General features: G+C 41.0%; 8 protein-coding genes across 9 annotated transcripts; 3 read left to right on the top strand and 5 right to left on the bottom strand.

Annotated features, from left to right (window-relative positions):
• The first annotated feature begins 10,991 nt into the window (after nucleotides 1-10,991).
• LOC117260194 (neprilysin-like) lies at nucleotides 10,992-49,567 on the top strand. 2 transcript variants are annotated; one of them, XM_033632115.2, is made up of 23 exons: nucleotides 10,992-11,354; nucleotides 14,570-14,746; nucleotides 16,173-16,208; nucleotides 18,150-18,311; nucleotides 30,897-30,977; nucleotides 31,415-31,510; nucleotides 31,602-31,720; nucleotides 31,906-31,974; nucleotides 32,552-32,686; nucleotides 34,414-34,515; nucleotides 34,617-34,753; nucleotides 34,913-35,006; nucleotides 36,715-36,843; nucleotides 41,843-41,941; nucleotides 42,050-42,127; nucleotides 42,348-42,451; nucleotides 42,819-42,877; nucleotides 43,000-43,119; nucleotides 43,522-43,655; nucleotides 44,074-44,139; nucleotides 46,033-46,128; nucleotides 46,305-46,381; nucleotides 46,562-49,567. In XM_033632115.2, exons 1-23 carry the CDS (start codon nucleotides 11,312-11,314, stop codon nucleotides 46,659-46,661), a joined length of 2,313 nt encoding a protein of 770 aa, XP_033488006.1. In that variant the 5' UTR covers nucleotides 10,992-11,311; the 3' UTR covers nucleotides 46,662-49,567. The 2 variants fall into 2 exon arrangements, with proteins under 2 accessions (XP_033488006.1, XP_033488007.1); XM_033632116.2 differs by lacking the exon at nucleotides 10,992-11,354 and adding an exon at nucleotides 13,732-13,893.
• Nucleotides 49,568-63,152: 13,585 nt separating this feature from the next.
• Nucleotides 63,153-70,148, top strand: LOC117259199 (extracellular calcium-sensing receptor-like). The gene is made up of 11 exons (XM_033630450.2): nucleotides 63,153-63,289; nucleotides 63,430-63,721; nucleotides 64,272-64,514; nucleotides 64,648-64,743; nucleotides 64,866-65,166; nucleotides 65,332-65,504; nucleotides 65,588-65,818; nucleotides 65,902-66,025; nucleotides 66,901-67,094; nucleotides 67,299-67,577; nucleotides 69,720-70,148. Exons 1-11 carry the CDS (start codon nucleotides 63,156-63,158, stop codon nucleotides 70,146-70,148), a joined length of 2,496 nt encoding a protein of 831 aa, XP_033486341.2. The 5' UTR covers nucleotides 63,153-63,155.
• Nucleotides 70,149-73,674: 3,526 nt separating this feature from the next.
• Nucleotides 73,675-77,715, bottom strand: LOC117259400 (extracellular calcium-sensing receptor-like). The gene is made up of 10 exons (XM_078167508.1): nucleotides 77,376-77,715; nucleotides 76,892-77,195; nucleotides 76,546-76,632; nucleotides 76,312-76,419; nucleotides 76,015-76,194; nucleotides 75,395-75,868; nucleotides 75,054-75,284; nucleotides 74,817-74,940; nucleotides 74,241-74,713; nucleotides 73,675-74,151 (listed from the first exon to the last, which is right to left on the bottom strand). Exons 1-10 carry the CDS (start codon nucleotides 77,645-77,647, stop codon nucleotides 73,711-73,713), a joined length of 2,694 nt encoding a protein of 897 aa, XP_078023634.1. The 5' UTR covers nucleotides 77,648-77,715; the 3' UTR covers nucleotides 73,675-73,710.
• Nucleotides 77,716-92,708: 14,993 nt separating this feature from the next.
• Nucleotides 92,709-97,006, bottom strand: LOC117259198 (extracellular calcium-sensing receptor-like). The gene is made up of 6 exons (XM_078167046.1): nucleotides 96,813-97,006; nucleotides 96,339-96,636; nucleotides 95,381-96,172; nucleotides 94,980-95,207; nucleotides 94,756-94,879; nucleotides 92,709-93,622 (listed from the first exon to the last, which is right to left on the bottom strand). The coding sequence occupies exons 2-6, from the start codon at nucleotides 96,600-96,602 to the stop codon at nucleotides 92,709-92,711; spliced, it is 2,322 nt and encodes a 773-aa protein (XP_078023172.1). The 5' UTR covers nucleotides 96,603-96,636; nucleotides 96,813-97,006.
• A 1,535-nt stretch (nucleotides 97,007-98,541) lies between these two features.
• LOC117260049 (extracellular calcium-sensing receptor) lies at nucleotides 98,542-101,852 on the bottom strand. Its single transcript, XM_033631918.2, has 6 exons — nucleotides 101,647-101,852; nucleotides 101,233-101,518; nucleotides 100,256-101,080; nucleotides 99,931-100,161; nucleotides 99,653-99,776; nucleotides 98,542-99,520 (listed from the first exon to the last, which is right to left on the bottom strand). The coding sequence occupies exons 1-6, from the start codon at nucleotides 101,850-101,852 to the stop codon at nucleotides 98,607-98,609; spliced, it is 2,586 nt and encodes an 861-aa protein (XP_033487809.2). The 3' UTR covers nucleotides 98,542-98,606.
• A 1,108-nt stretch (nucleotides 101,853-102,960) lies between these two features.
• Nucleotides 102,961-107,768, bottom strand: LOC117260085 (extracellular calcium-sensing receptor). Its single transcript, XM_033631964.1, has 6 exons — nucleotides 107,548-107,768; nucleotides 107,171-107,459; nucleotides 106,078-106,884; nucleotides 105,762-105,989; nucleotides 105,305-105,428; nucleotides 102,961-103,871 (listed from the first exon to the last, which is right to left on the bottom strand). Exons 1-6 carry the CDS (start codon nucleotides 107,766-107,768, stop codon nucleotides 102,961-102,963), a joined length of 2,580 nt encoding a protein of 859 aa, XP_033487855.1.
• A 4,131-nt stretch (nucleotides 107,769-111,899) lies between these two features.
• LOC117259197 (extracellular calcium-sensing receptor-like) lies at nucleotides 111,900-116,795 on the bottom strand. Its single transcript, XM_033630449.2, has 7 exons — nucleotides 116,726-116,795; nucleotides 115,334-115,496; nucleotides 114,961-115,249; nucleotides 114,126-114,875; nucleotides 113,206-113,433; nucleotides 112,950-113,073; nucleotides 111,900-112,807 (listed from the first exon to the last, which is right to left on the bottom strand). Exons 1-7 carry the CDS (start codon nucleotides 116,793-116,795, stop codon nucleotides 111,900-111,902), a joined length of 2,532 nt encoding a protein of 843 aa, XP_033486340.2.
• A 7,132-nt stretch (nucleotides 116,796-123,927) lies between these two features.
• On the top strand, nucleotides 123,928-127,477 carry LOC117260040 (extracellular calcium-sensing receptor-like). The gene is made up of 6 exons (XM_033631908.2): nucleotides 123,928-124,121; nucleotides 124,289-124,586; nucleotides 124,757-125,548; nucleotides 125,722-125,949; nucleotides 126,122-126,245; nucleotides 126,564-127,477. The coding sequence occupies exons 1-6, from the start codon at nucleotides 124,090-124,092 to the stop codon at nucleotides 127,475-127,477; spliced, it is 2,388 nt and encodes a 795-aa protein (XP_033487799.2). The 5' UTR covers nucleotides 123,928-124,089.
• Nucleotides 127,478-129,826: the final 2,349 nt, after the last annotated feature.

Here is a 129,826-nt window from a genome sequence, read left to right as displayed (position 1 = left end):
CTGACCATGTGCATGATGTGTGTATGTTCCTACATTAATGAGCAGACTTGAGATTTTCATTAAGGCCCCATTAGTACCTCTTTTTTTCCCTCTGGGCCCCATCTCACTACTGCGCTCTCATTCATTCTGATGCAATAACCATAAAGAGGCAGACAGAGTGGCAGCAGACATGGCTCACTGTCACAGGAATTCAGTAAACTGCGATATATATTTGGCATTACTTTTAAAATAAACTGACTCTTTTGATCTCAAACATCAAATGTTTTTCAGTCTTTTTAGAGGAAGACATCGGTTTGAAATGATGAAAAGTGGCGAGATGTAAATTATAAAGTGTGATTGCTCATGGAAAAAACATTTATGCAGTCGGCATTTTAAATCAAGAGCTAAATGTCTGAATTATATAAAACAAACAGATACAGGTTTGTGCCCCAGTCTAACATGTTTTTTTTTCTTTTTTTTAACTGACATCTGTGTACTAGCTTGGCTATCATCCACACACTGCTGACAAGCATGGCTGGGCAAACTTTTAAAAACCTTTCAAGCAGGCCTGCTATCAAACCAGAGCGCTCTTCAAAACACTGTGAGTGTTGCAACTCCCCAGCAAGTCAACTGGCTGCAGATTTTATCTTGGGGAACTATGTTTTCAATCTTGGTCTTTCCGATCCAGTGCGCATTTCAGACAGATGAGCAGTTTGAAAAAAAAAAAAAAAAAAAAAAACCTTTCGTTTGAACATCACTAAAAATAACAAGCGTGTTTCACCACAGGGGTTTACAGCTCAGAGTGGCTGTTGCTGTGCTTTCATTACAGGACATTAGAGGGCAGTGGCTTTACATAAAGCACCAAAGCTGCTTCCAGATCAACCAGAACCCTTTAAAACACATTGGAGAGATAGACAGCACACAGTAGTTAGTGTTAACTCTCTGTGCAGCCTGCTGTGTGTTTCACCTTCATGCCGCTTTGACCTTATTTGCTGCATAATTTTCACTTCTCAACATATGCTCACTTGCTGCGGAAGCTTTCAGGAACATGGAAAAGACAAATAGTCCTCTGGTGCACTGGGAGTGAAAGAGAAAAGGCAAGATGGACAAATTGTCTGTGCCTGTGCTGACTGTTCAAAGTCAAGTTGAGTAAAACATTTCCTGTCAGAGAATTTAGGACAGAGAGGAAGACAAGAGAGGGGGAGGAAACGGAGTGTGTAAACCCAAATAGAGGTGTAGGAATGTCAGCAGTGGACGACAGATCGTGTTTGGGTGTTAAGACAAATATTGCTTGAAACAGTACAACGTCCGCTCATAGAAAACACCGTGCAAAGGTGACCGCATTAGCCAATGGTGTTGTTTACAAAGTACAGTAGGTAGTCACGCAGTCCACACTCAGATACCACAGTATTAAATGAAGGAATAATAGTGACTCTGTGTGGGACAAAAAAAAAAAAAAACTGACTTGGGAATCTGTCTAGACACGCCTCACATTTTGATTAGTGGCTCCTTTCAGTCAAACACATTCTAAGTATCAGGATTAGGATGAATCCCACTGTTGCGCCTGCATTGTTATGCGCCCACACAATGCCGTGCCCAGGTTCTTGCTGAAACATGTGGCGGGATGACAGAACAAATATAAAAGCTACAAAAGAACATGAGCTGTGATGAAATCAATTCATTGCTACCACGAACAAAGCATATTTTTAATGCAGGGAAGTAGGAAGTTTCAAAAACAGTACTCTCATTGTTGTAACTGAACAGATTTTTCATATACTTTGATACTTTTAGCTTATCCTAAAATCAGTGATACGTGAAAAGGCAAGCATAATACTGTAGCCAACAGTTAGTGTGCTGTTATGTCCAAATCTTTTGCATGTCCTCTTGATTTTATACCCTTTCCTTTTAAGTTAATTTATAAAGCAGTTTCTTACAAGGCAATGGCACCCCAGGAGGGGACCATGGCCACCCTGATAAAATTGCTGGCCCCACCACTGGCCCCCGTGGCAAAAATAACAGCAGGCCAACACATTGTCTCTAAGAGAGTATGCTCATTTTTTAAGCACATCTAGTTAAGATAGTGGTATCTTGTGAAAGTAGACAACCTAAGGCAATCATTGGTAGCAAACATGTTCACATAACTTGTTGCTGAGAATCTCATCTCAGTGAGAACTGATTCTGTGTGTACCCACAAATCTCTCTTGAACTTGAAAAGAATTGTGCCTGGTAAATGTATTGTCCCATCAATGTACCTTCAAATAAAAGCTGTATATTTGTCTTTTTAAGAAACAGGACAACCAGCCTATTTGAAGAACAATACATCTCATATCCTGTCGAGATACATAACAGATCAAAGAGGGTTTTTGTAAATGTGAAATGTAACCAGTACTAATATTAGTCTATGCCAGGGGTATGGAACCGGGGGCTCTGGAGCCACATGGGCCCTTAAGACCCTCTCCACTGGCTCCCTGTGGCTTTGGCATAAAATTATAAGGAAATGAATAACGGTTATTTTTTAACATTCAGATTTTACATCGCCTATACATTGACTTAAAAAATGTCTTAATGTTTCATCAACGAAAATGTTCACCTTTTCCTCTAAATATTGCTGACCTTCAATAGTGGTGGCTAACCTGGAGTCTCCCTTGTAAGGATAGCTATAAACCTATTTGTTATGTTAATGGACTAATTTAGACTTAATAGCATGTTACCTTTATTCCAATCTGGAAATCCATCGTTAAAATAAATAAATAAATAAATAAAAATTTTGTTTTTTCTTCCTTTACCTCTGGAGGCCAAGCCCGGTAGTTTTTCGCCTAACGGAAGTGCAGGGGCCTCGGGGATTGATCACCCCCTTCACTTCCGGCGGTGCCCCCAGTGTTACACTCCTACCTGCAACTTGAACCAAATGGTGGTAAAAACGTTGCCGCTAATACCCTTTTTTTCCTGTTGTGAGGAGTGGAAGGTGTGCTGGTGGATGCACAACGCTTGTAAGTTGTGCTGTTGTCCATGTTTTTCACGTTGATGAGACAGCGTTTTGGGTGGAGCGGTCGCCATGGACGTGGAGCTTGCTGTTTCTGTAGGTACACATTTCCTGGGGACACCTGCATGTCTCAGCCCCGCCCCCTCCATTGTGATTGGCTAAAGCGCAGCATCGTTTAACCTCAAAGCCCTGCCCTCCCCCCCCCCAGTTGTCTTTCACACAGGGCTGCCGTCAGATTCTACAACGTTAATTGCAGAATCTGTCTTGAGAGATTACCTTTATTCTAATATGTTATTTCCTTTTTTTGGCCAGTGTTGGCTCTTTTAATAGTAAAGGTTGTCAACTAGTCTACTGTATACACTATAACAGCATCCAATCCTACAAATTTAGCTACGGCTTTCTGTTTTGATGTGCCATCCCAAGATTGTCAGTGACCCTATCTGACCACCACTATTAAAATTTCCTAGAGGTGCCACTGGCAGAAGGTAAACACAGTGAACACTGTTGACAGCATTGCTGAACTGGAAAGACGTTGGTGGAAATTCATAGTGAAATGGCAACAGTCAGAATGTCTTATTGATGGCTTATAACTAAACTATAGAGCATTATCCAGTGATTTATTAACCATCAATTAATTAATTTCTCTCAATCTGTCAATGCTTTACAGTGGATGCATTATCAAAAAGTGGTATTGCTACTCTTTGACACAAGCAGTCTTTAATGAGTCAATGAATTCAGTACTACTTGATTAGATTAGTGTTCTCCACTGTTTGTAGAGCATTTCCACAGACACTGAGATGAGGGTTAAGTCACTAACAGACACACACCAACCTGTGTCATGTCACTGTGTACCAAGACAAACTGTACAGTGATGGGACAGACAGTGTAGTGGTTTATCAGTCTTTGAGAGCCTGGCACAAAAATGCCAGGGGGTGAGAGAACACACTCAGGAGAAGGCATGCTAAGTGGCTTTGACAGATGAGAGCTATCAGAGAGCATTCCTAGTTCTGATCATTTCAGACTGGCGTACACATACAAAAAGACAAACACAAAAACACACAAGAGGATACACACACTGATAAACAAACAATCAAACAAGCACTGATTTGTGAAATAATGCATGCGTAGTTGTTTAAAGGGCTCTGCTGGTGACAACTAAGAGCCAGAGAGCTATTCAGCAAGTATGGCAGGGCCGGATAAATGCAACTTGAAATGACAAATTATTCATTGCATAGCAGTCTTGTCCCTGGCACCGTATGTAACCCTAAGCACATACTGTACCAGATTCTCAAAACTGGTAGAACTCAGTCCAGGACAAATTATCACTCTGAGTCTGAGATCAGAGATCAAAGAATCAACTTGACCGGCTTGACCTCCAGCTGTCAGCATGTGAGGGTCTTTGGAGGGGCAGTGGTATGTGTGTTAAGAGTGTGTGAAAGTGAGAAATGGAGCAAACAAGGACACACACTATTATTGATGTGAAGCACCTGCCCACCCGATTTCATCCAACTACAGAGCGGCAATGTCAGAGCTGCATGTTCGGACCTGAAATTCCAAATGAAGGACATTTTGAAATTTGAAACAAAATGGCTTTAAAGTTGCATTAATTAGGTTTTTGGCCACTTACCGTCAGCAGAACAACATGGGATTGTTATTATGTTGTTACAACTTATGTGTAGCCGGTCCATGTTGCGATGCCATTTAGAAGCTACTTTGAATTTTTAGTTTAGCCACTGCCCTACCCACTAACATAGAGGGGGCGGGATTTATGACCTAAACTGAAGCCAGGCACCAAGGGGAGATCGAGTATTTGGCTTCACTGTTGGGGAGTTGTCATTTTGTCTATATTTTTACACAGTCTATGGCACAGAGCAATGTTAGCATTCATTTGGAGTCATTTCTCTGGTCACCTGAAGTGCAACTGTTTTCATCTTCATCAGCATCTGAAAAAAATCTGGCTTTTTAGCTGCTAAATGCTTTACTATGTTTACCTGTTAGTTGCTAAGCTTGTCTATCTACTGTTTGGTGCTGGGCAGGTAGCACACACAGGATTTATCAGAGCTTTCTAGCAGGATTTTCTTATAAACAATGAATAGACTCATACAAAAATAATCCCTTGACCCAGTAGAGGTGTGTGGTGGTGTATTTATCTGCAGAGACTCTGCCCTCTGCCTGTATTTTCTTATTTTTCATTTCATTTTCTGTGTCTGGGACGTTTATGGAAGTGTACTCGCACAGTGTGCAGTTGAGGTCTGGATGAGGCAATGAGGTGCCAGACCATAAGCAGCAGACATTCTGTTTAATATTCTTTTAAAACAGCTGCACAGTGAGGCTTGGGATCAGGTTGATGAGAGTGCCGAGAGTGAACCACAAGACTAACGGCCATAGCACTAAAACAGTAAACTGTAAGATGCTAAAACTCTCTGTAGAGTTGAGTGGATGATAATTCTCTGTGGTGACTCCTTTGACATTTTGTCCATTCATTGTTGAAAAAAAATGGGTGGAATAAAATGTCCATATTCTGGATTAAACAGCAAAGTATGCATAATCTGGGTGCATACACATTACATGTGTAAGTAAATAAATCTATTGTTCTCAGCATCAGAGTGAATACAACATGTGCTGGCATGCATAAGATAAAAGGACTGTTAGGACAAACAAAGACATATTTCAAGAGAAGTGTGTGTGACACGGCACAATGATAATGATAAGGGCATTGCACTACCACTCATTTATGTGTTTAGTAAGTCTCAAAATATTTCCACCAGAATTTTTCTCAAAGTAGTATCATGCTTATTTTAAAGATATGAGTTTATTTGATCTACACAGGAGGCTCTTGAAACAGACCATCTAAGCCACTTGTCATTCCTTTCCACTTCGGCAGATTCCTAAAGATACCTACTCACTGTGGCAAAGCAAGTGCGGGCAAGTGAAGAGGATGGCGACTGATGAAAGGAAATGTCTCTTCAATTGTGCCTTTGTTCGTGACAGGTACTAAACTGATAATCATAAAAGCAATGATGCAGGTGAACACACGGGAAGATGCAGAGAAAAGAAAAAGAGATATTTGTCCCACTTATGCATTTCAAACAAAACTGGAAAAACCTTGAGAGCATCATCACAAATAAAATCTCTGCATAAATAATGCATACTAGGAAAGAATGTTTTCATGTACTTACCACATTGTGGAGACCACAAGCAGCACAGTCACAATACAGGGACTCATCTCCCATGTGGGGACAAAAAGCTTGTCCCCATGAGATTAACCATAAAATATAATGGTTAAACTTGTTTTTTCGTCAGGGTAATGGCTCTGAATAGACACGTGGTGGTTACTGGTCATGTAATTCCCCAGAGAATGAGGTAAATACAGTGTCCACTCATGTAATATAACCACCTTTGTGTGTGCTCATGTCTGAACAGAGACCTTGTGATCATCCAGCCTTGCTTCAATTCTGCAAATGCTTCCCATGTGTACCCTCAGCTAATGTTTTATCACACATTGTATTTCATACTCAGTCACATAAGTCACAGAAGTGAATGCAAAGGACAGCACTACCAGCATCATGCAGTTGTGAAGAACAACAAAATAACATTTTTATCATAGTGGAATTATTTTCTCGGACACACTCAAAACATTATTTTCCTCCGTCCAATTCCTCAAAGATAACAAAAGCAAAAAACCCCCAAAAACTCCCGAGCTGTCTGTGCCACTCTGGAAATATTGGGTAAGTTGGCACTTGTAACCATTTTCCTCTTCTTATCTCGCTGTCCGTCTTCCGTGTTCCTCTTCTTGCTGCCTCATGACCAGCACAAGCCTATGTCTGAAAGCCCCTCTATCTGAGTGACAGCAGTGGGCTTATTAATGTGTGTGTAGTCTATGTGAGTCCTTGCCTGGGTGGGTGTGTTTTCTGTGGTTCTGTACTTTGGAGTCAGATTGTGCGTGTATGTGTGTGTGTGTGTGTGTGTGTTTATGTGCACTGACAGCAGACTTTGAGCGGAACTGGACAGCCCGTCTGTTGCTGATAGGAGAGTTACTCCCCTGACAGTTCCTTGAGGAGGGGGTGCTGATAGAACAAGCCATTTGAGTGACCTTGATCCAACCAAAGAACCTGATGAAAAATAACTTCTTGGACTTGTGACAAACTTTCTGGTCTGTGAGATTCACAAGCATATGTAGACCAAATGCAGAACTGCTTATTAGTCATGCTGTATGCCTCCTTGAAAGACTGGTTCTCTGGCACACATGATTCACGTTTTGAAAGGTTCATATTAATTGATAGCAAAACCACAAGGACGTCACCCAAAACTCTGATGTTGCATCATGTCTAACAAACCACGCAGATGTTGGTTCTTCCTATTAACAATTAAAATAACACTGATGGCATCAGAGAGGCATGGTCTGCATGTAAATGATACTGACGCAATGTGCATGTTGCTACTTGATATGTGTGTGTCAGTGTGTTTGGCACTGGTTGGTTTCATTGAGAAAAACTACAAGACCTAAAGAGTATTAGAGAGCGCATGTGAGTCCTTGTATCTGTGTTTGGACACGTGTGCCTATTATTTTTTTTTCAACAAAAGACTGTTTAATACCTGTGTCACCCTGGGCACAGTGCAATTAAAATCCAATACTCTCCAGGAGTCCATAACATGCTGGGTTTACTGACAGCGAACTGAGCTCAAATAGCCAACAGAGAAGGGGCGAGGGGTGTTATTTGAAGAGCATAGCAACAAAATGATGGAAAATATGATCACAGGGGTTGCGTTGCCTGCAAATGTGAACATCTTTTAGATCCACTGACAGGCAGCTGCTGTGAAAACTGCTGTCAGTTCAGCTTCGCGGATATTCAAAAGATATACACACAGATGGAAATTCCTCGGAGGGGAATCATGCTGTTCTTTATCAGAAGCAATAAAACATGGATGGGATGATGAGGTGACACTTAAATAGACTTACATAAGCATTTATCTTTTAAGTTTAGGGTAGGTAATTGATAATGTTGCTGTAATGATGCCTATGAAGAGATGACGTCTGGGGGCCACGTGAAACGGTTTGGGTGTAATTAAAGATTAGAAAAATTACAGTTTCCCAATCATGTTAGTATTTTCCAATCATTAACTGTCATTAAAAATGTATTAAGATACGAGCACTCCACCTCACTTGAAACAAAACTGTATGTATAAATTAAAACACTTGAGTTGTGCGGTGAAACGAAACAAGAGCTCAACAACAGGCATTTTTAGGAAGCAAGACCCAACTAACTCAGCAACATGAGATAATGTCCGATGATGCTGTGTCTCTCTTATTTATAGGAAACACAGTTATGTCATTAAGATACATTTCACAACTTCAGCTGTTACAAATGGCACATCAGCAAGAACACTGACTGCATGACTGTGATCAGCCATATGATGACTGGTGACTCATCTGGTGAATTTCCTCGCTTCCACTGAAAGCAGCTCATTTATTCTCTGCAGTGATGTGGTCTTTGCCGCCTTCTCACTTTAATGCTAACGTTAACTTTTGGACCCAACATCCCCATGTGTTTGCAGAGTTAATTGCTCTTACTGAAGTGACCCTTTGATGAACTTTGGTATTTAACACTGGAGCAGGAGACCATATGTAACTCAGCTGCAACTAAACACAGTGAATGGGACAAAGTAAAAGTTTTTTTAAGGTGCTGGACAGCGAGCCATGTCACCATACAGTAAAAAAATGTATAGGTTCAGGAACCACTCATGGTGTAGAGTTCAAAGATCACAGAGTAAGAAAGTAATAGAATCAAATATAATATATGGTGCTGGTGAGAAGTTTAATCTCTCAGCACAGAAGCACAATGGCAATTGTCTTGGTTCAACCTTTGTTGTAAATGACAGCATTCAGTAAATGTTCATAATTTAGACACTGCTTCGATAAATGTGCTGAAGCTAGCTGCTTTTGTGATTGACATGTTGCTGTGAGAGGACGTTTGTGATCTGCAGTAGAGGAACCAAAAAGCATTGAGATTTGCCTGTCAGAAAACTGCATGTGTAAGTGTCTGTAGGTTAAAACTAAGCTAAATTTGAAGCTTTTTGTTTCTGTTCAACAGATTTCAGGGTGAACCAGGTCCTGCCAATGTGTCGAAATGTTATTTGACACCCACTCTGCACCATTACTACAAGCATTCTGTGAAATTCAACTCACATATTGGGGAAAGGGTTGTATTTAACACCACCAATTGCAGCCTTTATTAATATTTTGTATAACCTTGTTTAGCCTCTCCAATCATGGTTACATTGGGATGAGTAGAGCTGCCCCCAGAATGATGAATATTCTGATCATCATGTGGAGGCCCCTCAGTCAACTGAGATGATTCAAGTCAAGCAGGTTTTTTTTTTTTTTTCTTTTTCCGTCAGTCAGCACACATTGTACTTCTGGGGACGCTGCGGCTCCACATGTAGCTGCAGCCTGAGCGCTCCTCTCTTTCACGCTTCTCTGTGGTACAGGCAGCTGCACACCCAGACCCAGAGTGAGCTTGTGTGGAACAGAGGCAGCTGCCTGGAGAAGAGAGGCTCCGAGATAACTTCTGTTTTTGCTTAGAAGTGGTGATTTACTTATTTTTTTTAAATTCACAGTTCAAAGCAATGTCACACGATACAGTCTCTGGCTTTCGTTTGATATTCAGCGTCAGCAAAAAAATACTGTTTCACATTTCTGATCAGCCTTTAGCATATTAGCCCACCTTAGCTCACAGGGCTAACTTGACTTATTTACCATGTTACACGAGTGTTGCTGTCAACCTGAATGTCCAACACATTCTCACTCCGACCTCGTCACATATTGATGTTTGGTCATGGGATTTCCATGTCCACATATGACATGTGAGGTAACATGGGGTGCGCCGGTTGTTGACAGTCTGGGACGCCATGTCAAGTTGTGCCTGTTACATGAACTGTCTTCTTTCAGAATAAACTTCTGTTTTCACAAGAAATTTAACGTTAACATACAGTCTCTTTCAAAATAAACTATGTTGCTACAACACCCCGAATTGATTCTTGTTTTTTCTTCAACAACAAACACACATGGTTGGGTTTAGGAAAAAAAGAACAGGGTTTGCCTCTAGAATCTTACGGGAGGCAAACACCGCTCTCTTGGGAGAAAGTTGGTGATTGTTGGATCCATCTGCCACCCCTTCCACTTTCTCTGTCGGGCTTTTGCCACCTTAACCTTTGTCCTTGTCCCGCTGCGTTTCCCCTTGATGCTGCCAAATGTCGTTGAACTATAACGGCAACCGGCCATTGCTTTCTGATGCCGCAAGTCACTGCCCAAGCACCGGATTTCGACGACTCCCTAGACCCTGTTCAAATTCTCAAACTCTATATGGAAAAAAATAATGTTTTGTCAAATATTCTTATTGAGCAGCCAAATCTGATTTACTGACATAATTCTCACAGCCTGGAAATGACAGCATGCAGCACAGTTGGACCTGACAGTCAAATAAATGCTTCAGTCCAGGGTTTAAATTGTTTGGTTTTGTGTGACAGGAGTGGTTCCCAAAGTGGGGTCTAGGGAGACTCGGGCAATCCCTCCCCTGAAACTAAGATCTTGCATTGTGTGGACATGGACATGACTGAGTACCTGATTATACTTCAAAATGCTGTTTCAGATACTATTTATTATTCTATATGTAAATGACTGGAGCCAGTAATTAAAGCAGTTGGTCACTATTAATTCAGCACAGTGATTCTCAGTGATTACAGCAGGGATTTTGCTGTATGGACCCTCTCACCATGAAGTGCTTTGGATCAAAAGATATTGGCAGTCCTGCGTGTAAGTACATGAGAATATACAAGTCATCACTTCATCACACTCTTCACCTGAACCTGCGCCCGGGAGCTATTTAGGGTGCCACTGGCAGCACGTGCCGCTGACAGGGTCACTTCTGAACGCCGCCCTGACGGAGGAGGAAACAGACAGGGAACTTCAGAGGGCTGCCTCACTGCCTCACTATATGTCATAGGCTGTATATGGGATCCCCCCCCCTGTGGATCACACACTTGACCAATTGCGCCGCGAGTCTGATGGGTCATTTGAATTCAGCGATCCTCTGTGGGTAGATGTGGTACAGTACAGTGGGTAGTTGGACTGAAGGATCTGTGCGTGAGTGTGCGCGCGTGTGTGTGTTTGCGTGAATGTGCACTCCTAGAATAGAAAGCCAAAGGAAGAAGAAGAAGAAGGAGAAGAGAGGCGGGATCGGTGTGTGCCTTGTTGAAATCCAGGGTGAAGCCAATAGATAGCCTGTAACAGATCGATCAGCACTTTGCGCTCCCTTTGTGGATTTGATGGATGTTTGATCAGTGGATGTGATGCCCATATATATCATCGACCGAAAATTTCCCGACACATCTGGTAAGTCGTTCACGCACCCCGAGCGCTTCTTATAACGCGGTGCCATTTGTGTGCGTCTCCATCTCTGTGTGTGTGAGTGTGTGTGTGTGTGTGTGTGTGTGTGTGTGCGTGCGCCGTTGAGTGCATTATTTTTTAATTTATTTATTTTTTTGCGTGTGCCGGCTGGGTGACACGGGGCAGCGTGCACCAGTTGATCATGCCACCCCCCTTGGAATTCCCGACGTGCAACAGGAGATGAGGATCTGGCACGCATTTAACTGCGTCTTGCTCACCGTGTGTGCTGCAGCTGAATATTTTTATCACAGGAGTTTTAACACCTAGTTGCATTTGCTCGTTGCAGAAAACACTTTGATCCACTGTCATAGCATTAAAGCTGGGTATCCTAACCTCACTTTGTGCTTGTAGTTCACTGTATACGAGTTGCAAGGGCGCTGGTGATGTTTTAAGTTTGGTGTTATATCCCTTTAAAAGTTATTTCCCCTATTTCATTCATTCAGCTACCAGATATAAACATCAGGAAAGCAATTTAAGAGGTGGACTTCATTTCAGCTACATCATAGCACCTTTGGGCATCAAGTCACCTCCTCCAAAAATGATTTTAAAGTGATTTTACTCTTCAGTGTGCAGCTACAGGCCCAGTGCTGAGAATCCTATCCCAGAGAAGGTGTTATTTTAAGTTAAAGTAGGCCACATTCCTGCACTTATTCAAACTCAATTAGGTACATGACATGTTCATGACTCTCATGGATGGAGGTTGTAAAAAAAAGTGACTTTGTGCAAGTAGTCTTGTGTATACCTGTGTGTGTGTGTGCAGACGCATGGGTGTTTTCAGGCGTCTCAGTGAATGATGGGTTTAATTTTGAGTGAGTTTGTGAGGTCTCGCAAGACATGGGGACTGTTTATGTTTCAGATATATCATGACGGACAAAAAGAGAGAGAGAGAGAGAGAGAGAGAGAGAGAGAGATTTAACACATACCATCCAAAACACACTCAAGAAAAAAAGAATGATGAAAAGTAAAACCAGTAACTGTGTCCTAAAACAGGAGCAGCCACACCAGCAGCAGAAATGACAGCCTACAAATAACTCACACGCATATTAGACCTTCCTCCCTCACAAAGAAAACATCCTTAAAGGCATTGGCGTCATGCATGTATCGTGCCAACAGTTAATCCACCCACAAGCAATGTTGGGAGGGAAGGAGAATTACCTGGATTTTATACATGCACAATACCTACTTCCTCTGGAGTCATGTAGAGAAACACAACAGTAAGCATTGTGTGTGAAGTAAGTGCATGAGACAGACATACAGTAAGTGCTCCTTAAGATCCATATCTAACACGCTTCAGCACAATGAGGGGAAATCACTTAAACATGATTTAGGGCCTCTCAGGGTCCAGAGTCCCTCCTTGTTTTTTCACTCTCGTGCTGCACATCGCACATTCCTTCACCCCATCTTTATGTCCCTTTTCCTTTTTAATACATTTCACTGGCGATTTTTTTTCTTGGCATGCACGGTGTCAGGATTAGAGCAAATGAATATAATAGATAGCCTCTTCAAACCTGACGTGCACACATGGTGTTATTGGAGCTGTGGGACTGCTGTCACGATGATGTGTTTGCTTGCACAAAGGGGAAAAAAAAAAAGTTGATGCAAAGTTTCTGCCCCCTCCTGCAGCCAGCCAGAGGGAGGTTGACAGGAAGCTCTTATTAACACATCAACTCATGTCATTTAACTGTCTCGTCCCCTGTTTTTAGGCCTTCAGTCACTCATTTTCGGCCCATGTTTTCAGTTGCCGTTGTGCCCATCGTAGAATCACATCCTTCAAACACAAACACTGCAAAAGGAAAGATATCCATTACATGCAGGGCCACAACTGTCCTGTAATAAATCTCATGACCCACGGTGAAGTCATGCATGCTGCAGTGCCGGTGTGGGAGTTGTGGTTAGTGTGTACAGTAATGGCCAATTACCAGCCTGGATAATGACAGTAACCGGGGGACTTTACTTTACGTTGGACTATTGTTTACTCATGAAGAAGAATGATGGGGGCTTTGACATTCACTAAGACTGCGGCTATGTGTGAGAGTGATGCATGTGGATGTTTCTGTGGCTGCACACTCATTCAAAGAGACTTTGTCCTTTGGTCGGGCGGCGCTCTCATCTCAGCTAGCACGCAGAGAGACCCACCCATCTGCACAGACGCCTCATGACACCAGCTTGTAAAAGTGTGTGTGAGAGCATGGCTGGGGAGGTGTGTGTGTATGTGTGTGCGTGCTCGTGTTTCATGATTTCATGAGTGTGTGTGTGCGTGCCTTTCGGTGAGGGATTAAGGATTAATTGCCTTCAGAGATAGACTTAACTGCTTGTTACATGAACTTTGTAAAGTTCTCACTTGGCCCCAGAGAAGAAAACAACACAGTGTAGTGAGGAGCAGAGGAAAGGTCCCTCTTGTTTTCTGTTCTTCTGAAGTGTGTGTTTCTTGATTTTTTCTTCTGTTTTTTTTTTTTTTTGGTCTGGAGTGTACTGCCACTAGAGGGTAAGAACTTCCATTGTTCTCACCTTTTGCTTGAGGACTGGTTAAAAAAAATATTGTTTGTCTTTTTTTCTCATTTGCTTTCTTATCACTGCCAGGTGTCTTTCACTCCTTGTGTTTTCTTTCTTCAGCGTGTGTCCAAAAAGAGATTTCACAAAATTGTTCGCTTTATTAATGTCAAAATGTATATATTGTGACTGAAATTGTATGTTGCCAAAGTGACAAAATAATCAAGTACAAGCATTTGAGAGGCTGCAATCAGCAAGTGTTTAGCCTGATGACTTCAAAGATGAACCGATTACAAGGATTGGAATTTTAACTGATGCTGACATGATGAAATGCATGTGGTCATGACAAATTTGTTAGACCCTTTGAACAGATTTATTCCAATCAATGTATAAGGTAATACTTCAATTAATCCATGAAGTAATTAGTAAAATATCAGGAAATTTCGATAACATCTAACCATTACTACTGTTGTCTGACCTTTAGTCCAAAATAATATAAAACCAGAGAAAAGTAGCACATTCTCATATTTAAAAAGCTGCACCCAGTAAACGTTTGCCATGTTTGCCTGCTAAGTGACAATTAATTGATAATCTGAGGTGTTGCTGATTAATTTCCTGTCTTTGTCCTAATAGTTACTGATCTACCTTTGTGGTTCTCTGTCTTTCCTCAGGTGAGTTGATACAGCCGGCAGCTGAAGGAGGAGAGCTGAGAATGACAGAGACCAACCCCCCCAAGTCGGCTAAGAAGCCCCGTTGGACCTCCCTGGAGGTCGGCCTCATTACTATTGTCTCCTTGCTTTTCATCGTCATCGTCGCCCTCATCATCCTCTTTGCCACACAGAAGACTGGTGAGTGCTGAAGAACCCAGACAGCAAACAGAATGAGAGTGAGAAATGTATAAAAACCTGAGTGACTCACAGAAAAATTGAAAATTTGGTAAACCTTAATAAAAAATCAGAGTGATAAAAAAGTGCATTATGTAATTAAAAAGTTTTTTCGGGGAGCCATTCTTCTCAGAGGACATTTGGTGTTTTCATTCTGGTAACCGTGATATTAATGGAGCTTTTAGGAACTTTTAAAGCTTGCCTCCATTAAACTGTGCTCATGCACTGACCGTCACTTCCAGCTGAGTTCTTCGTTAATGGCAAGCATGAAGGAGCACGCTAAAGAGCAGCATTTTGCTCAGGTGAACAGAAGACACTTGAGCTGTGTGGTTTTAAAGCATAGTGCAAAAGTACAACCACTGAGCCAGAAAGAAGAATGCAATGTGCAAAGGTCCTTTTTTTTTTGAGTTTCCTTTGCATTCTCAGGGATTTTTACACAACACTCTGTACCTCCAAACATTGTGCTATTTCACACTTCAGACTGTGAATTATGAAGAATTGTGTATCTTATATCTAGCTCTAAATGTCATCAGTTCACAGCATGAGAAATAGATCATTTAAAATGGACACAGTGAAATCGAACAGACACCGCCACCCCCCCCCCCCGTCCTCACCATGGGAACCCAATCAAAACTGCTTCACTCAGATCAGTGTCACAATATGAGTGTGACATGGGTTTTTTAATCATTAATATCCTGACTTTGTTTGCTTTTTGTACTTGGATATCACATTTATTAAACTGATACTGACACAAAGTCCTTGTTACATAACATGCTGATTTATTAATCACAAGGAAGTCCAAGGATGATGGATCACTGCGATGTGGTACAAGCTATCTAAAAGTATGACATTAACATGGGTAATAAACAGCTTAACACATGAACTGATTAATTATTGACAAATGGAGCTTTAAAGTCCAGCAGGTCAAGAACACAAAAAAACCTAATGAAAAAATCTAATCTACTGCTGGTACATTTAAAAAAAACGGTTGTGTGTGTGTTTCGGGCTATTATTATCTTCTGCAATCTGCAGTGAGAATGTTTAATTACTTTGTCGATGTTTGTATCTATGTGGGCACTCAAGTGTGTGCACATCCTGCGCATTCACACATTACACGTGAAGCAGTGTATTTATGGTCAAATGACAGCTCACTGGTGTGTGTGCGCCAGTATATGTCAGACTGAATTTGATTAACAGTTTAGCACCAAAATTATTCCTGACAGAGTGAAAGCAACACTTCTAAATAGTTTAGGGTTATTGAGACAGCTATGGAAATAGATAAAGGAAAATAGGCGAAGGGGAAGGAGAGACTGAGCATTTGACATAATGACTGATGACTGAAAAAAAAAAAATCAGACTAAATAATGTTTTGTTTTGCATTTTCTTATAGATGAAATCTGCACCACAGCTGACTGCACGCAGTCAGGTAAGCATTGTTTGTTTGTTTGTGTGCTCTTTTATTATCTCATTCTGAACACTTTGATTTTTCTCAGAGGAGGACACAATGTGAAAAGTGAGACTGCTGCAGAAGCCCGGGGATTTCAGATATACTTAGAGAAAATGGCCACTTCAACTGTGAATATGTTGCCTCTAAGTCAAAACAATGATCAAACAAACAGAAACTGTCCTGATCAGCAGAAACATGCTGCAAAGAGTTATTGTTCTCAGATCACCCCTAAACAGCTGTACAAGAGAGGGTGAGAAACTGGTAATGGGTATGAGCATGTATTTACAGCTTAAACATATCCATCAGGATATATAGGCTATGCACAACATATTTCTGAGATGGACGTGTTTCAGCATATCCAGGTTTTGTTGTTCAGCTTTTGACTGTAAATGCTCATTGACTACATGCCTGCAGGAATGCTGCTAAGACATTTTGTACCACACAATCCCATTTACATATAGTCTCTTACTAACTCCTACTAACAGACATTCCAGCATAGACAGATGCCCTAACATTTTTTTTATTCATCTTTTATGCAAGTACACCCCCCAAAGCCCCTTAAATATAACATTATACATTATGATTTATCTTCTTACTTTTGTAAAAAATTGTTCATAAGAGAACAGTTTATTTTTCTTGAAAAACACTGCCATAGTAAATGAAAGATTTATAGCTCTTCCTCTACTTTCCAGTAACAGACTACCATTCATTTCCAATGCATTTTTGGGGAACCAATGTCCCAATTCAGTCAGATTTGACAGACAGCCTTGTCACAAGAGATCTCTCAGCTGCCTCATGTAATTTAATTGCAGCTCAAAAAAGTTCACACGTTTCCAGGACTGGTGCCGAACTTCACCTAATTAGTGCCATTACTGCTATTACTGTTTTATTTTAGCAGTGGAGGCATATTAAGTTTTTTTTCCTGCACTGGTCTATGTGTATTTTAATGAAGTTAATTATCTTTTTAAATGTGTTTTTCAGTACAGTATGCTATACCCTGCTGCCAGGCAAGCATGAAATGTTTTTGCAAGCATTTAAGGCTCAAGGTGGTCCATTATCTCAACTGGCCTTGCTAATAGTTAGATAAGAAGATCAATTCCACTCTTATATCAAAGGTTACCATATTGTAACCCTAGTTCTATTAGCATAGGTGGAGCCCTGGATTCTCTGGGTAATACTCTCCTCCAGTCATAAGCATACATTTGCCCACTGAAGGAATAAACGTGGCTTGCCAATCAGGACATTCCTGAATTGGTTGAAGACAACGCCCCTAGGTAGAGGGCTCAACCTGTGCTGAAAGAACTAAGATTTTCAGGTTTTAAGGTATTGTAACATTTGCTCTATCTCACACAGGCTCCACCCTCTACTGGACTCTTTGGGTACAACGGGTGGAGCCCAATGACTGAACTCCCTTTCACGACATAACACCCACCCAGCCACACTGATCCTACTTGCTAAAGCCTGCCTACATCTTTATAAATAGCTGGCCGTAGCCAACCCAGGTGGTGAGCAACTTTGGCCTTACCTTGCAGGGGTCAAAAGATAATTAAAAGGCACTCTGCAAACCGCATTTCCCAAGTCATCAAGGAGCACAGAAACATTTTAGTATATCATGCCCAGAGGGGAGTCAGGTGCAACACCATTTACACACATTCAACCCTTCTCACCAGTCCTGTGTCATTCCAGCAAACAAAGACCGTGAAAAAAGCCCAACATGTCCAAGAGATAGAACAGTATGAGCGGACAGGGTGCAGACCACAGTGCTGCTGTATGTATGTCCTCGACCCTCAACCCACTGAACAAGGCCGCCAACACTGTCAAACTCTATGTAGAGTGTCAGGGATAGGTACTACAAGACAGTTTCAAATAGATGTTTCAAATTAACAAATGTGGGAGATTGTTTCCTCTCTGTCCATGCAGCATCTCGCCTAATTGAAAACATGGATGCCAGCGTTGACCCTTGTGACAACTTCTACCAGTATGCCTGTGGAGGCTGGCTAAAAAAGAACATCATCCCTGAGACCAGCTCCAGATACAGCACCTTTGACATCTTACGAGACGAACTGGAGGTCATTCTCAAAGGTCAGACACCTACACACACATCCACACAAACAAAGATCTACAGTCTGAGAAACAGAAACAGATGGGGCTGGGGGACTCATTTGTCAAATATGTGGAGACCTGTAATACCTGTTTTTATTAGAGTAATAATGCTGAATTTATCCATGATTAAAAGTTGTATTGCGACCGAGAATAGTAAGTCTTTTTCAGTACACTTGCTTTGTAAGAGGACAGAGAACAGCTTGATTCAGTTGCTTGAGAATACAAGCTAAAGAGGACTGTCCTTCAGGGACTGCAGCTCTATAGATATCACAGATGCCATGGGAGTTTGGCTTCTGTAATACCATGTGAGCAGAGTTTGTCAACAGAGGTGGCATTATCAGTGTGTGTATGTGTGTTTGGACATTGGTTTCAGGCTGTTTTCTAAGGATGTCAACACACAGTAGTGACAAAAAATATTAATTGCAAGTTTGTATGTGCGTGCTTGTCTCAGGTGTTTTCCCAGCTTTTAGCAGGCATTGCAATCTTGTATCCTTGTAGCATGGTTGATACAGAAAGGGTCAAGTTACACTGCGGATGTGTGAGCGCTTGTGGATTTGTGTGCGTGTGTGTGGGTCCATACTTCACCTCATGTTGTCTGTAAGAAGGCCAGTCGAGTCCTGAGCAGTGGGTGCTAAATCTTCAAGGGGCACAAACTTTCCGTGGACAACCGAAACTCTTCATCTACCATAAATTTACAATTTATATGCCGGTTCCTCCCACTATAATAACGACAGAGCAGATTGGCTGCAGGAGAAACAGAGTGATTCAGAAGGGGGAGAAAGATTGATCCTCAGTGGAAAAGGAAAACCAGGGTTTAAAGTGCAGCCTGTCTTGTGGACTCAGATAATTTGCACCAGCCTCTGGCACTTTATCTGTCCAATCTTGATGGAAAAACACAGTCTCTTGTCTTGGGACGCCTTTTTTTCTTTTTCTATCTGCCCTTGTGATGACATGCAGGTTATTTTTCATAAAAATAAACCTGAATATGGGTGGTAATAGTTTTTTATTCAAACCAATTTAAAATAAGTTCCCTATGATTCAGAGGTTGTCTGCACACAGCTCTCAACATGAAGGTGGCTAAGCCGACAGCTAGCAGCTAACGGTGCCAACAGTGCTAACAGGAGTAACAGTGCTGACAGAGTGATTGGTTTTACCTGAAGGGACCTGGAGAGTGGGCACTACGCCTCCATGACAACGCTATCCCGATATCAGCGGTAACTACTGTATGAGCACAGTGCAAACGGCAGTGATAAGCTCACACTCAATAGGACTTAAGCCCTGTTTCTACCGAGCAGTACGGTACAGTTCAGTTCAGTTCGGTACACCTTTTTTTCCATTTCCACAGTGAAAAGTTGTGTATTGTACCACTGGCACTGTTCTATACCGTTCCCATTTTTGGTCCCCACTCTGTTGGGGTACCTAGCACACAGATCTGGTACTAAAAGGTGGAGCTGTGAACACTGCAGTCTGTTGATTGGTCAATAGTGGACGGTCACTCTGCTCAGGGCTGAGTTGGGGCTGTTTTGAGGCTCATGTTACCACTGTTCATACTGTGGAGAGTTTTATTAGTAGACTCTAACTATAAAAATAAAGGTGGTAACTTTTAAGGTGGAACGCTAACTTGTAATGTTACTCAGTGCATGAGCTGGTGACGTGAATCAATCAACACATCTTAAGTGTCACTGTGACAACTTTGAGTTTTTATATGATTGGATCTTCAAGCGTTTACATATATTAATATCAACCAGGGTAATGTGAACTGCATATATTCTAATCCTCACTCTGAGTTGCGGAGCATCGTTTCTGTGGCTCCAACAACACTAAACCCCTGAGCTTGCAAGAGAAGGACTAAATGCACAGACCTGCTATTTTTAAATACCCCATGGAGAGAGACTCTCACTGCAGCCTGTTCTGTTTTGTTGAGAACAATTTGGGGTGCGACCCCGTTTTGTGGACGATAAATGAGGTGCAGACTTCCATCTGTGTCACCACTAATGAGGAAATACAATGAGTGCTACACGGAGCAGTGAGTGACAACAACCCTGCCCACATTTAAGGGTACTGTTTGCTGTGGAAACGCTAGGGTCTAGGTACCATGTCTGAAGGGTTACTTTTGGTTCCAAAGGTACCACACTGAAAGTGTTTGGTGAAAATGGGGCTTTACATACACTAATATGCACAGGCAGCTGAAAAGTCTATCACAACGAAGAACAGAGATGCTCAGATCACAACTGACAGAGTTAGCTAAATTTCATTCTCTGCTCAGAACACTATGACTCCGCTACATCTTTACATAGCATATAGTTGTTTGCCATTATAATAATGCTGTGAATATTGTATTGAGCTCCTTTAAATATGCATGACGTTTAGACTTTCACAATAATTGCTCGTAACGCATTGTTTGAAAGGACATTGAACCTATGAGAGGTCTTTAGCTGACAAAATGGTAACTTTTTTTCTTAAACCTTAGACATGACATTTGCTTCATGTACTGTCAGCTCTGGCTGTCCTCACTTTCCTTTTATTTTTTTGATTAAACACCCTTTTTCAGATCAATATAACTTTCATTAGGGCTCAGAGATTGCTTGTAATGTAGTCAGCATTCATTACTTTCTTTGCTCATAGTGGTAAAAGTGCATCTACATTCACACTGTGCAGTGTAATTATAAAACTGTGTTATTGAAATTCAAGCTCTTCTTCCTTCATAATGATTTTCTTGAACATTAGGCTCTGTTTGATTCAGAGATTTATACTTAAATTTCTGACAAACAAGACATGTTGATATGAAAAAAATGGATGCAGGCAACTGTAGGAATTGTCAGAAAAATGATGCATGTTAACTTCTTGTTGCATTCTACATTGCAAAGAACTTATGGCCCATCTGTTCTGTTCTGCTTTCTTCCTCTCTCTTCTCCATGGCTTAACCCATAAAAATCACACACAGGGGGGAAAAAGGAAAATAAACATTGCTAAACAAGGGCTCATGGACATTTTGTTACTGCTTACGTATATAGCGTGTCTGTGTGTAAGTGTGTGCCGTCACTTTACAATTTGCTGTATTTTTACTGCGGCTGAGCAGATTTATCAGAGATCTCACGGTGATATTTGCTGCCTGTCTGCAAGCAGAGATAGAAGAAAAATACACTTCTGCAACTGACGAAGAAATACTGGGCTAAAGTGCAAAGGTTGATGTTTTAGAATCGCTGGCTTAAGTGCTCTAAATGCTGCATTTATTGCATGAAGGAATGGAGCAGCCAAAGAAGTGGTCTTAATCATTCAACAGCTTTAATCCCCACCAACCGTCTGTTATGCTCATTCCTTCAGGGTGTCAGGCTTACCAGTCAGAGTTGGAATGCCTCCGACTGTACTGTATACACACATCTTCAGGTTTACTTTGTGTGTGCACGTCTGTGTGTTTTAGAGAGAGAAATAAAAGAATGCTATGTATTTAAGATGATAGTTGATAGTCCAAACCAAGGTATGTGTGCATTCTGCTTTGTCAAACATTTGCAGTAGGAGCTAAGACCTACCAGCACACAGAATTTATTTCCTAATGACTTACGGCTCAGCGGTGTAAGGCCTCAGCAGAGGTGTGACCTCCACTGTGGAGTTGACATCAAACATGTGACCTCTGATGTTGGGACTGGCTGCTGCCACCTGCTTGGATACCGCCGCCCGCTGATGGACAGATCCTTTTTTCCTGTCAACAGCTGCAGGGGCCTGGAAACACCTGGACACTGCAGCGCTCTAGGCTGCATGACAGCAATAAAACAGGCGATGTCCATGTGTATGTGTGTGAGAAGCTGTTTAGGTTTGTGGTTGCTTGTAAATACCTTGGATTGTTCTCTGCTGCTGTAAAAGGCCATAAATGATTCATAATGAGGATCTGTACTCTGATTGTGACCGCAGCTTTATGTGTACAGACATGTACGCGTCTGTGTTAGTTTCTTCCTCCACCTCCCCCTGCTCAGGTGCAGCATACTGTGCAATAATTTGCTCAATTGACCGTGAGCATTTTAATTACTAACTAGTTTGTGTCAGTAAGAGGAAAGGGGAGAGGTACAACACAACACAGAAAATGATGAAAGAAAGGCTTTTCATGCAAACTAAACAAAAAAGTGAGTGCTGAAGGGCAACAGGAGAGTGATACAGGAAACGATAGGTGAGATACACATGAACTGGGGGCTTTGAGCTGAACTGAGGAAGAGCTCTGTAGCCAGAGGACGATGGTATAATGAGAGGAGCTTTGAGGATAGGTCAGGAAATGTGAACCAGCATGTGGTACTCATCTCCAAGCTAAGCTCTAGCTCGAGCTGCGCACATCCATCTGTGCTTGAGCACGCGCGTGTGAGCACGCTGCTGCTCTCTGTATTACACAAGGTACTTCTTGCATGATTCCAGGTTTAAATCTTATTGTACTGAGACAATTCTTCGCAGAGACATAGGTCCATATTGAGTATTCAGCCTGTCTAAAGTCCTATAGATAAAGTGGGGGAATAGAAACACTAAGTTTCTTTTTTAGGATGTTTTTTTATTCATTTATATTTTTAAGAGGGACTTGGTTATTGACATAAATCACTAAGTCCCTTTGACAAGAAATGCAAAGTTAATAACAGTGACTTCATGCAGAGGCTGTGGTTTAGGGGCCCCCTGAGCCCTTGGGCCCCTACGCCTGGGCCCGGTAGGCCCGTTCAGTCTGTGAGATAGCTGTGACGTGTTGAGATGTGAGGTGTTTGACAGACATGCTGCTAACAGTCAGAGACTGCATGTCTGTATTTTTCTTGCGATAACAATAACTGAAACAGAACTTGTGTCAAACAATACCGACTGCAATGAGACTTTTGAGATAAACGATTTGTTCACATGACCTCCGTGATATCAAAAGTCCACTCAGAACCATTGCACAACACCATAAATACTGTGTTTCCCGTAAACATATCAAATAAAGATAGCAGACCAGAGGTTTGTGGCCAAGGAAAATAATATGAATATTAATGCAGTAATTCTCGGCCAACAAAAATATATTGAATAAAAGATCCTGAATCGAATATGTTTTTGCCAACTAGGATGCTTGTGAATAACAGGAAAGAGTTTAGACCTCCACCAAGGTAAGAATCTGCCCTGTTAGCTGTTTCGCAGCCAACGCTGTGCTGGGTACATGACAGAACTTTAAGACTTGCCAAGGGGCATTACTTTGACTGACAGCATGGTACTGAGTCAATGACAGAATTTTTTTTTATTTTTTATTTTTTTTATATACTTTATTAATCCCCGAGGGGAAATTCAATTTTTCACTCTGTTGTCAATTACACACAGGTCCGAACACACACATGCACAAACTGGACCTATACATGCACTAAGTGGAGAGATGTCAGAGTGGGCTGCCCATGACAGGCGCTCTGAGCGGTTGGGGGGTTCGGTGCCTTGCTCAGGGGCACCTCGGCAGTGCCCAGGAGGTGAACTGGCACCTCTCCAGCTACCAGTCCACGCTCCATATTTTTTGGTCCGGACGGGGACTTGAACAGGCGACCCTCCGGTTCCTAACCCAAGTCCCTATGGACTGAGCTACTGCCGCCCCATTGGTATATGTTGTAAAAGGCCTGGCTTGACGGCAGGGTGAGTGGAAAAGTTAGGAGTTCACCAAAGTCAGTGGTTTCATACTTGCTGTACATTTGTACATTAAAAGACAGTTTTTAGCTGGATAACTGATTTCAGCGACCACTGCAATGAATTTAGCTGATACCAAAGGTATAGGATGTGGGATGAGTCACTGGTTGTGGAAGTATTTTCCTCAACAGCATTTGTCTCTAAGAAATTTGACAAATCATGTTTTTTTTCCTGGCAGTTTGGTATGGCAGATGGCTCTAAGATACCCATGGGCCATCAATGCTATGAAGCAGAAACCAGTCAGAGGTGCGGATAAGTACTGTGGCAAACTCAGATGGCCTGTCGTTGCCATTGGGAACAATCCTCCATGACACAGTGGCCAAGTTCATCAAAAGTTAACCAGATTCTTACAGTGTTAAAGGTACGGTTGCGTTTATGCACAAAGTAAAGTGTAGATTTTGGTTGCCTTTAGCGGGACCAGCATTAAAGTTCAGAATGCAATGATTGGATGTTTTGTATCAAAATTTACCTTGATAGGTGCAGATTACTTCTCTCCTTTCATTTTTACGTAGACAGATCTTGGCTGACACCAAGACATTGTAATAGTTCCTTTAATTTCACAACTCCAATACATAATGTATGTTCATACAATGGTCCATATGACATCATACAAATTAGCATCCCATACATGATGTTATGTATTTAACATAAAGTCACATACTTAATGTAAAAGGTTTCGGCAAGTAAAGTTACTATGGTTAGGTTTAGGGAGAAACACATGGTGACACTGTACCTTAAAATGACTCAAAGTTCACTCAAAGTTCACACCGGTCGAACACTGGTCCCCTGAGGAAAGTCCTGTGTTTTGTGACCCGTCCATCACCCCAGCCTGCATCCTTCTTTCGTCGCATCAGCACATTGATCACGTGATCGCAGCCTCTCTAACTACTTGGTTTAAACTTGAATTACTAGCTCATGAAGAATGCATGAGGACAGCCTGCAAAACAGCACCAAGACACACAATGACCCCAAAATACAGCAAAAGTCAACACCTGTGTTGCAAACGAAAAATGTGACAAAACTCAATATTAGAATCCATAAGTACCTTTATTTACAGCTTCATTAAGATCGTTAAGGGAGTTCCTAATGGGCTGATGTACTGGTTTGAAGGGAATTTTAAACACGTTCTAAATTTTCCGTCAAATGTGTTTCCTTACAATGGGATTATTGCCACAGAGTAATGACTGTCGAGAAAAAGAAAGTCTTTTGTGTCTCTGCTCCTCACCCAGAACAGTAAACACTTCTATTGTTGCTGATTGAGACTCTTCACTCTGATAAAGTGTCAGCTCAGTTCAGTTTCAACTTCATTTACAGCTTCTGCGTGTAATATACCCTAAACATATCCTTCATAATGATGAATTGGAAGCAGAGCTCTAACTGAAAACACTGCAAGTGAAATGCCATGTGGAACAAGAGGCATTCGAGGATAAAATGGCTATGCAGAGAGAAGAAACTCAAAATTCGGATTCTGTATCATGCTGAGTGGTTTGGCTCAAATTGACGTGATGTCTCAAACAAACATCAGGTGGCACAAAATCCATTCTCAAATAAATCCAAACACGCACACACATGGGGAGTCTGTGTGTGTGTGTGTGTGTGTGCATGTGTGTGTGTGTGTGTGTGTGTGTGTGTGTGTGAGTGTGATATAGAGAGGGTAAGCCTTTGCTGTGGTTAAACATTAGCACCAGGCAGTCAGTAATCCAATCACACACACATGATCTGTGCCCTTTTGCAGGAAGCGCCCTGTGAAGGGTTCCTATCTCAGGACTTCATTAAGATTAAATGAGCACATAAATAGTGCACACATGCTAATGAGAAAATGGGAGGATTAGAAAAATGAAAGGGTAGAAAGAGGCTCAAGTGAAAGGCAGTCGCGCAAGGGGTAAAACAAGTAGAAATGAGGCAAAGAAATGACTCAAAGCACTGAGCAAATGAAAATAATTGCATAAGATTATGATTTAATGTTGAATTAAATTAAGAATATTAAGTCGCTGCTTAGTTAAATGAGAGTGGATTTTCCATAAATTATGCACTCAAAGAAGAGGCGTATTGAAGACACTGATCTGATGTGACATTAAATTAAATTGGAGATTAACGAAAGGATAAACCTTGTTTTAAATACGCTTTACGTGCTGTGTTAATTGTGATTGGCCCTGTCGGTAAGTCCCAAAAATTACGAAGCACAGAAAAAAAAAATCTAACTTTCTTCATCTTCATCTTTTGATCCCAACTCACAGTGACATGAATGATGGACTCTGGGGAGAGTTTCCTGTCAGTTGGCTGTGTAACTCAAGATCCATCCTCCTTCCTGTATTGATCTTGGCGTTGCATTGAGACATGCAGTATGTTGGTGTGTATCTGTTTATCCCGATGCAACGTTTATAAGAGATAACTTTATGATTGACAATACTGAAGCTGTGATTTGATTTGTGTGATGGTTTGTCAAAGTCAAAAGGTTGTCCTGCTTAGATGATACCCTTTTAGAGGGGCTCCTTTTTATTTGGTAATGATATTTAAAGTTAAGCATTCTCTGAAATACTCTTTTCACTTTCCTGCCAAGGGTAATACGAGGAGATTGATGATACAGAAACATTTGCCCATAAGCACCTCTAAAGCTCTGTAATTAATATGTTTCATCTAAACAATTAGATCTGGTCTCCATCTTATGGGGGTTATGTGCTGGACTATTTCTTGGCTGGGAACAGTAATTTCTTGGAGTTTCTGGTTGCCAAGAAATAGTCCAGCACATAACCCTTCAAAGTGGCAAATTGCCATTTTTTAACATGTGGGTTAAATTAGATACAGTGTTAATAAATGAGCTTTAGAGGTGCTGGGAAGTGGAATTTGTTATCGTTAGACAGAGCCAGGTTTGCTGCTTCCTGTCTTCGTGCTAAGCTAAGCTAAGCTAAGCTAACCAGCTGCATACATATTGTATGTACAGACATGAGAGTGGTATCAATCTTCAACATGCTCTCTCACTCCCAGCTCATCAAGTTTGGTCAGTGGCTGTACACTTAAAACGATGACACTCTAGGTACCTGTCTAGCATCAGTTTTGGATCTTAGGGACGGTGCTTCAATTTCAGCCTGAAACATTCATAGTGTCTTCTAAAATAAACTTCTCAGTTCACAGGAAACGTAGGTCTCTTCAGGTTTAGGCAACAAAACTAGGCTACCTGGCTAGGTTTAGAAAACAGATCATAGTTTGAGTTAAAATAAGTACATTTGTTACGTAACTTTCCTTTGTAAGGTAGTTAATGAGTATATCTGTTGATGTATGTGATGTATGTAATGTTTGTCATGTGACACACGTGACAAGTGACATATGTGATGTACTCAACTTACTTAAAAAAAAAAAAAAACTTGTTAAAGTCTTGTTCATTTGACCCATCCAACCCCCCTCCCTGCCACCCTACGTGGGCTTTCTCACTCTTCATGCCAGTGGTTCTCAGCTGGTGGGTCGCGGGTCCATTCTGAATGGACCACAAGTGACTTGTGAATGTATCAAGTTTATAAAAAAACACACTTTACTTTGGAGTGAAGTGAATGTCAGGCACAGCTTTCATTTTAAAGTGCCATTTCCTGCTGTAAAGTGACTGACTAACGGACAGCTACTTAACAGAGACAGTCAACTAGCTCAATGGCATGGCCAAACGCAAGTATGAGGCAGAACAGATTACACTGTGTGGACCTTGAACCAATGGCTAAGGAAAAATCTGGACCTCATGGGTGGGAACTACTGCTTTATACTACATGTTTTTGCTGTGAATGAGTTTACACTGGGGTTGAAAGTGTGTCCCCTGTGCGTCAGAATCAGGCTCCAACAGCTGTTGACCAAGCTGCTGTATTTGTTCTGGGAATGAGAAGCGGCTGCAATCTCCTTATCTTAGATAGAAAGCCAATGAGCCTGTTGCCTGATTCTCATTGGATTACTTTCATTTTGAAATTTAGTTTCAGTGATGTGAACTGGGGCATGATTTATTTAAGCACACTATATTGCTATATATGTATATGTATATAAATTCTTTAAAGAATAATGGTACTTGAGCAGCTGATGCAGTCATCATGACTGATATATGCATGATACTGAAGTACACGTGTGCACAGCTTGACTTGGCTAGCTAACTTTGTGGATTTCAACAAGTGGCAGGTCTATAAATGCACTAAAGAAGTACTATGCTAAACTAGATATATCACATTTTCGAACTTGCATGTACCGGAAGTTCATCACATGTGCTTAGACTTAAAAGAGATTAGCATCATCCATTATCTATTATGCAGTCCTTATAACCCAGATAGACCCACCATAAAACCCATGTACACAACATAATAAGCCACATGCTTCTGGAAAATCAGTTGTAACATAATCTGCATTTTCAGATAGAGAAAATTGTTGAACTCAGAAGCAGAAAAAATGACAGAACAATTGCCCAGAGCCAAGAAGAAACTGTCTTAGTGTGTACACATTGTTTTATTTGTCAGTTCAGCGTAGCCAAGTAGTGCTGTGCCACTTAACCATGACCGGGTGTTTCGGATGTCAAGGGATTTCATCAAAATCTCACCAAATCTCTCTGTATCCCCTGATGAGTAGCTGTTAGGTTTCTTTGTTTCCATGTTCAAAGGGCACAACATTTCTTACACTATCACAACAAACACTTGCATTCACCATGGTGGTTTTTAGTAAACACCAAAATTGCCACATGGGTGTTAGGTTGAGCCTTGATGATTCTTCACTCTCATGTTAGATGCTGCTGAGAAGCGACAGCGCATCCTGAAGGAATGGTTAAACTTTAAAGCAACAATGTGCAACTTTGTGCCTTGAGGCAACACAGGAAAAGTGTATTGTTGGTCCCATTCTCCTCCCCCTCAGTTGAGCAAGTTTACACACCAACACTTATCACTCATTTTGATTAGCTGTCTACCTAGAAATGCTATCTAGCCTGAGGCTGAGCTAACTGGCGTCCATATGCCCACAACAGGTGTTGAAGAGGCAATGAACGCAGGCAATAAAACAAGCAATGGTGTTCACTCTTGTTTTCAAATGGCCTTTTACTGCCACACCTTCAGCTTTGCTGCTCCTTGATTTCTTTCCACCTTTTTTTTTGCTATGACTTCGCTGCTCTGAGGTCACTAGCCCTGCCTTGATTATCACCGCCATGCTGAAAATTCAATTTATAGCAACCAGAGATTAAAATATGCATTGCATTAATTTGTGGTCTGTATGACAGCGTTGACCTCTACAACAAATGACCCAAATAATCTTAATCACTTAAATGAAAAGATTAATTGCACTGCAACTAATAAATAGTTCATGTTTAATTATTCATTCAATCCTTCAAAGCAAAGTTTTACCATGCACAACAGGGGAACATTTTATAATTATGTACTGGTGTACTAGCTATTGTTATGCATTCCTGGATCCTAGTCTATTGATTAATCAATGCAACGTTCCAATGCATCCAATGAGTAAACTTTTGATCTTTTCAAAGTTGTTAGACTTGATATGATTTTTCAGAATTACCAGAAGAGTGAAAACTGATTTAGGTCTGTTCGGTAGGGGAAAGTTTTTTTGTTCTCACTAGAATATTCCTTTTAAATAATGCCCAGTGTTGACAATATAAACAAACTTTGTTTTTCAGGTAACTACTGTGCATACTGTGTAAAAATAGAAAACTGAGCATAGAGTTTTGATTGATGGATGGAAGTCAGCTGATTCCTTTCCATGCAATCAACTGACGAATCTCATTCAGGGCACCCTATTTAAACTGCTCTGGCCTGCTTACTGTTGCTGCTTCCTCTGCAAGCCGCTTTGCAACCTGCCTCCACCCCATCTCCTCCTTTTTATGCTGTGTCTGACTTATCAATGCCATCTCTGTTTGTCATTGATACTCACTCTGTTCTGTTCCTGGGGGGTTCCTGGGGGTGCTGCTACTCTCCCTGCCGTAGGCTTTCCATGAAGACGCATGGAAGGGCAGGGAGGTTTGCTCTCTCTGCTTCAGACTGTCCTCATTTGCACGTAGAAGGGCAGAGAGGTGTGCTCTCTCTGCCTTAAGGCATTCTATGTAAACGTGTGGAAAGGTGGAGAGGTGTGTTGTCTCACACTTGCATGTAAGTGCGTGGAAGAGGCTTTCTGCGTAGGTCTGAGGAAAGGCAGAGAGGCCCCAGAACAGAGCATATAATACTATAATATAATAATATAACACAGAACAAATAATACTGCCAACGGAAATAAAGTTTCTTTGACTGAAATGCTTGTTTTACATCAGTTCCATTACATTTCTTTGTGTATGATATACTGGTAGAAATGGTATGTAATATTAATAAGCCACTTATATCTACATATGAAACAGATCCTCTTCCATGGAGTCCAGCCTAGAATGGATGAACCAAACACTGGCTCCAGATAGGGCAATTTGCATTTTTGAGTCAGCCTCTGTAGTTCTCCTACACACTTGACACACGAGAGAAGTTTCAGCTGGTTGCAATGTGCAACCTCACTGCTGGATGACACTAAATCCTACACACTAGACCTTTAAATTCATTCATAACATGTCCCCCCATGGAATAATGTTATATTATCTGCTTTTTCAGTGGTTGTTCCATTTTGCTACAGTTTGAAGTAATGACTGACTAATGACTATTTTTGTTGGCACTGTCTGACACAGGGACAGAAAAAAATGCCTTAATTAAAATGATTAAATACATCTGGGTGACAGCTGTATTCTATTTTGAATCCACAAAGATTAAAAAAAAAATCTATATAGTACCGGAGGTTATTTACATCCCTCTCTTGTCTTTCCTTCTCTCTGTTCACATGAATGCTCATTTCTCCTTAATCTTTTTGTCTTTGTCTTTATGTCTTTCCTTCATGCTCGCTCTGTCTCTGCTCTATTTGTAGGTGTCCTTGAAAAAACAGTGGAGGGGGAAGCCACTGCGCTCACCAAGGCTAAGACCCTTTACAAATCCTGTACCAATGAGAGTGAGTCAGCAGGCATCAGAGACTATTAATTTTTGTGTCTTCTATTTTCCTAAAATGAGTTTTTTTCTTGCAGTCATCAAAGGTTGTGTCTTTCATTCAGTTTATTGTATTGTCAAGCTACCATTAAAAAATGTATTAACAATTGTTATCAATAATTATTTTTAAAAATAAGAATTACTGTCTTTCAGCTTTACATCATTTTGTGATGCAAATTAAAGGTTTCTTCAAAAGCATTTTGGCTTAGAAGTAACATCAATGAACTCCTCATAATGCTCTCAAATTTGCATAGATTAATTATGCTTGATAAGAAGTACAATATATGAATAACAACAAGCTTTATTTTCTTTTTCTTTTCTGAATTTTGATTGACATATACTTAATTGCATTTTATTGTCAGAAACAGAGGTTTGCTTGTTTGTATCTACGCTTGATTTAAGGTTTAATTGAGCTCAGGGGAGGGACTCCTTTGCTGGACATGCTTCCTGATGTGTTTGACTGGCCCATAGCTGTGGACGACTGGGACATCAACTATGGTACAGTATTCTTTTCTATCATCATGCACAGCAGAAGTCATGTACAGGCAATTTCTTCTTCCTCAGTTTTCCTTCCTTCTCTGTTATTTAGGTAAAACGTGGAGGTTGGAGCATGTCATCGCCAAGCTGAATGAGAAATATGGAACTCAACTCTTGGTTAACTTTTTTGTCGGCACTGATGACAGGGACTCCAATTCACACATCATTCATGTAGGTGTGCGACTGTAGCCAGAAAGCCCTGGTCTTTCTCTCTCTGTTTCACAGACCCATGTTTATATAGACACTCACACATTGTATCCATCCAGCTGGAAAATAACCACCCACCAATGTCATCAAATTTGTTTTCTTTGGCTAATACGAATAAATAAGTGTTTTCCTGTCCTGCTCTTTGCCAGTTTGACCAGCAGACAAACCTCGGCCTCTTGTCCAGAGATTACTACGCCTGCACTGGACCCTACGCAGAGGTAGGTCTGAAGTGTAAAGATAATACACATGCACGCACACTCATAATATAATTAAGGCTTTAAAGTGATGCACAATGAAAAGAGCTCCATGTGTTCATTTGGGCGAGTGCCATTGAGTCTGGGTTCTATGTCCCCAGGAGTTTGTTCTGGGAAACATGATGCCTGACAAATGATGAGGGCATCAGCTGAAATATCAGCACCTGAATTGACTGTGTTTATTTTTTGCTTACGTGCATTAACAAGCGTGTGCGTATGTGATAAATAAGACTGTGCTCCGAGGCAGTAAGTGATGATTAGAATCAAAGAGGCAAAACAGAACAGATTTGGTTGTGTCTCAATCCAGACCAGATGTGTGTGATTAGAGCAAACATCCTCTGCTCTGGTTTTACTTTACAGTTTACATGGACTTTTGATTGATATGCAGAAAGCAGCACTTAACTGCACTTAGCTTGAGGCACGCCAAATGTAAGTGTAGGTGTGTACTGTATGTGTGTGTCTCTATGTGTGTCTGTATCTGTCTGTGATTGTCAAAGTGACTTCAAGATACGAATATCATAAATAAGTGTGTGTCTGACAGGCATGTCGGGCCTACGAGCAGTTCATGATTGACCTGGCTAAGCTGATCCGCACTGACCGGGGACTGACCATCAATGAAACCCGCATCAGAGAGGATGTGACACGTGTTATGGACCTGGAGAGGGACATCGCCAATGTAAGCATGCATTCACAATTATTACCACAGAAGCCAACCTGTCCTCACTCCCAACTTGTCAAATATCAATGCTTGGTCTTTGGCCCTTGGTGTCAGTTACAAACCAACATAATGGACATACCTACCATGCTGTGACCCATTGGTTTTTGGGCTGCCATTTGAAAGCCTTGAGTTCAGCATTCCAGCCATCTTGTATTTTTGAGCCATATCTGGACGAGAGGGTAGAGCTATGGATGAGTGAGCAGTGGATCTGACTCACAGACTGTGCAAACGCCTTGCAGACAGCCTGTCACTCAAAGCGGTGCCACCCTTAGATATGCGTAACTTCAAGCCTTAACAAAATGTAAACGGAAGAGTTACATAGAAATTCACACCCTGTACAGTTTTCATGAATGTTGAAATAAGCTATAAACACCAAAACTCTTTTGTTTTTTTTGTTTGTTTTTTTTTGCACCAGGTTGTAAACATGTTTATTTTTACTGTTAAGTCGGGCATCAAGTGGGGGTCTATTGGGATTGACTCACTTCTGGAACCAACCCTCAGGTGGTCATTAGAGGAATTGCAGTATCTGATACTTGCGCGTTGGCTTCATTTTTCAGCTCAAGAAGTTGCCACTTGTTACCGACGCACCCTTTAGTATCTAAGTGCTACGCATCGGCCCGTGCCATTATCTGACGCTCTGAGCAACTGTCTAAGTCCGAGCAGAGCAGGTGGATTGGTCAAACAAATGTAGGACTTTCACCCTGAATGCTGCTGTTCAGGTCCTCTGTGAAACAAAAAATCAAGAGAGAGTTATTTCAACAATGTAGCGTAGGACATATGTCATGTGACATACATGACATTACATTACGTCAGTAATATGAAACCATGATCACTTTTCTAAACCTAACCATGTACATTTGTTGCCTAAACCTTATGAAGTAAACCTATGTTGGAAGTTTACTCCGAAACAAGACTGTACTTAAGGAGTGTAAACTGTACATGTCATGTGAATACAGAAGTTGTTTTTTTTTTCTTTTTGAAAAGACACAATGCATTTAATGAGCTGGGACTCATAAGCCACCCCTAAATGTTCAAAAGTAATAGAGAGGTGCCTACAGAGTCATAGTTTGATGTGTGGGGCCACTGACCAAGCTTGGGTATTTGAAGATTTGGGATTTAGACGCTGTTGCAGACACTAAATAGTTCATCAGATCTGAGAATTTCCTCTAGAGCTATACAAGAGTGCGTTTTTTTTGTCCGGCAGCAATACATACCTTGTCTTCGATCTCAGCTTCACACAACAGGAGGATTTTGTGAGCAAACAAATTCTGACAGGATGACCTTCCTCGTTTCCATTTGTAGCCCACACCTCTCGCCTCTGCGTGTGTTTGTGGCTCCAGTCTGAAGCAGCTGCTGCGTTGAACAAGCCGTTAACCAGCCTGATCCTTACACAACAACTTTTCTCAGATATCAACAGGTTTCCACAGTCCACGTTTGTCATTTTGTGCTGGTTCTGTGCTTTCCTCACTGCCACGCTTCACTTCCCCTCCACTCGGCTGCTGGCTTTTACAAGGCAGTCACACCATTCAAGCTCTGACATTTACAGACCTAAAGCCTCCTGGGAGTCCAAAGATGTTTGTTGCTGCTGGACCGGCACTGAAATTGTACGCATGTGTCAGGAAGCAGGAGGGTTATGTTGTGACAGCATTCTTGATTTTCTACCTCTCTGTCTTACTCACTCCAAGGCTACTGATACTCCAGAGGATCGTAACAACCCAGTGTTGCTTTACAACAAGATGGAACTGGGTGATCTGAACGCCAACTTCACCCTTGAGGTTGAATCACAGGTAAAAATAGACTCTTTCTCTGTCAGAATTTGCTGTTTCTTTTTCACCCCTTGCTCTTTCTAATGTTTTTCTCCTCTTTGTCTGTGCTTTCACATTTAAAGGTATTTGACTGGAGTTACTTCACAGCTAAGATAATGGATACAGTCAACATCAGTGTTCCTGACACAGAAAAGGTCATTAACTACTCCCCCAACTATTACAGAAGACTCAACCTCATCTTGGCCAAATACAACAAGAGGTGTGTGTGTGTTTGTATGAGTCTGTAGTGGTGCTGAGTGTTTGTGTATGATAGCCTGTTTGTGGGGGCGGGAGTGAACTGCAATGAAAACAGCTGCTAACCCATCGTAGCTTTGTGTATGTAAGACCGTTTCTTTCAACGCCCCTTGTCTCCTCACAGGGATCTACAGAACTATATGGTGTGGCGTTTTGCTATGAACATGGTGGTGGGCCTGAGCAGAAATTACAGGGACACCAGGAAAGCCTTCCGCAAGGTACACTGTTAAGACCTTGACACTAAACCTATCAAACACAACTAACACTGAACTGTAGAGTTGGATGTCAATATTGAAATTTGAGTGTTAAAAAGAAAATGGACTGAGCAAAATGCTAACGTTAGCACTGCAACATACAGTATGTATAGTGACAATGCTTACATACTGACAATTAGCAGGTTTGTTTACTGTGGTCACCATCTCACCGTAATGTGACATATTAGCATTTGCTAACTAGCACTAAACACAAAGTATGCCTGAGGCTAATGAGACCATCATTGCATTTGCAGGTACTATATTTTGTCATGAATCACAGAGCCAGTTGGCACTGGATGTCAATATGACATTAGAAAAATGTTGGACTCTTATGTTAGACAGATGTTAAATTTTGGTTGAAAGTTAGGTTAGGTTTTGGTCTCCATGTCTTATGACACAATGTTATTACGTCAAGATGCAGTTTGCGGGTGACGTTTGGAAGACGTTGAATTTGGGTCACCTAACATCACAGCCTAAATGTAACCAAACATCAGCATCTAAGGATGATGGTGGCCAGCTGGGTAGTGATCAAGTCAAACTTTGTTTAGAATATAAAAGTTACACACACCAAAAACTATAATGAGTTGCTGATCACGGCTGACCCTCGCGCCCTCCGGCCAGGCCCGGCCCCACCTCACCCTTCCCCTCCCTCCGGGGCTCCGGGGAACCGAGTTCTGTCTTCCTTTTTTTGGCTTTAGCCATGTAGGCAGTTGTAACCAATGCTGGAATAGTTATTTTACCTGGTGCACTGTTCGCCATTGCCGCTTGCTCTCCCCTTCTGCCGGCTGCACGGGAAAGCGCATATGCAGTAGAACAGCCAATAGGAACGCAGTGGTCTGAGCTGACCTTTGATTGGTTGATGCACATCAGCACGATACTGATTCTTTAGAGGCTGAACACAGAGCCATGGTGAGGTGCAGAAACCTATTGTTTGTCTCAGACCACTTGATTTACATTATGCTTAGAGGTTATTATAAAATTTTTACTCAGTTATACCAAAACAATGTTGCCTACTGGAGCTTTAAGAAGGCCCAAAGGCTGAAACATCATCTATCTTTGTTTTTTACAATCAAGTCAAACTTTGACCTGCCGGTGCCACCTGAAAAGTCAACTTCACCAAATAACCAAAGTGACTACAATTAATTAGAGGTGGACATGAATGTCTTCACTGTAGCACTGGATGAAAAGTCAAGGTATTGCCAAAGTGCAAGGATTCCTCTACTGTGGACCATGAAAGTCTATGCAAAACTCTATGGTAATCCATCCATAAATCAAGATATTTCAGTCTGGATCAAATGTGTACTGTAAAGCCATGCTGCAAGAAAACTTCCATGTTAGACTGTTTCTAAATAATCCTATACTGCCATTTCTTGCAACTTGCAGTATCAGCTGACATTTACACCGATACTGAGGTATCAGTTGGGCAATAAATAAACACTAGATGTCTACACTCAGCTCCATTCATATTCTTCTTCAGCATTTATAAGTCTTAATCCTAGCCCTCTTCGTAATCTAAGCATTTCCCTTCTGCCCTATTGCTTATCTTCCTAAGTGTAACAGTGATGCATAATGGAGGCACAAATAAGGAATCACCATGAGTCTCTTTAACTAACATGCTGACGGGTTTATCCTGAATCTCTAATTGATCGGTGCCTCATTACTTTCCCTACAGGCTCTGTCTGGCACTACATCAGAGGCAGCGGTGTGGCGACAGTGTGCACTCTACGTCAACAACAACATGGACAATGCTGTGGGACGACTGTATGTGCAGGAGGCCTTCTCTGAAAAGAGCAAAGAACTGGTCAGTGGGTGATTGGATTGAATGAAGGATAAAAAGCTCAAGCATTTCTTTAGTAGACAGAGTATAATCTGTCTAAAACAAAATTGAAGGCTTTCTCGTTTAAAAGAAGAAGGAGACATACTTTATTAATCCCTAAGGGGATACTGAATTTTTTCACTCTGTTGTTATTTACACATGCACATTAATTGACACTTGGAGCTGCTACCAAACACAGACATTAATCTGCAAGGTGTGAATTTTTACAAATACAGTGTAAGTGTTTGTTTATTTATTTATGTATTCATACATACAGTCTGAGTACATGTGTTTCAGGCCCATCCCTGCTGGGAGTATTTTTCTCTGACTCTTTTGTCACCATTGCATCATGTGTCTCTATCACAGTATTGTATTTTCTGCTTGCACCCATTCAAAGCAGCTGAATAAGGTGTCCTTGTTATCATGTCCACACCAGGCACACTGTAAACCTCAACTCATTGGCTGCACGTGTGTGTATGAGTGTCACATTGTGAGTCAGATTGTGTATAACCATGTACATCTTTCGCAACACTGTGTGTCTCACACACCATAAAGATTTGTTATTTTCGGAACCTGTACCCACTCTAGCATGTGGGTTTCAGATTGCATCCTCGGTAAATGTGTTTGTGTGTGTGACAAGTCACACACAACTCGATAGACAGTATCAAGACCACTTTCCTTGAATACATATGCCGTGTGTAAGATTGCTGAGCTGAGCTGCAGCTGGCACGCTGCACGCTGCACTGCTCACATACCAACCTTCTCTCAGCCACAGATATTTCAGATATGATCATCAGTGGGATGTAACTAAGTACTTTTACACAAGTACTTTTAGAGTTTCTTACTTGAGGCGAGACACCCCAGGCGAAAACATATGTATGCAAAACATGCAAAATTAATAATCATTTGCATATTTAAGCATAAAACTTTGGAACACTTGTATCACATATTTATTAGTTAAAGATTTTAAGCTGTTTACCTGTATTGTCTGATTTTTTGCCTAAAAAAAGTATGCCATTTTACAAACACATAACTTGAAAGGCGGTTTGCTCAAAATGCAATACATTCTTATTCCAACCTCGTTAGTATCGATGTTTGGTCATGGACATTCCATGTCCAGATACGACGTGAAAGGTACCCTGTTGACATTCTGGGACAAGTTCTGCCTCTTACACGTCTTGCCTTCTTTCAAAATACACTTCCGTTTATACAGGAAATTTAACATTTACATACAGTCCCTCTCAAAATAAACACACTGTCAGTACAACAACACAGATTTACTTTTTTGTTTCCTCTAGCAACTAACACACATGGTTGGGGTTATGCAACAAAAGCATGTGATTGGGTTTAGAAAAAAAGAAAGGGATTTGGTTTTAGAATCGTACGGGACACGGACACCGCTCTCTCGGGTGAAAGTTGGTGTTTTTTGGTGAAAGTCTGTGTTTGATGGACCCATCCACCATCCCTCACAACCACCCTACTCTGGCTTTCGCTGCCTTAAAGGATAACTTCAGTATTTTTCAACTTGGGTCCTATTTCCCCATGTGTATGTGTGCGTATGATTCATAGGTACAACTCGTTCTAAAATTGGTTCAGTATTGAGGGAGGCAGATGCAGCCGGGAGCCGCGAAACGAGCTAAAACAGTAACGGGGGCAAATGCGTCCCGTATAAGTTTGTGCATTAGAAGTGCTTTTTTTCCCCACTGACCAGTTCAGATCGCCAGTGCTATCTCTGTAAATAGCATACTAAGCGTTTCCCTTACCTCTGGGCTGTGTGTGACGTCATCTCGCGAAAGCTTTGCTCCACTGTGTCTGTAGTTCTCTCTTCTCGAGGAACAGGTGTTTCGGGATTGGATGTCTTCTCTTCTTCGGCTGGCAGTAGTCATCTTGGGAGAAGTGAGCACTGCAGACCCGATGGTCTGCAAGGCGCAGTGTCTGGACAGGAGTGTTAGCATCCATTTGTAGCACAACTAGCCACAACTTCAGCATCTCGCCGTCTGACAAAGGCAGCCTATGAAAGCTGTACGGGGTGTTGCGCGACATCCTGTCCTTGCAATTCGGATAAGCATGAACACGAACCATTGTTTTCAATCGATGCAGTAAAACTCTCAACTGTACTCCGGGACAACCAGCGCCACTCTGAGCAGCGCTCAGCATGGCTCCTCTGTTTTCTTCCGGCAACAAGCAAAGCTCTCGCGAGATGACATCACACAGCCCAGAGGTAAGGGAGATGCTTAGTATGCTATTTACAGAGATAGCACTGGCGATCTGAACCGGTCAGTGGTGAAAAAAAGCACTTTTAATGCGCAAACTTATACGGGACACATTTGACCCCGTTACTGTTTTAGCTTGTTTCGCGGCTGCTGGCTGCGTCCGCCTCCCTCAATACTGAACCAATTTTAGAACGAGTTGTACCTATGAATCATACACACACATACACATGGGGAAATAGGGCCCAGGTTGAAAAATACCGAAGTTATCCTTTAACTTTTGTTCATGTCCCTACACGTTTCCCCCCGATGCCAAAGAGTGCTGTTAAACTATCACGGTGATCAGCCAGGTATCACGCTGGTGTTAAAGGGCGGCTTTTTTCGTCAGTGTCTGAGCCTCCAAGTCACTTTCCCAGCACCGGATTTCATCGACTTCAGATTGAGACAGTTTGCAAAATGAGTTTTTTTACCCTCATACTTCATACTTCAGTAGCACTTACACCAAACTTTACAGTTTTATTCCTATGTATATTCTGAAGCCGTTTATAGAAGGGTTCATGCATATATCTTTTATAGCCTGATTTAGATACTCTTCTTCTTCTTCTTCTTCTTCTTTAATTTTTTTTTACGAGTGTTGAAAGAAGTGGGTTGATAAAAATAACAGATATTCAAAATCCCCTCCCTCTGTAAAAACCTTTGACTCTAATATGTAAAGAAACTGAAGCAGGAATTTTGGTCCTGACTTTATCCAATGTTCAGATTTTCTCTCTGGAAATATATGCAAATAAGCGCATATTTAATTTGATAAACCTCATTTGCATATTTAAAACAGTTTCAAAAAAACGTGCATACAAAAATGACTGTCTTCATGTAAGTAATCAGCTGAGGAGGTTCCATGGTGATAGCTATATGTTAAAAAAATGTACCCTATTCACATGTAGTGTCCCTTTGAGCACTTAGCATTTATACTATTTATATGACCTTTTCTGATTTAGAGCAAACATTCTTTCCCATTGTATTTATTTGCCTGCTATAGTTACTGGTTACTTTTCTGGTAAGTATTTCAAAAAGAAATGTGATCAGCTTTTTAATGTGTTTTTCTTATAGATTAAACTACCATGACCAACTACAACAGTAAAATGCTAATTAAACTAATCAATAAAACTAAAATCAAATCAAATTGAATAGCAGTGGATTAGTGCCCATAATGGGGAATCATTACCTTTGAAAATACCACGATACATACAGATTTACTGGGATTACCACTGTATATGAACCCTGCTTTTGACCCATGTAGATTATGTAAAAGCATTTCACACGCAAACAGACATGCATGCATGTAACCACAAACATCTACTCATGCACCCAACACAAACTCACGTGCACACATAGGCGTGCGCTGTATGCTAAAAGGTTTTTAGAAAAGCCTCACCAGTATTGTCCCTGGTGATTTGTGGCGAACCACAGCGTGTTGTCCGAGCGATCATGGAGTGCGTTAGCGAGGAGTCTGCTGATGTGATGAGACACAGGAATGCGTCTGTTAGCTCGCTGCGGTCTCAGAGAACAACTGTGGTTTGAGGGATCTGGAAAGATGACCTTTGCTGTCACTGCAGTTTTTAATTTTTCCTCTTCCTATTTTGCTTTCATTCTTTTAGTGGTTCAGGTACTTTTTTGTGGGACTGTTGTAGTTTGTTGTTGTAGAATTGGCTTTTAACTGTCTGATGACCATGGTATACAGTACATGGTTTGCACAGCATTATACCATCATGGTGGCGTCAGCCAGTCTGTCTCTCTGTGTGCGGGCACATTCTTGTAAATACTGCAACTCAGGAGTAATACATTATAGAAACATTAAATGTACACCACAGGTTCCCACTGAAAGCTCAGTGTTGGATGTGGATTGTGGAGCATCTTACTGTGTGAATTTTATAAAAATCGAAAATATAATTATCTTGAGACCTGGTCAGTTATGCAAATAAGTTGTGTGATGACAAGTTTGCTGACATGGAAGTATTTGTTCAGTCACACACATTTATTTGCTAATTAAGAATAGCATTTTAGGTTTAGCGTTAAACATTAAGCTCAAGTACATCATAGAATTATAAAGCTTGATTGAAATTGCTGGAGTCATCTTCAAGGAAATGTAAATATTTAAAGGCTTGAGATGCATTATGTAAATTGGTAGAATTATCAAATGCAAGGGCACTCAGAGAGTGCAGACCTCCGCTATCTCTCAATATTAACTAAAGTGAAAGATAAACCCCTTTAATTGTTAGTAAACACGTTGTAATTCTGACAGCCACTGCCTCACCTCTTTCTTCATATATAATAAGTTTTTTTTTTACTATTATTCCATCCGTCATATTAATCTCAAAAAGGATTATTACATTACTTGTAATGTTACCCAGAGCCACCATGCTTCTGCACAAAGGGAGTGTTAGTGAGTGCTTCTGCATTGATATGTGACAGTGTAATAATGATGCCTGATTCAGGGAAGTGTATTTTTATGACTGTGTTGCACAGTATGTTGCAATTCTTTTTTTTTTTTTTTCTGTGTGTGCGTGTGTGTGTGTGTTTGTGTGAGTGTGTACTTTCCACTAAACCCTCTCTGCAGACCTTATGAGAAAAACTCCCACACTATTCACAATTTGCACTGACTGACAGCTAATGTTTTTTCATGGTATACATTTGATTATGAAATATCACTGACATATTTGTGACTGTTGTCTCTTTCTTTTTGTATGTGCATGTGTGTGTGTGTGTGTGGGCATCAGATGGAGGAGATGATTAAAGACATTCGGGAAGTGTTCATAAGTAACCTTGATGACCTGACTTGGATGGATGCGGAGACCAAGAAAGCAGCTGAGGAGAAGGTATTGGTTATAACGTACCATCTGTTGTATTGCATTGTATTCAGTTCTTTAGGATCTGTGACATTTATGTTGTTTGTTTGTCAAATTGTTTTCTTTAATTTTCTGCAGGCCCGAGCTATTCGGGAACGGATCGGCTATTCTGACAACATCATGGATGACCAATACCTTAACAATGAGTACAAAGATGTGAGTTTCTGAAAGATGTGATCATGAATGTTTTCCGTCTTTCACCAAATCAGAGTAACAGAACACAGACATGGTTCAGCGTAGCTCCGTATCAGTTCTGTGAAAACATCTCAGTGAATTCTTGGCTTTTATGAGTTTTTGCTGGAGAATATAGCACCAAGTGTTGATAGCTCTCATCAGGGCTAATCCTCCTGTTTCTCTGGCTGTGTGTTGGTGTTAGCTGGCCTACAGTGCAGAGGAGTACTTTGAAAACATCCTACAGAACCTGGAGTATGTGCAGAAGAAACGCCTGCGGAAACTCAGAGTCAAAGTCAACAAAGAAGAGTAAGATTTAATCGATGCAGTTCTCGGGCAGTACTAGATCTTTGCTCTGCAAACAGGCTTATCCCAGATGTGCAATAATTTAAAGTTACAATGTTAAGTGTTTACTGTAAATCACTAATAATAAATTTGCTTATGGTGCTTGTGGTGTGACACACTATCTTGCATTTAGCACAGTGCATTCACATTCTCCCACACATACGCCCACTCACACATACAATGCAGCCTTCCACTAAGCACAGCAGGAATGCTAATATTAGCTTGCTGTTATTAATCACAGGTTAATTTTAATATCTTTCATCAAGTCTGAATTGTGCTGCACTGTAGTGCTCCTTACTGTATCATTCTCCACTCTCCTTGTCTTCTGCAGGTGGGTAACTGGAGCTGCTGTTGTCAACGCCTTCTACTCATCCAGCAAAAACCAAATAGGTATTTTCACATGAGCACATGCAAAGACACGTGTGCGACTATTCAACATTAATTCTGTAAAGTTTTGTAAAAACAAACCTTTGTTTTGTTTATTTGTTTGTTTTGTTTTTCTGTGGTGTCAGTATTTCCTGCAGGTATCCTCCAGCCGCCTTTCTTCAGCAAAGGCCAGGCTAAATCTCTCAACTATGGTGGCATCGGCATGGTAATCGGTCATGAGATCACACATGGCTTTGATGACAATGGTATGATTTTCCACACTGCTGCTCTGTGTTTCTCCAAGAGGCTGTTTTGGTAGACTAAAATACTATTTTGAGAGAAATATTTCCCTTTCTGTTTCTGTTTCTGGCACCACCTCAGAAAAAAAGGTCTTTTGAAATGCCTCTTCTTTGTGCCGCCTCTGATCATTTTTCACCACATTAATTTTCATTGGATTATGTGAAGTTGTTGTGTTCAGTGTCATGATTCTTTTACACTGCTATCCACAACTGTGAGCCACTTGAAAACACAACAGACTTTTTTAAATGCAGTGAAAATGTGTAATTAACATCACTTGCAGAATCTCAGAGAACTGTCAACAATCCAACAATTTTTTTGTCTTGCTGATCTAATCCAACCGGCTAACCTTTCATGCCTCTTTTTTTTAGGTCGTAACTATGACAAGGATGGAGACCTGAAAGACTGGTGGACTCCGGACTCCACTCAAAGGTTCCTTGATCTGTCAAAGTGCATAGTCAATCAATATGGCAACTTTTCCTGGGACCTGGCCAATGGACTTCATGTAAGTCCTGGCAGAAAATCTGTTTATTTCATCATTTTCCCTCAAAGTTTTTATAGAATCTACATTTCATCAAATATTATCCCAAACATTTCTTATTTTCTCATGTATTTGCTTTGCTGTTACCTTTGCAAGCCTATCCATTTCCATCTTCCCCTCAGTTTTGCAGGCTCATCTCTTCTCTGCTTCAGGTGGCTTTAATATCTCGTGTTGACATATCAATCCCTCTCCCTGTCTTTGTCTCTCCTCCTCTGTCCTGTTGCTTTGAACAATGCTTCTTTTATCCCCCTGGGAAAATTATTTCTTGTATCCCAAAAGTGTTATCTGTGATTTGCTGAAATACAGAGCGAAAATTACCATCTCCCTATGTCTTTTTTTCCTGCCAATCTTTATGTTTTCTCTCCTTATGTCCCCTCTCTAGTTAAATGGTAACAACACCCTCGGGGAGAACATTGCTGACAATGGAGGGATACGGCAGGCGTATCAGGTAATGAGCCTGAAAACAAAGGAGGAAACTCGGTTTAAGAATCCTGGTTTAAAGATGACAGAGGATGGGACTGAGAGTGTGGTTTGATATAGACAGAGTGCAATTATGTCTGGCCTATACTGGAGGGGAAAACAATTCATTGTTGTCCATTGACTTTGTATCGCATAAAGATGCCTCCTTGTCACTTCTGTCTGATGGCAAACAACCGACAAATGCCCATAACCTGTGTGAGATGTGATGCACTACCAACAGGGTAAAGAGGCCAAAACAAAGTTTTTTGAACCTGCAGTACCAAAAATCTGAGCCCATGGATAAAGCACTTGAGGCATCAGCAGGAAAAATAGGAAAACTGTGGCATCCTGACACTATGCCGTGAGAAGCAATACATTTTTCTACTTTTGCCAGATAAACTGCTTAGTTTGAGGCTACCTAAGCTATGCAAGACCTGCTTTTGATCTTTGTTAGGTAAAATGATGATCTTACCTGGTGATTCTATCGAATCATTGTAAATAAGAAAGCATAGGTAAGGTACGGAGAAGGGGCACTAAGATAGACTGACAATATTGAGTTCCTCTTTAGTAGACATAGGGTGCAAGGATAATCCTTTGACATACTAAAAACTAATATTTTAAGCTAGCTACAGACATTGTGTTAGTGTTTCAGCACTTGCATATTGCATATAAAGTGCTGCAGGAAGAAGTCCTTCAATCTGGAAATGAGCATTTTATCACTCCTGCTTCCCTCGTTTTAAAATCATTGGGTTTTTTGAATGGGTTTTGGTTAAACGTCTGAAATAAGGTCTGTAGTTAACACAAGCTTAAGAGATTTTTTTTTACATTTTGTTCTGTGACATAAAATACCTCTAAGCAAATACAACACTTGCACATTTTGAAGCTTTTACATGTCTTAAAAAAGATGGCTGCCAACAAGTGACTAAATGAGACTAAAGAACGTCATCTTGCCAAACCTGGCTTTACATCCTTGTTGTGGTGGTTGACGTCATGTGACCATGGTGTCATTTGTTTAGGCTTTAGCCTAACATTAACTTTTAACTTACGTCAATGTCCATGACTTTTTGTAGAGGCAACCAAGGTGATGTTGACTTCTGGGTTGGCCTACGCATAGAAGTCATTCTTGCATCACTCTATTGTGGTGCTGATTGTATTCCCCTCTGATGGGTGTGGTTTTAAGAGTATGGCATGTTGCACTCTGTCTTTATCATTGTCTGCTTGCTAACATTAATAGATGTGTCATTTTGTCAGGACATTAAAATGCTCATTAGCTTTTGTAAACAATGAAGGACATGATGTTGCTGCTGATTTTGTCAGTTTTTAGAGGTGAACACAAACTGGACATTAACAGATTTAAATTCAATACAAGATAATGCACAGTGCACATTGCTTGTATATCTGTTCTCTAACGTTGTCCATTTTGTTGCTCTTCTTATGCAAAGTGTCAATTTGATTGCCTTGATGAGTAACAACATCTCAGACAACATGCCTGTGTACTGTTGTTGAAGTGTCATGCTGAACAGGAAAGGTGACAGCAAAAATCAGAAAATGTATTTTTTTCTGTGACATGAATTAACATTAAAAGTACAATTTAAAATCTGAATATACAGCTTAGATTAGCTGCTACAGCAGCTTTTAATTTGTAGCAATAAATTAGTGAATTTAGAGCTGACCAGACTGTTTGCAGAATACATTTGTATTTTTAGCATTCACATGATTTACCAGGCATGTGACACTACAGTGTAAGAAGGTTAAATGCAGTGTTCTCAGAAATCATACTTTTATTTGAATAGGAAGCAGTAACAATTAGGTCATTCTGAGACATTTTAGATATGTCAGTGGTGAGATAAGATGAGAACATGTGTCCTATATTAAATTGCAGGCCTATAAGAACTATGTGGCAGAGCATGGAGAGGAGCCACCACTGCCGGGCATCTACCTTTCCCACGACCAACTCTTCTTCTTAAACTTTGCTCAGGTAGTTAATTGATTGATTGGTTGATTAATGGATGGATGGATGGATGGATGGAAAGACTGGGTGAACACAAACATGTTTGATTCCATGGATGGATGAATAAGTTGGAAAGAGTGCAGTCTACTGTATACTATACTGATTTAATGCGGCACATCATAATCTCTTCTCTTCTTCTTCAGGTGTGGTGTGGAACACACCGACCGGAGCAAGCTGTTAATTCCATTAAAGTAGATGTACACAGTCCAGGGAAATTCAGGTAAATTTACCATGGAGTTTTTCTTTTACAGTAATCAGCCACGTGAGTCAAAGGGCAGGGAACACATCACAGTATTAGCTAACATTTTAAAGCCTTGATCAAATGACATTTCAATTTCAAGTAACCTTCTAACACAGCAACTTTGACCCCAACCAACCATCTCCTCTTTATATTTTACAGGGTACTGGGCTCCCTTCAGAATTTCCCAGAATTTGCCAAAGCATTCAACTGCAACAAGAGCAGTTACATGGTCCCTGACAACATCTGCCGTGTGTGGTGATCCACAGACCTCTGGGATGGGGACTGTTCTGAAGTGGGTCGTCCCTGTCACCTTGCAGTACCTCTTCCCTCTGACTGTTGGAGCACTTGTGGGGGGCTACAGGGAAGTGGAAACTCCCCTTAGCTCTTTACTGGATGGACCAGGGCTGGTGGACTGACACTGCAGTATCCACTTCCTCCGAGGAAAACAGTGGACTGTACCCTTGCGGACAGACGGAGCACTGTCTCCCCAACTCTGATACTGTAGTTCATTCAATCAGCCAGATTATTCTGCTATTCACTGGATACAATCACTCCTAGTGTTTTTATTTTTTCCTCTCAATTTTCATCCTGTTTTACTCATCAGTTGTGAGTCTGCCAATGTATGTGTATGTGTGAGTGCGTGTGTGTTTGTGTGTGAGAGAGAAAGTGTGGTTCAGTCAAAATACTGTACAAGTTGTTGGCAAGAGAGGGGCAGACAGACAAATGTGCAAATCCACTGGCATATGAATACACCACCCACTCACACTCATACACATGTAACAGGGCTGAACCACTGTACTGTATGTGGGACTGAGCTGTATGCCTCTCATAAAACCTCAGCTGGTTTCAGCCTCCATCTACAGTATGTACTGATACACTCTACAATGTATTCATAATGTACTCTTTGTTAATACGTATAAATTGATTAGGTAAATTATTACAGAAAATCAGAATTTATTTTGCTGAATAGACCAGTAAGTATTAAACTGTAATCACATATTACACAATACTGTTCTATCTTTAATAATAAAGACTTAACTGCAGTTGACAGGCAGCTGCCGCTCATTAGCAGTATGTCAAATAAACCAAAATATATATATTTTTTTGCCTTTAAGACGACAGCTGGTCATGAGTCATTGAGCTGACAATCGAGTCACCAGACCCTTTTTATACATTCACTGAGCCTCCTGTGTGTTTCTGCGAAGATGTTTGTCACTATGTGTTTTCCAGTCTTTTTAAAGGGAAACTTTGACTATTTTAAACCAGCTCTGTGTCATCACAGTGTGTGCAGATGAGTCCAGAGCACTATGCTGGTCAAAGCTGGTTGAACTTCAGCAAATTTCCCCTGATCGCTGCCTACTCTTTGTCAAGCAAATTAGTATGCCTTACATGATCTGTTGTGCTGCTGTGTCTGAGAGGATGATGTGTATTTGCAGGAGAACAAAGGATCAGAAAATGTATCATTAAAGCGATAGCCTGACTTTTTCAAAAAACACTTAATTACTTTCTTGCGGTGAGTTAGGTGAAAAGATCGATACCACTCTCTTGTCTTTATACAGCCAGCAGCAGGCTAGCATAGCTTGGCATAAAGACTGGAAACAGCCAGCCTGGCTCTGTCCAAAGGTTAAAGAAAAAGTGCCCGCAAACATCTCTAAAGTTCACTAGTAACTTTGTTACTTCTCATTTGTTTCATAGGTGCAAGCAGGCATTCCCCCACCTAAATTTGTATAAATGTTGCCAGCCAATCAGGATGTGTCTACCTGAATACATGCAGAGCCCACAGTATATAAGAAGGCATTGTGACTACATCAGACATCCTACAACCTCTTGAGCAAGTGGCATAGGAGCAACAGGGCTCCTACATAGAGGGCTTCACCTGTATTAAATGTCAGTGTCAATGTCATGTCAATGCAAGTGTTACAATACTGTAACCTTCACTCTGTCTCACACATCTCACATGTTGGGTACATTGGGTGGAGCCCAATAAATGAACACCCTGCTGCGATATAACGTCTGCCTAGCCACACTGATCCTAACCTGCTAAAGGTTAGTGGGCAAATTGCCATTGCCGTAGAGAAAAGGATGTCTGATGGCGTCACATGCCTCCTTATATGTGTATGCATGCTTGTGATTGGAGGAGAGTACTGCTCATAGAGTACAGTAGATGGCGTGTGAGATACAATAACAAGCTGTGTTTCTGCATGGTGTTATGTGCCAGACGATTTCTTGGCTTGGAGCAATAACTTTGTGGAGTCTCCGCCAGCTGCCTGGTAACCTAATTATGACAAGTCTTCAGGACTTGAAGTCTTTTCCCTTTCATTTTACTGTTGATTAAACAAACATATAACAGATTAATTAGTTAGCTTTAAATGTGCTGGTTGGCAGATTTTGTCTTTCCTTTGGACAAAGCTTGCCAGCCTGTTACCCCTGTTTCCTGTTTCTGTATACTAAGCCAAGTTATATTCATAATTAACACACTGGTATGAGTGGAACCAATATTCTCAACAAACTCCCGGCAAGAAAGTGAATAAGTGTATTTCACAAAATCTCGATCTATTTAAGAAAGGTGCAGCGATTTCTCCATTTGATCTCGGTTTCGTCACATGAAGTGTGCCATATTACCCATCTTTTTTTTTTTCTTTTTTTTAAAATAACTTTTACACATTGAAGTCAGTTGACAGACAATATAACTGAGCTTTCGAAGGATTTTTCTATTTTAGACTGTGAGTCTTTGCTGGAACATTGCATGCATTTATCTGAATGCAGGGGGTATCACGTCAGTGGATAAAAGTATAATTTTCCTGGTTTTGAATGACTTTATTTTCTACAAGGTTGTTAATTGTGGAAATTTTGCCTTTGCCTATGCCAATGAATGACACGCCATGATCATGGAGACTACTTTTTCAGACAGTTCACAACACCCTCCATGTCCAGTCCACATTGCCGTTTCCCTGTACTCTGTTCTTCACATTGTTTGTGCAAGCTTCCTGTCCCTCTGTCACTGTCGCTCACTCCCTCAGGCTTTCTTTCTCTCTGCCTCTCTCTCACACTCCACCTGTAGAAAGACAGATATACCTCAGTTGCCTGTATTTAGATACTTTATTATAATGACTGATAATCATCTTGAGGAGCATTTTTTCTTTCAAAATAAATCTTTAAATAACATGCTGAGCCTACAGGTGACTTGTCCTACAAGGTTTGTTTGTGCATGTGTTGTATTAGCATCTAAATCAATACAAGCTCTTAAATCTGACACAAAGACAAATAACATTACACCTTAAGCATTGGTTCTTATTTGTGGCTTATTTTTCCAAATGTGAAATGTTCTTTTAATGTCGGAGTTAAGCTATGCACTGCATAGCAAAGTGTACAGAACATCTTGGTACTGCTGACTTGACTTAATGCTTTTTCTTCTTTTTCTCTGGACTTCAGAGGCTTTACATATAGAAATCTCATACATCAAAGCAGAAATTCTGCAACATTTTTCCTTTAGTCCTTTACCTCAAGTGCCGTCTGCAATGTTCTTAAAGAAGGTTAAGCTATAGAGAGATATTTCCACATTCTGCTTCACTCATACAGTAGCAACTGACTTAAGGAGACTATTAGGAATATGGGGGTTTAGTTTTATTTTGTAATTTCCATAGAGACAGGAAAAATAAGAGAGAGAAAAAAAACTAAAAGTTAATTTAAATGCAGCATTAGTGCAAACTCTTTCCCCACTAATTGGAGCTCTATGCATTAGGGGAGCAGGGGCTAATGTATGAAGTTAGTCAAAGCCACGATGCAAACAAATGAATGTGCAATATCTTTATGGCTGCTCCCAAGCTGCCTACTGGTAAATATACCCTGCGCTGCAATGAACCAGCTAGCACATTTCCTGGCGCAGGAAAGGCTTGTACCTAAGGCTGAAACTGGAGAGGCAAACAGTCACGGATGTGCAGGGAATAAGAAAAAATACACATCAAGAAGTTCAGAGGTTACAGTGAGAGCCAAAGAGAATTATAACATATGGGATGCGTCCACCATATTCCTAGCCCCCATGATACCTTGCGTGAATTATGGCATGACTTCTGGCGCTGCACCAAAACCTGTTTTCCAGTGGTAATGGTACCTAACGGTATGTCAATCCTCTTTTTCTCGAGCGACTGGGTAATAAAAGGTGAAACACACTATCTATCACACATCAGACAGGATAACATGATATTACCTCTGTCATCTCTGACAGCCATCTCAGAGCAATGGTTGTTTTCCTTTTTTAATAAACATGTTAGCAGTTAGCTTGCCTTCCTATGTTCGCATATTGTTAAATTTACAGAGCCCCAGCTAGCTTATGCTAAACATCTACTCTTAAAAGAGTAAGATGATTTCTTACCACTAAGAAACAGACATTAACACATTCGGCAAATATTTAACATAATTCTGTATTCATTTTAGCTCCATGTAAAGTACATAAAAGTGGTATTTACCAGCTAATACTCCGCTTGTCTCCTTAACAGCGGTGAGGTAAGATAAATAACTTTAGGCACCTATTTTATATGAAATGAAAGAGGTACAGTAAATTGATAACACATTTAGCGTAGATGACTAAACACATAATTTAAGGCAGTGGTTCCCAACTGGTCCAGCCACGGGATCCATATTTCTCCTTAGTCATAAGTTCAAGGTCCACAGAGAATGAATGAGTGAATAAAATCTGTGCCATGTCGTTGAGCTACTTTGCTGTCTCCATTAAGTAGCTGTCTGTTATTCACTCACTCTACAGCAGGGAGCTTCAGACACTTCAAAATAAAAACTCTGTCCTGGAAAATTCACTGTACTTCAAAATAAAGTGTGTCTTTTACAAATGTGACACATTGGCGAATCACTTGCGGTCCATTCAGTATGAAGCTGTGACCCACTTCTGGACTGCGACCCACCAGTTGGGAACCACTGATTTAAGGTATGCTTTTTAGTTTACTGTATAGTGTATTTTATTTCTAATTTAGGTTGAGAATGCAGTCAGACAGGGAGGGGTAGATGTCATGTACAGACATTGAGTGAGAAACCTGTCATAGGTGTCATTCTCTTCTACAATTTCTGATTTAATTGTCCTCCACTCTCAAAAAATCATTTCCCATACTGATTCAGTGCGGAATGGTGCACTTCATTTTTTTCATACGGGACAATCCGGTATTAACGTTGTATAGTATGGGTGGCATCCAGAGAAATTTTTTGTGATCAAATTTTTTTTCCTTTATTCAAGAAATCTTTATACAAAAAGGAGAAAAGAAAATGAGAACAAACATGTCATAAAATTAAAAGCAGATACACTGGCAAGTAGCACATAAAATAATCAGCAAGATCAAATAAACAGAAAATAATAATGAAATCCTTGAAAATAATCAACAACTTAAATTAAATCTGAAATCATATAAATAAACCCTCCCACCCACCCCCTACCTCAGGGACCTGGACGGCATCCAGAGAAATTTCAAAACAAGAACATTACTAGAAAAATTAAATATGTACTAATATAAAATTCCCCTAGCTTTTCTTTCCCCCTGTTTTTTTTTAATAATAATTTTGTAAATATATTGTTGTTGGGTTTTTTTTGCAGTTTTTGAGATATTATTTCCAAGTTGCTCATTGCATTTTTTCCCATGTTTTTGAAAGAAATCGCACCATTTTGGTCAAGATTCAAAAATGTACATACTTGAGAACCGTGTCTGAAGGCAGCACAAAAAAAATTATCAAGTTTGAAAAAAAAAAAAAAAATTGAAGGCAAATTAATTTAGAAAAGAACCACTGTTAGTCAACAAGATTAGCCACTGAGACTAACCACAGATAGTCAATGCAACAACTTCTAATTTCTCACCACAAGTTTTACCTTGAATAAGATGGATAGGGCAGGGGTGCCAAGTAGGAGCACCAGAAATATGGCCAAGCTTTGGCCAAAATATGGGCAACACATTCAAATTCACAAAATTAAATTCAAATTTATTCTTGTCTTCATTTTTAATACATTATGAAAACAATATAGAAATTCAAAACAATGTGGCTTATGCAATATAGTAAAAAAAAAGAAATAAATGTGAATCATCTAGCTTTGATTGTTGGAGCAGACCTATAGCATTTTTTAGGTTTTACTCCACATTCCACAAAATGTCACCGACATGACACGGCAAAGACTGGCTTTAAAATTAATCATCTGCAAACTGGCTTTCTCAAAACTTTCCCAAATGTTCATCTGGTCACTTATTCTGTATACTTTATTTCAAGTACTATAACTATAAAAACAAGCCAGTGTGACTGCATGTGAATGCATGTCTGCCTCTGAGACTCATTCAAGTATTGATTTCAGCTGAATATCAGTTTCAATTGCTTATTTACTTCCTGGCTTCCCCTTTTGCTTTTGGTGACTGGTAGCACTTAGATAACTGAAGTTTCACACCACCCACTTTCCTCGTGCTCTCACCCTCCCTGTCATTAGCAGCTAAGCTCGCTATCATCACAGCTAACATTACAACACCTCAGCATGTTCCTGGGAGGCTGAACAGAGTGTTTTGCACTTTGTACGCTATAGACAGCTGGGGTTTTAACCTGAAGAAACATAGAGCAAAGGAGATGTTTGGATCTTTTAAATGCTAGAAGAATGATAAACACGACTTGACTGAAGATATTTTCCAGTGGAAAAAACTTAATTAGCACCTTTGCACTTTAAGCCTTCAATCTCGAAGGCAGTTTTTAGAAAGTCACTCATGTCAGACCTTCTTTTGTTTTTGCTCTCAATACAATGTTCTGCTCCCCTCTGTTGCCCTCTGGTCATAAAACGACTCAGTTTTCCTTCATGTGCCCTTTGGGCGACCCTAACAGTGGGTCCAGTGGTATGTGTGTGTGTGTATGTGTGGGGGCGGGCATTCAGCCTCTGGAATGCTTGTCAGTGTGTGTGTGTGGCAGTGCTTGGGGCAGTGTGTGGCGTCTGAGGTGTATGAAAGGGGAGTATGACACAGTTATATGCCTATGTGTGAACGCGCACCACATGCACTACTCAGAGAACAAAAGTAAACATGTGCTAACACACTCAGGCACGAGCAAATAACGTATTAGGATCATAAGTGAGACAGTGACAAGGTAGGCAATTAGAGTGGGCACCGTGTGATCACACACTTGATTTGAAAAGAGCTCTTATTGTGAAGTGCACTCTCACTATGCTGTCTTTGTTAAAGGCCACTGATATCCAACCATTCTGATTTTAGAGAGGCTGAATTTGCTGTGAAATGTTTTAATTGCCTTAGTACCAGTACACTTTCAGGCACTGTTATGAAAGAAAAAGAACTATTCTGCCCAAAGCCCATTTGAATATCTCACTGTGTTTGGCGCTCTTGATTTAATGCATAAATTTAGTAACGTCTTCCGTTTAAAAGCAAGCTGCTTTTACTTACTGAGTGCACAGGCAGAAAAAGAAAACAGTGGCCTACACCCCTTAATGCGTCTTTGTTGAGCTGTTTCAAGGATTCATGTATTTGAAATAAGTGACATACTGTGCATTAAAATGTTGATATAACCTCAAGCAACACAGTGATCCTCAAAGAATCAATATTTACAGTAAAAATGATGGAAATTAACAGTGAAACATCGGCCGATTCAAAATATAAATATTACAGTCATGACTAATGACGAATGACATCTAAAAATAACAAGTTTCACTTGATCTTTCTCAGATTTTCTCAGATTACATAGCAAATATCTCCTGCTTGAGCCGTCACAAGGGTATATGCGCTCACTCCATAATTAATGTAAAACAGTGACATCCTGTGGTTGTTGAACATATCCTCGCATCCAGCTGAATCTGTGGTGATTGACTTAAGAGAAGAACAAAAGTTTACTTACATCAAAAAGACAGCATCCAATTTATTTCAAGAATCGCAGAATACTGTGTGTGTTCAAATAGCAAACAAATACCATCTGTTCATTTCTGCACTGACTCTAATTTCTTCTTACCAGGTCAAGCTGCATGCTGGCTTTCTACTGCACATTTCAAGACGCAGGTACAGACAGCTCGCTGACACCATTAATAATTTAGCAACCTGGAGAAAGCCATTCATGCTTTTTCTTCTCCTCACGTTTTGACCAGGCTGCAGCAGTGCACTTACCTTTTCCTTTCCAACTTCTCCACCCCCCACAACAAAGAAACATTTATCCCTAAAACCCCAATAAGTCAAGCTTTTATCTAAGAGTTTTATACGTTGTTAAGTAGCTTTAATGAATCAAAACATTTGTTTAGAAACCCAATCATGATTGAGGGTATTGTACAGTTACTGAGCCTGCTGCCACTGAAGTAACCATTGATCCTCTGTTAGCAGTAGACAGGTGAAAGATCAGTTTCATTACTTTTACATCTTAAAGCAGTCAGTGACACTGTAGACTATGCAATTCTAATTAACTGCTTCAAGTTCAGGACTGGCATGAAGGTCACAGCACTTAATTGGTTCGGCCGATTTAAGGCTTTTTTTTCTGTCACAATGGGAAATGCCACTTCGTCTTTGACATGCAGTACTCTGCAGAGCTACTTTGGGTTACAGGCTTATTTTTGCTCTCCATTTTGATGCTCTTGTTAGACCAAATAATCCATAAGCTCAGCATCAGCAGCATCTTGCATCATTACACCCTGGTGATATACAGATACAGCTGGTTGAAATCATGACTCACTCTTAAAGCATATCATAGGGGCATAAACTGCCAGATGTTTGGGGTAAAAAAAAAAAGTCTTCTTAAAGAGAGACATGCAGTCTTTCCTCTCCAGTTTTTAATGATGACCTCTTCACTAGCTCATGTAGCCTTTTTGTGGTTACACAACAAATCACATCACTCAAATTGTGGCTTTTGGTATCTGGATTTATTTTAAGGTTTTATTGATTTCTTTTAAAGCGCAGTTGGATCTGGCCTTGAGCTACTGTTATAACCAACTTGAGAACTCCCTGTGAGTCAGGAAAGAGCATCACATTCACATGCGAGGCCCTTTTTGTGGTCCCGACCAAGTTTAAGACCAAAGAAGGTCTCTCTTTACCCTCAACACCCCTGGGATTTGAATCGACCTGCCGTAGGCCAGGTTGTTGCAATGCCAAGTCTACACCACTGGTATAGCTAATACAGGTACTGTTACCAAAATTATTTTAAAGGCAAACTATGCATTGTCAGTTACTATTTGTGAACATGCATGCTTTCCAGCAACAGTGAAAGTAAAAGCCAACCCCAGATTCACTCTTGTTTGGCATTTTGCCTCGCTATTTTTGCGTTTCTTTTATTTTCTTTTTTTTTCTGCACTGTGTCAGACGCCTGCTGCTTATGGTCTGGCACCTGGCTGCTAACTTTTTATAAAGAGGGGGGGATTAGATGGGTCCAACAAACACTGACCTTCACCTGGGAAGCAATTTTTGCATTCTGTAAGACTCTAAAGCCAAATTCTGGTCTTTTTTGTAAACCTAACCACGTGCTTTTGTTGCCTAAACCCAACCATGTGTTTGTTGTTGAAGGAAAAGAAAATGTCAAGTGGCGTTGCTGTACCGATGTAGTGCACACACAGTGTATTTTGAAAGAAGACAATGCATGTAACAAGCAGAACCTGACAACCAACGCACCCCAGGTATCTTTCACGTTGTATCTGGATGTGGAAGGTCCATGACTACACGTCGGTATGTGACAAGGTCGGAGTAAAAATGTGTTAGAAAATAAGAGAATACGGGCAGAGAGCAGAGTCTCTGCAGAGAGATATACTGCCACACACTTCTACTGGGTCATAAGTGACAACTGAGAGGGATTATTTCTGTGCGTTGTTTTAGAGGAAAATCCTGCTGATTACATCTTTAAACTTTCATGACTAAAACAGTTTAACGAGCGGTAATTGTGCACACATTCCATGTATAATTATTCATTAATTGTGTGGTTGTTTAGCACATAGTCTCATCTTAGTATAGAACATCTGTCACCTTTGGGTCCTAATCACATGTTTTCCATTACACCATTTCATTGTGTAAGCAGTTCGGATATAAACGTGACATTTAAATAGTAGACACAAAGTGTTAATGTACCACACCTGGAAGACATCTTATTCATCACCATGTGGTGTGCCTGCATAATGATCTGTTCTGAGGACAGTAATGCCAGTTTGAGGCTGGGAGCACGGGAGCTGGGAGGGGTGTGTGTCTTGACGAGTGGCAGCGAGAGAAACTGTTTTGCTGTTGTTGAAGTAAACAGATTGGGCATGTTAACAGCCCAAACACATAATTATTCTGCCAGTTACAAACAACCTGATGCTTCTGAATTACTAGTGTGTGTGGCTGTTTCATACAAGCTTCAGTGTGCATGTGTATGAGTGAGAGTGACTGTATCTGTTAACATGTTTGCCTGCATAGACATGAGTATGCAAGTATTCTTCACATGTGTTTCTCCTAACCATGGCATTGCTGTGGTACAGAAAGTTTCCATCTCAACCTCATTACACTGTCGGACTGATGTTTGCATGTGGTGCACATGTTCAACATGACACCAAGTATACAGCATTATTTGGCCCGTGCCGCCTCATAAGGCTGACACCTCCTGCTTACTGGAAAGTGGATGTGGCTCAACCTGCAGTAACAACCAGACAATCTAATTCCCTGTTATTAAATGCAGACTTGGAAATGCTCTTTAAAGCTGACAACGCTACTATTTCAGATTTGGAGGCTTAGTTGTAATGGCAAGTTATGAGCTGATATGTCAGGCAAGCATTAGTTTGCTTTGAGCTGGAATCCAAGTACTGAAATGTTTGAGGCTGAGCTTAATTTGGCTTCAATCTTGAGTTCCGTAATGTGCCAAAAGTAAAACAGTTCATCAAGGGCTTACATTTGATAAAACAAATTATGAGCAAAAAGTCCCCCTGGGCCGTCTCTGCACATAACAATTAAAAGTGTTTAAGAAAGTGCAGCTCCCCACCTAATTTTCTTTCCATTGTTTTTCTCTTCACATCCTATGAGAGTGAGGGACTACTCCAAATAAAAAAAAGACAGACTTGTGGTAGCCATGGCAACGACATTGCCAGCCCTAACACCCAATATTTTTGATGCCCAGCAGTGTGACATGAATACACAGAGGACACAAATATGCAAACACACACACAGACACACACACACACACTCAGGTAGAGCCATCCCTCATTGTACTACCCAGTAGTTACAAAACACTATCGGCTTTTTCTACTTTATCTCTGAAAGGCTCTGCTGAGTGAAGTGCAGCAGTCTGAATACACAAAAACTGGAATGTATCACATCTGACATTGTTCATAGAAAACTGTGGGTGTTGTCATTATGACATCTATTTGAGGGTACAGTTAATGGATTTCAATCTGTGAGGTCTAAAAGAGTTATAAATGACAATATGATGCATTAATTCAAAGGGGAGAAAACCACAGAAATGTCTTTATTTGATTAATCCATAACATGACAGACAATTATTCATATCAAAGGAAACTTCACCGCTAGACATCATTATCACTGGACCGTGGCAGATATCCATTGCAATCCATTGCTCACTTTTATAACAGTATTCCCACATCTGTCAAAACAGCTGCCAGAATGTATCTTAAAGAAAATTAATATCAAAATATAGAGATGAACTTTTCGTCCCTGTGCCCCCTGGAAGAACTTCATTCAGTGGTGAATTCAATTTCTTCCTCGCGCTCCTTTTTTCTGCCAAAAAAAAAAACAAAATTAAAAATCATTAGTAAAACAAACACAAAGGCTGAAGCTGCAGTTAATTTAAAAAAATGAGCAGTTTCAGCATGCTAACAGGCTCAAAAAGAGCTAACATGCTGATGTTTAGTAAGTACAATATTTACCATTTTCACCATCGTAGTTTAGCCTGTTAGCATGCATTGCTGAGTAGCGCTAAACACAAAGTAAAGCTATGGCTAATGGGAATGTCATTTTGACTCGGTGCTAAATGAAAAAGTAAGGGATTATCGAAGGTATTACAATTCATCCTGAGGGAGACATAAATGCCTGTACCAATTTCATGGCAATCCATCCAGTTGTCAAAAAATTTACTCAGAACCACAACTATCAACTTTGTAGTAGGGCTAGAGGAAAAGTCAGGGGATTACCGAGAATCTGAGGAACATAAACGTCTATACTAATTTTCATGTCAATCCATCCAATTATTGTTAAGATATTTCAGTCTGGATCAATGTGGTGGACCAGCAGACAGTCTGACGGGCTGACATTGCCATCGCCATAGCCACATGTAAAGGACACACCTATTGGTAAACTGATACATACATGCATATGATAAACTTTATAGATGGAATCATGTACCCAAACAAAAATGAAGACAAAGTAGACAACTGCTGTGCAGCCAATGATCCATCCTACCATCAGCAGAACAGGGAAAAGTTTGTGGGACGAAGCTGAGAGACAAATATAGAAACAATAACAAGTTGTTGGTAGGGTGTGGAAAGATATATTAAATTAAACTCTGCATCAGTTTTTGCCTCATATTGTGTGTGGAATGTGGATTTCTTACCTCTCTTGGACATGGCACCTCTCTCTGCTCTAATCTCTTTGTTGTGATAGGTGCAACGCCAGGCTCCATGCTGTGAAGAGTTGACGTCGGCATCCGGCAGGGAAGGGTGGAACAAATCTGGGGGACTTGGATTTAAATCCATCTTTAGCCCTTCCTTGGTCCCATCTAACTCTAGCCTGTGCGCTTCTCCTCAAAATTCACGAAAAGCATATTTTACTGACAGACACATTTTTCCCCTCATTTTTTGGAGGTGAGGCCATTCCCATCACATCCTTTCCTCTGTGGACCTGGTCCCAGCTGTGCTGGGCCCTGTGCTCCTCTTCCTGTATCCCCCTGGAGGAGCTGCTGCAGCTGGGGCTGACAACTTTGTGTCCCGAGGGTATACTGTTCTTCAGATAGGTGAATACTATGGGTCAATATCAGGAGCTACAGCAAAAAACAAAGCCAAACAAAAATCTCCAACACATTTTAATGAACAGCATCTGCTCAAAATTCAGTTTTAAGAGGGCAATGCTTGTTTGAATTTTGACTTGGTTGTATTTATGGAAGCCCCTGTCCAGCTCGGTACTTACTGCAGTGGAAACTATGCACATGCTTTAAAGAAATAATTATTTGCTCATTCTTGCCAAGAGTTTGATAAGATCGATTACACTCTCATGTGTGGAGGATACAGCGAGATAGCTTAGCTTAGCATAAAGACGGGGGGAAAACCAGCACTTCTATATTAATATGTTGCTGTATATCTTGTATAGTACGTATAAAAAACAGTGCAAGTGTAAAAATGTCAACGGCTTTATTGGTTCTGGGCTGAGAGCTTTGACCTCTTGTCTTCTTTCCTTCCACTTTCTGCTGATTGCCTGGAAACTTGTTCATTCATTCATTTTCAGCAATCACTTATCCTGTTGGGGGTCGCGGGGTGCTGGATTCTATCCCAGCTGACATTGGGTGAGAGGCAGAGTACACCCTGGACAGGTCACCAGACTATCACAGGGCTGACACACAGAGACAGACAACCATTCACAGTCACATTCACACCTACGGCAATGTTAGGGACACCAATTAACCTGCACGTCTTTGCATTGTGGGAGGAAGCTGGAGTACCCGGAGAAAACCCACGCTGACACCGCGAGAACACGCAAACCCTGCACAGAAGGTCTCCCCCACCCTGGGGTGAGGTGAATATGATAACCACTGCCCCACTGTGCCACCCTGGAAACTTGTAATAGAGCTAAAACTTTGTTTTTTGTGCAGATTAAACAAATGAGATATGACATGTTAGTCAGTGAGGTTTAACAGTACTGGGAAAAGGATGTTGGTGCCTTAGAAAAGAGACGGGGTAGTTGTTTCCCCCTTTTTAGTTTTTGTGCTAAGATGCACGTAAGATAAGCTGAATAGCTGTGAGCTGCAGCTTTAAAATTTCCAAAATGTCAAACTATTTCTTTAAAGGTGCAACATGTAATGCCTGGCCATTGTGTTGTCACTAATTTCACTGAAGGTATGTTCTGCTAAAAGGCCAATTTTACATGTTACCAGTCTAAAAGAAATGTTGCGAGTTCAGCATCAAACCTCATCTCTTTACTCGTCAAAAGCTGTGTCTAGGAAAGCCACATCAATGTTTAATCTTGTTTTGCTTCTGTTTTTCTTTGCTGCCGGACGTGGTCTCCGGCCAGAGTGGGTGGTTGAGATGGTAATAAAGGTCGCTTGGCAAGTGCTTCAGCTATCTTTGCGTTTACTGTGCTACTAACCAGGGGCAGTACCTTCAACCTATCAATGTGATTGACGAGCCCTTGGGGTAGCTCTAGTTCTTTGTTTTCTTATGTTGGACTGAGGGCAGACTGGATGCTACAGTGACTCACTCTCACCTCTCGGGGTACAAGTAATATCATATGTAAGGCTGATGCTAGCTAGTTAGGATGCTCATTTCAGTAAATATATCTGCAACACAATACATAGATTCATTCATTCATTTCTGTAACTGCTTATCCTGGTAGGGGTTGCTGGTGAGCTGGAGACTATCTCAGCTGACACTGGGAAAGAGGCAGGGTACACCCTGGACAGTTCACCAGACTGTCACAGGGCTGACATGTAGAGACAGACAACCATTCACACTCACATTCACACTAGTGATGTGACGTTCGCGAACGAGCCGAATCTTTGAACCGGCTCTTTGAAGTGAATGAGTGAACCGGCTCTTTAGAGTGAACGAGCCAGTTCCTAATTTATTTGTTTTTTGCTTTAATTTACTCTATATCCATTAATTTCAAATTATTTGATCCGGAACAAGTTGAGAGAGACTAGTTTGTGAGGGAGAAAGACAGTGCAGCCGCTCACTCGTTCACGTCAAAGAGCCGATTCAAAGACTCGGCTCTTTCGCGAAAGTCACATCACTAGTCCAGCGTGACAGTTAAAAGACAAACATTAAACGGGCTAGTACCAGACTTTATATCTGCGAAGTCTATTCTGGGTCCAAGTTACAATATCCAAATCACGTGATGTGATAAATCAGTAATGCGATTCGTCGTTGAACCCACTAACACCCCCCGCCCCACACACACAGCGAAAAAAAAACTCTCACAAGTGAACGAGAAATCCCATCACTAATTCATACCTATTTAGAGTCACCAATTAACCTGCATGTCTTTGGACTGTGGGAGGAAGCCGGAGTACCTGGAAAAAACCCACACTGACACGGGGAGAACATGCAAACTCCACATAGAAGGGCTCCCACACCCTGGAGGTCGAACTGGGAACCCTCTTGCTGTGAGGCAACAATGCTAACCACTCCACTACTGTGCCACAATACTTTTTCAAAAATTTCTTCTTCACATTTTGTTGATAACGGCCATTTTTCAAATTAATATCTGGCCATATTTTACAAATTGAACTTTTAAAGGCAAAGGGGGGCATAGGAGAGGAGAGGAGAGGAGAGGAGAGGAGAGGAGCAATAATTACTGGAGACATTTTAAGAAGCAACAAAATCTGAAGGAGGAGAGCAGAGGAAGAGAGAGATCAGATGGTCTAGAGAATGCAGGAAGAATGAGAGGACAGGAAGAAAGAGAGAAGAGAGGGCACTCATGGTGTAATTGGATGAACACTTGTCACTGACAGGGCCTACTCCTGAAAATGACAGCTCTCTCCTTCTCCCTCTAACCCCTCTCATCTTTTATAGACCACTCTAATCTATTCCTTCTGCTAATTGAACATCACACAAGCATACTCATATATAGCACCTCATTAGTATGGGGAAATTCAAGAAGATATGGGTGAAATTTATTACATGATCCCATGGAATTGCCCAACCTCTGCTATAACTGGAGTGTGCGGTTTTTGATCACCATCAAATATTCAACATTTACTCAGGTGGTTTGTATGATCTTAATTAACATTAATGAGGAAAAAGCTGTAGCTTATACCAAAAGCTAAAGTATCTCATGTTACCAAATCCCATACCTTGCAATGTTAACAAAAGAGAAAAATAATTCACGTATTCACTCTGTGATTTGGATCTGCTCCAAAATTAAATGGGTTTTTCTTTGGCCTATGTCTCACCTTTCAACAAGTTTCACGAAAATCAGGGTTTTTTTTTTCTGCTGTCCTTCTGACAAACACACAAACAAACAGAATTGAAAACATAACCTTCTTGGCGGACGTAATAAGGGAAAGTACAATTGCATCATCTATTTTGAAACTGTTATCCTGGGCAATCTGAATGAACACACCAGGGTTTTGCTCCATTACTGTGTTAGCTCCAAATTACTGTACCCTCTATTCTCTCCCTACAATAACAAACTAATTTTCTCCTACCGCTAAGACACAATCTGATCCACCTCCCATGTGGCAATGATTTCTGTATATCAAATGCATTGTCCTCCTCTTTCTTCCTTTGGTGTGGCATCAAATAACTTGTGAACACTGCTGCTCAAGTAAGCATCCATGCCTGTTACAGAGTTCTGGTAGAATATTTGATATAAAGGTCACAAATTCTCTCCACAGGATATCGTGTTTTTTTTGGCTCTCGATACATTCATCACTTTTCTCTGGCTGTATTAATATGCTGTGTCTCTTGTGTTAACTAATAAATGCTATTCATATTTATGTCCTTCATTTGGATTTCCCTTGCTGCACTGCTATCTTCCAAGTGATGCATATCTGTGCGCTGCTCCTCTGCTGCCTCGTTGGGATTATCCATGGGGTTTATGGAGGGGAGCCCTGCCAGCTGATGGTAAAGTCTATCCCAGGTAGCGTTTATCAGGCAGGAGATGTAGTGATTGGGGGTCTGTTCCCTGTTCATGTGAAGGCACCGCAGCCTAAGCTGGATTTTCGAAGTGAGAAGGTTAATGCTTCCTGTGAAATGTAAGATTCTGACAAATGAAATATTTTCTTTTCATGAAAAGCTGAACTAAGTCTGTGTTTAATTCACTCTGTCATCATATCTCCCGATTTCTGATTTTCATCTTTCCTGCTGTTATTTTCCTGTGTCTCACCTGCTGCAGTTTTAACCAGCGAGCTTATCGCTGGCTTCAGGCTATGATTTTTGCTGTGGAGGAAATTAACAGTAACCCAGACCTCCTGCCGAACTTCACCCTTGGCTATCTGGCAGCCGATACTTGCCTTGCAGAGAGCACCACTCTGTTAGCAGCCATGGCTATGATAACTGGACAGGAAGTTCATTTGGCAAACTCAGAATGTGGATCTGTGCCTACAGTGCCAGTTATTGTTGGCGATGCACGCTCTTCAGCCTCGATTGTTGTGGCAAACACCCTTGGGGTGTTTGATGTACCCATGGTGAGGATAACTGATGTTCTGCAAACATGATGATTCATGTGCTTGTTGGTTCTGTTGCAAAGTATTTCTCATCCTGATTACAGTACCATATGTCTCTGTTCTTGTCTTGTATGTTTGTGTTTGGGCTGCACAGTGTTACACTGCTGCCTCACAGGCAAAACCTCATGAGTTCAAACCCCAATAGGTCTAACGTCAGCCCTCTGTGTTCAGTTTGCTAGTCCTCTCTGTGTTCACATGGGCTTCTTATGGTTGCTTCTGTTGTCTTCCAGATTGAAAACATGTATGTAAGGTATTAGATATACTTCCACAATTCCCTTTGACAAAAGCACAGCCTTCAAAAATTGAAGCTGATTCATTATTCTTGCACAGTAGCTCCTAACTGCTCCTAAATAGTTAAGATGGGGTCAAATGCAGAGGATAATGTTCCTCTCTGGTACAACTTGAATATAACTCCACTCTTGTGCCTATTTCTTTCCTGTTTTTTTTTTGTTTTTTTTTTTTATATCTTTGTCCATCTGTTTGTTAAAATAACCACTCTTATTCTTCACAGGTGAGCTACTTAGCCTCCTGTGTGTGTTTGAGTGATAACAGAAGGTACCCACTGTTCTTCCGCACAATGCCCAGCGATGCTGCACAAGCTTGGGCCATGGCTGAACTGCTGCACCTAATGGGGTGGACTTGGGTGGGGCTGGTGTCTGCGGATGATGATTATGGCAGATTTGGGATGCAAATGTTAATGGATGCACTCAGGGGAACTGAGGTGTGTGTTGCTTACCATGAAGTGATTCCAAAGGTACTGTAATGCCTCATATTGAAAGTGTCAGTATACACCCCCCTCCTTTCTTTCTCATTCTCTGCCTTGCAGTAATCTCTTTCTTACCACCTGCAGCTCTTTGATACTTAATGTATCTCTTTTTCATTCCAAGGACTATCCAAAGATGACAATGCAGAGGATTGTTGAAACCATCCAGAAATCCACTGCCAGAGCCGTGGTAACATTTCTCATAGACCAGGATGCCAAGGTATTTTATTCACTAAAGATCAAACCTTATAAGTTCATAGTATTTAGACAGACAAATATTATGGAGACTAGATGCATCCACCTAGGTATGTGACACATCTTTGCTTCCTATCTCTTTGTCAGGCTTTGTTTGAGGAAGTAGTCCACCAGAATGTAACGGATAAGCAGTGGATTGCTAATGAGGCTTGGGTTACGTATAGCACTGTCTCCATCCCTCGCAACATTCCTTCATTGGCTGGGACCATAGGATTTGCTCTGCGAAAGGCCGATATCCCTGGAGTGGGAGCCTTTCTGGCTCGCTTAAATCCCAGCCTGAGTTCACTTGAGTCTGACCCTTTTATGAAGGAGCTCTGGGAAACACTGTTTGGATGCTCTCTTAGTGCTGGCCTGGGAGAGACATTATGTTCAGGCTCAGAGGTCATAGGTGAACACATAATTTGATAGATGAAACAAAGGGGAAGATCTTTTTAATCACTGAAAACTGAATTCTTGAAAAACTTCAATAGCTTTGTTTAACTACATTTGCAATGTCAGTGACATTATTGTTGATTTATTGACTTATCTATTCTCTGTCATGAGTCACTTATAGGCATTGGGGAGAGCTTGTACACAGATGTGTCCCAGCTACGAATCACATATAATGTCTACAAGGCTGTGTACGCTATTGCTCACGCAATAAAAAATATGCTGGCCTGTGAACCTGGAGGAGGTCCCTTCCAGCAAGGCCAGTGTCCTGACATCCGGAGGCTGCAGCCTGTACAAGTAGATAAAATTCTACTATCTCTAGATGCCAAAAATGTTACCATTATCAGAGATCATGTGAAACATCCTTTTTTCTCTTTCAGATAGCCCACTACCTACGAGAAGTGAACTTCACAACACCTTTGAAAGAATGGATGAACTTTGACGAGAACGGGGACCCACCTGCCTCATATGACATTATCAACTGGCATGTGACACCTCAGGGAACAATAGAGTTTGTCACTGTTGGCCATTTTGTGTCAACCCAAGGGTCAGATGGTCAGTTTCACATTGACATGGACAAATTAATGTGGGGAGGACGCAGCAGACATAAGGTGTCTATTTTTGCTGCTCTTTCTTTTATGATAATCTCTGTTTTAATCACTCAAAAACCATCTCTGTGGCTGCATGATTCTAGGTTCCTGTGTCTGTGTGCAGCAATCCGTGTCCTCCTGGTACAAGAAAAGCTGTGCAGAAAGGGAAACCTGTGTGCTGCTTTGACTGTCTGCCATGTGCTGAGGGAGAAATCAGCAACCAAACAGGTCATTTTCAGGGTTCATTTTATGATGTATTTGTTAAAAAAAATAAAAAATCAATGAACATATTAGTTACTGAATAAATGACTTTTCCCAGTGCATGTAAGCAATCAGGGAGGTTGTCTATTAATGACCCAAGCCAATTTAACTCTTAATTCTTAAATAAAAGCTATGACTTAACTTAAATGTACTATTCAGGATTAATTAAAGATAATGGCAATGCCTTCAGATCACAGATGGATTATTGAATGGGTATATGGGGCACAGGCCCAGGGGCCCAAGGTCTCAGAGGAATCCTGAACCAGAGCCTCTGTTTGAAGTGATTTTAACATTTTTTTTTTTGTTGGTAAGACAGTCAAATGACTACAAAGCAACACAAAAAGACAGCAAGGAAATAAAAGTCGCAAAAGAGTCGCAAAGAGACACAAACAGTTACAGAGTTGCATAATGCACAAAGCGGTGCTAAGAACTACAAAGTAATGCAAACAAGAACTAAGACACTCAAAACAACTACAAAATGATGCTAAACAAGCCCAAGGACATTCAAAATGACCACAAGGAGGCACAAAACAACTACAAAGAGACACATAACTAGAAAGAGACACAAAATGGCTAAAGAGAAACAAAATGACTACAAAGAGACACAAAACTACAACAAAGAGACTCAAAACACCTACAAAGAGACACAAAATGACAATGAAATGAGGCTACAAAGATGCAAAACAAACATGAATAGGCTCAAAATGGTGACCACCAAGAGGGCTGGGGGGCTTTTACATGTCTGTGCTCTGGGGCTCATTGTGTCATAGTTCGTCTATGCATCAGATTTATCTGTGGAAAACAATTATAACACATCTGCCTTCTCTCTCTGTCTGTCTTAGGATCACTGGAGTGTATTAGGTGTCCTGAACGCTTTTGGTCCAACTCAAACCACACAGTGTGCATTCCCCAGCAGGTGGATTTCCTTTCGTACAATGACACCATGGGAATCGTCCTCTCCGTCATCTCAGCCGTCGGGGCAACACTGACAGCTGCCACATTTGCCACCTTCCTTTACTACCGACACACACCTTTGGTAAAGTATTGCACTGTCCCACATGATGCCAAATTGCATTTTAAGAGTATTACATTGTAGTTTCATCATACTGTGAGAATAATGCAGTAATGATATTGCAGCCTCCTGATCCATTAACATCAAAATAAAAAAAGGCCATATCCAATACCATGGTGTAATTTATCCCTGTGTCTCCTTCCTTTAAAATCCCTCTCCTGCTTTAAGGTGCGAGCCAACAACTCAGAGGTGAGCTTCATGCTCCTGCTATCACTCAAGTTGTGCTTCTTATGTTCCCTGGCTTTCATTGGACGACCAGTGGCTTGGTCCTGCATGCTAAGACATACACTGTTTGGAATCAGCTTTGTTTTGTGTGTCTCCTGTCTGCTGAGCCGCACCGTGGTGGTTCTGGTGGCCTTTCGTTCCACATTGCCGGGGGAGAACCTGATGCGTTATGTGGGTCCTGCTCAGCAGCGGTTGGGCATCTCCATCTGCACCCTGGTACAGGTGATTCTGTGTTTAACTGATAACAGTTTTGTGAGTGGCTGCGGCTTAGGAGGTAAATTGGTTTGTCCACTAAATGGAAGATTGGGGTTTCGATCCCTAGCTCCTCCTAGTTCAGCAAGATATTGCAAGATTCCCAATTTGCCATCAGTGTTTGAGTGCGAGTGAATGGTTAACTGAGTACAAAGTAGCAGGTGGAACCTTGTACTGTAGCCCTGACCACCAGTGTGTAAATGGGTGCTTAGAGTGGTGGTTGGAAGACTGGAGAGGCACTTTACAAGTGAAAGTCAACTTTCCATGTTATTCACTGGGGAATTATGTGTGCCACATACAGTACAGGCCAAAAGTTTGGACACACCTTCTCATTCAATGCGTTTTCTTTATTTTCATGACTATTTGCATTGTAGATTCTCACTGAAGGCATCAAAACTATGAATGAACACATGTGGAGTTATGTACTTAACAAAAAAAGGTGAAATAACTGAAAACATGTTTTATATTCTAGTTTCTTCAAAATAGCCACCCTTTGCTCTGATTACTGCTTTGCACACTCTTGGCATTCTCTCAATGAGCTTCAAGAGGTAGTCACCTGAAATGGTTTCCACTTCACAGGTGTGCCTTATCAGGGTTAATTAGTGGAATTTCTTGCTTTATCAATGGGGTTGGGACCATCAGTTGTGTTGTGCAGAAGTCAGGTTAATACACAGCCGACAGCCCTATTGGACAACTGTTAAAATTCATATTATGGCAAGAACCAATCAGCTAACTAAAGAAAAACAAGTGGCCATCATTACTTTAAGAAATGAAGGTCAGTCAGTCCGGAAAATTGCAAAAACTTTAAATGTGTCCCCAAGTGGAGTCGCAAAAACCATCAAGCGCTACAACGAAACTGGCACACATGAGGACCGACCCAGGAAAGGAAGACCAAGAGTCACCTCTGCTTCTGAGGATAAGTTCATCCGAGTCACCAGCCTCAGAAATCGCAAGTTAACAGCAGCTCAGATCAGAGACCAGATGAATGCCACACAGAGTTCTAGCAGCAGACCCATCTCTAGAACAACTGTTAAGAGGAGACTGCGCCAATCAGGCCTTCATGGTCAAATAGCTGCTAGCAAACCACTGCTAAGGAGAGGCAACAAGCAGAAGAGATTTGTTTGGGCCAAGAAACACAAGGAATGGACATTAGACCAGTGGAAATCTGTGCTTTGGTCTGATGAGTCCAAATTTGAGATCTTTGGTTCCAACCGCCGTGTCTTTGTGAGACGCAGAAAAGGTGAACGGATGGATTCCACATGCCTGGTTCCCACTGTGAAGCATGGAGGAGGAGGTGTGATGGTGTGGGGGTGTTTTGCTGGTGACACTGTTGGGGATTTATTCAAAATTGAAGGCACACTGAACCAGCATGGCTACCACAGCATCCTGCAGCGACATGCCATCCCATCCGGTTTGCGTTTAGTTGGACGATCATTTATTTTTCAACAGGACAATGACCCCAAACACACCTCCAGGCTGTGTAAGGGCTATTTGACCAAGAAGGAGAGTGATGGAGTGCTGCGGCAGATGACCTGGCCTCCACAGTCACCGGACCTGAACCCAATCGAGATGGTTTGAGGTGAGCTGGACCGCAGAGTGAAGGCAAAGGGGCCAACAAGTGCTAAACACCTCTGGGAACTCCTTCAAGACTGTTGGAAAACCATTTCAGGTGACTACCTCTTGAAGCTCATCGAGAGAATGCCAAGAGTGTGCAAAGCAGTAATCAGAGCAAAGGGTGGCTATTTTGAAGAAACTAGAATATAAAACATGTTTTCAGTTATTTCACCTTTTTTTGTTAAGTACATAACTCCACATGTGTTCATTCATAGTTTTGATGCCTTCAGTGAGAATCTACAATGTAAATAGTCATGAAAATAAAGAAAACGCATTGAATGAGAAGGTGTGTCCAAACTTTTGGCCTGTACTGTACATATACGTATATTTCTCACATATCATACCTCTCCGTATGAGGACAAGGTCAGTTATACAAATAGAGATTCAGTGCAGGTTACAAACTGCCATTTCCTAATACGATGTCTGCTTTAGTTTTCATTGTCTTTGCATTCTAAACAAATCTCCCTCTTCATTTCCCACCCAACCTCATTCTCCTAGGTGCTGATCTGTGTGCTGTGGCTGACCCTGGCTCCTCCTCAGCCTGCAGAAAGAGACATCATGGACCACTGGGGACCCAAGATCATTCTTGAATGTGCGATTGGCTCTGTGGTGGGCTTCTCATTGGTTCTGGGCTACATTGGCCTGCTGGCCTGTCTCAGCCTCCTCTTGGCCTTTCTAGCAAGGAAACTGCCAGACAACTTTAATGAGGCCAAATTGATCACCTTCAGCATGCTGATCTTCTGTACTGTCTGGGTGGCCTTTGTGCCCGCCTACATTAGCTCTCCTGGGAAGTACACTGTCGCAGTGGAGATTTTTGCCATCCTGGCTTCAAGTTATGGCCTTCTGTTCTGTATCTTTGCCCCAAAGTGTTTTATTATTCTTCTGAGGCCTGAGAGAAACACTAAAAAACAACTGATGGCCAGATAGTACCAATGCCTCAGGGTCAAGAGATGTAGGCATAAAAGAAAAATGAAAATAAAAACAGAATTGGCATCAATTTTTGAAAACTGTATGGTTTCTATTATGACTCATGCAACAACAACAACAAAAAGAAAGAAGCAATGAATAAATAAATATTCTTGAAATTAATAATCTTCATTGTTATTAATATTTAAATATTGTCTCTTTTTCTGTAGCCTACATAATTTAATCTAAGCTTTTAAACACTGCAGCTGGATGTTGTTGCAAAATATCTGCATTTGTATTTCTGCATAAACAGAAAGAAACATTTCATCATGCTATCATCTCATGACAGCCCATCAGAGGCATTAACTCATCAGACAGTGACTGTGTGAGTGTTTGTGTTGCACACTGTGATAATTGTTTGCTCTCACAGATATTATTCCTTGTGTGAAACTCTGCAACGCTGTCTCGCGATTGCATTCTGTCAACACATTTCTTATCTGTCCTCCCATTTTAGAACATCCAAACATGGATCTGGCGCCTAATTAGATTAGCATAGTGACTCATGCTATATCAAAAAGAAGCCATCATCACTCTGGCTACTTCAATTTCAGAGGAATTTTAAGACCTTCAGATCATTTGTTGCCCTATATAATGTAGACAGCCACATGGGCCCTGGTGAATGGTGCTATTGTGGCAGAGACCATTAGTTTTGGCTGCAGTTTCTATGGTGCCCATCTCCTCTGTGATACTGGCTCTCACTGCATAATAGGTAAAAGAAAACAGGAGAAAAAGCTATCTGAAAGAGTACGTTTAAAGAATGAAAAATTACTGAAACCTCAAATTCTGTTAAAAGAGACGGCATCATAATGAAAGGACATTTTAGGTTGAGGTATAAATCTGTGCAAGACATGATTCATTCACTCAATTTTGCACCCTTACATAATGATTATGCAAAGTCACCTTACTCCTTCAAAACCATTTTCTGCCCTGCTGTGTCTATGCAGTCACTGGTGCATTTATATAAAGTAGAGAAGGTAGCAGAAATACTATGCCTCGCTATAAAATGCAATAGCCCTACATCTGCACTAAATGGCTCCAAATCAACTTTTTTGCAGGCAATGTGAGATATTGATTCAACTGTATGGTAGGTTTTGAAGTAGTTAGAAGGGTTCACATAGATATTCAGTTATTTGTATGTTGCCTTAGTGGCCATTTTAAAATACCCAAGGCCACTTAGTCTGCAAAGTGTCCCAGTTTTGACTCGTGTTTCAGCTCCTGTATGTGAAGACCAGAAATAATCACATGAGGCAAGAAAAACTTGAATATGGTTTATCCACTACTATACACTATTCAAATACAAGGAGAATGTTGTGTAAACTTAGGCATAAGAGCCACTTAAGCACATATTTATATTTGGTAACAATGTCTCTGTTGGTATGACATATTATATTGGATTTGATGTTATCTAATATTGGTATTGGTCTAGCTGTGCATATGTTTCTCTTTTGCTGATAAGTTTCCTCTTTCTTTTGCATGTCTTGTCATACTTTTAAGACCTTTCCCATTGTCATAATGAATCTTTTTTCAGTGTTAATGACTGTGATGAATCAGCAATCCATGCAAGAGATATCTGACATCTTTATACGTTGCCTTGAAAACTTATAAAAATGGTGCTTGTCAAACTGAAACTAAATGCTGCAATTGTAATTTACCCCCTGGATTTCTGGTGTTAGGTGCAAACACTTCAAAACTAGGTGGGAAGAAAAAAGTCTCAAGTAGTTGTCAAATAGAAGTCAAGTGGATTGTCAATAGAGTTATTTGAAAGACACTCAACAGAATATTTGCTTTACAACTCTACAAACTACTTTCTCAATACTGAGTGTTAACTTAAGTAACACTTCTTTTCACCCTGGGATATCATTACTTAATGTACATGACACAGTGTTAAGTATTACTTCTCTAATCTCTGTCTTGGATGAGGTAAACCCCCATGTGTCCACACATCTGGTCAGCATTTGCCCTAGTATAAAAACTCAGTGATGACAAGACTGAGTAGAAAGCTGCATCTAAGTACTGTAGAAGTCATGCTGTTATTACATCTTTCAACTTCCCTGCTGTGTTTACCTCTACGCTGTCAGCAAATCTATGTTATCATGTGTCAAGTTATCTATTTTTCAGTATTTCAAGGAATGGATTTCTATGAATTCTGGACTTCCTCCACACTCACTCACATTTTTAATACATTTTTTCACAGCCGGGCACACTTCATTTTACGTCTGTGTGCCTGTAATTTGAAGGCGCAGTCATTTTATTGAAGAAATTATCACACAGTATTTTCTCATTCAAATGATCTAACCCCTGAATGGCAGTGATCTATTCTGGTTTCCTTAATTAAATCAGGCAAAACGTGCTCCGATCTGAAGGATTACTGTTTGAAATGAAACAAAGACAGACTGTGCACTATGAGCAGAAATCAATCCGCTGTCTTATAGTCACTGAAATTTATGATGCAGAAGAGAGCACATACAAGAGTTAAAAATGCAAAGGCTAAGAAGAATGAAGGTTGGAAATAAATGTAAATCGAGTAATACAGTGTCAATAAAGCACTGCTTTCCATCTGCCCCTCCCTACACCTTTTCCTCATGTCTGTCCCTGATGGACGTTGGAGACTCAATGTCTCTCCATCTTCCAATTTATTCCTCTGCCATGGGAGGAACAACAGATCAATCAGTGGTGGATAATCAATGTTAGCCTGAGAGCAGATGTGGAGAGCTGCAAAAAATGTCTGACGTTTTTAGTTTGTTATTGCAGGGAACAGCCAGGCGTGATGTTTATATGTAAAGGCCTCTGGAGTATGAGGGTTTAATTAACCAATGACAGCTGGGATTTCCACAGAGCATACCTCAGAGACCCTGGGCCTCATCACTCTATCTCGGGTCAAATCAGCATGGACACTGCTGCCAAATCCCATTCAGTGCTAGCAATGAGCTGTCCTTCACATTTCTACTGAGCATGTCAAAGAAGTGTCATAAAACTGGAGAAATAAAATCATTTGATTTGAGAATGCTTTTTTGTAAATGGTTGACTGTTTTATCTTGAGGTCTTGAAACTGACTATAGGGGGTTTACAGGATAACATCACTTCTTAATGATGATGCACTGCTTTTTGTATTGTTTCTGTGATCGTACTGCCTACTTTTTTCTACACCACTGAGCAAAATAAAGTAAAAGATCTTTAACTAAACCATAGGTGAGAAAATAGAAGTGAAACAAATGTACAGGGCAAGTTACAAAAACATCATGGAAAGTTCTTGGTTAGGAAAATGGTGTGTGGTTGTGCATTTTATGATGGGCCATGATGAATGACAGAAGGCAGCATTAACAGCACACTTCTACCATCTAGTGGTGAAATGCGAGTGTTCATATTCAAGGACAGGAGGTCTATAAACACTGTCTCTACCACCACTGTCATACTTTTTCCCCACAAAATCACACATTTCGAAGTAATGTTATTATATTTATTGTATTAATCTGGGAAAAGCCAGAGACAGAAGTCCATATGTGCATGAAATAAAGATGATGTTCTAGAATTTGTCAGTGGCAGCTTTCGACATCAGGTGTTTCCATGTGTTCTTTTCTGGCCTTAGTAGGATAATGTAGCACTTTGGTGCAAAGATGCAGCCCAGCAGTCCATAACTGGAGGCCAGTATAGCAAACACCTCTGTGGCTGTGGAGTACTTCCCTGGAGAACTAATGTAGGCAGGAACAAAGGCTATCCACACCGCACAAAAAATGAGCATGCTGAAAGTGATGAGCCTTGCCTCGTTGAAGTTATCCGGCAGCTTCCTTGCCAGGAAGGCCAAGAGAAGGCAGAGGCAGGCCAGCAGGCCGATGTAGCCCAGGACGAGAGCGAATGCTACAGGTGAACCTTCATCGCACAAGAGAATGACAATAACGCTTTCGCGTGGGATCAGTCGGTGTGGAGTGGGAGGAGCAACAACCAGCCACACTGTACAGATTATTACCTGCATAAGAAGAAATAGACCTCAACATTTGAAAAAACAAAACTGCTCCCCTAACTATTCACAGGAAATGAAAGGTCAGCTGCCCTTACCTGGACCAGTGTACAAAGGGTAATGATTGCCTTTTGCTGTGCAGGCCCAAACCATTTCATTACATTACTGCCTGGAAGTGTTGCCTTGAAGGCCATTAGCACCACTATAGTTTTCCCCAGAATACAAGACATGCAAAGGACAAAGGTGATGCCAAATGCCGTGTGTCGCAGCATGCAGGACCACTCAGAGGGCCGGCCGATGAAGGTCAGAGAACACAGGAAACACAGAGTCAAGGAGAAGAGCAGCAGGAAGCTCAGCTCAGAGTTGTTGGCCCTGATAATCGGGGTGGATCTGTGACAAGAAAATATGACGACCACAACACAGGTGCAGAAGGAGCCAAGGAGAGAAATAGCCATCAGGGTGATGCCCATGGTGTCGCTAAAGGAGAGGAACTCCACCTGTTTGGGGATACAGGCTGTCCTTCCATCATTGGACCAGAACTCTGTCAGGCAGCGCACACACTCTATGGCATCTGATGGAAAGACAAGAAGGCTTTAGCTGCAATACTGTGGCTTTACAGCTGCAACTGTGGGTCAGACGACCAAACATAATGTAGGAGAGTAACTTTTTCTCACCAGTCTGATTGCTAATCTCCCCAGCTGTGCAAACCACACAATCATGGCAGCAGATAGGGAAGTTAGGTCTGATTGCCTTCCGGGTACCTGGGGGACAAATGCTGCTGCATACTGACAAGGGAATCTAAGCAAAAGAGGAAATGCATACTACACTGGTCACAAAACAGTCACATAGTGGAGATATTATTGGACAAAATGCATTTCACAAAACATGATTTATTCTATTGAGATTCATACTTTGGTTTCATTGCCATTCCATACAATCATATCTTCCTGGATCTGGAGTTTTTGCTTTCCTACTGAGGTCATCTCATCAAATTTGCCAGTTGTGACAAACTCCATTTCTCCTTTGGGACTTAGCTGCCAGTTCACAAGGTCATACATGGCTGCAGGATCACCATTTTCATCAAACTTGGTTTCATCACCAAATGAGTTCAAGTATTTCACCTGCTTTATGTAATGAAGTAGCTAAGGGAAGAAAGTGCTTATCATCATCTTGTAATATTACCAGATTCTATCACTTATGTTCTAGCATCACTATAACTTTTATCTAAATTACCGAACATATGGAATGGTACCTGCCATGGCTGTATATTGTCTGTATCTGGGCAGGCCTGCAGATGAAATGGCCCTTTTCCTTTCACACAGCTTCTCATAGCCTTGAGTGCATGGACAATGGCATACACGGCCTTATAGACATTGTAGGAAATCCTTAGCTGTGACACATCTGAATAGATATTCTTTACACTCCTCAGGTCTTCTGCTCCAGAGCATGGAGGTTTACCCTCATTATTATGTTCTTGACCTTCAACCTGCACACCCAGGCTGCACTGAAACACCTCTTCCCAGAAGGGTTTCAGGAAGGGATCTGCAAGGGCATCTGGGCTCGAGGGGTGCAAGCGAAGCAGAAAGTCCTGTAGTCTGGGGATGTGTGCTCGCCGAATGGCAAATCCCATAGAACCCTGGAGGATGTGGTGATACTTTTTGGGGGTGGAGAGGACAGCTGCTGTGCTCCAGGCCTCACTGGCCAGCCACTGTATCCCAGTCAGCCGCTCTCTAAATTAAAGAGATATAGATTGCATTTTTGCAATGTTAAACATATCATAAATTTAAACTCAGTAAACCTGCATCAACAAAAAACTAACAAAGTTAATTTTATCATATTATAAATACTATTGACTTGTGGAAGATTCCAAACATAAGTGTCATGCCTGAGAGCTTCATCAAACAATGCGGCTGCATCTTGTTCCACAGCAAACACTAGAATCACCCGAGCCCCAGAGGAGCGGATCTGTGAAACGATAGACGAAATGGTGGTCTGTGCTCGGTTTTTAGGGATGACTTCATGAAGGGCAATGCAAGCACCCAGTTTTCTAACCTAAGAGAGCAACAGGGGGATACATGATAACTTATATATGTTCAATAAGTTACACACTGAGAGTTACAAAATGTCATTTTATTATAATTAAATTGTTTATCTTTGTGTGTTACCCACCTCGTTGACAAAGATGTTTGCCCCACCACGGCCATAGGCATCATCTCCTGCTATCACACCCACCCAAGTCCAGCCAAAATGCTTGACAAGTTGTACTAGCGCATCTACCTAGAGAAAGAAAGAGGAAGAGCGAGACAATGAGAGAGTTTCTATTGCTTCTGAAGTGAAAATGTAGACATGTTTCTGTTTGTGTCTGGAAGTAATGCCACATCAGGAGTGTCTGCTGCCTCTAACCTGGAAAAAGTCACTGGGCATGGTCCTTAAAAAGGCAGGAAACTCATTTTTGTCACTGAGACAGGCACAGCTGGAGAAATAACTAATCTGGATGGAAGAAAACATCCATGATAATTTAATTTTACAATGTCCAACATTAAAACACCATGAAATCAGTTGGCTGGACTTAACTCACAGTTGCCAAAAGATTAAAGTCATGAATTACAATTATGAATTTGAGACTGCTAACTGCTGACCCTCTCCAGTAGTAGTAACAACAGAAAAACATGGTGGCAAAAAGCAAAGTACACTGCTGTCTCTCACACAGTACTGGTATACAGTTGTTGAGCAGCTATGACTGACTTACCTGTGGCACATGGAAGACTCCCAGGAAACGGGCCACAACAAGAGACTGAGTAGAGCCTCCATCTCCTATCACTGCTGGTACGGTCCCACGACAGGTGCCTTTACTTTGTGTTTCTTCTTCAATTTCTGAATCCTTGTCACTCCCCACTAACTCCATGGCAGCCTTCAGAGCCTGATGGGGTGTACTGCATGAATCATAGATCTTATAGCCCAGTGTGATGTTGGGAAGGAGCTTGCCATCTCCGTTGATCTCCTCAATGGCAAAGATCATAGTTTGCATCCAACGGAAAGTCCGAAAGTTAAATCTGGAAAAAGAGAGATGTCTTGAGGCAAAGCTTGAAGAAATTTTAATGTTCAACACAGTTATGAATGTAAAGCCCTGTTGAAAAAAATGTGTCAAATGCAGCCATGGTAGCAGAGATAACAGTTGCTTAATCAAAAGTTTGTGGCCACAGCAATTTAAGGATCAGCTTAAGACAGCTTACCTGGTGCACTGTGCTGGAAGAGGCTTAGAAAAAAAGGACAGACTGGGCTCCACCACCATGTCATGAAGGGAGAAGAGTCCCCCGAAGATGATGTCCCCCTTTTTCTCCAGCACAGGAAGGGACATGGACCCTGGTATTATTTGGCATTGCTGGTTGTGGTCTTGGTGGGAGTTGTAGGGAAAAATCATACACCATAGGAGACTCAAAAACACAACCCTGGTCCTTCTCCTTGAAAGACTGGGCTCTACGGATCTCATCCAAAAATGACTCATCCTCTCTTAAAGCTAAGTCACCCTTGACAGCCAATGCATGTTTATTCCAGTTCAAGTAATATATATTTGGATAATTGATATAAACAGTGAATAGTGAGCCAAATAAGCACCCTGTAAGCTAACAAAGCACCAAATAATTTGTCAGTGGTTATTAAAAAGCAACCCCATTCAGATGACACAGTGTCTACACAAATTTAGAAATTTCTGGCAAAATCAGAAAACCATTGTTAACTCAAACATACTTGTTAAAAAATAACATCAACCTAGCTTGCTGTATTGCATTAATGCTGCACAGAGAAGATTTCCAGTCTTGTGCATCAAGTGGGAGATGCTGCCTCGTAGCCTATATATGCTACCTGCCTCATTTCACAAATGTCAAATTAACCTCATTTCCACTGGGCCTTCCATCAATGGAAAAGAGCCCCCTGTTTTGTTAGTAACAGCAATAACAAAACACTGGGATGAGCACTTGACCATAATGGAGAAGGACATGAGGTGTGTCATGTCACAGTGTCATGCCTGAATAGGCCCTGAACTCATCCTTCAGTGATATGAAGAGGCAGGCAGAGGACCCATGTCACAAGAGGCTGCTAAACTAGTTACATACCTTTCAAACACACACACACACATACGTGTTTTCCTCCCTTGAGGGGTCCACATATTTTTTGAGCATTTGTGGGGTCCACTCACACACATGCGCGTACACACAAACCAATTTGAAACACAACAAACTACAGAGTGAGAAGAGACTATTAAAACCTTAAAAACATTTTTAACAGTAATAAACCAAAAGCCATGCATTAGAAGCACTGTTTTATTGTTTAAAAAGCACATTTAATGTAAGGTTATTATATTATCTGACATACAGTTTAACTTTTAAGTAGTTACAGTATTATCTGCATGGTAACATCACCATCCATGATTTATATATTTTTTTACAAAATGTGTAACTACTTTTACGAACTTTCTGTCCTTTTTTTCACGACTTTTCTTACACTTGTGTTAAATACCCCTCTGTGGGGTTACACATGTTTAATACAGTGAAATCAATGAGTCATTAGCTTGTTGTGCGTATCATTATCAGGACAAACCCTGCAGGCTACAAAACAAAGCAGCAGAGAGTGTAGCAAAGAGAATTTTACATGCTCTATGTTTTGTTGCCTGAGGACATATATGTTTCCTTATTCACCTAATATGTCCCTGTGTGACGCTCAAAAGAGGAAGGACAGTGTTGCCCTAAGACAGAATGCTCAGTATTATGATACAGTTAATTCCTTTCCTTGTAAGTTAGCCTTAACAAGATTTCAGACTCAAAGGACTTCATGTACTCAGGGGAAATGGGGTCAACCTTATTGTTTCTGAAAACAAGCTGATTAGAAGTGAACAATAAAGAGACTGCAATTGTATCACAGTTGTCCTCACAGGGTGATTCAAGATAATTAAAGCCCCTGAGTATTGGATGTTTCACTGTATTCTATTATGCCCTTGAATGTGCAAAAAAAGACAGAAATACAAACAGAAAGAAGAAAAAAAGCCAGACAGTAACTTTGATAGAATGGTGAGAACAAAACTGTCTAACAGAGAGATCAAAATAGTTGTGAGCAAGTCAAAAACAGATATGATGAGATGTTGAGTTACAGCATATACTGATTAGCAGGGGGAGAGACAAAGATTGGGGAGAAATAAAGACACACAGTCGGTTAGACACAAGGGTGTTAAGTTTTGTTTCAACAGACACTTGAAGCAGGGGATTGGGGGTCCTACCCCAGACAATTTTGTCTTCTACTTTTTTTATGGGGTGTAATCATGTAAATATCAAGATGGGACGTGTTGACATGTCAATTCAAAACTATAAATAAAAGAAAGAAAGAAAGAAATACATAAAAGGGTGTACCCTGTGTCCCCTCTGAAATCTATGCCTATAATCAGATAATCAGACAGACAGAGGAGAGCATAAAGGAGGAAGAAAGAAACAAAAGGATGGTCCAAAAAATGGAGCTCAAAGACAGAATCAGGATTCATTTTAGTTCACTTGGTGAATTTGAATGTTTAAGGTGTTATTTCTGAAAGAATTTATTGTAAAGTGTGCTCGACTTTGATTCCCCCAGTCCAGAGGTGTACACATGTACAAGTTATAAGCAAGTCTCATGTTATAACCTTCAAGTCTCAAGCAAGTCCCAAGTCACTGTGGTGAAAATCAAGCAAGCCGAGTCAAGTCAGTGGTCAGGTCAAGCAAGTCACAGTCAAGTCATACTCACAAACTCATCAAGATAATATAATAGAAACTTTACCCAGTGGTGGAATGTAACTAAATACATCTACTCAGGTGCTGGAAGTACAAATCTGAGTCTGTTCTTCTTAGGCCACTGTCCACCCCTACTACACGACATTTATCTGACAGATTTAGTTTCCAGTTACTTTACAAATTAGATTTTTCACTCAAGACGTACAGTGGCATGGTGGTACAGTGGTTAGTAGGGTGACCAGATGTCCCGCATTCCATGGGACTGCACAGCATTTCTGTCTCTTTTCACGTGTCACCCAAATTGAGACCATGTCCTGCATGATTGGTTGTCACCCGTGCTTGCATTCCCCCCGCGGCCAATGAGAAGAAGCTGCATACAGCGGCCGGTCCATGTGGGCTCTGTGCGTTTAAGCGCTAGGCCCCGCCCCTCTCGCCCCATATAGCAACTATTTCAACCTCCTTGATAGCAACAGGTGACACTCGTTAGCTAATGACACTCGCGCCGGCTCGTTAGAGACAAAAAGCTGTGGTGAAGTCAAACAGTTTCCCGACAGTTTCCAGCAGCCTTCAGTCCGTACAGGAAGTCACAGAAACACTCACATCCTGTCAGATATGATGATGATTTATTAAAATATAATCAGACTCATATATCAGTTTATTTTTAGTCTCCAGTTGTTTTAATTATGATAGATTGATTTATTAAAATGCTTTACAGGTGATCTGTAGTTTATGTTCATGGTTTATCCTCCATTTATATGAATTCTCCTGTAAATCAGGAGAACTGACCACAAGTCTCTGTGTTGCTAAATACTTCAATAATTAAAACAGTCCAGTGTTAATATACAGTAGACTCTGTATAGTTTATGATGAATGTCTTTAGCCTCTGATGACTAAACTTCGCGCTGGGGCGGGTGTCCCACATTGTCCCTCACAAACCTACTCCTTGTCCCACATTTGGTTTATTGGGACCTGGTCATCCTAGTGGTTAGCATTGTCACCTCAAAGCAAGAGGGTTCCTTCAGACATGCAAACATGGAGGTTACATTAATTTTGCACATTAGTGTGAATGTGAGTGCGAATGGTTGTCTGTCTCTATGTATTAGCCCTGTGATAGTCTGGGTACCTGTCCATGGTGTACCCCGCCTCTCACCCAATGTCAGCTGGAATAGGCTTTTGCTGTTTTTGCTTTTTATTATTTAATATTTCTTATGTTGAGGTTTGAACTGTTGGTTGGACAAAACAAACACTGTGAAGGTGTCACATTGGGCTCTTCGTAAGTGTGACGTTATCTCTCACTATTTCCAGAATTCTTACAAACCAAACCAATTTGTCGATTAATGGAAAAAATAATCAGCAGATTATCCCATAATGAAAATAATCATTAGTTAATAGTTCATTGAGCTCATCCTCAACCAACTAACCCTGCTTTTACATGAATGCATGAGTCAGGGTCATCTAATAAGATCATATATAGCAGTAGACTACAACAGTAACAGGGGGCATTTTTACAGTACTTTTACTTCTGATACATTTTCCTGATAATACTTACATACTTTCACTTTAGTAACATTGGAATTGCAGGACTTTTACTTGTTACAGAGTATTTTTACAGGGTGGTATCAGTTACTTTTACTAGAGTAAGGGAGTAAATTATTTAAATACTTCCTCTCCTGGTCGGGGTGAAAGACTCCACTTAGGGCTGGGTGGTATGACAAAATTTTCATATCACGGTTTTAAGAAAAAATCATATCAGTTTCATGGTATTTCACGGTATTTTGCTCAAGCTCGGCCAACTTGACATGCTGCTGTGTTGTGCTATGGCCTATTCAAGTGCCGGAATTTGTTATTTACCTGACAACGCCTGAACGCAACACACGCTCCGCTCCCATCCTTTGGGCTCCACTGACTGCGTACTGAAGCGACACGTAGAGAAGCCAGCGGGGTTGTTTACCGTTTGCCGAGCCGAGAGGCTGCATGAAGGCTGCATGAAATGTTAAAGCATTTTCCACCTAAGTTATTACATATATTTGAGTTATCTACAAGTTTACTGTACCGTTTGTCATCTACTCGCTTTCAAATGTCCGCCACAGACATTTACACCATGTCACGAATAAACATGGGTAAAGGCATGAAAAAAAATCATCACATATCACCTCTGATAATGGTTTATTCATTTAAAAACACATTGTGCTCGTTTAGCACACTATTTCATGTAGTTTTTATCTGCTGGAGGGTCGCGTAGGGGAGCGTAGCTCGACAAAAATAGAAGAGCCGCCTAAAATAGAGAGTTGTCGTGCGACAGACGGGGGTTGTCGCGCCGCTCCTGTTACTGGTGGAGCCGCTGTAATTGATTAACAGGGGGGCGAGCTGCTACGGGACTCACGCTGCAGACGTGTCGCGCCGGTAACGTGCTCGGTGGGGCCCGGCAGTAACTGTCTCGGACTCGGGTCGGGTCAGGAAAATGCGTCGAGCCGTGCTCTAGTGTGCGCTTTGTCTGTGTGTGTGCGTGTGTGTGTGTGCGCGCATCGGGGCGAAACTCCGCCGTGCGCGATACAGAGAGCAGAGGAGAATTGTAAACGGCGGTGCGCCGCTGCTAGTTGCATATAGGGGAAACACTGCTCTTTTTGGTATGAGTTTTTCTGCGTCATCGTGTACAGTTGCTTTGCTTTCAGGACTCTCTCCAGCAGCCAATCTCGCCTCTAAACTTTTCTATGCTCTCACTCTCACCCGCTCAAGCATGTCTGTGGTGTGAAGCGGTGAAATGGGTCCCCGCTGAAACACTTTCCTGCCGCGCACATTCCGGACGTTGTTTGGGCTATTTACCGGTATTACGGTATATGAAAAATTCCTATCATAACAAAAATAAATACCGGTTTTCGGTACAAACCGGTATACCGCCCAGCCCTAACTCCACTCACATAACATACCTGCTGCTGTCAGAGAACACTGGGTAAACTGTCTCATGGCACGTGGGCGTGCATAGCAAGCTCACATATACACACTCACAGATAGTGAACTTATATTGGGGAGCCTGAGCATACAGTACATGTATCAGCTCTCACAGTGGTGACTCTGTATGTGTAATGGCCCGGCGCTTACAGTGTGTCACTGGTCGCAAAGCACATTCAATACTGAATGAGTTATTGACAGTTTGATTCACATGTATATAGAAAAAGAACTGAATAAAAGCACACTGTAAATCTCATGATGCTGCTATACTGCCATTCCTCTGAGGAGAGGTGCGGGCAGAGGGACAGAGCTGTAATAGCGTAGGCACGCATATGCGTCATCATATTTTAAAAACAAAATGTAACTTTTTAATACCCAGAAAAATACAAATGTTGAATAAAAAGTCAAGTCCTTTCAAGTCATCTGTCTCAAGTAAAGTCTCAAGTCATGAATACCAAGTCAAAGTCAAGTCAAGTCTTTCATCAGTGTTAGTCAGGCAAGTCTCAAGTCCTCAAATTTGCGACACGAGCTGGACTCGAGTCAAGTCATGTGACTTGAGTCCCCCACCTCTGCCTCAGTCTCAGTATCTTGGAAAAATGTGCATACTACTGAACAAAACAGTTGACATTTTTTTTCAGCCAGAACCCAGTGTTTAAACTCTCTCTTTAGTACAAAAAAATATATAAATAAAAAATAGGAACTTTCCAAAATTTCCCAATACAGAAATTGTAACAGCATTTTTCATCTGAAACATCTTCACACTGACACTCAGGACTCAGGGGGGGTCTGCACACGTGGAATCTGACGTGACCTTAAGGTCATCTGTTCCTGTTGTGGTGGCAACTAAATAATCCACTAGTGTACACATGTGGTTGAGGAGGCCACCAACCTGAATAAGGGGCCTTTAGGAGTTAGTGGGCCCAGGCGACTCCTGAAGCAGCATGTATACCGGGAGGCCAGAAAAGCTGCAGCCTCTGTGGTTTCTAATTAAAGTATGATTGAGCCAGCCATCTGAGCTCATTCACCTGAATGGTAACAGACTTCTTTTTGGTGCCATCTCAGTCTTTTTTAAAACATCTTTGTTGAGTTCTAGTTTTTTGTTTTTGGATCCTTTGTCTGATCCACACTCTGTTCTGGCACAGTCGAATTTAAAGGGATAATTTTAATTGCTTGGCAACTCTGTGTCTCTACATCAGCAAATAGATAAAGTTTAGTGGCTTTTACCAGGTTCAACAGGGGGCACAGACATTTTGTCATTGGGCATATTTGTTTGAATAGTCCATGCCTTCAGCACTGGTTTACAAGTTCAGCAGTCTGAAAGTGGAAATTAGAGTAGACGTGTGACATCACTCTCTTGCCATCTTTGGTTATGCTGAAATGCTAAGCCAACTGAACAGAGTGGGCCACAGACACTTACAGTGAAGAGAGGCTCTGTGTCTTAAGTGCACTGCAGTATATGACCAGCAGAGGAGTCTGTCCCACATGCTTGCTCATTACCATTTGTGTAAGTGGTGGAAAGTGCTAGGTGCTGACCATTCTGGGATGGCCTCCATTCTGAGTGATCACAATCTGACATTTTATTTCTCTCTGTTGTATTGGCTTCAGATCAATCTTTTAAAAGTATCATATTTCCTACTACAAAATTGCCTTTAGAGGGTTTTTTGGTGGCCAAGTGGTCACTTTACGTAGCTACTATATGCACTGCAAGACCCCCAATTTTATTCTGGTCGGAGACCCTTTTGTGTCTCTTATGTTGAACCCCTCTCTCTCCATGTTTCCTGTCTGTACCTCCACTGCCACTATTGAATAAGGCAAAAAGCCTCAAATTACTGATAAAGTGAGATGTTGCTGCTTCATTCATAGTGGCCATTCTTTGTCATACAACTGAGAGAGTGCATTGAAGTCCACAATATTTGAATATTACATAGAATATACTAAAGGGGATAACTGGCATTTAACTAAAAAATGGAAGCTTTGATTTATTTTATTCTCCTCCGGTGACATGGCATATGCCTATCCTTACATCTTACTATATCATGACGGAAACTCTGTGTGTGTGTGTGTGTGTGTGTGTGTGTGTCTGTGTGTCTGTGTCTCTGTGTGTGTCTGTGTGTCTGTTCTACGTTTTTCTGCTCACTGACTTGGTCAATCCATGTGAAATTTGCCACAGTGGTAGAGGGTCATGGGAGGATGCGAATGAAGCAATATTACAACAATTGGCCAAAGGGGGCGCTATAGCAACCGACTGAAATTGCAAGCTTTGAATGGGCATATCTCATGCCCCGTATGTCGTAGAGACATGAAACTTTGCACAGAGATGCCTCTCCTCATGAGGAACAAATTTGCCTCAAGAACCCATGACTTCCGGTTATAGAGATTTTCCGCAATTTGTAATTTTTTTGAAAAACACTTCAAATCGATCTCTTCCTAGAAAGTTTGACCGATCTGCATGAAACTTGGTGAACATAATCTAGGGACCAATATCTAAAGTTCCCTCTTGGCAAAAGTTGGAAAACTTACTAAAACTGAGTTTCTATAAGGCAATGAATATTGCGGAGTGCGTGGCTCATCACATAAAGGTGTATAACATCTCAAGGGTTTCACCGATCACCACGCAACTTTGTAGGCATATGACCACACATAATCTGAGGGGACCCCTCCATTATTGACCCCATCAAACAAAATGGGGGCGCTAGAGAGCTAATTTCTTATCTAGGCCTAACCACCATATCGATTTTTACTAAACTTGGTAGATATGTAGAACAGTATGCCTCAAGGTGACTGGAGAAATTTAACTCTAATTGGCAACTGGGTGGCGCTATAACAACAGAAAAATGCTTAAAAATGGCTAAAATGCGACCGATCACTATGGCTCCCCCTGTGGCCGAATATTTTTTTTTCTTTTTCTAATTTTTGGTATGACTAAGTCATGGTATGGTATGCTGTACATAATCACGGAAACTGTCAGTGTGTCATTCTGTCAGTCAGTCATTCTGTCTGTACCACGTTTTTCTACTCACTGACGTGGTCAATCTATGTGAAACTGCACATAGGCATTGAGGATTGGCATAGGTAGAAGGTGACAAAGCTACCAATGGGTATGGACTAGTATCTAATCTAGGAGAAAAAACAAAACAAATCAGAATCTGCTTGTTTTATAAAACTTGCCTGGCCACTTAAGGGTTGTGCTTTTGTTTTGTTCAGTAATACAACTATGCATTCATTCATTCATGCTATGTGTGCTCTGTGGAAAAAAAAAGGGCCCCAAAACACATTAGCAACGGTTTCTTGAGGGACTAATGTCACCATTCTAAGTCTAAACCTGGATTTTCTATGAGCATGTTTTAAAATACAATATGTTTTTTTAAACAGCGTGTTTAAACAACTTACATCATTCTTTCAACATTGTGTGAGTTTCACAATGTGGGCTTTTGTATCCTGATGAAAACTGTTAAACAATTAAGCATGTCATACACAGTAGTTGACGGTACAAACGTAGGCAGTAAAGGACGGCCTACATATCCTCACATTATACAGATGCACCATTCAAAGCTCAAGTACCTGTTTGGTTCCCTAAAGTGTGTCAGGCCAAAACAGGTCACATTATAAAGCATCCCCATCAAGAAATGTTGGTTTAGTTTCTGAAATGAAAGTGTTGTGACCATTTCCTGTGCAGGTGTAGGAATGTCACCGATGTTCTATCTTTGAAATTACAACTTTTATAAAATGCTTAATTGAGATCTTGTCACTGTCAAAACATTTGCCTCTGCAGCCTTTAATCTTTATTGAGTAATTGCAGTCTAAGGCTATTATTGATTTTGTTTCGGGCAGAGAAATAAAAGAGAATTTAGAGAATTTGAGGAGAAACAAGAATAAATGTGCCCTTGTGATAGTCTAGATTAATATCAGTTCATACATAAAACCTTATGGCAAAAGTGAACTTCCGTGTCTTATCTGGGAAGTAGTCTCACAATCACTCAAAGGAGCAGATATGTTCTTAAATATCTTTTAGAAAATGAATATTTGCCAGAACATAACTGATGGTCATAATCTAAGCCTACTTTTATTTTATTTTTATTTTTTCAAATTGAAGTAGCCACAAAAAAAGACTTGATTTAATGTTTGGGATGTACACCAGATGGAAAGGAAGCATGAGTGTGTGTGTGTGTGTGTGTGTGTGTGTGTGTGTGAGTGACATTGTGTGTGGTGTGTTCCTTGGAGGGATGGGGTGGGGACTTGTTTATGAACTTGTACATCCATAACAGCATGCACTGAAGCGTAAAACACACTTGGAAAACACTTAAGGTTGTTATTGTGTATATTCTGTAAGGGACGTGACATCATTGCATCATCCTGAACCTGCCAATTTACCTTTTTCCCAGGGGGCAATACAGGGAGCAAGGGGCCAGCTGGGCAAGCAAAGACAAGCAAGTGTTTCCGACAAGACTGATGACATCTGGGCCCGAGGCTATGAAACTCACCAGGTGTTATGTTGGAAATTAATTAATTTTGAGTTTTAATGGATGGTGATCTCAACTCTTTCAAAACAAGCTGCTTACATTAATTAACAAGACTACAGCTGAATCATTATTCACTATCAGCTGGTTTAACACTGAAGAGAATAAAATCTTTAGGATCTTTAAATGAGACAAATCTGGCATGTCAAAACCTGACTCTAACACAACAACATGCTTAATGACATGATGCTTGTTGAAAACACCAATGGTTTTCCCCAGAGTTTCCTCAAAAGTAAACTTATCATGTAGCTCTCAAGCAATTATTTTAATTGTAAGCCAAATAAACGTAACTGGACAAAAATGCTATGACAAATGTGTACTGTGTGTCATAATTGTCATAATATTACACAATTATAATAAAAAAGAAAGCACAAGCCCATATACAGGAAACAGTTCATTCAAATTACAATTTGAATTTGAATAACATTATATTTGGGGGGAAGTAATCTCCATTCTTTACTAAAGTTTTAATTTACTTTGTTCTCCTCTCCAACCATCCCTCATAGAATTAAAAAAAAAACTTGTTTACTGAGGTGTAACTATAATGTCCACTAGATAATATTCAGTTTTAATGGTGTTTACAGTACATGGGCTGACCAAACAGGGTATGGATGTTCCTCTAGCCACAGTTTGGATCTTATTTAATCCAGCTGTATAACATACATAATTATCCTATTGTAACACTTGGTCATCAGGTGCCTACAGCAGTTTTGCCCTTTGAGGCCCTTTTGAGGGTTTTCTGCAGGCAGCCCACAGTTGGGTTTGCCTGTCAGTGGGTTGGGGACATTAGGTAAGGGTTATGGGGCTAGGGACAGGCTGGAGGTTGGCCTGTGGTTGCAGAGTTAAAGGAATACCTCACCCACAAAATGTCCATTTGTAAATCAATATGTCATGCTGTGTTTGTGGGGCAACTGTGGCTCAGGAGGTAGAGCGCGTTGTCCACCAGTCAGACGGTCGGTGAGGTGATCCCTGGCTTCTCCAGTCCACATGCTGAAGTATACTTGGGCAAGATACTGAACCCCAAACTGCAACCGATGGCTGTGCCAATGGTGTGTGAGTGTGTTGAATGGTTAAAAGCTGAATAGCAGGTGACACCTTGTATGGTATTCTCAGCAACCCATGTATGAATGTATGTGGGAATGGGTAAATGTGACAGTTTGTTTAAATGGAAACTATATCAAAACATCCATTAACAAACTTTCACACAACTTGTGCAATGTAATCCAAGTCTCCCTTAACCACTTGTATGCTCAGTACTTCCAAACATGTATTTTCACTAAGAACGTTAGTGTTGGAGATTGGGTTTAAAGACAGCATAGATAAGTTTCACTTTGGTTCATTTTAAAATAGTAAGGTTTTAGTAAAAAAGTATGTGTTCAGGAGGTGCCATTCTCGGAACCCATCGGCTGTATTCGGCGTCTGACTTCCGGCAGACAGCGATACAGCCTCTGGGGGCAAACCCCCGATTTTTTGGCATTCCAGTTTGATTTGGGCAGAGGAGGCGAATTTCCGTTTCCGACGTCCATTTATATATAAGTAAATATGCTGAACCATTGCGTTGGATTCAGAGTTTGCAGTGACGCCAATTATGTTCCGCCTTGTTAGTTCACCGCATGGACCGTTTAACCTGGCAACAACTGCAGCCGGCTCAAACGTGATTGGTCAATATTGGTCTATACGTGGACTACAAACAGCCTACAACTGGAAACCAGGGCTCTTCCGCTCTTCTTCCGGTGGCAAGATCTCCAGGGTTTGCCTACAGACTCTACATTCACTGAATGTAGAGTCTGTATGTAGAGACTAGGGAGGTGCTGACCATGTGACTGAATCAATAGGACTTGGGTTATACTGTGTAAGAGTTTGTAAATGGATGTTTTGATATACTTTTGCTGTTGTACAATGTGGACCCAAATCAGTAAATGAATCAATATCTTTGCCATTTGTGGTGGTGAAATGCAAGAAAAAAACATGTTTTTTTCATGAATTCAAGGTAAAAGGCATGAATAATTGATCTACAACTGGTCAGCTGGGGGGTTGTTCAATCCACCAAGTGTCAGCACCAGGAACATGAAACCCTCTGCATTATTTCTGGCTTGGGGCACAGCAAAGCGGGAGCAGCCCTACAAACATAAGAGTCTGTCCCTGAGCGAGTGATGAAGTTGCTAATTGGCTGGTTGAGTGTTGGAATTTCAACTGCATAGTGTTGGGCACAGTGAAAACACTCATTACAAAAGATGACCTTACCCAAGTCCTAATGGTTCTGCTGGTCTTTGGCAATCAAAGAAGCTGTGTGCTTTTTAATATTTCAGCTCTCAGAAGTTAACCTAGCTCTTGTGCACAACTGCACATGCACCATACAGAAGCAAGGTTTTGAACTGACTGTGGCGTGCACATCAAATTAATTTGTTCCTGTTTAAGATTTGTTCAAAGAGAGCAATGTGTCCTTGAATCTAACATCACCACTGAGCAGCATGGCTCCTTACTGGTTTCCAAGAGATCACTAGTGTCCTACCCTTTTATCTTTTATCTTTTATCTTTTATATCATATCACATTTCTTATGTTTTTATTGCCTTAGTAATAATAACCAACACCATCATCAACAGCATCACCATCATTTTTTATCATGATTGCTGCTTTTCAGCAAGTACACAATATTGCCACAAGATGGCAACATTGTCCATGCTATAAGGGTGCCTCACAAGGCAAAGGCCATTGTGTGATTGTGTGTGTATACTATTTACCAGAATGTGGGGACAAGTGAGTTCACAAGTTTAACCATTAGATTTCGTACTTTTTAAAATAATTTTTGGTCAAGCGTATAGTCATACTATTAATGGTGGCAAAAGCTGGTATTTTCAACTATTTATGATACCTTGCATGGATTGCCAGTGGTGTGGCAAGGAATGACTTTACACTGATTCAGGTGTTGCCTTGCGTCATCAGCCTGTTGTAACTGCAAGGTTCATGGCTATTGTGTTCATATGTTAAAACACACTTTTTAAATATCCCAGCACACGTTCATTTCCCACTTGCACTCATCCTGTGGGTGCATTTACTGTAATCTAAATATCTTTTCATATACCCCCCAGAAACTACAGTAGTGTCCCATGACAAAGTACTTGTACCCCTGGTTAGGAAACATTGTTTTAGACAATAATGTACTTCCAACTTTGTGGCAACAGTTTGATGAAGGCCCATCCCTCCTTGAACATAACAATGTTGTCCTGCACAAATCCAGGTCCATGAAAATGGGAGGTTCGTATGGATAAACCTGACTTTCGAGAACAAAGCACTGACCTCAAACTCATGAAACGACTTTGGGTTGAACTGGAACACAGACTGTAGTTCAGCACATATCACCCAACGTCAGTGCCTAACCTTACTGATATACTTATGGCTGAATGGGAGGAAATCCTGTATGGTTTTTTAACAATGATGATGATGAGCAGATATTCAGGGATGCAATGTTTGGGTAACCGCATGAAAACCAAGGTTGAAAATAGGAACATGTGGAATAGGCAAAGGCCACAGGGTTGGATCCTTTTGTTCTCTTTATCTTCTTGTTTTGATTTTCTTGATGTGAGCCAACCCCCATAATACATGGATATTTTTGATGTTAAGTAGTCATAAGTACTAGCAATCCTTGTTTGCACACTTCTTGTACCTCAAAATGCAACAACACGTCCTTTCTTTCAGAGTGGAAGTGGAAGTAATAGTCACATATTTTGATTCTTGGCTTAAATCATATTACTAAAACAAGGTGAACTGTTTTATGACATACATTTTTCATTTGTTATTCATTGTGAAGTTATAGACAAAACTAAACTGTATGGTCTATTTTAGGAATTTATCTAACTGAACATCAACTAGATGTTTTCTGTCAACCATTCAGCTCATCACAGGGAGGGTGAATTCCCCTTCCTACTTTTGAAAAACAAAAGCAAATAAACTTGGCAAGGTCACGGTCAATAAACATATCAGATGCCAGACTCCAGGGTACAGTCTTAAGACCTCAAGTTCTCCAGCAGAGATCTTAAGGGGATCATGATGCAACAGTCTTGAGTTTCCTGTATAACCTGAGAGGACATGTGTTGAGGCAGGTTGGAGACACTGTGAACTCTAGAGGGAGTTTATTAGTTTGTTAGAGCACTTGTGAGTGGGAAGAGTCTGAGGTGAAAGTCATGGTCAGGCCAGAGGCATTTGCCTTTCACCACATGTGTTCCCACTAAATCAGCCCCCAGTAGACATGGCCTCTGGAGAGATGCAAAGTGTTTCATAAACTAACAGGCATCTCTACAAACATACAAACAACAATTTCTTTCTTAATTAAAGAGGGCCTGAGGGGCACATCAGCTGACTATTAAACATCCCTTTGGCTGTGAAATAACAATAACATCAAATTAAATGTCACACGGTTCAATGCCTTGCCAAAACAGGTGTGTTGATTTGTTTATTTTGATCAGTTGTCAAGAGTGTAACTGTAATTCCTCTATCCAAATGCAGAACTCCCCAAAAAATGATGTAACATGTAGGCAACTCACCTGCATGACAAGACTTGTGTGCACGAGCAAATAAAATATAGAAACTTTTGTAACTCACTAAGATTCTCTGAATGAGTCTCACTTGGCTTAAGTTTATAATCTTTATCTCAGATACTTTATAAAGTTCTCCATAGATTAACGTGGCAGACCTTAAGTGTTTTAGATGTTTATGTTAAATTAAGAATTTATGATTTCCTCATACACCGAATCAGTGTAATTATCTGATTTTAGCCTGATATTAAGCCTCCAATGTGGACCACAAAACAATACTGTGTTATATAGCTAACCATGTATGTAGTATGAATGGATTTATACTGTAATGTTAAACTAGTATGGAGTTACTAGTTTAACATCACAGTTGTTTTTCTCCTGGCTGTGAAAAACAACACACAAAGAGTGCAAATTTCATGCAATATTTTAAATTTATTTCCACTTGGTTGATACATAATCATACATACATACATAGATTGTACAAATGCAAAAATGTTTTCTTATTCAAAAATTGAAGGGGGGGGGGGAGCACTTACACATAATATAAGCAGCTGGAAAGGTTTAATTAATATTTTTGTTGCCTATTACATGTAAAAACTTTCAAATTATTTGTTTGGATTCATCAGTGTTTGTGCGCAACTGACTCGATAGTGGGAAGTGGAGTACCTGTGATGTATCAGACATCTCTTCACCACCCCACAGTAAAAGTATGGTAGTGTATTGCAAGTCCTCAATAATAATAATTTGGTTAACAAATTATTATGTAAAAAATAATGATGGCACGAAAAAACCTTTGTCATCATAATGTCTTAGGGTTTCAAAATGATTTTGGTGCCCCCTTCCCCATCATGTTCTTTTTTGTATTCTTCTCTGGTTTCAGTAAGATAATATAACATTTTGGAGCAAAAATACAAATGAGCAGTCCAAAACTGGAGGCCAGGATAGCAAATATCTCCACAGCAACACTGAACTTCCCAGGAGAGCTGACATATGCTGGAATAAAGGTGATCCATACTGCACAGAATATCAGCATGCTAAAAGTGATAAATTTGGCTTCATTGAAATTATCAGGCAGTTTCCGAGCCAGAAACGCAAGAATAAAACAGAACATGGCCAGAAGTCCAATATACCCAAGAACAGCCCAGAAGCCTACAGCTGAACCCAGAGCACACTCTAAAATAATTTTGTCCTTGAAGTCTTTAAAATTCTTGAATGGAAAAGGAGGTGAAATTGTTAACCAGAGGATACATATGATAACTTGTATAAGAGTGAAACCCAGGACACTGAGCCTCTGCTGTGCAGGCCCAAACCATTTCATCACATCACTACCAGGAAGTGTTGCCCTGAAGGCCATTAACACCACTATAGTTTTCCCCAGAACACATGAGATACAGAGAACAAAGGTGATGCCAAATGCTGTGTGTCGCAGCATGCAGGACCACTCAGAGGGCCGGCCGATGAAGGTCAGAGAACACAGGAAACACAGAGTCAAGGAGAAGAGCAGCAGGAAGCTCAGCTCAGAGTTGTTGGCTCTGACAATAGGACTTTTCCTGTATCTGAAGAAAATGAATGCCACAACAGTAGTGATGCATGTTCCCAGCAAGGACGCTGCAGTGAGCAGTGCTCCCATTATCTCTTCATATGATAGAAACTCTTTCTCCTTCTTTACACAGGCGTCTCTTCTCTCATTTGACCAGAACTCAGGGTGGCATCTCACACAGGTGATAGAATCTGTAACATGATATAAAAGCAGGTGTCGGACATAGGGCCGTAATATACTTGCTGCAAACAACTTGACCGCATCATGGCTGCCATGCGTGATCTGCGTTTGTTTGATGCATCAGCCGCACATCTCAACGCGATGTACCGTGACGCGTGCTTGAGATGCAATATTGACATGACTGCTAGAGGCGCTCGTGCGAATGAACACTGTGACGGTGAGATCAAACTAGACGGAGTCACTGTCGGTGCAATGGCGGAAACTTTTGAAGAGAGGCTGACAGACCTGGTGCGGAACTACCTGCATCCCTATGATGTTTCCATGCCGTTACATAGTGACATAATTCTTCTTCCTCATCAAGCATATCAAGGGCATCCATGTTTGTTTACAACACCCGGCAGCCGAATTTTTGGCTGATGTGCACTTCCCGATTTCCTGGTTATGTTTCTGTTGTCTGCCCCAAGTGGAGACCGCCAGTGTTGTGCGTTTTGGCTGTGCAGTGCTGCAGCAAGTACATACACAGACACAGCGCATTGTGTACGCGTACGCTCGATCAAGTGGCAAGTCTAATACAGCCCTTACTCAGTACATTTGATGTTTTGGTCTCCATGTTATATCTTTTTTATGCATACAAGACAGACACAACATGATTACAGATAACAAATGGATAGTCATCAGCTCCATGGCATCATCATTTTATTTGAATCTTAAGAGTACAACGTACAGCATTGTCGTGTTTTTCAAATTGCAATGCTGATGTACTATAGCACAAACACGGTCTCATTCACTCTCAGTGAATTTATATCAGTTTCCAAGAGATAGATGTCAAAATTGTCTGCATGCTTAGTAGGATGAGGTGAGGAAATACTGTAGGCCTTTTTGTAAGTTGAGTGATCTGACCCTTTCACCACCTTTTTTATGACTTTGCTGATGACTTATGTATCAGTATATGTTTATGATATTTGTGTAAAATAAATTGATTCTTGAATGAATAACAATAATGATTTAAAAGGCTGTATAATTAATTAATGGACACTTCAGGAACTTCATCATTGCTTTTGAAATCACATTACAAAGCAGTGTCTTAAAACTGACATGCTAACTTTTAAATTTGTGTTAAGTCGTGCACTAAATTTTACAACACCTGTAATGTTGCTTATTTCTCCCTCTGCACATGTTAAACAGTCATAGCAGCAGACAGGCTTTCCTTTCTGGAGAACCTTGCGAGTTCCTGGAGGACACTTCACACTGCAAACTGACACAGGCACCTGAAAGGAAAAACGACAATGAACGGGCATTCACTTTGAACAGATGTTGTCTTTGCAAGTCTCTTTTATTAATGTTAACTGTGTTCACATGGTAGCTCACCTGTTGTGAGTTCTGCGCCCAAATTAAAGACTTATTTTGCAGATTCAGCTGTTTGTCTGCAGGTAAAGATGCATCATAAAGACCAACTGAGACAAAGTCCACAATGCCATTTTCTGTTGGCTGCCAGTTTATAATTTCATATTTTGCTGCTGGGTCTCCATTCTCATTAAAGTAAACTTCCTCTCCTTCCTTTGTTTTGAAATGAATCCTTTTTATGTGCTGTAAAATCTAAGAAGAATATGCATTGATGTAGATCATTATCTGACACAGTTTTTAGGCCTATTGGTTCAACACCATGACAAACAGACTGCAACAATTGTTTTTTTAACATTTAAAACATGTTCCGTGTTTATGTGACTTTATGTAATAACTATATTTTAAGTCTACTGTGCTCAACTCACCGTATATGGATCTAGCTGCATCTTGTTACATGTTTTATTACAGCTGAACATGCTATGTAGTGCATGGGCCACAGCATACACTCCTTTATAGACATTGATAAAGATAGGCATGAGCGACATATCAGTGAAGCTGTTCTGCACTCCAGTCAGATCTTCATGTCCAGTACATTCTCTCTGATTCTCTGCTGATGACTTTGACTGCTTGAACTTACAGCTGAATAATGTCTCCCACAGCTCTGTAAACATTTCATTACCAGATGTGTTGAGAGGCTTCACATCCAAAATGAACTCTCTCATGCCACTGACATGTGCTTTGGGGATGGACAGGCCTATGGCACCATCCAGAATGTGATGCTTATCCATGGCTGCAGTTTGCGAATCAGAGATCCAGGCCTCAGTCCCGACCCACTGGTACCCAGTCAAGTTGTGATGAGACATCTCGTGTATTAGCATGTCAATATCCATGTGGGAGAGGAAAGCTACAATCACCTTGGAAGTGGAAGCTTTGATAATGTCAATTATCTTTTGTATTTTGTCTGGTGGATCTGTTCTAAAGAAAGACACAGAGTACTCCAGACAGATGCCCAGCTGCTGGGCGGTTTCTGTAAATGTGGCCATGCCATTGTTCCCATAATCATCATTTGTTCTAATAGCTCCAACCCAAGTCCAACCAAAGTGCTTGACCAACTGTGCCAGGGCTCTGCTCTGGTAGTAGTCACTGGGTATTGTCCTGAGGAAGGATGGGTACTTGGTTTTATCACTGAGACAAGCACAAGTGGCAAAGTGGCTGATCTAGCAGAAAAAAAGAAGTGGTAGCCCAAGATAAAGATGTTAAATATGAAGCATTTATACAGCACACTACAGTTTTTAAAATCAAACAAAAGAATTGTGATGACCAACTGGAGGAACAAAAATTAATTTTAATAAATAAAATCATATCTTTACAAATGTTACCTACCAGTGGGATACTAAAGGGTCCGATTACAGTGGCTATAGCCATGCAAGGAGAGGAAGAGGTCTCTCCCATAATGGCCTGCACTTGGGCTGGTCTGGTACATGGTTCCTGGGAGGGTGCAGATAATTCCTCATTACCATTAGCCAAAGCCAGTGTAACCCTCACACCTCTGGCAATAGAGCCACAGACATCATAGATCTTATAGCCCAAAGAGATGCCAGGCAGCAGGTCTGAACTGTTATTAATCTCCTCTATGGCAAAGAGCATAGCCTGGGCATACTGGAAACCTCTGGAATTGAAACTTGATGCAGACAGTTAATTGGAATCACAATGAATTTGCATAGTAAAATGAAGCATTTGATGGTATGAACACACTCAAGAGGATATATTTCTTGATCGAATGCTCAGTTTGATAACCCATTTTGTATCTGTATCCACTTCTTGTGAGATATTTGAAATCTATATTTCATAATTCACCTGATGCATTGCAGTGGCAGTGGTTTCTGCGTGTAAGTGTCCTTCCTTTCTTTCCAGCTGCTGTGGAAAGAGAAGATTCCCCCTAAGATAATGTCTCCGTCCTTAGACAGATGGGGGTTCTCAGGATCCCCTCTTCGCCTGCATACTGGTTCCTCACCCTGAGAGAAAGATGCCACCAGCAACAGCTGTAAGAGTGCCCATCCCTGCTCTGGCCACCTCTGTGTAGATGTCATACTGTCTCGGAGAGCCAAACCACTGGTTGACACATGCAGTTGAATGCAAATGAAAAGCCTGTACTGGTATTTATACATTTTGGAGCAGCATAAAAGATAATAATGGAACAATTAAACGAGACGGAGCGAGATGAAGGAGGTGCCCAAACAGCTAAAAAAAAAAAAAAAAAAAAAAGTTTTGTTTTCAGCCTTTGTGTATTTCAAATACTATGCAAATATATATTTAATAAAAACATAAATGTAATTGTTATCCGATATGAATATTCAGTTATGCTGTAAAAAAGTATTTTTAACAATTCCATTTTAACATTATGGAGGTAAGTTTAGACTTTTTATTTTCTCCTTGGAGAATCTTCTCACTACTGTATTCAATATTGAGTGGGCCTTCCTAATCAGCCTGTAGGTGTTTGTATTCAGGCTAAAGAAAATGGACAGTACATGTCATTGTGTGCTTTAATCTGGTGTCTGTAGACAGAGAAGTATTCAGTTGAATCTCTTGTGCTCAGTTGTTTACATGAGTTTCAACCCAAAACTGAGCCACAATCCACATCATTAATTATTTATCATTGCACAGACCGTTTCAAGATGTTCAAAAGTAAGGTAGAGCAGTTAAACACATAATGTATAATGATGAAAGGCAAACAGACTGTCCCTGGGCGAGAATATTCACAGTGGAGAGGTTTAAATTAGTTTATTTATTATTTGCAATACTGTGTGTACAAGCGTAGTTCATACTATTACTGACATTACCCCAACTAGCCCTGTGCATAGGCCTAGATTTTTTCCGAGGGTGGGGGGTGGGTGCTGCAGTGGACAAGTCCCCCTTCATATTTAGAACATGTGCATTTGTCCCCTCCAATGAAAACCATGACAGTAGCAGAGGACTTTTGTGCTGATAACATTACATTTATACCAAAAATTGATGCAAAAAAGGTACATAATAAAAATTCACCAGAATGCAGAAAATTAAATGTTTGACACCCAGAGGATCCCCAACCCCCCTGTGAAAAACAACACAAAGGAGAGTAAATATTTCATACAATATTTTAATTTTATTTCTGTTTTGTTGATACATATTGTTTGAATGATGACAATTGTTATTTGTGATATCTTCATATTTTTTTTCAAATATTGAATATTGAGGTTCATTCTTGATTTTGGCAACACATATATACAGTGATAAGAAATTTAAACACACCCTTGAAAAAAAACCTGACATATTAAAGGTTTTGTATCAGGATAAACTTCAGAGATTAGGTCCAAAGTATACTGGAGCACACAGACTTGAGCTAACAAACTTTATCAAGTCATCTGAATTGTTAATATACAGACATCATAAGGGTATTTGTGATTTTTCATATGAACTAGAAAATCAGTTTTTCTATCTATGAATTTACAGTGAGACCTGAAAGTTTGCATTTCCTCATAAATTACTATATTTTAAGTATATTAAATTAATCTATAAAATCATGTATGAACTGATTAAGGGCAGAAAATAAATAAACAAATAAATAAAAAATATATAAATAAATAAATCTACTGCTCTGATTTAACAAATAACTCAAAGGGTTCTTGGGGTCACTTTACCCATCAAATGTTTCTTTGTATTGTTCTCAGGCTTTAATAAAATGATATAGCATTTGGGCAAAAAAATACAAAACAGCATTCCATAGCTTGAAGCCAGAATAGCAAATATCTCTACAGCCACTGTGAACTTCCCAGGAGAGCTGGCATATGCTGGGATAAAGGTGATCCAGACTGCACAGAATATCAGCATGCTGAAGGTGATGAATTTAGCTTCATTGAAATTATCAGGGAGCTTTCTGGCCAAAAAAGCGAGCACAAAACACAACACAGCTAAGAGTCCTATGTATCCCAATACAGCCCAGAACCCAACAGGTGATCCCAGAGCACACTCAAGAATAATCTTTTCTTTATAGTGGTTCATATTTTTGAAGGGAAAGGGAGGGTTGATAGTCAGCCAGAGTATACAAATTACAACCTGTATGAGAGTGAAAGCCAGAACACTGAGCCTCTGCTGTGCAGGCCCAAACCATTTCATCACATCACTACCAGGAAGTGTTGCCCTGAAGGCCATTAACACCACTATAGTTTTCCCCAGAACACATGAGATACAGAGAACAAAGGTGATGCCGAATGCTGTGTGTCGCAGCATGCAGGACCACTCAGAGGGCCGGCCGATGAAGGTCAGAGAACACAGGAAACACAGAGTCAAGGAGAAGAGCAGCAGGAAGCTCAGCTCAGAGTTGTTGGCCCTGACAATAGGAGTCTGCCTGTAGTGGAAAAATATCAGGGCTATAGTCGTCGCCAGGCAGGCACCAAAGACAGAGAAGGTGACCAATAGTATACCCATCAATTCCCTGAAGGTGAGGAACTCAATAGCTTTCAGATCACAGTTATTCCTCTCTTTGTTGGACTTGTACTCGGGAAGGCATTTGTCACATTTCACAGCATCTGGAAGCATAAATATGTTTAGGCTGTAGAGCACACACATCTTCAGATAGACCAGTAAAGTGCTGGCAGTGATTTTGCCCAACAGAAACACGATGAGTGCTAGAGTAAAGGCGAGGAACCCTGCTGTCTCACTTGTACTGTTGCTGAACTCCCCGTCAGCACAGGTGATGCAATCAAAACAGCAGATAGGTTTGCCCTTGACAAAGGCCCGGCGGGTCCCTGGCAGACAGCTCTCACTGCATACAGACCTTGGCACCTGCATCACAGAGACAACATTAAAATTCAGAATAACTTCCTCATAATCATGTTAATATGGTAATGACTTACTTACTAACTGTTTATTACTCACAATAAAAAGGAAGAATGTTGCGTTAAAAAAAACAAACAAAGAACTCATTACATTTACTTACTTTGAGATTCTCGCCTGCCCAGATGGCTCCCACACCTGGTTTCATCTCAAACTGCTGACCCTCAGGCTGAGAGGCATCGTAGTAACCAATGGTCTCAAAGACTATGTAACCTGTCTCATCCATCTGCCAGTTTACAAGAGCATAACGTGCCACAGGGTCTCCCAACTCATCAAAGAACACATTTTCACCAATCTTGGTAGTGAAATTGACCTTTGTTAAGTAATGCAGCACCTGCAAGATCACAATGATGTTGTTATTTAACTATGCACTTATTAACATTCACGGTAATTTTGATTTAGGCCCTGCATTTTGTTTTCATGTGTACCTGCCATGGTTGGACCTTTTCTCTATCAGCACAAGTATTGTTCTCAAAAGGCCCCTGTCCATCTTCACAAGTAAACAACATGTGTAATGCATGAGCGACAGCATATGTTGCCTTGTAAACATTATTCAGCAAACTTGCATCTGAAACATCTGTGAAGCGTGTGTTTGTGTCCCACAGTGACTCTTTCCCAGTGCAGGCTGCGACTGAACCCTGAGCTTCAGTCTCTGCTTGGGGAGTCAGGGTGCAGCCGAACACCATCTCCCACAGCTCCACCAGTCCCTGGTTTCCCAGTGTGGTGGAGGGCCTGCTGTTAGCCAGGAACTCTTGCAGTCCAGGGATATGAGCATTTAGTGCTGCGAAGCCCACTGCCCCCTGGACCACAGCGTAGTTTACTTGAGAGGCGATATAGCGATAAGTGATCCAGCCCTCACTGCCCACCCACTGCAGGCCTGTAACATTCTGAGCATGAAGCTCCTTAATGAGTATATCAAGGTCAGTGCCATCAGCAAATGCCACTATTACCTTAGAGGTGGATTTCTTTATAATGTCCACCACCTCTAAGAACCACTTCCTTGGATCAGTTCTGTAAATAGCCACAGAGTACTCAACACATACACCTTCTCCTTCTGCTGCTTCCAGGAAAGTGGCCATACCACCATTCCCATAGTCACTATTGGTTCTTATAGCCCCTACCCAGGTCCAGCCAAAGTGTTTCACAAGCTTTGCAAGGGCTTTGCTCTGGTAAATGTCATTAGGTATGGTTCTGAAGAAAGAGGGATAGTCTCTTCTGTTGCTAAGACATGCACAAGTGGCTGAATGACTGATCTGAAGGTAAAACAGAGTAACAGCTCATTTTTAGGTGTCTTCAATGAATCACACATGAAATAAAACATTTTCACACATTACTTCATTTTCAACAGTACGAATTCGCTGGGCAGTTAATGCCTGCAGGGAGTGCACATGCTCCCAACACTCACCACAGGTATATGAAAGGGTCCCATGGTGCGTGCAATACCTATTGTAGAGGTGGATGTGGTTTCCCCTATGACAGCATGCACATTTGAGAGTTTGTTACAGCTGTCTTCCCCACTCTCATACCTATTCATCAGGTTTAGCGATGCCCTGATGGACAAAGGGATACTCGGGCAGGAGTCAAAGATCCTGTAACCCAGTGTAATTCCTGGCAGCAGCTCTGAGCTGTTGTTGATCTCCCCTATGGCAAAAATCATAGTGTATGCATACTGAAGCTCTCCTGGATCCAGTCTGAAAAAAGGAGTAACCAAATGTGAAAAGTAAAACACGTGAAACACACAAAAATGTACACGTAAAACACAAATAAACACACACGGTAATACAATTTACAATGACATTTTTTCTCATCCCTCTCTTACCCTTCACACTGGATCGTTCCTGGGTTGACCTGGAGAGCTGGATTGACACTGACTGGGTTCTGATGGAAGGAGAAAATGCCTCCAATGTTGATATCTCCCTCCTTAGAAAACTGGGACAGTTCTTTTGTCCCATAGGTTTGACACTCAGGCTTCCCTTCTCTGACAGCCAGAAGGGAAAGAAGTAGCAGATCTGCTATCAGCAGCATAGTTGCTCACCTCGATATTTACCACCCGAGGCCCAAAGGTAAAAACTCTGAGCATTTTATAGGGGTTTTCTTCTAACTATCACAAAGCCACAGGGGCCTGGGTAAAACCTATGCGAATATTGTGTGTCTGTCCACCAATGACAGCACTTGTGATGTGACTGACAGATGGATTGGCCTATAAGAGGGCCTGCTACTTTTGTATGTCATCTTTGTTTTTAGCATATCCAATTCCTTCCAATAATAATATCCCAAATCTTTGTTCTTCGGTATATCTGCGCTGTTGTTATGGATTGAATATTCTGCTTTAATTTAAAGCTAAATAATGAAAAAAGGCATCTTTTGACACTGGGCCAACGTATATTCCCACCTAAAGTAGGCAAAACAATCCCACTCCTCCAAAGAAGCTAAAACCTAAAGAGCTTACTGTTATTTTGCGCTTCAAATTTGTCACAGAGAAATCAATCTGATGAAAATATCCAAAGTCAAACAATATATTAAATGGACAGATGTTGATTTTTGCATGCATGTGTGTTTCCCTTTAAATGTGGTGTATTGTAAATAGAATGCAATGTATTATCTTAACTTGTAATTTCAAGGCATTTGATATAAAGGTCCAGTGTGTAGGAATTAGTGGCATCAAATGGTGAGGTTGCAGAACTAAAACTCTTCTTGTGTGCCAAACATGTAGGAGAACTACGACGGCCGACATGGAAACGTGAATGGCCTTATCTAGAGCTAGTGTCTGGTTTGTCCGCTCTGGGCTACTGTAGAATAACATAGCAAAACTTAGTGGAAAAGGACCTGCTCCGTAGGTTAATATCAACGGCTCTTTCTAAGGTAATAAAAAAACAACAATTCTTAAGGCAATTATAAACAAATTAAAATATAGTAATGAATATTATATAATCCAAGAGATGCCCCTAAATCCTACACCCTGGACCTTTAATACACCTGAGGAGATTCAATATATAATGCAGCTTCAGGGAATGCCATTCACTGAAATTATATTTGCAATTATGGCCAGTCCCTTTGGCAATAACTGGATGCACTGATTCCATTTAGCAAATAACTACACATGAACATGCAAGTACTCTGCATATTGCTCAATTTATAGTGACTTTGACTGGCTTCTCCCCATCATGTCCTTTTTTGTATTTTGCTCTGGTTTCAACAGTAAAATATAACATTTTGGAGCAAATATACAAAAGAGCAACCCAAAGCTAGAGGCCAGAATAGCAAATATCTCCACAGCTACAGTGAACTTCCCAGGAGAGCTGACATATGCTGGGATAAAAGTGAGCCAGACTGCACAGAATATCAGCATGCTGAAGGTAATGAACTTAGCTTCGTTGAAATTATCAGGCAGCTTTCGAGCCAGGAAAGCAAGGACAAAGCAAAGCACAGCCAGGAGTCCTATATACCCCAGCACAGCCCAGAATCCTACAGGTGAACCTAAATCACACTCCAGAATAATCCTTTCAGTGGCAAGAGCTGTGTTTTTGTAAGGGAATGGCGGGGCAAGAGTTAACCACAGCACACAAACTAACACCTGCAGAAAGGTACAGCTGAAAACACTTGTTCTCTGAAGCGGAACAGAACACTGAGGAACTGTGTTTGCTGGCCTTCTAGCCTTAAAGGCCATCACCACTGCTATGGTTTTAGCTAAGATACAAGAAATGCACAGAGCAAATGTGATGCCAAAAGCTGTGTGTCGCAGCATGCAGGACCACTCAGAGGGCCGGCAGATGAAGGTCAGAGAACACAGGAAACACAGAGTCAAGGAAAAGAGCAGCAAGAAACTCAGCTCAGAGTTGCTGGCTCTGACAAGAGGTGTGTGACGAAACCGAAAAAAGACACCTGACACCACCAGTGTTAAACTTGCTCCAAACACTGAGAATGCAGTGAGGAGGGCACCCATGGTTTCTCCATAAGATAGGAACTCGATCACCTTTGGTACACACTGGCTGTGATCTTCATTCGACCAGTATTCCAGTGGACAACGTGAACACTCGGCAGAATCTGAAGGGAAAACACGAAACACTGTAATGTTTTAATGCTGTAAGCTGCAAGTTATGAGAACAGCGCACATATTATGTAAAATAACTGGCTTTATTTAACTCTTTGCCTGCCACTGACGAGATTTTCCATCATTTATGACCCAATGCTTCCCCGCCACTGACGAGATATTCCGTCAATCCTTGTTTTCACTGTTCCTTCCTGTTACGGTCCGGGAGGCAGACACCGTCTCCACATTTAAGACTAGATTTAAGACTTTCCTCTTTGATAATGCTTATAGTTAGGGCTGGCTCAGGCTTGCCCTGTACCAGCCCCTAGTTAGGCTGACCTTCTCTCTCGCGCTCTCTCTCTCTTGCTCTCGTATTCTATTACTGCATCTTGCTAACTCGGCCATTCTGGATGTCACTAACTCGGGTTCTTCTCCGGAGCCTTTGTGCTCCACTGTCTCTCAGATTAACTCATACCGCAGCGGTGCCTGGACAGCGTGACGTGTGTGGTTGTGCTGCTGCCATGGTCCTGCCAGATGCCTCCTGCTGCTGCTGCCATCATTAGTCATTAGTCATACTTCTACTCTTATTATACACATATGACTATTGTCACACATGTATACTGCCAGATACTAATATATACTTTCAACATATTGTACCACAGTAGCCAGAACTATAACTATAATATTATTACTTTCATTAATGTTGTTGTAAGCTACTGTCATTACCTGCATCTCTCTCTCTCTCTCTCTCTCTCTCTCTCTCTCTCTCTCTGTCTCATTGTGTCATGCGGATTACTGTTAATTTATTATGCTGATCTGTTCTGTACAACATCTATTGCACATCTGTCCGTCCTGGAAGAGGGATCCCTCCTCAGTTGCTCTTCCTGAGGTTTCTACCATTTTTTTTCCCCGTTAAAGGGTTTTTTTTGGGGGAGTTTTTCCTTATCTGCTGCGAGGGTCATAAGGACAGAGGGATGTCGTATGCTGTAAAGCCCTGTGAGGCAAATTGTGATTTGTGATATTGGGCTTTATAAATAAAATTGATTGATTGATTGACTGTTATAAGATAGGGGGTGCTGTTACACATCTTATGAAATAGAACAGCGCTGCTGTCTCCAAAAACACGGCAGTTTTTTTTATGAAAATGCACAAATTAAAGTGTTGATAAAAAAAGGAATGAAATAAGATAGAATCAAATGTTTTTTGTGTTTAAAAAAAGAGGGTCTCTTCTTTAGTTTCATGTATATAGCTACTGTTTACATATTCATGGAACAAATTATTCTGTGGGTCTTGAAAGATGGGTGAATGTGATCAAAAATGCTGGAGGTGGCCGGCAACTCAAAATAATACTCTGACGGGGAAAGTGTTGAAATATTGGAAAGCATTGATTAATTCATTGATTTTGTTGAAATATTACATAATACAATACATGTAGAAGCCTACTCACTGCTGGAGTTGCTGATCTCTCCAGCAGCACAGGCGATGCATGAGAAACAGCAGATGGGTTTTCCTTTAATCACAGCCTGACGGAAACCTGGCAGACAGCGCTCACTGCAGATAGACTGTGGCCTCTGTAGCAACACACAACTCATAGTTTATTGCTCCTGTAATCCAAATACTTATTCAATTTGGTTTATTTAATCATCATTGGAAGCTTTTATGGGTCTCTTAAATACACATCAATCTGCAGAAGTAAAACTCCTCGCACTCAGCATGTTCTGCAAAATATAGACTACATACTGTATATTATGTATTATGTAAATTTGAATTTTTAAACCTTTTATATGACTTCCTGAACAATGCCGAATGGATCTCATTGTAATGATGGAAATGGCTGAGGGAACAGTTTTTACTTTATAAGTCAATCTCAACAATGAATATTTCAAACTTAACACATTTGATACCTTTTGGGATTCGGCAGCCCATGTTATGTTTATTCTGTTCATGGTAAACTGCTTTCCTGTTGGTAGTGAGGCATCATAGCTCCCTACAGTCACAAACACAGTATCTCCTGCTCGATTTCTCTGCCAGTTCACCAGCTCATAAGCTGCCGCAGGATCTCCATTTTCATCAAAATACACCCTTTCTCCTGACTGAAGGGTGAAATTCACATCTTGGAGGTGTTTCACAACCTACCAACAGAAAACAGTGGTGAATAAGTTAAATAAAAGGGACTTATTATTCAAATTGTTTACATAATTCATGAAGGCAAACTTTTACCTGTTTTGGCTCTAAATCATCTTTCCAGATACAAGACTGATTCCACACTCCACCCCTTTGCCCACATTTTAACATGCTATGCATGCTATGTGCCACAGCATACACAGCCTTATACACATTGTTAGATATCCTTAGCTCTGACACATCTGTGAAAGGATTGTCGATGTCCTGTAGTCTCTCAGAGCCAGAACACTGCATCTGACCAGGCAGACTGGATTGAAAACTGCACCCAAATGTAGCTTCCCAGAACTCTCTCAGCAGATCATTATGGGGGTCCTGACTTGGGTTAACCCGCCAAAGAAACTCTTGAAGGCCTGTGATCTTTGTTTTTCTAATGGTGAAGCCCAGAGACCCTGTCAGGATTCCCGAGTACCTCTTAGTGGCCAAATGACCTGCTGTAATCCAGGACTCACTGCCCACCCACTGCAGCCCGGTCAAATTCTGCCTCAGAGCTTCCTCAAGCAGGATGTCCATCTCGCCCTGGGCAAGGAAGGCAACTAGAACCCTTGCACTGCCACTTTGGATCACGCTTACCACCCTGGCAACATGCTCACTAGGGTCAGTTCTTGAGATGGCCTCTGAATACTCAATACAGACCCCCTCCTGGTTTGCAGCTGCGATAAATGTTGCCATGCCATTGTTACCATAATCATTGTCACTTCTGACTGCCCCAACCCATGTCCAGCCAAAATGCTTAACCAGTTTTGCCAGTGCTCTGCTCTGATAGTGGTCACTAGGGATGGTTCTGAAAAAGTAGGGGTACTCCTTTATGTTACTCAGACAAGCACAAGTAGCAAAGTGGCTGATCTAATAAAAAAGGAAACAAAATGAGGGAAACAAATAACATGTATAACATTTGAGTATTAGGGTACAAAACAGCCAAAATGTTGTTTGGCTCAACATCTGACTTTGACTCAATCTGCTGAATCTGTCCAAACCAAGAAAACCCTAAACATCATCTTAGCATAGCCATAATATTAGCAGATTCAGTGTTTGTTCATGGTCACTTTACAGTGCGTTGACCATTGTACAGATCCAGATTATTATATTTTGTATAAAGGAAATCAGTCAAAATATGCTCACAAATATTTACCACTGGTATTTGGAAAATCCCTGATATTTGTAGCATCACAATGGTTGAGGAGGACTCAGAGGCTCCGATGATGGCATGAACAGATGACTGTCTTGAGCAGGATTTTCCCAAAGTCCTTTCCTGCCCGTTCATCAGACCCATCACTGCACGTGTTGAAGGCAGTGTTGAACCACAGCTATCAAATATCTTATAACCAACTGAAATATTAGGCAACAGAGAGCTGCTATTGTTGATCTCCTGGATGGCAAAAATCATTGTTTGAGCAAATCGAAATTCTCTGAAATTGATCCTGAAAGGAATAAGAACACTTTTCACTCACAGTTTTCCGATTTCATATTGCTTTTCTGTCATTATGAAACCAACAAATGAGAAAGTACCTGGAACATATGAGAGGTTCTGGAGTATCTCTGAAGGAGACGGGAGGATTTGATATTTGGCTATGGATAGAGAAAGCTCCACCAATAATGATATCTCCTTCTCTAGATAACAGAGGAAACTCTGGGCTCCCCAGCATCTCGCAGAGCACAGTGTCTTTCTCTGCTCCAGAGACTCCCACAAAAAGCACAAATAGTAACATTATATAGACACAGTCAGACATCTGGTACAAACAGGCACAAACACGTACACACAAACCTGTACTCTGTGATGAGTCCTTCTATCGCCGATCAAAACTTGTATCTTCGTTCACAGGCAGGGCTTTATACCTCAGCAGATGATGATGCTTGAGGTCCTCTTATTGAATCACTGAATGATGATGTCATATCGCTTTGCTCTACATTTGAGATGATATATTCTGTTTTCAAGTCCATCATGTCATTATTACTGTAGTTGTGAATAAAATTTTATGTAGATGCAATAAGGGGAAATAAACAGCATTTAAACATACTTTAGTTGCAAACTGAGGATAACACAAAGTTTTGATAGAAGCTGGAGTGATTTTTATTTGCAGCAATTAAATCAAATCTACGTTAAGGAAAAGGGGAAAATAGAAAAGGGAAAGCTGGAAATCAATCTCAATAATCAGAAAAAGATCCTGAGAAACACTATAAAATAATTGTTCAATTTCATTTATATAGTCTAACTAGTCCATACCCATTGGTAGCTTTGTCACCTTCTACCTATGCCAATCCTCAATGCCTATGTGCAGTTTCACATAAACTGACCACATCAATGAGTAGAAAAACGTGGGACAGACAGAATGACTGAGTGACAGAATGACTGACTGACAGTTTCCGTGATTATGTACAGCATACCATACCATGACTTAGTCATACCAAAAATTAGAAAGATATTGGTCCCTAGATTATGCTCACCGAGTTTCATGCAGATCGGTCAAACTTTTGTCAAAGTTTGCAATTTCAATCAGTTGCTATAGCGCCCCCTTCTGCTAATTGATGTAATATTGCTTCATTCGCATCCTCCCATGACCCTCTACCACTGTGCCAAATTTCACATGGATTGACTAAGTTAGTCAGGAGAAAAATCCTTGGATCCTCACAAGTAAGAATAATTATTACTTATATTTTTTTGAATACCTTTATAGTTACTGGAGTTTGGGTCCTCTTTACAGGAACAGAGTTCACATTTTTATCATCCTCATCCCCAGTGGTTTCCAAACTTAACCAAGTGTTTTAGTTCCTTAACCCTAACTGTAATTTAACCATAATTCACTTTTATAACCACAGTGTTTCCTTTATCTTATCATAGTTCTGCAAATCTTGTATGAAGAGAAAGCATTGAAGACATTGGGACTGAATCTAATCTGGAGCTTAGCAGAGTTGTCTAACACAGTGGTTCCTAACTTGCTCAGCCACGGGGTCCAGATTTCTTCTTAGTCATTAGTTCAAGGTCCACAGAGTTAAATACGTTCAGTGCCATACTTTTGTTTGGCCACATCATCAAGCTAGTTTGCTGTCTCGGTCAAGTACTGTAGTTGTCCGTTAGTCACTCAATCTACAGCAGAAAACAGCATTTAAAAATGACAGCTCTGTGCCAGAAACTTACTGTACTTCGAAAAAAGTGTGTTTTCTAGAAACTTGACAAGTTTGAGAGTCATTTGTTGTCCATTCAGAATGGACCCACGACAAGCTTTGGACAGCGACCCACCAGTTGGGAACCACTGGTTTAACACTGTCATTCTTGTTATTTGATAGAGTTGCATATGTATGCGCAGTACACAGTACATGTGCTGTATATCAACATCTAAAGGCACAACAGATTCTAAGTACACCTGGGGAAAAGGGAAACTCTGAGTATTCCGTTTCAAAAAGGGAGGTAACTCAAACCAGAGAAAGAGGGGTAACGCTAGCCTGTTTCAGAGAGAGAGGTAACTTAAGCTCTCGGTCAGTTACCGTACTAACAGACTCTATGAACCTAACCTGGTCGGGACCAGGTTTTTCTCAATGAACCTCGAGTTTCTCTCTGTCTCCGCCCTCTTTCAGAGCCACACACTCCATTTGATTTCCTCATTCATTCAGTCAGCAGGCGAGTTTTGGCGTAGCCTAGGTCTGCCGTCTGTCATTTTAAAAAATCAGAGTCAGTATATTAGAAGTCCATTAGGCACAGTAGGTGGCGACTTTTTTCACTAACCTGGCATGTCCTTTTGATAACGATCCCGTGGATGAAGGTGCAGCATTACTGCGCAGAGAATTAAATATTCGTCGGGAGATAGTTATCAGACCATGCATAGATGTTCTAGCATTTCCACACAATTATCTTTTTGAGAGGTACCGTTTCACGTCACAGTCCATCATCTACATACACAACCTAATCCGTCCTTACATTTGCAACATTACCAGTCGTAGTCATGCTCTCACATCCCAGCAGATATTGTGTGCTGCGCTGCGTTCCTTTGCAAATGGAAGTTTTTTGCACAATGTCGGAGATGCTGAGCACTTGAGTAAGGCAACTGTATGCAGGGCAGTCAGAAAAGTGTGCTCGTTTTACGGGCATCTGCCTTCTTTCTGTTGGCTGACTAGAAGTCTGTGTTAGTTTAAATAGGCTTAATTATTTAACAGAACATGATATAGATGAGAAGATATTAATGTGTGTGAAAACAGCATTATGTTGGGGATAAAACAACTGCACAGTCAAACAGCCACTTAATATTTACTTTACAATGTAAAATATGATCAAAATGAAGTACCCCCATGAGATTATGCCGAAGTCTTACCTGTTTGAACAATGTTTTTATATTTCATCCTAAACTGCTGCCAAGTGTGCTTCTCCCTCGCAGGATTGCACCTAAATAAAATAAATTAATAGGCTACCATTCAAGCAGTTTTCCCCTGTAATATTATTGTGATTGCAAAGGACTACATTTAAACTTACGCACTGACCCGAGCAGCAATGTTCCCCCACGCCGTCTCCCTCTCTTTTGCAGCTGCAGCGGTGTTGCACTTCTTTTTGAAAACGTGTGCAAACTCGCCGTATGAGCGCATTAAGATTTCTAATTCTAATGGGGTGAAAAACGCTGCCCTCTTCTTCCCCGTTGCCATGGTGACTTGTCGAAACTTTTTATAGCTGTGGTGCACGCGCTTAACTCCAGGTGAAACTACTCCGAGTTGATTAAACTGATTCAAATCAGCTGTTCTGGAACCGGAAACTCAGAGTTTCCTATCTCAGAGTAGATCAACTCAGAGTTCAGGATTAGACTCAGAGTTTGTTGAACCTGCTTTGTGAAACGGACCCCTGAATCTAATTAAGTACTCCTGAGGCTTCCTAAAATACAGCTTAGACTGCTGTGACCTATATCAAGTAAAACCCAGCCTGTCAAACTTGATCTGAAATATCCTTATTAAGCACTGTACAGAGGATACATCTGTGATTTCAGTAAGAACAACTAAACATTTCCCTCTATCCAACCATTATTATTATTATTATTATTATTATTATTATTATTATTATTATTATTCATTTATTTATTTTGTTGATATTTTTTATTATTCTTTCTTTCCTGGCATGTGTCTAACATCTAACATTACAGCCTTAATGCTTGCCCAACTATGTTGAAATGAAACCCTGAAAATATGCTAAGTTTTATAATATATCTTATGCTTGCTTTTGACCTTTGACCTCTGATTGCTGGTTCAATCCACAGAGCACTGATATGCCCTTCAAACTTGCCACTGTGGATCTGTGCATTGGCAAGATGCAAGGTGTGAATGTTTGTAGCTGGTTAAGTGTGAACAGGGCATTCCAGAAAAAGAAAACCTGGCTTGCAGAGAACCTTCCTGAATAAACTAAAGTTAAGATCCTTGTATTTCATTAGTTCTCAGTTATTGGTATTATACTATTTTATCTGGGGGAGCTAAAGACAGAACAGTCTGTGTGGGAGAGCTTAGTGTCAAGTTCAGGTTCCTGTAAAGTATTTTTGTAATGACAAAGCCCTTTCACCGACATGCTTTTGTAATAGGCCCATATGTGCATATAATGGTTGTGTGACATCAGTGTTCAAGGCAAAGTCATGCACAATGAGTCTCCACTGTGCAGGCCCTCACTGTGCCAATTCAAATGAAGAGACAGAAGATAATGAATAGTTTTTTTTTTTAATGAAATACATATTTTTTACATAAGTGCTTTTAAACTGTCTGGATAGCTGTACTGGAAATGTAGAATTCACTACATACAAGTTCAACTGCTTATCTATCTATCTATCTATCTGTCTATCTATCTATCTATGAAATAATTAAAGGAAATGATAGTCTTTGGTTTTGTTGTATATCTAGATTTAATCAGATCCTGTTTTTCCCATTAGATATTTCTTTGTATTTAGTTCAGGTTTGAGAACAATAATAAAACACTTTGGAGCAAATATACAGAGAAGAAGGCCATAACTGGAGACTAAAATGGCAAATATCTCTACAGCTACAGTGAACTTCCCAGGAGAGCTGGCATATGCTGGGATAAAGGTGATCCAGACTGCACAGAATATCAGCATGCTGAAAGTGATGAATTTAGCTTCATTGAAATTATCAGGTAACTTTCTGGCCAAAAAGGCAAGTACAAAACATAACACAGCTAAGAGTCCTATGTATCCCAATACAGCCCAAAACCCAACAGGTGATCCCAGAGCACACTCAAGAATAATCTTTTCTTTATAGTGGTTCATATTTTTGAAGGGAAAGGGAGGGTTGATGGTCAGCCAAAGTATGCAAATTAAAATCTGAATTGAAGTGAAGCCCAAAACACTAAGCCTCTGCTGTGCAGGCCCAAACCATTTCATCACATTACTACCAGGAAGTGTTGCCCTGAAGGCCATTAACACCACTATAGTTTTCCCCAGAACACATGAGATACAGAGAACAAAGGTGATGCCAAATGCTGTGTGTCGCAGCATGCAGGACCACTCAGAGGGCCGGCCGATGAAGGTCAGAGAACACAGGAAACACAGAGTCAAGGAGAAGAGCAGCAGGAAGCTCAACTCAGAGTTGTTGGCCTTCACCAACGGAGTATCCTTATTGATCAAGAATAGAGCAGCCACAGTTAAAGTAAGGAGCACACCAAACAAAGTGAAAAATACAAGTATTATGCCCATAACCTCAGTGAAGAAGAGGAACTCGACATTTTTCAGTATACATGCATCTCTGTTTTGATTGGACCAATACTCTTCAGGACACTTTTTGCAGTCATTAGAATCTGTAATAGAAATATTGTCACTTTTATTGTGATTCATTCAGTTACATCCTTAAGACGCTAATAAGAGACCGAACTATAGCAAACTTGAACATGATACACAGAGTGTGGCAAGCAAACAAGGTCAGGTCTGTTGCACATATACCTGTACTATTGCTGATTTCTCCCTCTGCACATGGTAAACAGTCATAGCAGCAGACTGGCTTTCCTTTCTGATGGACTTTATAAGTTCCTGGAGGACATCTGTCACTGCACACTGACACAGGCACCTTTAAATCAAAAGAAAAAAGACAGATATTAAGTTTTATTTATTTATCTATTTCAAACCATTCATGATGAAATATTGTCAAAAACTTTTGCATCATATAAATGTCAATATAATTATCAATTATGATATTTGCCTCTGTCTTCCCTCCAGGCCACATTATGGCTTCAGTCTTGAGTACAAACTTCTGTCCAGGAGGTAGGGAGGCATCATAATAGCCGACGGGTTTAAACTGGATTGAGTCATCTGATCCACGCTGCCAGTTCACCACCTCATACCGAGCCACAGCTGCTCCGGTGCTGTCAAACCACACCTGGTCCCCGTTCTTAATGGTAAAATTTACCTGCTTCAAAGACTCCACTACCTAAGAAGCAGTAAGACGACATGTTAATTTATAAATGAACACAGCTAAGAAACAACCAAACAAACAAACAAACAACTTAGTAATCAGTTTGGTGACACTGTCTATGAAGGCCATGCCTTTAATTCATTATCCGCACAATTATAAGACATTATAATATATTTATAAGGGTCACTTTCATATGGAGGTATCAAACCCTATAAATGCTTAACTTATAATACATTATGTCCACCACTTGTGATACTTAATAATCCTTGTTATAAGTTGCCATGCATGATTATAAACATTGATAGTTTTATCAGGGCATATTTAATTTTAATTTTATATAGTTTATTAAACCAAAATTCAATCTTTTCACCCCGCTGTCACATATACACAGGCCTGAAATACACACACATGCAGAACCTATACATGCATTAAATGGAGAGATGTCAGAGTAAGTGTGCTGCCCATGACAGGCGCCCCAAGTGGTTGGGGGTTCAGTGCCTTGCTCAAGGGCACCTCAGCAGTGCCCAGGAGGTGAACTGGCACCTCTCCAGCTACCAGTCAACGCTCCATATTTGGACTTCAATTGGTGACCGTCCGGTTCCCAAGCCAAGCCCCTATGGACTGAGCTACTGCTGTATATTATATACTGTATATATGTATTATAGATATGACCCTAATAGAAAGTGTTCCCATCAGTTCTTTTTTACCTTCTGGGGAGTAACCTTTACAGTCTTATCACAACCCTTGGAGCACTTTAAGATGCTGTGCAGAGAATGGGCCACAGCATAGATGGCTTTGTAGATGTTACTGGAGTATCTCAGCTCTGCCACATCATCGTAATAATCTTTAAAGTCAATTAGATCCTGGTTTTCTTTGCATTGTGCTGTTTCTGTCATAGTGTCCTTGTTTGCCTCTGTGCACTTAAATTCTGTCTCCCAGAAATCTTTGATTAAAAAGTCATCCATGCCACTGATATCTGCCTTCTGCACAGCAAAACCCAGCGAACCTCCCAGCACACTAAAGCTGGTGGGAGTCACAAGGCTGTCAGCAGTGATCCAGGCCTCCACACCAATAAACTGCAGGCCTGTGATGTTGCGCAGACTCAACTGCTCTAGAAGGTTGTTCATCTCTACATGGGCCAGAAAACCAACAATGACCCGGGCAGTGCTCTTCTGGATCACTTCAACGACTTTCATGAGTTTTTCTGGGTCTGCCCTGTGAAACTTCTCTGTATACTCCACACACACTCCTTCTTCCTGGGCTGCAGCAAGAAAGATGGCCATGCCGTTGTTGCCATAGTCACTGTCGCTGTTGACTGCCCCGACCCAGGTCCAGCCAAAGTGCTTGACCAGCTGTGCAAGGGCTCGGCTTTGGTAGAGGTCGCTGGCAATGGTTCGAAAGAAAGAGGGATACTCTTTCCTGTTGCTCAGACACTCACAAGTAGCTGAATGACTTATCTGAGAATACACAAATAATACAGACAAATAACAAGGACAGTTTGGATGTAACATACACATATACACACATTGATATTGCTCTTACCACTGGTATTTTGAATGGTCCTGTAGTGCGTGTCAGCACAATGGTTGATGAGGATTCTGACTCCCCAATAATAGCATGAACAGCTGATTGACCAGAGCAGCTCTTTCCCACAGTCCACTCATCACCATTCATTAAGGCCATTACTGCACGTATTGAGGACAATGTTGAGCCACAGTTGTCATAAATACGGTATCCAATCGAAACATTGGGAAGAGGAAATTCGCTTTTGTTTATTTCCTCAATTGTAAAGATCATGGTCTGGGCAAATCGAAACTCCCTGAGATTGACACTGAGACAAAGAGAGCAAAATACAAACTTGTATTCACTTTCACAGACCTCATCAAGAAGTGTTATTATTCAAAGCTCAAATTACCTGGAACATGTGAGACGTGTTGGTTTCTCTGTAGAGGAAAGTGGAGGTTGCGTGATTTTGCTGTGGATGGAAAAGGCTCCACCGATCATGACATCTCCCTCTTTAGACAGCAGAGGGAACTCTGGATTCCCCAGAATCTGACAGAAAGGAGCTTCTTCCTCCGCTGCTCCAAATGCTAAAAGGAGCCCAATGAAAACCAGCTCTGTTATTTCTTGTGGCATTTTCTGCACTCAAGTGCTCTTAGGGCAGAGCTACCCAGCCACATCGGGTTCGAAGTGGACGTAAATGTGACATTTTATAATCATAGTTGATGGCAGGGCTCAGTGGCCTCTTACTAACCAATCAGCGATGAGTCAGATAAGACAGTCTTGATTGGTTCTTGCCATTAAATTATTGTATTACATTATTGTTCCATGACAACTGTAGTTACTTTGCAGATTAAGTTATGTGCACACAAAACATATTATAAGTTATCAAATATTATGTATAATAATAGAAAATTTGTCAAACTGTGTAGAGAATAGGAACAATAACAGCTCTACTGTAACCAGATTTATATTTTATAAATGATATTAAACTGTATTCAATATAACATTCTAAAAGGGGCCATTTTGCATAACCAGTACTCCTGAGTAGATTATGCAATACTATGCAATACTACTACCAAAAATCCACTACAATGTTTAGCTTAGGCCCTAGAATACAGTAGAACAGAGGCACAGCAATGATGTCATTTAATAGAAAAAAATACAGTACAGAGAAAAGACAGTACTTAACAAAGTCAAACTATTGCTTTAAGAACAGACTTTCTGTTCAGCCTGTCCCATCTTTCAGAAAGTTAAAGTGAGTGAGTACTTTGTTAACATCTTATTTGGAAAGTCTGGTTAAGACCATGAGGTTATGAACACAAGCAGGAACTCTATAGTGATAAATTTGTACTGCTAAATGGATTCTTAATACATTTGATCTGACAGACATAACATCAAAGAAACACAGCCAGTATTATACAAAGATTTAACTGAATGCACAGCACAAATGCATCTGGAATCCAAACAGCTGATATTTTTATCTTCTGCTGAAATATCCTGAATCAGGACCTTAGTCCTTAATTTGACCTTGCAAGGTCAAATTACAAGATTGCTTTAAAAGCTTTAAAGTTGTTTTTTTTCCATATCTGGGGAACACAGTCATTTGAACTGTTGTTCTATTACCTCCCCAAGACAGTATTTTACCTGAACAAAAGTTTGGCTCTTGCTACTGATTGTGTAATAAGAGGTAAAATCAACCAGCTTTTCAGCATCCACTAACTCAGTGGCCTGTGCAAGGTGTGGGACCTCAACCTGATAAGCCATGACGTTCCTATCAAAGCGAATAGTTTGAAATGGTTCATACTCCAAAAAATAAAGCTTATAATCAACAAAAAATATGTTTTTGACCAGTCCAAATCCTGGCATATTACCATTCCCTACTTTAGCAAGGATCATGGACTTCTGTGTTATGTATTTATTACCATTTATCACATGCCATTTGACTGATACAGCATCAGTCTCTCAATTTTCCACATAAATACTGCAGATATTTAACCTCAGATACAAGTCCCATCTTCCTTTCATTAAATAATTTGGGTGCATTGCAGGGTCAACATTTTGGCAGCTTTCATATATTTGGTTCTGATTATTCAAAGACCCCATACACATATGTCTGATCATTGGACCTAATGAGTTCATCTGTGATGACAAATGTATCACATCATGTTGTTTAGATGTACCATTGAGGTCTGCAAAAAGTTCCTTCCGATGCTTCAAATGATTTTCAATTAGTAACTTTAACCTAGACACAGTTGCAATGGTAAGAACAGGTGCAAGCACTATTTACAAATTTAATTTCTGAAAATGCTTGCCTACTTCAGTTAAAGATTGTCAGACTTCAAGAGACAAATCATACAGGTGAGTACAGAGAGTACAGACAAAAAGAAAAAAAAGAAAAAGCTGTTTTGCGCAATCTGTTCTTTACATCATGGGTTTATCAACATGGGTTTAAAGGTTGCACTCCATGGCATTTGTTACCCACAGCACCTCAGTCAATGTATTTTTAAGGCAGTAAATGAACATATGATGTTTAATATGATTGCAAATATCAACACAAACAGTGATCAGGCGTCTTAAACATCTTACAAATATGGGCATATTTTTCTTTTTTTGTAATTCTCTTCCCTTTTTGAGTGATTTTAGCACATATACATTTTATTTTCTATTACTTTACCCTACATGTTACATCATTTTTGGGGGAGTTCTGCATTTGGACAGAGGAATTACAGTTACACTTTTGACAACTGATCAAAATAAACAAATCAACACACCTGTTTTGGTAAGGCATTGAACTGTGTGATATTTAATTTCATGTTATTGTTATTTCACAGCCAAAGGGATGTTTAATAGTCAGCTGATGTGCCCCTCAGGCCCTCTTTCATTAAAAACAAAATTGTTGTTTGTATGTTTGTAGAGATGCCTGTTAGTTTATGAAACACTTTGCACCTCTCCAGAGGCCATGTCTACTGGGGGCTGATTTAGTAGGAGCACATGTGGTGAAAGGCAAATGCCTCCGGCCTGACCATGACTTACACCTCAGGCTCTTCCCACTCACAAGTGTTCTAACAAACTAATAAACTCCCTCTAGAGTTCACAGTGTCTCCAGCCTACCTCCACACATGCCCTGTCAGGTTAAACAGGAAACTTTCTGTCAGGACTGTTGCATCATGATCCCCTTAAGATCTCTGCTGGAGAGCTTGAGGTCTTTGTTAAAATTGTACCCTGGAGCCTGGCATCTGATATGTTTATTGACCATGACCTTGCCTTATAACTCAACAAACTTTAATAATGAATAACATAAAGAAAGACATAGAATTTAAGATTCTTTGCTTTTGTTTTTAAAACATGGACAGGGAAATCAAAATTTACAAAATTCCACTTAAATTCATACAGAAAATATATTTCATTACATTTTGAAATACAACAAGTGTGCAAACAAGGATGAGTGGCTAATGAATAATTGTAGTAAAACAACACAGTTTATGATAAGGGTTGGCACAATGGTTGAATGGTTAACTCAAAACTCAAAACTAGAACACAAAGGAAGAAATGACCAAACCCTGTAGCCTTTGCCTGTTCTCCCTATGTTCAGCATATTAGCACATTGTCTATCTATCTACCACACATGGCCAAAATGATGTGGTTCCCCAAACATAACACCCTTGTAGACTGCTGAACATCAACAACACAAAAAACAACACAACAACACAAAAAATATGCAATATGCAGCTACAACACTCTTCTTTGAAGACTCTGATGTTGGGTGATATGGCCTGGAATACAGTTTGTCTTCCAGTTCTATTCCAAGTTGTTTGATGGGGCTGGGGTCAGGACATTGTGTAGGCCAGGTCAAATTTTTCCACAATGTCCCATTTTCATGAACCTGGCTATATGAAGGACAACATGGTCATTTTGAAAGAGGGAAGAACCTTCACCAAACTGTTGTCACAAAGATGGAAATTAATTATTGTCTAAAGCACTGATTCCCAACCAGGAACTGAAAAAGCTCAGGTGGATGGCCTGTGTTTGAGGGCTGGACATGGGCGGACCAGGTGAACTCAGGAAGATGGTTTGAGGACTAGGCAGAGGGTCCGGGATGCTCTGGAAGATGTCCTGAATGCGACCTGATGATCTAGCTGCGTGTCACTGGATATAGCTGACTGATTATCTGGTTGAGAATGGTACAAAACAGCCAGCTGATGATCTTTGACATCATGTCCGCCAATGCCCATACAGATGTTTGAGGTTTCTGGCTAGTGGTCTGTGGTGCTGGGCAGTGAAGGTTCTGTGGCATTCGACTGCAGAGACGACAAGGAGCTGGGCAGCAAAATTGGGTGGCTGTGGCTACGGAGGTAGAGTGGGTCATACACTTATCAGAAAATTGGCAGTTTGACACCCAGCTCTTCCTGCAAGCAAGATACTGATCCTTTAATTGCTCCAGGTGGCTGTGCTGCTGCTGTGTCAGTGTGTGTGACTGATTAACGGATGAGCAGGTGACACCTTGTATGGTAGCCTTGGCCACCATTGCATGAATGTGTGTGAATGTAGTGTAAAGCACTTTCACTGGCTTGAAGACCAGAAAGGTGCTGGATAAATCCAAGTCCATTTGCCATGACACACCTTTGTCAAGCGATTCCATGGGGATGAGCAAAGTAAAAATAGGTCACCAGGTAGAGGTAAGAGTCATATTGCTGGGACAATTGGGAGAATTATAATGGGAGAATTATAATAAAGATAATAATAAATGGCCAAAATTCATGGGGCATTGACGCAATGCATCACTGTGGCTAAGCAGAGCTTTTAACCTGCTGCAAAGACTCCATCTTTGTAGCATGCAGTTGTTGCCTGCTTCAGTTTAAATCAAATCAAATCATCAAATCAAATTTATTTATAAAGCACATTTAAAAACAACCTAGGTTGACCAAAGTGTTGTACAATAAAGGTAAAGTCACAGAATTAGAAAATGCAGAGATCAAAATACGTAGCAATACAATCCCATATACACAAGTCCAAAAGTAAAGGAACAAATTGGAGAGTGGAAATACAAAAGACTAACAATGGGGGATAAGAGTTTAAGAGCACTCAAAAGCTTTGGAGTAAAAGTGGGTCTTAAGTCTAGCCTTAAAAGTGTCCACAGATGGGGAATCCTTAATGGAGAGAGGTAGGCTGTTCCAAAGTTTGGGTACAGCCACAGCGAATGCACGATCCCCTTTGCCCTTTAGCCTCGATCGAGGCAGAGCCAGAAGCTGCTGGTTTGAAGATCTGAGTGCTCTGGAATTTAAAAGGGGACATAAGAGCTCAGAAATATATTGGGGAGCCAGGCCATTAACAGCTTTAGAAACAAACAATAAAACCTTGAATTCAATCCTGTCATTGACTGGTAACCAGTGTAGGGATGCCAGCACAGGTCTTATGCTGTCTCTTTTCCTTGTGCCAGTCATCAGTCTTGCAGCAGCATTCTGGACAAGCTGCAGGCATGACAAGGTAGATTTAGGGACACCCAGAAATAATGCATTGCCATAGTCCAGTCGGGAGGTGATCAAGGCATTTGTGATGGTTTTTAAGTGGTTTGAAGAAAGGAAAGGTTTGATTTTGGAGATGTTTCAGAGCTGGAAAAAGCACCCTTTGACAACAGTATTCATTTGTCGGTCAAATTTTAAGGCAGAATCGAAGACAACACCAAGGAATAATTGAGTACTCTAACAGTGTATTATTACCTTGGCACTCACTGTGGAGGACCACAATGAAGACAGAGTCACAGTGAGAGGAGAACGTGAATCCGTGAAATATCTTAGCAATCCTTTATAATTCCATCTTTAAACTTAACTGGTGGATGTTGTAACATTTTTGTACAAAGTAGGAAGTGAGATTTGGGACTGAAAGTATAATTTAAGAGTGATACTGGACCAAACACTAGCCTTAGCTATTGCAGCTGGGCTATCTCCAGGCCTCAAGGCTACCAGCTAGCCCAGACTACCTCCAGGTCTTCAGGCTACCACCAGGCCTCCAGGCTACCACCAGGCCCAGGCTTCCATCAGTGGTGACTGTCAGTGGCCAGAGGAAGAATCCCCCAGCTGCTTCGCCTCTGTCCCTCAATCTCACAAACCGCTTTGCCATGCTACCACCTGATGTTGCAGTTCACCCTGCTGATGTCCCCATGGCTAAGGCTGTTCCTTTGGCTGATGTTGCTCCTTCTCCTCCCGTGGAACCAGACTGTGTTCCAGCTGCAGCAGCAGTGACTCCCCCACCTCCAGCGGCCCTGTTGGCTCCACCTGCAGCAGCTGCCAGGATGGTGCTCTCACCCCTGGCTGCTGGACCAAAATAGGAGCCAAGCCTATCCCGGTCCTTAGCTCCACACCAAGCCGGTCTGCACACCCGCCACTCTGGACGGATGTGGTTTGTGGCAAAAAGATTCTGCCCGCCAAGGCACCACCATCTGACCTGTCCTCCTCGCTGCCTGCGTCTGGTGCTGCTGCCTCCTCTCCGCTGGCCGTCTGCCCTCCTGCTGATGGTACCGATCGGTCAGCCGTCCGGTCCTCCGTAGGGCAGAAAAGCAAACATCTGGGGAAGTCTTCCTCCTTTTGCCGCAAGTTGCTGAGGGAGGCTGTGAACAGGTGCTCTAGCATCCCCCGCTCTCAGCCACAAGAGGAGCAGTCTCATCCACCCTCGACTCTGTTGCACCAGTCTCCAGGGCTGGATCACATTCTCTCACCACAACCCTCCCCCGCCGAGTCTGCCCATCCACACCTGGTCTCTCAGACTGCCGTACCTGGAGCTGCTGTGGCCGCCGCTGAGAACCAGGCACCCCCCCCCCCCACTGCCCTAATCGTTGGTGATTCAATCGTCCGATGCATCCAGTTTGCAAATGCGGTCACGCACAGCTTCCCTGGAGCCACAGCCCCCGACATCCTGGAAAAGCTCCCTGGCATCCTGGAATCAGCTCCCCATACAATTACAAAAATAATTGTTCACTGCAGCTCAAACGAGACCGCCCGCCGGCAGTCGGAGCGGACAAAAAGTCATCTTATTGATCTGTTTAAAGCTCTTAACAGCTGTGGAAAGTCTGTTTTTATCTCTGGTCCACTCCCCACACTGAGTCGTGGCGCTGTTCGTTTTAGCAGGATTCTTTACCTCCACACCTGGCTCTAATCCGCTTGCACAGCACACAATATTGGTTTTATTCACAACTTTGATCTGTTCTGGGAGCGCCCCTCTTTCTTTGGTCGTGACGGTCTTCACCTGAGCATGCTGGGGAGTCGCATGCTTGCCTCCAAATTCCAACATGCTGTGAGATACGCACAGGTCTGACAATTTGCTTCACACACCTGTCCACCTGATTGCCCATCTTCTCCCACTCTGACAACAAAGTCCGCCACTCCCCTGACCCACGCCATCTCCCCCCGGTGGTCTGACCATGCTATTGTTCAACCTCTCCCTATTCCGGTCCATACTACAAACAGACTCATAACAGTCTCTAAACCAGTCATTTCAGTAAATTTTGACAATCTAATTACTATTGCACATTCCATAAATCCATCCACACCTTCCCATCCCTCCAAAGTTGGTCTGCTCAATGTAAGGTCACTGTCAAACAAATCATTTGTCTGTCAAGATTTTATTCTGTCACAAAACTTGGACTGTTTTTTCATCACTGAGTCATGGCTTACCCCCAATGACCCCTCCCCTCTCATTGAAGCAACTCCCACAGGCTACTCCCATTTTCATCAACCTAGGTTACATGCACGAGATGGTGGAGTTGTAATCCACAAAAATGCCCTTAAGTGCTCCACCGTGCCAGTAGACCATTTCTCATCTTTTGAATCCATATCTTTTATAATTCATAGTTCCCCTCCTGTTTTTTACCTACTAGTGTACAGACCCCCAAAAATCAATGTTAATTTTATTACAGAATTCTCTGATCTCCTTTCCCACATTACTCCAAAATATGACAATATTCTCGTTGTTGGAGACTTCAATATCCACACCTGCTGCCCCTCTGAAGCCATGACCTGTGATTTCATGAATTTGCTTGAATCGTTTAAAAGTGCTATGGGGACAGGGCCATCTCAATAGCTGCCCCAAAGCTGTGGAATTCCCTTCCTCCCCCTATCCGTTTCTCCCCCACTATAGACACTTTCAAGAATAACCTTAAAACATATTTCTTTTCTTTAGCTTTTAACTGTATATAGTGTTTACTTGTTTGTTTGTTTGTTTATATGTTTTTCCTTGGTATGTGGTGTAAAGCACTTTGAATCAACCTTGTTGTGTGTAATGTGCTATATAAATAAAGTTGAACTTGAACTTGAACTTGCATTGCATTATACCAATTTAAATTTAAATTTAAATAAAATATATTGATGAATATCATCTGGGAAACAGTGGCCGAACTTAATTTTAAAATGACTTATCTGTCTAAGGGAAAGACGATAAAAGGCAAACAGAAAGGTACCAAGGACCAGACCTTGGGGATCACCATAAGACAGATTTTCAATTGAGGAGGCATAATTGCCAACGGCAACTGACAAATACCAATCATCCAGAAAAAAAGGTGGATCTCTGCAGGGCTGACTCAAAGATACCTACGTTGGCGATCAGAATAATGTGGTCAACAAAAGCTTTATTTTAATAAGCAGGGACATACACAGATATCTGAGGGTTATCACTTACACAGAGCACACAAAGACCAACAAAGCTCATGAAATGATTAAACAGAGATGTAGGTAAAATCTCTTGGGCACTGGAAGAAGTTTTAATGCAATAAATGTGTGTGCAAAGGCCTCAAACATTTTTTCTGTGTGGGAACATCCTTCCTTTTGCCCCGCCTTGTAATTTTACAGAGAAAGAAAACATTGCGGCTCTATTCTTATTACACATGCTGCTCCAAAATGTATAAATACCAGTGCAAGCTCTGAATTTACATCAAAGTACATTTGATGCCACTTAGTGGTTAAGCTCTCTAAGATAGTATGACTCCCACACAGAGCTGGCCGGAGCATGGGTTGGGCACTTTTACAGCTGTTGCTGGTGGCATTGTTCTCTCAGGCTGAGGAGCTGGTGTGCAGGCGAAGAGGGGATCCTGAGAACCCCCAGTTATTTAAGAATGGGGAAATTATTTTGGGGGGAATCTTCTCTTTTCATGGCAGCTGGAAAGAAAGAAAGGACACCTACATGCACAAACCACCTCCACTGCAATGCACAGGGTAAATTATACTGTAAAAATGTATTTCGATTAAGTAAAACAAAGTATTACAATAACAAATATTCCCTTTTGTTTGTATTAATACCATGAACAACTTTAATTTGGCATGTAATTTATTCTATTTCAAGTATAACTTCAAAAATGTTAACTATAACGGTCTGCATGAAGTTTGAATTTCAGAGGTTTCCAGTATACCCAGGCTATGCTCTTTGCCATAGAGGAGATTAATAACAGTACAGACCTGCTGCCTGGAATCTCTCTGGGCTATCAATTCTATGATGCCTGTGCCTCAATTGCCAGAAGTGTGAGATTTACCCTGGCTTTGGCTAATGGTAATGAGGTTTTATTTGGACCATCCCAGGCACCTTGTATCAGACCAGCCCAAGTGCAGGCCATTATGGGAGAGGCCCCTTCCTCGCTTTGCATGGCTATGGCAACTGTCATCGGACCTTTTCATATCCCAATGGTGGGTAAGACTCAGAAAAATTAATTTCTGTTTGTAAAAAAACAAATAAATATACTGTAATTATTCCAGTTTGCCATTGCAAAATGAGTTTTAAAATAATTTGAGTTCATTCTATAAACACTTTAAATTTTACATCTTATCTTGGGCTACCACTTCTTTTTTTCTGCTAGATCAGCCACTTTGCCACTTGTGCTTGTCTCAGTGATAAAACCAAGTATCCATCCTTCCTCAGGACAATACCCAGTGACTACTACCAGAGCAGAGCCCTGGCACAGTTGGTCAAGCACTTTGGTTGGACTTGGGTTGGGGCTGTGAGAACTAATGATGATTATGGGAACAAGGGCATGGCCACATTTACAGAAACAGCCCAGCAGCTGGGCATCTGTCTGGAGTACTCTGTGTCTTTCTTTAGAACAGATCCACCAGACAAAATACAAAAGATAGTTGACATTATCAAAGCTTCCACTTCCAAGGTGATTGTTGCTTTCCTCTCAAACCTGGATTTTTATATTCTAATATACGAGATGTCTCACCACAACTTGACTAGGTACCAGTGGGTCGGTAGTGAGGGCTGGATCTTTGATCCCCGAACTGTAGCCATAGATAAGCATCACATTCTGGATGGTGCCATAGGCCTGTCCATCCCCAAAGCACATGTCAGTGGCATGAGAGAGTTTATATTGGATGTGAAGCCTCTCAATTCATCTGGTAATGAACTATTTACAGAGTTTTGGGAGACATTATTCAGCTGTAAGTTCAAGCAGTCAAAATTGTCCACAGAGAATCAGAGAGAATGTACTGGACATGAGGATCTGACTGGAGTGCAGAACAGCTTCACTGATATGTCACTCATGCCGATTTTTAACAATGTCTATAAAGGAGTGTATGCTGTGGCCCACGCACTTCATAGTATGCTCAGCTGTAATAAAACATGTAACAAGATGCAGCTAGATCCATATACGGTGAGTTGAACAACAAAGACTTGAATTGTAGCTTTTATATGAATTCATATTAACAGGGATAACATTTTAAACTCCAAACAAATATTTTTTTGCAGTCTGTCAGTCATAATGTTGAGCCAATATGCCTACAAAATTGTGTCAGATAATATCTACATTGATGCACATCTTCGCAGATTTTACATCACATAAAAAGGGTTCACTTCAAAACAAAGGAAGGAGAGGAAGTTTACTTTAATGAGAATGGAGACCCAGCAGCAAAGTATGAAATTATAAACTGGCAGCCGACAGAAAATGGCATTGTGGACTTTGTCACAGTTGGTTTTTATGATGCATCTTTACCTGCAGACAAACAGCTGAATCTGCAAAATAAGTCTTTAATTTGGGCAAACAACTCACGACAGGTGAGCTATGATTTGATCACTGTCATGACTAGGTCCAGCCTATTTCATATTCATATTTTGCTATAACTTATTGTTATTAGATCATAATTTTAAATTAATAGTGAAGGCTTACAAAAACATCTTGTCAAAGTGAATGTATGTATATTTTCTCATAATCAATTTGTGTTTGCAGGTGCCTGTGTCAGTTTGCAGTAAGAAGTGTCCTCCAGGAACTCGCAAGGTTCTCCAGAAAGGAAAGCCTGTCTGCTGCTATGACTGTTTAACATGTGTAGAGGGAGAAATAAGCAACAGTACAGGTGTTACAAAATAATAATGTGTACAAAAGTTATAGAAAAATGACCAGTATGGGTCAGCTAACTCAAATAATAATAATGCTTGGTTATTAAGAAGTAGAATATTAATGAAAAATACCTACTAACTATGATGCTTGAAATAAAACATCCAAATGATTAATGATGGTATCATGTAACTGTTTTAAGGTTATACATTTATTATAGTATAGTTAATATTATGTAGTATTGTTCTTGCACGCGTAAAACAGATGCAACCTTAAGACAAAACCAAAGGGAAACGCACTCAGCAAGCCTTACAACTACTTTTATATTATTTTTCAGATTCTATCACCTGTGTGCGATGCCACCCTGAGTTCTGGTCAAATGAGAGAAGAGATGCCTGTGTAAAGAAGGAGGTAGAATTTCTATCATATAAAGAGATAATGGGAGCACTGCTCACTGCAGCGTCCATACTCGGAACATGCATCACTGCTGTTGTGGCATTCATTTTCTTCAGATACAGGAAAACTCCTGTTGTCAGAGCCAACAACTCTGAGCTGAGCTTCCTGCTGCTCTTCTCCTTGACTCTGTGTTTCCTGTGTTCTCTGACCTTCATCGGCCGGCCCTCTGAGTGGTCCTGCATGCTGCGACACACAGCATTTGGCATCACCTTTGTCCTCTGTATCTCATGTGTTCTGGGGAAAACTATAGTGGTGTTAATGGCCTTCAGGGCAACACTTCCGGGTAGTAATGTGATGAAATGGTTTGGGCCTGCACAGCAGAGGCTCAGTGTTCTGGTTTTCACTCTTATACAAGTTATCATATGTATCCTCTGGTTAACAATTTCACCTCCTTTTCCATTCAAGAACTTTAAACAGTTTAAGGACAGAATCATATTAGAGTGCGCTCTGGGTTCAGCTGTAGGCTTTTGGGCTGTTCTTGGCTATGTAGGTCTTCTGGCCATGTTATGTTTTATTCTTGCTTTTCTGGCCCGAAAACTCCCTGATAATTTCAATGAAGCCAAATTTATCACTTTTAGCATGCTGATATTCTGTGCAGTATGGATCACCTTTATTCCAGCATATGTCAGCTCCCCTGGGAAGTTCAGTGTTGCTGTGGAGATATTTGCTATTCTGGCCTCCAGTTTTGGACTGCTCATTTGTATTTTTGTTCCAAAATGTTATGTTATCTTACTGAAACCAGAGAAAAATACAAAAAAGAACATGATGGGGAAGAAAACACCACAATCCTTCTGAAAACTGAAAATTATATGATGGCAAAGACAACAAAGTGCTATTATTGTTAGTCCATAATAATTTGTTAATTAGAAAGTCTACTAGATATCCGTATTGAGTTGACTTAATTGAGGACTTGCATGGTATGGCTGTAGTACTTCCCCTGTGCGTATCATTTCATCTGCCACAAGGAATTCTGAGAAGGCAGCATTTAATATAACTGATGATACAGTTGCATTAAACAATATATAGTGTTAGGCCTATATATTTGAAATCATTTATGTGTATTTTGCACTTTATTTGGGACTTTCAAATAAAGATAGAATTTTTTTTCCTTCACGACTCCATTCTGTCTCTGTTACTATGTTTTGGCGTTACATCCCACAATTTTACTGTTTTTTCTCACTGAGGCTCTGCCCTCTACTGGACTCCATGGGAAATAGCTCCGCAAATCATGAGCATGCATTTTCCTTCTGAAATTTCCATCAACATAGCGAGCTGAATTAGGATGTGCCATCCAGAATATGTGCAGACTCAATGGATGGAGGTGTCGTTTCATCATGGCCTTGGTGCAGACCATGCAAGTTTAGACCCCAGCAGTGGTGGGATCAATTCAGATGCTTCGATGTAATGCTTGGTTGCCATGAGAGTGAGCAGGAAGTCAAGATTGATGACACTGACCCCCGCTTTGACTGCCATCACTCCACTGCCACCTCAGGACCTCCGTTTGTAGATGATGACAACATCTAATTGGTTTCTGGTACATCAGCATTCTGCAGGAGTCCACTGTCTACATCTCTCTGCCAAAACTTGTTCCCCTCTCCTCTTTACCTCCCTGGCTTCCCATGATGTCTCATTGAATTTGACTGGAAGGGTTATTTTCATATGACCTTCCATGCCTGCCCAGTGCCAAACCCACACACACACACACACACACACACACACCACACACACACACACACACACACACACACACAGAGTACGGTTTTGTTAAACTAACTACCTTAATTCAATAACTCGCACCGTAAAGGGTGTGTTGATTAAACAGTGTCTCACTCAAGCTCGGACAACTCGATTACTGTCTTCCATAAGTTTTATTTCACACATGCATTAACACATACACCGTGCTATGCTAACTAAACTAGCACCTGTACAGTAACCGTGTCGTTCGCCAGGTAATCAACTGAAACGACACAAATACAAAACAAAACACAACATTAATGACACGGACATATTATCCACTATATAATCCGCATACATGAACATAATTATGGTATTTAACACAGGTAGTAATCACTTTGTATAAACATCTCGTAATTCACCAGCTCAGCTTCACCAGTCAAAACAGTGATATGTTAACACATGAAGATCCGGCAGGTTAATACATGCGCAGATGGGACCACATCACGTATCACACCTATATGGATAACTCCACTCTATAACGTAATACAGAACAATATATGACCACACCACATATAAAATAAATAAAATACCCCCGTACACATTCATATTGCACAAATAATTTCGGTTCTACAAAACACAGAAAAGATGCAATAATTACCAAAATAAATACAGGGGTGATGAATTGTAGGTGACCACTACTACCACAACAAATGTTAAAGTGGTAGAAAATACACTAAAATATTTGGGAAAATTGGAGAATTCCACACAACTCCCACTTGGGCTACTTGTCCTTGACCAAGTAGGCCACACAATAACCATATTAGTACAAAATGATACACGGAACATGCAAAACCCACAGGTAACGAAATCAAAGAGACAGTATATAACTGAATACTGAAACAGTCTTGGCCTAAGTATCCGCATACAAGCATCCACAGTTTTAGCACTTCTTAGGTACCCAGTGGAGCAAGCGAAGCCCCCTCCTGTTCATCTACTGGCAGCAACACCACCAGCCTCCTAACGTCCCTGTGGAGGATGGTGGAGGGACATTGTTTTCTTGTCCTTCCTTGCCCGGGACAGGCCGATGGGAAGACTATGACAAGTCCTCACCTTGAAGTCCCGGACAATGCCCTTGTCATCTGGGCAGGCCTCCTCAACACGACCCAGTCTGAATCGACCCCGGAGGGCGTTTTGGTCCGCCACCCAGACCAGGTCTCCAACGGAAACGTTCCTGGCCGGGGCATGCCACTTTTGCCGAACGAACAGGTGAGGTCCTGCCAACTGGCTCCAATGTCTCCAGAACTTGTCCACCCCCACCTGGACTGCTCGTAGTTGACTGAACGGGTAAGCAGGGAATTCAAAACCCTGGATGTCACCTCTTGGCCCCCGTCCAACCCAACAGCAATGAGTTCGGTGTCACAACGTCCACAGTCTCCTTCTGAACCTGAGCTCTGGCACCGATCGGCC

Source organism: Epinephelus lanceolatus, chromosome 4 (assembly GCF_041903045.1).
Source record: "Epinephelus lanceolatus isolate andai-2023 chromosome 4, ASM4190304v1, whole genome shotgun sequence".
Lineage (NCBI taxonomy): Eukaryota > Metazoa > Chordata > Actinopteri > Perciformes > Serranidae > Epinephelus > Epinephelus lanceolatus.
Note: the sequence above shows the minus strand (reverse complement) of the source record. Positions and strands in the feature narration are given on the sequence as shown.

Bases quoted from the DNA above. Each gene is read 5' to 3' on its own strand.
- LOC117260085 (XM_033631964.1), bottom strand. From the start codon at position 107,768: ATGTCTGACTGTGTCTATATAATGTTACTATTTGTGCTTTTTGTGGGA. The intron at 105,990-106,077 runs GTAAAAGTTTGC...TTCTGTTGGTAG, and splicing joins ATGATTTAGAGCCAAAACAG to GTTGTGAAACACCTCCAAGA. The intron at 105,429-105,761 runs GTATCAAATGTG...GTGTTGCTACAG, and splicing joins GGGCTGCCGAATCCCAAAAG to AGGCCACAGTCTATCTGCAG.
- LOC117260194 (XM_033632115.2), top strand. From the start codon at position 11,312: ATGCCCATATATATCATCGACCGAAAATTTCCCGACACATCTG. The intron at 14,747-16,172 runs GTGAGTGCTGAA...ATTTTCTTATAG, and splicing joins CTTTGCCACACAGAAGACTG to ATGAAATCTGCACCACAGCT. The intron at 34,516-34,616 runs GTAAAAATAGAC...TCACATTTAAAG, and splicing joins CCCTTGAGGTTGAATCACAG to GTATTTGACTGGAGTTACTT.
- LOC117259400 (XM_078167508.1), bottom strand. From the start codon at position 77,647: ATGAGTCATTTTTGGATGAGATCCGTAGAGCCCAGTCTTTCAAGGAGA. The intron at 75,285-75,394 runs GTACCATTCCAT...TTCTTCCCTTAG, and splicing joins ACAATATACAGCCATGGCAG to CTACTTCATTACATAAAGCA. The intron at 74,152-74,240 runs GTAAGGGCAGCT...CTTCTTATGCAG, and splicing joins CCCTTTGTACACTGGTCCAG to GTAATAATCTGTACAGTGTG.
- LOC117259199 (XM_033630450.2), top strand. From the start codon at position 63,156: ATGGTAAAGTCTATCCCAGGTAGCGTTTATCAGGCAGGAGATGTAGTG. The intron at 65,505-65,587 runs GTAGATAAAATT...TTTCTCTTTCAG, and splicing joins GGAGGCTGCAGCCTGTACAA to ATAGCCCACTACCTACGAGA. The intron at 65,819-65,901 runs GTGTCTATTTTT...GCATGATTCTAG, and splicing joins GAGGACGCAGCAGACATAAG to GTTCCTGTGTCTGTGTGCAG.
- LOC117260049 (XM_033631918.2), bottom strand. From the start codon at position 101,852: ATGCTGCTGATAGCAGATCTGCTACTTCTTTCCCTTCTGGCTGTCAGA. The intron at 100,162-100,255 runs GTACACATGAAA...GTGATCTTGCAG, and splicing joins AAAAGGTCCAACCATGGCAG to GTGCTGCATTACTTAACAAA. The intron at 99,521-99,652 runs GTGAGACAGCAG...TTATGCTTCCAG, and splicing joins GGAGTTCAGCAACAGTACAA to ATGCTGTGAAATGTGACAAA.
- LOC117259197 (XM_033630449.2), bottom strand. From the start codon at position 116,795: ATGGTAATATGCCAGGATTTGGACTGGTCAAAAACATATTTTTTGTTG. The intron at 115,497-116,725 runs GTATGAACCATT...CATTTGGAGCAG, and splicing joins TATAAGCTTTATTTTTTGGA to CGGAGGAAGAAGCTCCTTTC. The intron at 112,808-112,949 runs GTATATGTGCAA...TTTCTATTACAG, and splicing joins AGAAATCAGCAATAGTACAG to ATTCTAATGACTGCAAAAAG.
- LOC117259198 (XM_078167046.1), bottom strand. From the start codon at position 96,602: ATGCTCTTTGCCATAGAGGAGATTAATAACAGTTCAGACCTGCTGCCT. The intron at 96,173-96,338 runs GTAGGTAACATT...TTTTTCTGCTAG, and splicing joins GACCCTTTAGTATCCCACTG to ATCAGCCACTTTGCCACTTG. The intron at 94,880-94,979 runs GTGAGCTACCAT...TTTTCCTTTCAG, and splicing joins GGGCGCAGAACTCACAACAG to GTGCCTGTGTCAGTTTGCAG.
- LOC117260040 (XM_033631908.2), top strand. From the start codon at position 124,090: ATGCACAAACCACCTCCACTGCAATGCACAGG. The intron at 124,587-124,756 runs GTGGGTAAGACT...TTTTTCTGCTAG, and splicing joins GACCTTTTCATATCCCAATG to ATCAGCCACTTTGCCACTTG. The intron at 126,246-126,563 runs GTGTTACAAAAT...ATTATTTTTCAG, and splicing joins AGAAATAAGCAACAGTACAG to ATTCTATCACCTGTGTGCGA.